Raw genomic sequence first — 126,234 nt, 5'->3', positions numbered from 1 at the left:
TCTCAAAACAAAGAAAGAAAGAAACAAAACGTATTTGTGACTAGTCAGGTGATCTAAGATTTAAAAATGAATATCAGTACTTAATGTCTCTCAATGAGTCTGTCCACTTTACCTAAGCCTTAGTTTATTAGAATAAAGTTGCTCAGAACATTCTCCTGTTTTCTTTCTTATCAGTGGAATCTACAGTGATGCGCTCCTCATTCCTGACACTGGATGCTATTATCATTTGCCTTATTTCTTATCTGTCTGGTTCCTCAAAACAAAACAACCAGGGGCTGGAGAGACAGCTCAGTGGTTGGAAGCACTGGCTGCTCTTCCAGAAGGTTTGGGTTCAACCCCTGGCACCCACACAGCAGTTCACAAGCATCTGTAATTCCAGTTCCAGGGGATCTAATACCTTCTTGGTCTCTATGGTCACGAGGAATGCAAATGGTGAACAGGTATACATGTGTGCAGGCAAAACACCCAGAGACATAAAATAAAATTTAAAAACAATTAAAAATAACTTTAGCATGTGTTCACTATCATTGCTTATTCCTATTTTATCTTAGTGACTTTTCTTATCTTTGATATTTTTTCCTTTTCTTTATATTTAACTTGTTCATCTTTAGTTCTCCAGGCAAAAGTAGGGGTCATTGATAGATAAGGGACCTTTTTCTTTCCTACAGTAAGGGTCTTAGTGCTAGGTGTCTTTTTACTAAAGATTGTGTTCACCACGCTGTTCAGCTTTTGATGTATTTTCACTTGTTACAAATGCTAATTTTCTTTGGTTCATAGAGCTTTATACATTTTTTCCAGTTATGTGATTTTTGTTTCTAGATACTTGGAGCAAAGTATGTGTTTTAGTTACTGTTTAGGTCTATGTCTTAGTTACTATTCTATTGCTATAAGGAGACACCATAACCAAACATCCGTAGGAAAAAAAAACATCCATTTGGGGGCTTGCTTAGTTTCAGCAGTGAGTCCATGACCATCTTGGTGGGAAGAAGACAGTCATGGCACTAGAGAATCTTAGTCCACGATTACCATGGCTTAGAGCATGTAGCATGCAGCAGGCACGTCTGATTTGTAGGCAGCAAGCACAGCAAGACACTGGGCTTGGCACTGGCTTTTGAAACCTCAGCGTGGTGGCTATTCTTGGTTATCAACTGGATTATATCTGGAATTAACTAAAACCCAAGTGTCTAGGCACATCTATAAGCTATAAGGGATTTTTTCTTAATTAAGTCATTTGAAGTAGCAAGACCAACTTTTGGTCCAGCCTTCACATGAGAGGAGGGCCTAATATTATTGCCATTTGACATGACATATTTGATTAACATCTCAGGGATGCCTACCTTTCCTGAAGGAAAATGAAGGAGGAGTGGATGGAGAGGGAGAAGGTGTGGGGATGGAGGAGGTTGGGAGTGGACAGAGGGAGAGGAAACTGTGGTCAGGATATAATGCACAGAGAAAAAATTAATAAAAAGATATACAAAGCAATACAATTGAAAGTTGAAGAAAAATCTTCTCCTCTATCTCCTCCCAGATATGTATGATCCCCCATTTCCTACCCTCCGAACTTTTTGTCATATTTTGAAGCCCACTGAGTGCTGTCACTGCTGCCTCTGTTCTCTTAAGTGTGTGGCCATTTACTGGAGCATGTTACACATAGGTATAACCAAGGGAAAATACTTATACAATGAAAACCTTAAGGCACTGAAGTATGGAGATAATTTTGGAATTTTGGTTTCTTTAAAAAAATTTCTTTAAAAATATTATACAAATGTGTTTTTGTCTTAATCCCAGGTGTGGGATATAGGGCTGGTTTAGATTGTCCACATCAGCTAACCATGATTTGCCTCATGATCTGATAGAGGCGTGATTTTCCCAGCAGCAGATAGTTTCTGCAATTGTGTGGTATTTGGAATTCTGGGGACTTTTCAGAAGGTATATAAATGCTGGAGCCCCTAGAGGCAGGGTTGAGTGTTGTTTGTTTGTTGGTTATTGTTGGTTGAGGTTTGTTAGTAGTCATGCACAAAGACGAAATGACAACAATTAATAATAGGACCTCATGAAACTGAAAAACTTCTGTAAGGCAAAGGACACTGTTCATAGTACAAAACAACAGCCTACAGATTGGAAAAAAAATCTTCCCTAACCTTACATTCGATAGAGGCCAAAATACATAAAGAACTCAAGATGTTAGACTCCATAAAAACCAAATAACCCAATTGAAAATGGGGTTCACAGATTGTGGGGAGCCGACAGAAGGTGGCTATCATCCTGGTAGCCATCTTGAGCCATATACCCTGAAAAGACACTTGATTACATTAGCCTAAAACAGCTGAGCACACTCTGATAACATCTTGCTTTAGATACCCAGGATTTTCCTTTGGGTGTGTGAGACTTAAAGGTGTGTGACTTAAGGGTGTGATTTAGAGATCAGATTTAGAGACAAGACCTAAGGGCATGATTAAAGGTGTGACTTAGAGGCGTGGCTTAGAAGTGAGACATATAAAAGGCAAGAGGCAGACAGAAGAGGGAACAGAGAATCAGACACTTAAGAGAGTACAACTTGGAACTAGGAATTAGGTTAGACAGTACATCTTGGAGTTAGTTATTAGGCATTAGGTAGCAGGCACTTGGAAGAGAACTTGGAACTGGAAACTTGGAACTTGGAGGCACTAGGGACTAGGAACTCAAGACTTGGGACTTGGACTAGGAAGAGAGACTGAAGAAAAAACGGGATTGAATCACACTCTGTCTGGTCTCCATTCCTCGTGTCCGTCCTCACTCTCTCTCTTGCTGAACCCCGACCTGCAGACCTGAGCAGCTTGGGGCAGTGCAGGCTAACAAGTTAGTCCCCAAGGCTTTTGGCAGTGTGGGTCCCAACATTGACAGAACTGTCTGAGACATTTGGGCCCCCAAATGTGGGCCAGCTCAGGCCGAAACAACAGATAAACAGAGAATTCTCAACAAAGGAATCCCAAATGGCCCAGATGCACTTAAAGAAATGTTCCTTAGCGATCAAGGAAATGCAAAGCAAAACCACCCTGAGATTCCACCTTACACTAATCAGAATGGCTAAGATCAAAATTCAAGTGACAGCACATGCTTGTGAGGATGTGGAAAAAGAGGAACACTCTTCCATTGCTGGTGGGATTGCAAATTGGTGCAATCACTCTGAAAATCAATCTGGTGGTTCCTCAGAAAATTGGCAATAGTTCTACTTGAATACCACTCCTGAGCATATATCCAAAAGATGCCCCACCATACGACAAGGGCATGTGCTCCACTATGTTCATAGCAGCCTTATTTGTAATAGGCAGAAGCTGGAAACAACCCAGATATCCTTCAACTAAAGAGTGGATACAGAAAATGTGGTTCATTTATACAATGGAATACTATTCAACTATTAAAAAAAGAGAACATCAAGAATTTTGAAGGCAAATGGATGGAACTAAAAAATATCCTGAGTGAAGTAACTCAGACACAAAAGAACATGCATGGCATTTTACTTACTGATAAGTGGATATCAGTCAAAAAGTATAGAATATCCATGATAACTCACAGACTGTATGAAGTTTAACAGGAAGGCAGGCTGAAGTGAGGATGCTTCAATCCTATGTAGAAGGGGAAACAAAATAATCATGGGAGGCAGAGGGAGAGAGGGATCTGGGAGGAATTTTATGGCATGAACAGTGGGAACAGCAGCACTGATGAGATCCCAGGTAAACTGCATGCTGAAACCAAGAGAGAGCATTGGGGGCATGGTTAAGTTTGAGGTGACTACTGAGTATCCAAGGAGGGATTTCAAGTAGGCTGTTGTTCACCTGACATTCAGGTGAAAGGTCTTGCTAAGAGAAAAAACACAGAGATATATTTAAGTCCAAGGCTGGCTGGTTTCAGATGGCCACTCTTATCAGGAATATACATATATATTTCAGTAACTCCTTATATTTGTTTTCCTAGTGAACACAAGGGAGGTTATAAATGGAAAACTCAGAGGCATCCATAGGTCTGACACACATTGACTTTAGAGTCTCTGAAGTGATGGCAATATTTCAGGACTCTGCACACACACTCTCTTCCCAGTCAGCCATGGTGGAAGGGGCCTTCCTCTGAAGCTTGTGTGGTCCCCCCGTAGTCTGCATGTGACCTTTCTTGACTCAGCACATCCATGCTCCACCATTGATCTGCCCCTTTGTGGTGCTTTCAAGCTTTCTCATTAATTCCCATCACTGGATGGGCCATGATCCTCACACCATGAAAGCTACATTTCCTTCACCAGGAAGCGCCCTACCTAGGACTCTCTTCCATCTTGTGTCAGAGTCTTGGACAGCCAGCCTGAACTTGTCTTAATTTGGATCTATTCTCCCAGAACTTTCTAGGTGCTAAAGTGGTAGAAAGTTTGCTTCTTGTCTCATGTGTTATCTGTGCACACTGGGCCACAAAGACCTCCCTTTTCTTGAGGGCTTTGTCTCACCTTGGGTTTCTGTCTCACACAACATTCTTTTTTTGCCCCAATCCCATCCCCATCTCTGGGTTTTCTCCCTTAGCCTTCACAACTGTGGTTTTTCTAGTGTTCTGCATTCAGCTCTATCCTTCACACACTCCCTGTGGTCCTATCACCTCCAATTGCTTCAGCTCTTATTAAAGTACCAGTAACACCGATTTCTGCCTCAAAGCTGTGTCTTCCATTCTAGACACAGACATCCACTGGAGGCTGGCAATTCCACAAGACACCTAAGCCCCAAACTAGAATCACTGCATCTCCCCCTGATTCTACTCTTGTGTTGCTCAGCTCAGTGAATGGCACCACCATCCACATCCGCACTCAAGTATACCCCTGCTCATTCTCAGAATTCATGGCTGACCCCTCTCTTTCCCAGTGCTCTTTCGTCGTAGATATAGAAATTTCTAATGCTCGATTTTCATGTCACTAATCTCTGCCTTAGTTTCTAATATCATCTGTTCTTCATGAATAATGACATCTTCCCCTTCCCCACATATATCCTTCACATTGTTGCCAGGGTGACTGATTTCCGATAGAGATTTAATATCTTGTCTATTCTTTTGTCTGTTATCACAAGGTCCACCCTCTTTAGCCTGTTTTGCAGGGCATGACAGTCCCTCCATGCTCTTCCCTTGCCCACCTTTCCTGTCTTTTTCCTTGCTTAGCTCTTATGTCATGGCATCACATGTGATGACCCTCTGCACAGTGTGTCTCTGCACATCTCTGTAGGTAGCATCAAATATCTGAATATTGCCTAGCACAGGAAGCCTGTAACCTTGAAAATCAAATCAGATGACTAAGATAAGAAAGGGAAAGAGTGCATATTTTTGCCCTTTAGTTTGCCAGTTCCTCATTCCAGGGGTTTGCAGCTTCAGTTACCATCAGAGCACTCTATGAACAAGATAAGTTAAGGAGAGAGAATGTCCCAAGCAGATCAATCATCCTGATAATCAGGAAAAGGTACTCTCTATAGTTTCTATGGTCAGGATGTTTTTGTTCAAAGCAATAGAAAAAATAACTAAGACAACTACTGCTGCTTTTGATACTATGGTTCTGTTGTAGAGTTTGGAATCCAACATGGTGACAACTGATTGTTTTTTCCCAGGATTGCTTTGCCTCTCTGGGGTCCTTTGTGCTTCCATGTGATCTTAAGGATGTGTCTTTCTCTTTCTGTAAAGTACAGCATGGCAATTCTGAACAGGATTGCTCTGAGTCTACACACTGTTTTTGGTAGCACAGACATTGATTTCCCTGGTCCTTTACCATGGGAGGTCTCTCTATCATCTGGCCTCTTCAAGGTTTTTCTTCTGTGTTTTAAAGTTTTCCTTAGGATGTCTCTCACTTTCTAGCTTCTTTATTACAAGCACTCAGACCCAGATTCACATGGACACAGACACAGACACACATTGACAAAGCCACAGATACATACACACACGCTTTCTTTGGAGGTAATTAAGATCTTTGAATTATTTATTAAACTTTTAATAATGTGTGTGATTTATAGTCTTTTCAATTCTGTTGTTTCAGGTTTTTGTTGTTTTTTAGGTTCTTTCTCTTGAGCAGGGGTTGGTAAACTTTGTATTTTTAAAGAGCTTTTAAGCTACAGTATATGAGATGGGCTGGAGAGAGGGACCTGGGCTCAGTTCCCAGCACCCACGTGGTGACTCACAACTACCTGGAATCCTAGCTCCAGGGGATCTAATGTTGTCTTCTGACCTCCATGGGCACCAGGTACACATGTGGTGCACACACATACATGCAGACAAAATTTTTATATGTACAAAATAAAAGTAAATTAAAAAAGAAAACCGATATATTTTTTTAAATTTCAGTTATGTGACAAGGATATGATTTGAGAAATTTTGTCATGGCATGACGTTTATAAGGCATATTTATACAAACCTCCAGGGTATACTGATCAGTTACTTGAAGCAGCCTCATGACTTAGTTGAAGAATGTGATAACCATGAGATTGTGAGGCTGCTGCCAACATAATACAGCATGCCCTATGCTCCAGTGTGCCTTGTGCCACAGGGTGCCCTGTGCCATAGTGTGCCTCATGCTACAGTATGCTGTTATGTTTGTTGCTTTAAATAGTCAATCTTTGCTCACACATTGACTCTATGCTTTTCATTCTCCCTTTCAGCTCTGTGTTTCACAGAGGACCATTTCTTCCAGAATGAAGAACTTCTTTGGAGCATCTCTCACTAAGGGTCTTTGGTAATCAATGACCTGCTTTCATTTGAGAGAAAGCAACACTGGTTTCCAAAGGACTCTTTCACTGACTTCTAGCTTGGTAATTGGATCTTTGCTTAATGCCCACTCTCCTTCCCCTTCCTTCCCCTTCCTTCCCCTTCCTTCCCCTTCCTTCCCCTTCCTTCCCCTTCCTTCCCCTTCCTTCCCCTTCCTTCCCCTTCCTTCCCCTTCCTTCCCCTTCCTTCCCCTTCCTTTCCCTTCCTTTCCCTTCCTTTCCCTTCCCTTCCCTTCCCTTCCCTTCCCTTCCCTTCCCTTCCCTTCCCTTCCCTTTCCTTCCCTTCCCTTCCCCTCCCTCCTCTCCCCTCCCCTCCCCTTCCTTTCCCTCCCCTCCCCTCTTCTCTCCTCCTGTTCCCTTCCCTTTCTTTCCCATCCTTCCCTCCTCCCTCCCCCTCAACCACATTAGATGTATTACTCAGTTACTTTCTATTTGCTGTGGACAGAACTTAGCCTGCCTCATTGTTGAGCATCTGGAGAAACATATCCTCCCATCTTAGACCAGTTTCAGAACAACACTTGTTTTGTTCATTTGTTTTGTTTTTAACCACTTTCTTTTATAATATATTTTCTTTATATGCATTTTCCATCCACTTAAACTTTCTTAGTAGTCTCTAGGTTATATTTTGTCGTTCCCCCTGCTAGATCAGCAAGGAAGACGCGACAAACCGGATCCTTCTCAACAGTCTTTATTGAAAGCGCTCTTTTAGATTTCTGGGAGAGACTGACTCGAATGCCCAGAACGGGCTGCTTATATACCCCCAGCCCTGGGCGTGGCAAAGCGCATGGAGGTGTCCGATTGGTCAATTTGCAATGTCTCATTAGCATACTCATTAGCATACCCCACCCGGGAGGGGGTGATTGGCCAGATTCGTGGTACCCTAGAGGTACCTCATTTGCATGCCCTGTTCGGGAGGGGCTGGAGTCAAATTCCTAAGTGCACTGCGCAGTGCACTGGTAGTTCTACCTGAGCCTAAGTAGCCGCCATCTTGGATTGCGCGTCAGAGCGGCTGACATGCGAATGCCAGTCAAAGCGGCAGTGCTGTCAGCCGCTTTGAGACAGGCGGCGCCGCTTCCCTCAGCTGGCAGCTGCTTTTAGTCAGCTGCGCTGTGAGTCAAAGCGGGCAGCCGCTTCTAGTCAGTGGTGCCGCGAGTCAAAGCTGGCAGTCGCTTTGAGTCGGAGGCACCAACAGACCTGCGGTGCCTTTAGTCAGCCGTCAGGTTGGCTGCTTACAACATTTCTCTGTTCTTTAGGCGAGACTTTGTCTTCCAGTTGGGAACACTGTAGCTGTCATCTTTATTCCTTGTATCATTTACCTACACTCCATGAAAACATGTGACTTTGACTTATTGATGAACTATCCAAAGATAGCTATTTTCCAGCTAGTTCAGGGAGTCAGGTTTGTAGCCATGGCTCTCAATTTTGGGGATTCCCTTGACATTTGACATTTTTTTTTGTTTGTTTTTTTTAAGACAGGGTTTCTCTGTATAGCCCTGGCTGTCCTGGAACTTACTCTGCAGACCAGCTGTCCTCATACTCAGAAATCAGCCTGCCTCTATCTACCAAATGCTGGAATCAAATGTGTGTGCCACCACTGCCAGGCTAAATGTTGAATTCTTAAATGCTCAATTATTCTCATGTCTTCCCCATGACTTATAAGCTATGTGGACCATGAATTATAAGACATTTCTTTTGGGGTATCCTCCATTCTTTTTGCAAAGTCTACATTTTAAACTTGGAGCTCGTAATCTAGCATCTCAGAATAAATTAGAATTGCAAGATAGATGAAAAACACGCTGTTTCATATGAAACGCAAATTCTTCCTAAAGCTTTGCTCTCTGGCTCTGTGGGACTGTGATAAATACTTGACTTTGCTTTTTGTGTTTGGCTCACCTGGTGAATCAATGGCAGCAGAGTTAGCATCTGGAGCTTCTCTTTCATGATTGACAGCTCTGCTCTATCTTTGCAGCAGAATGCAGGACTTCATCTGGAGAAATCACAGCTCTCTTACTAAGTTTGTCCTTCTAGGATTCTCTAGTGACACAAAGATAAATGGCATTCTGTTTGGTATCTTTCTTCTCCTCTACCTCACCACCCTCCTAGGCAATGGGCTCATTTTCACCTTGATACACGTGGATTCCCGCCTCCACACACCCATGTACTTTTTCCTCAGTGTCTTGTCCATTCTGGATATGGGCTATGTCACCACCACAGTGCCCCAGATGCTGGTACATCTGGTCTGTGAGAAGAAGACCATCTCCTACGTTGGATGTGTGGCTCAGATGTATATCTTCCTGATGCTGGGAATCACCGAGTCTTGGCTTTTTGCAATCATGGCTTATGATAGGTATGTAGCCATTTGCCATCCTCTTAGATACAAAGTCATCATGAGCCCTTTGCTGCGTGGGTCACTGGTGGTCTTCTGTGGGTTCTGGGGTATCACCTGTGCCCTGATATATACTGTTTCTGCTATGATTCTTCCCTACTGTGGCCCCAATGAGATCAACCACTTCTTCTGTGAAGTGCCTGCTGTCCTGAAGTTGGCCTGTGCAGACACCTCTCTCAATGACCAGGTGGATTTCATCCTAGGCTTCATCCTTCTCTTGGTCCCACTCTCCCTCATCATTGTTGTCTACATCAATATCTTTGCTGCTATCTTGAGGATCCGCTCAACTCAAGGGCGGATCAAGGCCTTCTCCACCTGTGTGTCCCACATCACTGTGGTCACCATGTTTTCAATCCCGTGTATGATTATGTATATGAGGCCTGGCTCTGAGTCCTCTCCAGAAGAGGACAAGAAGCTGGCTCTGTTCTACAATGTCATCTCTGCCTTCCTCAACCCCATCATCTACAGCCTTCGTAATAAAGATGTGAAAAGGGCTTTTCTCAAGGTGGTGGGCAGCAGTAAAGGGTCAGGGTGAAGGCTTTGGGATTGTGAGACTAGTAGCCTTCTGGAACAGTCTTCATGCAGCTGTTATAAAGAGAAAGTCTTCCATAATTATACTATATCACATCCAGTGAGTTGACGTGGTTTAAAATCACTAGCTTACTGAAGACTTGATTGGGATGTCACCATGTATTACATGTATTTATTTGGCATATGATTCTATATGACCACAGAACATTTAGGCATATGATCATATATAGAGTTTCATAAAACTCCATCTGGGTATAGAACTATTCCACCATCACACAGGTTAACATTGTAATAGTCCTCAACACCAGCCTCTGATACAGGCAGCGTATCTATAATACAATTCACAGACCATACGAAGTTTAAAAAGAAGGAAGGCCCAACTGAGGATGAGCCAATCCCATTTAGAAGCAGGAACAAAATAATCAGTGGAGGCAGAGGGAGGGAGGAGTCTGGGCGGGAGGGGTAGGGTTAGGGGAAAGGGGGACAGGATAGGTATGGGGTGGGGGAGACAGGAGAGAAGCCTAGAGGGCCAGGAGAATGAATGGAAATATGCAGCTGCAGGGGTAGGGGTCGGGGTGGGGGGAACCTCTAGAAAGATCCGGAGACCTGTGATGTGAGAGGCTCCCTGGTCTCAATGAGGACGACCTTAGCAGAAATGTCCAATAGTGGGGAGCTGGAACCTGAAGAGACCACCTCCAGTAGATAGACAGGGCCCCACAGTGGAGGGGTGGGGCCACCCACTTACCTTCAAAGTTTTTGACTCAAAATTTTTCCTGTCTAATAAAAAAATGCGGGGACCAAAATGGAGCAGAAACTGAAGGGAAGGCCATCTAGTGACCAGCCCAACTTGGGATCCATCCCAATGGGGAGGCACCAAACCCTAACACTATTACTGATACCATGTTGTGCCTAGCATGGCTGTCCTCTGAGAGTCACTACCAGCAGCTCTGACTGAGACAGATGCAGATACCCACAGACAAGCATGGGACTGAGATCTGGGACCCCTATAGAAGAGTTAGGGCAAGAACTGAAGGAGCGGAAGGAGATGGCAACTTCACAGGAAGACCAACAATGCCAACTAACTGGAACTCTCAGAGATCCCAGGGACTAAACCACCAACCAAAGAGCATACATGGGCTGGTCCGTGGCCCTCGGCACATATGTAATAGACTGCCTTGTCTGTCCTCAGTGAGAGAGAATGTACCTAATCCTGTAGAGATTTGATGCCCCAGGGAAGGGGGATGCTGAGCGAGGGTGGAGTGAGGTGGGGGTGGGTAGAGGAGCACTCTCTCAAAGGCAAAGGGGAGGAGGTTTGGGGTAAAGAGCTCTGGGGTGGGGGACTGGGAAGAGGGCCAACATTTGGAATGTAAATAAATTAAATAATTTAATTTTTTAAAATTTCTAAAATGCAATTAAAGTTAATTACTCGTAAGAATCTTGACCCACTGGAATATATTTTTTTTTTAACTCTTGAGTGTTTTGTATTTGGCTTTTTGTTAGGTGACACCAGAGCTGTAGTGAGTCTGGCTTGTGGGTGAAGAATCTGGTGCTGGTCCAGTGTAGGTTCTGGGAATTGTTTTCCCCGAGTCTTCCCTGTGAGACCCTATGAGACCTTGTGAGACCCTGTGATCACTGGTTTGCTCTGTCTTCAGACAGTTGCTTTCCTTAGCATGTGGCAACCTGGAAGAATTGCAGGGCTCAACTCCCTGCTTTCCTGTCTGGCATAGGTACTTTTGATGTTGCTAGGTAAAATTCTCTATTTAAAAAATGTTTTTAATTTAAATAGGATCACATCACTTCCTCCTCAGGACCTGACATCCAGTGTCTTAAAGAACATGATCTGACACATTTTGTTCAGGGTGTGGGTTACTCATGAGTGGGGTGGGGGATATTTCTGCTTCCTGTCACTTCATCTTACAAATAAATTCTACAACTGGCATCTTTATACTTCATAACTCTAACTCAACTCAGTAAGGATTTTGTACAGAAAATCTTGCAATGCTACAGTGATTCTACGTTAGTGTTATTATAATAGGAAAAATGAGATCAAAACTACATACCTAATAGGTGAACAGGTATTTGAAAATAATGGTTATAAAGAATATGTAAGTAGATGGTATATTACTTCTTGTGTATCCTGTCTTTAAAAAGAGCTGGGAAGAAGGCTTAGTAAGCATGCAGACCTGAGTTTGACTCCCAGCACTTGTATGAAAAGGTGTGCCTAGCACGGTGGGCCTGTGGCAACAGAGATGGGAGGCAGAGACACGGGGATCTAGGGCCCATTGGCTGGCCAGTCTAGCCAACTGGTGAGTTCTAGGCACATCATGGGACCCTTTCCCAAAAATTCAGTAGGAGGGTTATAGAGGAAGACACTTGATATCAACTTAATGGCCTTTACATGTGTACACATAGGAAGTCTGCACACACACACACACACACACACACACACACACACACATACATATATCACACACATACACAAATAAATACATAGTAAACAAACAACAAATAAATTAAAGTCCCAATATATACATTAGAATTTGCCCACAAAATAAACATAAAACCTCAATGAACAGTGGCTTAGACATGTGCACAGATTGTTTTCATATAGCAAGAGGCTCTGAGTAACTAGCTACTTGTGTTAGCTCTTGTGGAATAATGCTAGTAAGGACAATACTGTTGGCTTTTGAGCCATGTGTATATGGACTCAAGATGGCTTGCTGGATTCCAGTGACTACATCTGTATTCATGATGAGAAAAGGAGAAAGGGGGTTTGGAGGAATAGAGCAGAGTCACAGTTACCCTATCTCTTTCATTAGAAAACCAATTATTTTCTTAAAACTCATTAGTAGAGGCCCATCAGCTGAAAGCATTTGTTACCAAACGTGATGACCAGAGTCTGATCCCTGGTACTCACATGATGGAAGGAGAAAACCAATTCTAACAAGTTGTCTTATGACCTCTACATGTATGATGTGGCATACACACACCCATATACATATAAACATACACCACACACAAACAACTATATAATCAATAAATAAATGTTTAAAAATTAAAATGCATTAAAGGTGCAATTCCCCTTTAAGTCTCATGGGACCAGACCAAGTATCATTATCTGCTAACCTACAAGAGACTCTGGAAGAGGGAGGAACAGGGTTGCCACTCTGATTGGGACTGTCCATGATTTGTCCACTGCCCCCCACCAAAGTCACCAAACACATGTTGCTTTTGGCAAAGAAAAGGTAAATGGATAGTCTTCTAACTAGAATCATATATATATATATGTATATATGTATTTGTGTGTGTGTGTGTGTGTGTGTGTGTGTGTGTGTGTGTGTGTAGTGAAATATCAGCCCAGATAGAGAAGACTCATTGTCATTTAGTTAGAGAAAAAAACCAGAGAGAGCATCAGTAAGCCTCAGTGGGCTTTTTCCTTGCTGAATTGAGCTGTGGGGTAGTGCTTTAGTCCTTCTGCCTTTTGTATTTGTTAATTTCCTTGATAAGTGTGGATGCATACCTGGAATTCAAGAATACTAGCAGGGGTTGATCTGGACATGAAGTTATCCCTAGTAGAATGACCACAGGACAAAGGATCGCAGTTTCCTAGCTGGTCTCTAACACTTGTAACTGGGGTTGAGACCTTGAAAGCACCTCATGATTCGTCAGAAGTTTGGGAGGGTTCTGGCTTGGGCAGTCCATCCTGCAGGTGAGCTAGGCACAAGAAAAGCTGTGAGCAGACTACCTGACCCGTCTATACACTCTGGTGGTCCTAGCTTATCTTCCCAGCCCACAGTTCTCTGAAGAAGCACCTGACAATCAAGTTTGGATGGCACTTCATTAACCTCAGACATGGGACCTTGGATGGGTCCTCTTACTTCTCTGCTCATTGGTGTCCCACCTCAATAGAACACTGGTTGTATTTCTCTTTTTCTTTGGTCCCTAGGAAAGTAGGTTTTAGAAGAAGCCCTAGAAGTTCCCGGCCATCCCCAGCTGCTACTGTTGACTAGAGTCCACTAGTCAACTGCCTCCTGTCCAACATAATTTCACATGTAATTCTGTTCTGTGTGAACTGAGAGTCCCTGGGCTGCCTTGTGCTGGATCATGATCCAGGCTTGAGTACCCTTTAGGAACGCAGCCTGTGTGGTCCCACAAAACTGTTGACAAAGTTCCTGCCTCACCATGGGTCACTTCAGGCTCCATGATTCATTTCCATGCCTGTAAAAATGGGATGCTGCAGAGATTCAGGATGTGTCAAATATTGGGTCACAGTGGCTACTCAGAAGCATGAGTGTGACCATGAGATGGGGAGCATAATTCTAATTTGTGGAGGAAACTGGGGCTCTGGGAAGCTATGAGTCTTACACAGGTCACAGTGACCATGTCTGTGTGATTACAAACTCTAGGCTCCTTGGTTACAGCAGCCATTTCCCCCAGAGGTTGTTCCAGGGAGCTCTTAGCCATAAAGTAGAAGGGAGGGGTGATCCCTGTGGCTGCCAGGAGAGTCTGTTGGGGTTGCTGTCTGGCATTAGAGCTATTGGGAGGCAGCCAAGATCCAGTTTGGGAATTGCAGGCAGGATCAGGACAAGAAGAGCTTATCAAGGGGAGACTGAGGTGGTACCACACAGCATCCTAAAGAAAAGTAAGGGCAGGTAAGAGTTACCACATGGCAGTGCATGTGGGGATCCTGGAGGAGAGAAAATGGCATGGTTGGAGGGTGGAAAGGAAAAATATAGGGGATTGGGACGCTTTGATGTCATAGGGGCTTCTGCCTGCTGTCAGCTCAATACAAGTTTTACGAGGAATGATCATAGACACCTAAGCTACCTTGAGAAAGAGTGAGATTCCTGTCTCTGGGGTTATGGGAGCATCTTTTGATAGTGAGGCTTCAGAGAACATAGATGCTCTTATAATGGTTAGGTGTAGAAGATCACCTTTGTCTCTGGAGTCTGGTTTGTCTCTGAAGCTGCCCAGAGAAGATTGGTATGGGTATCAGTGGAGAGGTGACTGTCTGAGAGGAACACCGAGAATCTGTCGGACCTGAACTTGCCCTGGACACCTCAGATCTGATTCATTCCCATACAGGGATGTGTAGAGGGCTGGGGCTGCCTTTCAGGCAAGATCAGAGCTGAGGGCTGGGCTAGATTTTACTCCGAAGGCAGTGCTTGCTTGTGGTGTTCAGTGAGGCTATGGTTTTTGAGCAGCCAGACAAGGAGGGCTCCTATGGAAGTGTCATGAATTGGTGGCAGCTGCTATAGTCCAGTCACTTGAGTCTTCTGGGGTCAACCATGAGCCCTGGTTCCTCTCTGACCCCCTGGCTTCTGACTTCTAGTTTCCAGCCCCTTTTAGTTCATGGAGCCTCTCTTCCTCTCTGCAGTGCCTCATTTCTTGCTTTTTGTCTCTCCGTGGACCACAGTGCTTGCTGGACTTCACCTCTGTGTCTCTGATCTGTCCATGTGGAATCTTTGACCTCTACCCTGGCTGATTTGTGCTCTCTTCAAGTCAGAGTCTTTTCTGTCTCTCTGAGTTCCTTTTCATTTATTTTCACACTGAATTCTCCATCCAGATAATACCAGATTTCCATCCCATCTGTCCATGGATACTGCACACCCCAGTCCCTTGAAGGGCACCCCTGTTTACTTCTGTACACCTGAGCCCAGACCATTTTCTTTCTTTCAGATGGTACTGTGGACTCCTACCTAGATGTAGAGGTAGGAAGCATATAAGGAAGGGCCAATTCTGCCAGTGGCCTCTGGCCTCTTATCAAAATGCCTCTTCCTCATGAGCTGACTGAGAGGAAGAAGCAAGTGTTTAGGACATGAGACAGAAGTGGCCACAGGGTCATTTGGCTATCCCCCTCTGTTCCCTGACAGTTCTAGTAGCCTAGGAACAAGCCTTGCACCGTCCCCTCCCTCTATCTGCTCAGCTTGACCTGTTTGTTACTGCTCCAGTCTCACTAGTTCTACTTTCGGGACACAACTTTGGCCCCTCCTCCTCACTTCCACTCAGCTTCCATTCTGGAGGATGCAAGAATGACCCAGCAAGTGAATGAGAAAGAGAAGTGGGGAGAGAGGACCAGTTTCCAAGCAGGTCAGACATATAGTCTTTCTGTGAATGCTGCTTTGTGGTTGTGAGCAAAGGCTCTGCTGAGACTATACCTGTGACTGTGGAGAAGGTGTGCCATCTCCTTACCACATCTATCAACTAGACACAGTCATAACAGCAGGCTCACATGTTTGCAGGCATACTGGAATGTCTTTGTCCACTTTGTGTGGTAGGTGATGGTTCTGATTAGAGATGCCTGTGTTAATCTTTAGATTTTTTTTCAACTATCATTTTTAAAAATTATTTTACTTTAAATAAAGCTATGAATAAAAAGCAGGAGTTGTGGCACTCAGTACATGGACAGCTGCCATTATTAGGACTCTTATTCTTTGGCTTGGATAGGAGTTGAGAGCAAGGGTAGAAAGGGCCACGGCATTAGCATCGACTACTCCAAAAGTATGAAGTGAAAGTGGATGTAAACAGTCCTCTGTCTTTTGTTCTGGCTTCCAGTACATAGATCACACCATTAGCTTTTCCTGGTCTTTGACACGCAAGGCTCCCTGTTCAGTGACGAGAGACAGCGGAAAATCAAATCATGCTCAGTGGAGCCACGCTTCTCAGTGGGGCGGACTCTGCGCTGCAGAATTTCCAAGCTGACTGAGCTTGCTTTGAGCTAAGACAGGCCCCAAGAGTGGACCTGCTGGCAGCCCGATCACTGGGTCTTTGTCTCAGCTCTGCTCCAAACCCCATTATACTCAAGGATGTCTCCAACCACAAGCTGGTCCCACGGTACCTCTCTCATGGCTTCCCAGGCTTGCAAGGAGGTTTTTTGTGCATACCATTATAGCTGCCCACCGTCTCTCTAAGAGAAAGAGCCCACAAACCGGCCTGGGAAATAGGACCAAAACCAAAAGGGTATTTCTGCAAGTCATTTAGTCTTTTCCATGTAGACAGAAAACTGGAATTTTCCTAGTCAGATGGCCTAGTCATATTTTTATTTTAGAAGGAGTGCGCTGAAGGCTACTATAGTGGATGACCTGGGTAAAGTCTGACTAGGATGAGAAAAGGAGGAGGGGAGAGAGGGTGGGGTGGGAAGGAACAGAAATATGTTGCATGTTTGAGGTGGACACTGGCAGGGGTGTTGAAGGGGGACAGATGGGTGGAAGAGGCATTCTGGTGGCAGCAGAAATGAAACCTAGGCAGTGAGATGGAGGAGATGAAGCTACAGTTGAGGGGTTTCTCTGAGCTTGAATGGTCTCAATGGATTGTTCTCATAGATTCCATCAGTTCTTGTGTGTGTGTGTGTGTGTTGTGTGTAAATATCTACACGTGTGTCTATGTCTATGTGTATATGCGTGTGCATGCACATATGTACAGATAAGAAAGCTAGAACCAACAGAAGTTTCTTTGCATTCATGACTCTCCTTTTCCCCCTGAGGAGAGAATGCGTTTCTGTAAGCCGAGGGCCCACACTAGCCGAGTTCCCGCCAGCCATAGTTTTGCTGTAGCTAAGAAGCTCCTTGTGAGGACACTGATGCTTTTCCTTGTCACCTTGCACGTGCGATGCCCACTTCCCAAGGCCTAAGAGTCAGGGAGCTTTTCCTAAGAGCTTCGCTCACCTTCAGGAGCGCTGTGGGTGAGTAGGGCCCACAGCCTCAGAAGCCAGAGTCTCTGACCCGAAGTCTTGACTGTACAACAGGACCTTTCTAGTGTTGTGGTGCACAGACGGCTCACTTCACCACAGTCTATGCTCACAGATCAGTCAGGGGTAGCACTCCCAAACACCAGCTCCTTGAGGCAAATCTCACTCTCCAGCTTTTGTGTAAAAAAGTGACAAGTGGGGAATGGAAACATATTTTCCAGCTCCGGGCCCCAAGGTAGGATATTCTAACATCCATTGGTTATTTCTCAATGGAAAGAGTGTGGGTTGCAAATGAGATGATTTTATCCCTATTTTATAGCCAGGAAAACTGAGTCCTGGAGAGGTTAATTAATAGCCAAAGTCATATAGCAGTAAAGTCATTGCCAGGATTCAAGCAAACCAAAAAGCTGTCTGACACACACCCTTCCTACACCTCACATGGCTTTCCATTTAAGGCCCACATGGCTGAAGCATTTTCCTTTATCCTTTCAGAAGAGCAGGAAGCTGCAAAACACCACTGGGAGGCAATAAGGTCTACAGAGCCTCTTTAATGAAAAGTGGGGATTTAATTAATAAAATGTCTGACTTCTAGCTACCTGACTATATTGGATGAAGTCTATAAAAGTCCTGGAAAGGTGCCTATCATGTAGGGAAGCCAAGCTGTGTGTGTGATCCGAACTGCTGGGGTTAAGAAATCATCTAGGGGACTGGGTATAGATACAAGAAGAAGACTCAACTAAGATGCCCTAAGAGCAAGCAGGCTGAAGCCAGATATATCAGTGCCAGAAGTAACACAAAAAGAATCGATACTGCTCTGTTCTCAAGCACCAACAATGCAGATGACACTCCTTTGAAGAAGTGTCCTTTCTTTGCTCACATAGGGAAACTAAGGCTTAAGGGTATTAGACTCAGAAATGGCTGAGTCGGCAAGTTGGCTTTTGGAAGGAGAAAATACAGGCTAGGTGTCTGGGAGAGTAGCATTGACTATGGGCATCCTGGGTGGCAGAGTGATTTCATAGGATACTTGCACAGCTTAAACAAGCCAAACTTTGTGTACCAAAACCCTTCAGAAATGCAGCTAGAATGTACTGAGTATATGCCATAGGTTAGACTTCCTTCAGGGTGATTTTCATGCTAATCATCTCAGTTTTCTTCTTATGTGTAACAAGGATGTATTTATTCCCATATTATAGTTCTAGAAGCTGTCTCAAAGGTCTTGGGAAAGAGCAAATGGCTTACTCAAGCATCCACTCAGGACTGAGAAATGTTTCTTCCAATATGGCTTGTGATATAAACAGAGTCATCCTGGTTTGTGTACCCAGTGAGGGTAACATTGAAGTGAAAAGGTCTAAATGGAGTCTCTCTCTGTCTCAGGCATTTGAGTTGCAAATTTTCATAGAGTTTAAAAAATATTTTATTTCTACTTTTTATGTATTAGTGTTTTGCCTGCACACATGTCTGTACATTATGTGTGTACCTGGTACCCACAGAGGCCAGAAGATCTCCTGGAAATGGAATTGCAGATGGTTATAAGGCACCATATGGGTGCTGGGATCCATTTCTCTGAAAGAGTATTAACTACTCCTAACTGTTGAATCATCTCCCAGATCCTGCAGGGAGTTTTTAACATCAGTATTTATCTTTACCTGGATGTCTGCAGGAAACTTAAATGTCTTAATAGGGGAAAGACTCTGGTAAGGAGAATTAGGTATCATCTTGTCCATTTCATAGCAGAGGAAACCGATCTGAGAAGTTATCTTCTGTTGGTTTAGAGGCAGAACCAGTGCTGTACACAAATCTCTGTTCTCTATAAACTTCCTGGGAGTGGTTCCAGAGGACAGCAGCAGGTAAGCAGAGAGTCCTGTTGAGAGGGATATAATGGAGTTTCATAAAATTTGGACATTGACCACTACCTAACCCCAACTTTGGACATGTCCTATGTGAATTGGTGCCTGTTCTTTTTCATTAAGAGTAGAGTATAATGCAAGGTTCCAACCAGACCTTTGTGACAGAATTCATCCTTCTGGGCTTCTCCCTGAGCCCCAGGTCCACACCTCTGCTCTTCTCAGCCTTTCTGATGATTTACCTGTTGATCATTCTGGGCAATGGCTTGATCTTCATCCTCATCTGCTTGGACTCACGCCTCCATACCCCCATGTATTTCTTCATTGGCGTTCTTTCCATGTTGGATTTAGGGTATACCACCACAACTGTGCCCCAGATGTTGGCACATCTGGCCAGCCAGAAGAAGACAATCTCTTACTCCAATTGCGTGGCTCAAATGTACATTTTCTTGGTGCTGGGTGTTACAGAGTCTTGGCTTTTTGCCATCATGTCTATAGACAGGTATGCAGCCATCTGCCACCCACTCAGGTACAAGGTCATCATGAGCCCATGTCTTTGTGGGGTAATGGCCGTTTTCTGTGGACTCTGTGGTGTCACCGCTGCTCTTGTCTACACCATCTTTGCCATGCGTCTCCCCTACTGTGGCCCCAACAGGATTAACCACTTCTTCTGTGAAGTCCCTGCAGTCTTAAAGCTGGCTTGTGCAGACACCTCAGTCAATGACCATGTAGACTTTATCCTTGGGTTTAGTGTCATACTGATTCCCCTGTCCCTTATCCTTGTCATCTATGTAAACATCTTTACTTCCATCTTGAAGATCCGTTCAGCACAGGGGCGACTGAAAGCCGTCTCCACCTGTGCCTCCCACATCACTGTGGTCACCATGTTCTGTGTGCCAGCCATGGTCATGTACATGAAGCCTGGTTCTAAAGCCTCCCCAGAAGAAGACAAGAAGCTTGCCCTATTCTACAACGTCATCTCTGCTTTTCTCAACCCTGTCATCTATAGTCTCCGGAACAAGGATGTGAAGAGGGCTTTCCTCAAGGTAACAGGCTGGGGTAGACCTCCAGAATGAGTCCCTAGAAAGACACAGAATCAACTCATGCTAGATTATCTTTGTTCAATAACTGACTTGCGTGATAGCAGCACCCATGCACACACACCCCCCGTCTGTCTACCTCTAATTTTAGCTCTTTACAGGTCCTTTGGGGACCATCCCCTACTTAGCTGGTTGAACGGGGCACTGTGAATTGTCTCCCAGGCACAGCAGCCTTCTTCTCCCCTTTCTATAGGGCCTAGGTGCTTCATAAAACAGGAAGTGTCTAAGCCATTAAAATCTTTTACTTGAATAAAGGAAATGTTCTTGGGAGGATGTTGTCCTAGACAGTATATTGAGAGAGGCTCACTACCATGTGGACACCATATTCATATATCATGTGAGCTGGACTCAGGGCAGGGACATAGACTTTGGAGAATTCCTGGCCCAAGAGGAGGAATGAGCTGAAACTCATTCCCTGCAAGCTGGTGACAAGTGGGGATGGGTTGAGGTCAAGTGCAATCTGATCCTGCAGACCTACACAGACTCATCTGAGGCCACCTTCTCCCACTCCTTCATGTCACATAAGCTTGACTCTGCCATTGACTTTGTTATAGGTGAATATAAAATGCTCCTCACAGGTTCATGTACAACTGACAGATAGGCTTTAGGACCCTGATATAATGAATGGATTAACCGCTTGATGGATTCATATGCTGGTGTTGCTGGGAGGTGAGAAAATGTAGATGTAGGTTGTAGGAGGTGAAAGTAGACCACAGGTACATGTCCTTGGAAACTGCATCATGCCATGGGCGCTTTATTCTCTTTTTTTCTGCTCCGGGTCTATGATGAGTTGGACAGATTTTTCATGAGCCCCAAAGAGCTGATCATAAGCCTTGCCAACACACTGTACTTTCCTCCCATGAGAAACACAGGCTCGCTGGCGCATGCCACCCAGGAGGCAGATGTTATAGTTATAATACCAGGCTTTCCTCCCAGATCCATGCTCCCAGAAATAAGACTCAGACTCAAAAAATATTTACAAATATCTAGGTTATTATATCTAGACTCTACTCTGACTAGAATTATAGCTTAATATATCTCATTTATTTTAACCCACATTCTGCCACGTAGCTGGTTACTTGTGCTCAGGTACCGTGCATCTGTCTCCTCACATATTTCCAGGCTGATCTCCTATCTGGCTTTCTCCCAGAATCCTCTCTGCCTCCCAGATGTTCCACCTGTATTTCCTGTATTTCCTGCCTAAGTCATAGGCCATAGGCTTTTCAATGGACAGGTGATGCATTCATACAATATACAAGATATTTTCTCTACAGGCAGAGACAGGTGCATCTCTGAGTTCAAGGCCAGCTTGTCTACAGAGTGTGTTTCAGGCCAGTCAAGGCTATACAGAAAAACCCTGTCTCAAAATACAAATAGCAGCAACAACAACATCAGCAGCAGCAACAACAACAAAAGCAAGTAGCCCAACGTCTTAGCTCTCAACTGGGTTTCAAGTTCCACGAAGCAGTCTGGGTTATTGCTGCATCCTTAGGATCTAGCATCATGCTTATTGACTTCAATGAAGATGTTGTGACTCCAAGAATGAATATCCCACAGTGGAAAGTTGATGAATTAGAAGTAACAAATTTTGTCAATCACTTTAAAAAATATTATGTATATCAGTTTAATAAAATATAGATCAATAGAAAACATGTAAAAATATTTATAATGAACCTTTACAATGTTCATAAACTTGGGGTTTGCAATTTCACCTGTAGCACTCTGTTCTACAAGAAGATGGTAAATGCATGCCAAGTTTTATATACAAGGTATTTATTGCATAATTATTATAAAGAGCTACCAAAATGACATCCCAACCTAATGAAATATTGTGCAAACAGTATTGTATATTATGTCTGAGGTACTATTAAACATCACTGGAATGTGGATTTGAAGTGATGGTTCAGCATTTCAGAATAGTTGCTATTTCTGAAGCGGATATATGTTCAGTTCCCAGCACCCACATGGTGGCTCACAACAGTCCAGTTCAGTCTTTGAAGGGTATATCTTGCCCTGGCCCATTCCTGTCTTCCTCTCTTTGCTTCCTGATTGCCCCACAGTGAGAAGTTTTGCTCCAACATACACTGTCATTATGTTCAGCCTCACCTGAGGATCAAGTGACCATGGACTAAAACCTTTGAAACCATGAGCCAAACTAAATCCTCCTTCCTTGTTTTGCTTTTCTCAGTTAGTTGATACCCCAATGGAGCTAGTACTAGTGCACACACATAGCCTGAGGGAGGAGGATGCAAATGATGACTTCCAGTGGTGTCATCCATGGCCTTCCTGGAAAAACACAACAAACAACAACCAAACCAAACCTGAATCAAAGGGGTGGAGTAGGATGGCCTGGGTCCCCAGAAATGCCTCAGCTCAAAGAAGCTCTGAACAAGAAAAGCTCCAACATCACAGCTCCTTGAGGAAAGTTGGTGTGCAGAAGTGAATGCAACTGAATGATGCAGTATCAACAGCAAATTAGAGTCAGTCTCTGGATAGTTTCTTTTTTTTTAACTTTACAATAAAATTTTAATTAAAATTTGCTCTCTCACTGATTAGAAGCAGTAGAATTCTGAAATAATCTCCCCCTACAGTTGGAAAAGCACTGACAGCTGTTTCCTTGTCAACTAGGTTTGATAGAGAGACACCAATTCCAGTCTTATGACAAATCAGTTTTATGTGACCTTTTTCTTTTTCTTTTTCTTTTATTTATTCACTTTATCCCAGTCACTGCCTCCTCTCCTTGTTCTCCCTCTTACAGTCCCTCCCACCATCCCATCTCTCTTTCTCCTCTGAGAAGGTAGAGGCCTTTCTGAATATTCCCCCAACCCTGGCACAAGTCTCTGTGAGGTTGTGTGCATCCTCTCCCCACTGAGGCCAGATAAGGCAGACCAGCTAGAACCTATCCCATGGACAGGCAACAAACAGGAGATTAGGGGAAGCCCCAACTCCAATTCAGGACCCACATAAAGACCAAGCTGTAGTCAGTTTGTGGGAAGGCCTAGGTCCAGCTTGTGTTCTTTGGTTGGCAGTTCAGTCTCTGAGAGCCCCAAGGGTCCAGGTTATTTGACTCTGTTGGTCTTCCTGCGGAGTTCTGATCCCCTTCAGGGCCCTCAATCCTTCTCCCAACTTTTCCATAAGAGTCCCCAAGCTCCAGCTGATTCAGACAGATACAGACATCCCGGTTAGTTTCAATCCATTTCTTGGCTCTGAAAGCAAACTCCACGCTCTGGTAGATCTGTTCCTTTAAATGGAGCCATGTGCTCCTTGTGGTTTCAGTTCTATCCCAACACCACTAGAAGAGAGAAGGCCAAGTCATGTGAAGAGGCAGACTTCAGTCTGTAGTCTACCAAACCAGAAAATGGGCATGCTTGCTGAGGCCAAGCAAAGTTATCTTAACCATCACCAGGGCCTCTTACTACTGCCTTTGGCTATTGGTCCTTTCTGAGCTCTCAGGCAGAACGCCATCTTTACTCTTCCCACTATCCAGGTCAATCCTACCTTCTACCAGACCTTCCAAAATCTCATACTTTGGTTTCTCAAAATCCCATGGAGAATGGGGGCTTTCCTGTGGGAGCAGAGCCAAGGCAGTGAGTTTTCCTGGTTATTCAGGACAAGGGACAAATACCTCCAGAGATGGAAGGTCTAAAGAAGACTGGTGGAAACAGCACAGAACTGTCTCTGGGCTCTTCTCTCAGGTGTGGTGTCCTCAGACATGAAGGAGACTACAGCGGCAGCTGCTTTCTTTGGCTAGATTTTCCTGGTGGCACTGCTGGAGCCAAGTGGTTTAACAGTGATGATAGAAACAACCACCTTGTTCTTCTGAAAAAATGAGCCCCCTGTGATGAGCATGGTATGAAAATTTACAACCTGAAACCAGTTTACAGAGCCTAGGTTCATTTAAAAAAAAAATAGAAACTCTATTTCACACAAGCAGAATTAGCCTTGGTATGTAGGGATGGTGTTAGGACCATGATGACATATGACACTATTTTTTTCTGTTTATAATAAAGTTAGCATATATTTTTAGATTATTTAAAAATAAAGTATGACTTTGTAGTTGAATTGGCAAGAAGGGCAGGTATGCTTCAGAAACCCTTCCAACATGGACATTGTCTGAGCATGGAATGGAGCCTACAACTCTAGCAACATATTGGCCCTGGCCTATAATTCTTGCCTTATGAATGTAAGTAAAATCAATGTGGTAAAATAATGTCTGACACCTGCTCAAGCAGTATCCAGTCTCCCTTGGACAACAGTTGTAGCAACCTTTGCATGCAAGAGTGGCTAAACACAGGGAAACCCTTCCTTAGATGATCTTGTGAAAACTGAGTGCCCCAAGGATGCTTGCTTCTCAAGGAGAAGTCTTTTGAACAAACTTGTCTTCCTAGTCTTGAGCCTGTATAAGTGGCATTAGACCAATTCCTAAAATACTCTTTAAAGATTTCCCCCTTTTTGTTCTGATGCTAATTATTTGGATAATTTTTTTTAATGGTAGAAACTGTACCTTTCTTAGCCCAATCTTTTTCTTTTGTGTTTCAAAGACTTCAGTGTAAATTTATTTTTTAAAAACCACAATGGGAAGAAGAAATACTAATTTTATAGCAATATGAGTTTTCAAATTTTCATTTTTCATACCATAACAGATAAATCAATAAAGAATGCCAATTGAATCGATCATTTATCTTTTGAATAATAAATTGCCATTCATTTTTATCTTGTACCCTGAGAGAAGAACAAAATGTATACCTCTGTATACTTGTAGAAATATCTTCTTCATATATAGGCAACGAAACAGATCAAAATCTGTATCTGCCTTTTGTATTACCCTGTCAATAATAACTGCCATGAATCCCTGGTACAAATAGTACATGAAAATTGTTTCATCTATATGGTAGTTTTATAGTCTACTCAGCTGTTTAAACAACTTACAAAGCTGTTATTATCAATAACTGTCATAAAGGAACTTTCTGGTTCCATGAAACAGTTAATAATCTTGTTGACTTTGTGAATATAAAATCTGAGCTTTAGTTTTGGTAGCTATAACAAGCTAGAGAGAAATAATATACCTCAAAGTATCTAAAAGACTTTCTGTCTATACCTCAGAGTAAGCAGAGTAAGTAGATCAACTCTGGTATGGAGACTTCAAAGATTCACACACCTTTCCTCAGCAATCATGAACTCTCAGATGCTGCATTTGTGGCTAATTTCTATGTTCCTTCCATGTTTTTTGCCCATTACAACACTCTGGACCTCAATCCTGGTCATCATGCCCAGCACCAGCTACACTTATCTCCTTCAGCCCTACTTAGTTTTGGAATTCCTGCAGAATGAATCTTTGGTGTCTCTCTCAACAAAACTCAACACACTTTCTGAAACCCTGAATGTCCTCATGCTTGTGAAATGCTGCATGCTCCCGTGCCTGTGAACCACTGCATGCTCCTGTGCCTGTGAAATGCTGTGTGCCCTCATGCCTATGAAAATCTGCCCCATGAGTAATCTCCCACTCACCTTCTTGCATGATCTTTCCTGGTACCATCGTCTTCTGTTTTCTTGAACCCTTTGCTGCTCTTGTGATGAGGAATATACTGGTAGGCCTTTGGTATACTCTCAGTCTGCCACCTACATGATGTTTATTCTCTCTACTCTTTATCTGAATATTTCTTCTCAAATGACTTTATCATGTCTAATTGACTTCCTAGAAATCTGTGCTGACCACATAGGCTGTCTGAATCGTTGCAATTTCCTTCCTTCCTTTCTTTCTTTCTTTCTTTCTTTCTTTCTTTCTTTCTTTCTTTCTTTCTAAAAAAACTGAAAACAGATTCTTCTTTCATACAATATATCCAAACCACAGTTTCCCCTGCCTCCACCCCTCCTTGATTTTTTACCTTTCCTACCCCCAAGTCCACTCCCCCTCTGTTTCCTCTTTAGGCCTTCAAGAGATGACTGCCAAATAGGACAAAACAATATACAACAACACAAGGCAAAAGCCCTGATATTGAGGCTGGACAAGGCAATCCAATAGGAGGAAAAGAGGCTCAAGAGCAGGCAAAAGAGTCAGAAACACCCATTCTTGCTGTTAAGAGTCACACATTACCACCACCACCACCACCACCACCACCACCACCACCACCACCACCACCATCCCTGCTTAATTAACTCAGTGGGTCAAATTCTCCTAGTGTCCTCTGTCCCCTCTTATTCCTACAGTCTTTCCTCCTTTCTATTCCCAGTTTCTGAGGTGAGTGACCTGATGAAGACCTCAAATTTAGATTCCCTGTCCACATAATGTCTAGCTGTAGGTTTCTGCATCTGCTCCCATCTGCTGCCAGAGGAAGCCTCTCTGATGATGACTGGACAGCATCACAAACTTTTTTTAACCCTATAACAGGTTTTTAAAAGTCTTTCTGTCCTGCTTTTTCTTCCAAATCCTCATTGTAAACCTAGCTAAAAGGAGCTAACAACAGCCATGCCACAGATGGATGCTAAGGTGCCTTATATATTATCTCTCCTTTTTACATTTAGCATTATACAAAAACTAAAGGAATAGACAAAACATAAACAAATTCATTGATAGAATGTAGTATTTATGGCCACTAATCCAACTTTCAACACAATTCTTCCCATTTGAAGTTTTGTAGTCCTGGACTTCACTGACTCTATTTCTGTTGGAATTCTGTTCTTTCAAAACACCACCAGAAACATCCACTAGGTTGTCTTCACTGTTATAATGTTTCTTTAACCCATATCTCCAAACTTCCAAACTCCACCAAAAACCAGTTTTGAGGACATGAAACTGTGAATCAAGTTTGGCCATAGAAAATGACTTTTCTTTCTCCTCCTTTTCCTCCTCCTCCTCTTCCTCCTCCTCTTCTTTCTTGACCTCCTTCTCTCCTTCCTCTTCTTCCTTTTCCTTCTCTCCCTCCCATCCCTCTTCTCCCTCCTATTTCTCCTCTTTTTCTTCTTCCTTTTCTTCTTCTTCTTCCCTCCCTTTTTGAGGTAGGGTCTCTGTAGCCCAGGCTGTTCTGGGACTCACTATGTAGACCAAGCTGGACTTGAACTCACAGAGATCCACTTGCCTAGGATTAAAGGCATATACCACTAACCTTGATCTCACTTGTTTTGCACCAGCTTTTGCAAAGCTTTGACCAAATGCCTGAGACAGCAACTTTAAAAGAAAAAGATTTATTTTGCCCCATATTTTTGAAGAGTGTGGTCATTTGTTTGGTCCCATGAGCCTGGGCACATCATGGCAGTGGGGATGTGTAACAGGAAAAGTTCTTCACTTTGTAGAAGACACAAATCAGACAAAAAAAGAAGAAATAAAGAACAGGTGTAGCTTTCACTTGTGGCTTACTGCTTCCATAAGCTCACCTTCTAAAATTCCCAAAACCTCCTAAAACAGTACCACAATCAAGCATTCAGCACATGAGTCTATGAGAGGCATTTAATATTAAAGCTATAATAGTTACTATGTAATAACCAAGAATGAGTTCATCTAGAAAAGTAAAACTAAGTTTTTGAACACCCAATTTTATAAAACAAATATAATCACAGCTAGACATAGAGTAGGACAAATATCCAGTTGTCTATTTTTATTAATGGATACATCACCAGAATGAAAACTTAACAAGAAAACAGAGCTAAACCATACTATAGATCAAATAGACGTAAAAATTATTGACTCTTCGGTTCAAAGGTCATAAAATCCACACTGAACTTTCTCCAGAATAGATAATCTCCTAGACTACAAAGCAAGTCTTAATACTAAAAAAAAAAAAGTAACTCTCTTCTGTATATTTTATAATAACAATGGAATGAAATTAGAAGTTAACTATTGTAAGAGGAACTCTGTTGAGGTTTTGTCTTTTGCTGTGTATTGTAATACTATGTGCATAGGGGTCCCAAGATGAGAAAGTCTGAATGTAGACAAAAATGACTCTATGTGAACTTCCCCCCAAGTATTTGTGATTGCCGACAGCCAATGCTGACAGCCAATGTCAGCATGTGATTGCTGTAAGAATGCTGACAGCCAATAGCTGGGCAGACAAGTCATAGGTGGGGTTTAGGATTCCTGGGCCTGGAGTTGGAGGAAAGCCATTATGGGAAGAAGAAGATGGAAGAGGAAGAGAAAGTTGCCCTGGGTTAGGTGAGTCATGGAAACATGGACCTGGAGGCTGGCCAATTGGAGTTAAAAGCAGCCCAGATGAAACACAGTAAGTAATAACTTGGAGTTATCAATAAGAAAGTAGATTCTAATAACAAAAGGGGTAAGTATCTGCCCAGCCCATGTGCTGTTTAAGGCTTATTATAAATATAAAGGTTGTGTGTTTTCTTTATCTGTACGCTGGATGATTAAGGTGGAGTAGAAACTCTGGATTGGGACTAAAAGTTTCTACAACAGAACTCTAGAGAATATGCAAATTCACGGAGATTGCACAACATATTTTGAATGAACATTGTGGAAGTCAGAATGGAACTTTAAAACATTTCTTTGTTATAAATGAAAATGGAAACACAGCATACAGAAACTTTTCTGTTACAAGAAAGACAGTGTTAAGAAAGTTTATGGCACTGAGCACCTCCTTCAAGTGAACAGATTTCAAATAAACAGCCTCATTATGCATCTCAAAGTCTCAGAAAATAAAAAAACAAGCAAACCTCAAAATTAACATATATAAATGGGAAGGGGGAGGGGAAGGCTGGAAACAATCCAAGCCCACAGTAGGGCACACCAATACTGGGAGAAGTGAGGAAAAGTTATATCATGATATGCTTGACTCCTAGTTCTCATTCTGTTTGTGTTATGTTTCTGCAATTATTTCCAGATACTGATCCTCAGTTTTCCCACCACTAAGACTGACTCTGGGAAGTCATATCTACTTTCAACATTTTTTCCCCATGTGGAGGACCTAAACAGGACCATAAGAGTAACTGAAAATTGGGTCCTGGTGTTGTCTCCTTTGCTAGCCAGGTGCCAAAATGGGGACTTGAGTTCAAGAATCAGTTTCTACATCTCTCCAGGAATTCTGGTCTCCCCTCCAACCTTGGGTTTCCTTTGGGGTGCATTTATCTCTTCTCTGTATGATGATTGTGCTTCTGTAGAACATTTTTGTAAGTAATAGGATCCCACAGGACTGGAAGACCCTTGAGGTAACACTGGATCTATCATGGTTGCAGCCACAGGGACTCTTTGATCCCTAATACACGTGAGACTCATTAATACACGAGTCAGTGTATCTTCAGAGAAGCTGATGAGACTCAGTAGCTCTGGAGAGTGTCTGAAGTACAGCCCTCTTATAGCCCAGCACCTATATTCTGGAACTGCCGAAGGCAGTTGCAAGACATGAATATGAAGCAAGATTATGCATCACACTTGGAATCAGGAAGGGAAGATAGGTAAGGACCTTGAAGGATAAGTCCTTGAGAAGGAAACTCCCATCACTTCATTGCGAGCCATCAGTCCAGTGCTATGATACATCAGGATGGAATAACAAAGTCCATGAAAGGAAGGTCTTTGATGATGACAGAAGTGGATTGTGTCTCTCAGTAGCTGTATGTTATCAGGCAAGTTACTCTCTGTCTCAATTCCCTTGTCTAAACCATCAGAAAAAAAGAACTTGTAATAATAAACTAATACAAAAGCAAATACTACTTTTAACACTCAGCTGCAGGCATTACATTAAACAAATCTCCATGTAATGCTTTAGTTAATTATTACCAACATCCTTTGAGATGAATTCTAATTTTTAGATAAAGATGGAAACCCAAGAAATTTAGATAATTTGCTGTTCTGCTCATTATCAATGGAGTCAGGATAGCACATAGCTCTTATTCTAGTATCCATGCTTTTGATGGTACCCTGCTTTTGATGTAAGGTAACTAGGTCATGCTCAGAGAGAAGTTGCCTCTGCCCTTGCCCATCTCTTGCCTTAATTCCATCTCACTAATATTGGAGAAACTCATTTGAGAAAGAAAAAAAAACCTATCAACATGTTCTTAGTAAATTTCTTCCAACTTCTACAAAATTTGTTCATATTCATTAACAAATAGCTAACAATGGGAATCTAGTTGTAGTGAACATTGATAACCTGGCAGAGGTCCCCCAGTTGTTGGGACAAACACTAAACTAGATATTCATTCTTGTAGATAACTCACTATCATACCATGGGCATAATTCCATAGTCATCTATCTAATATCTATTAGCCCTGCCCATGCTATGTGCTAAGAATCAGAGGCAGACGAGGGCATTGAGATTTTTTTTATTTAAGGGACTCTACAGATAAGTGTGTGTGCCAATGTGACTACAAACAGTAGTGGAAGTACCTTCAAAGGTCCAGCCAGAGGCCCAAGGAAGAAGCAGGATGGATATCTTGAAGGACTTCCATGATTAGAATTTTACCAAGAGGAAGAAGCACGAAAAACATTTTCCAACAAGATAAGTAACTAAAAAATAGCAGGAATAGTGACTGATTTTTAATGCTATAGTGTCACATACACACAAAAACTCAGCCAGTATTCATGAGTCCTCAAAGTGTGTGTTGTTCTAGTTTTATGGGTGCTGGGCTAGAGTGTACTGACTTTCTCTAGTTTGTACTGCTGATAAATGGTAGACTCTAACTCAAATATAAATTTCTTTGACTTCAGAGGCTCTCCTACATTTGTGATACATACTATTCTACAGCTTTGTGAAGCAGGCCCAAATGGGAGGTCAGCAAATGAGGTGGTCTGTCTTGAGTGGCAGCCAGAACACCTTCTCTGTGTTTAAAATGCAGGTGCATGAAATGGAGATTGTCCTGGGCAATAAATGGGTGCTGCTTAACTGATGGACCTGTTTTCTCAGTTTTAAGATGTGTGTAATGGTAGATAGACTTGGTGATAGAGTGGGATAATTATGGAGAATGTACTAAATGGTCAGAACCAGTCTCCACCTGGAAATCCACTGACAGCTATAGAACTGCAAGAGAAAGAGCCTGGGGATCAGCTTTCTATCTAGCCCCATAGGAATAAGCACCAAGGACAGCGCCCTTGTTCCTAACAGGGCTAGTGTCTAGCTCAGACTTAGTTTATGTATTCAACACACAAATTCCTACAACGTGCCAGGCATTGTCCCAGAATCTGTTACTATAATGGTATACAATGAATCAAGAAAAGCAAAGCTCCCATATTCTTGAAAGGAAAATTTAAATAATACTTTATGCATTGATTAGAAAGTGCTATGAAGAGATGTAAAATAGGAGATAGGAATAGAGAATAGAAGATGTTCCAATTTTGAACAGGGTGTTAGGAAGGACTTAGACATTCTCTGAGAAGACAACACATGAACAAACATTTGTAGGAAATTAGAGTGTGGCTCAGAAAGGTAGTTTCCAGTAGTGGAAACAGAATTCTAAGAAAGTGCTGAAACAGCAGTATTCTTTGAGTGAGGAGCAGCGAAAAAGTGTTTGGAGACAGAGAAGTGAGTAGATTGGAGAAGTGAGAGGTAGGGAGTGATGAGTGATCTTTGAGTCAAAGATAACTTTGACTTTTCTTGGTGACCTAAAGAAACCACTATTGGGCCAGCAAGATGGTTCATCAGGTAAAAGGGCTCGCTGCTAAGCTGCTTACCTAAGTTTGATCCCTGGGACCCACTTGGAAGAAAAAGCAAGCTAAGTCCTCTAAGTTTTCTCTGACCTTCACAGGTATGCTGTGGTGCATGTGTGACCACACATAAATATGCAGAGAGAGAGAGAGAGAGAGAGAGAGAGAGAGAGAGAGAGAGAGAGAGAGAGAGAGAGAGAGAATGGTTGCTGCTTTAAGTCAGCATCTTGTTCTATAGCCCAAGTTGGTATTGAACTCATTCTTCCTCCCGCCTCTTGAGTCCTGGGATGGTAGGTATGTGTCACCTCAACCTGTTTCACTGGAGGATTTTGATAAGACTTACATGATTACTTTTTAAATATATTTATTCTAAATTACCGAATGGAGAAAAGACTGTGGGGAAAGAGGAAACGTGGGAGAACCTAGGGGATACTGCAGAACTCCAGGCAGGAAAAGATAACAATTTATTAATACAGGTGGATGGTGAGATGTGATCTTTCTTTCTCATGTTTGAAAGGCAACCAACACTGCTTTCTTATGTGCCACATGTGAGGTGTGTGAGAAAAAGAATGTTTGACGGATCCTGGGGCTCTTATTTCACATTAGTCCCCTCCAAGAATGAAATCACCACTAACCGCTTTGAGAAAGAGGATAAGAAGAACCTTTCTGCAGAGGGCACTGGAAGTTTGGATTTGAAAATGTTAGATATAACTTGCCCATTGCACATCCCAGGGGAGATTAGATGTCAAAAAATCAGCTGGGTCTTGATAGTTTTATATGTAAAAAAGATCCTTCATTTTCCAATGTGAAATATTTGTTTTCTGCGTTCTAAACTGACTAGGCAAGTCAGGTTTCCCACGCAGTGACATTCTGTTTGGAACCTTTGCTAAACTGTTGGTGAAAATTGATGGTGTGGGAGACAAATGACAATTTCACATGGTAAGATCATAGGACTTAGAGTTTGGGTTCTGGCTCTACCACACACGAAATTTCCACTTTGGATCTCCGATTCTCTGTAAAGGAAAAAAGTGTGGTTCTGACCTCAATGATGGTGGTGACAAACAGACCACGCTTAGTGAAGCGTTCTTTGTGGTGACTTTTGATAAATGGCCATTTCCTGTTCCAGGGCCTAGAAAAGATGGAACAACCTGGTGGTAGCATTCTGTAGCAGGCATTTAAGAACTATAAAGGGGCTAGAGAGTGAGAGTCTGGTCAGGAACATCTCTGTTGCTAGGCTGCCGATCTCTCATTGAGGATCGAGTCCACATTAAAGTGAAGGTCTGCTGGGCAGTGGTGGCGCACGCTTTTAATCCCAGCACTTGGGAGGCAGAGGCAGGTGGATTTCTGAGTTGGAGGCCAGCCTGGTCTACAGAGTGAGTTCCAGGACATCCAGGGCTACACAGAGAAACCTTGTCTCGAAAAAAAACCTAAATAAATAAATAAATAAATAAATAAATAAATAAATAAATAAATAAAGTAAAGATCTACCTATGCCCACCCCTCACCAATCCTGTGACAGACAGAGCTGTGGAGGACTCCCCCATGCTGCTTAAGAATAGTGTCCAGACACACAGCAGTCCCATTCCCAAGTCCGTGTCTCTCATGTTTTTGAGAAATGTTAGAAGACAGAACACCTCTGGCTCTCAAAACTAGAGTCCTGGTGATTATCACTGTATGTTGTTTTGCTGTACCACTGTAGGAAAGGTCAGGAGGTGAAGCAACAAAAGTGGGGGGTTGTTTTGTTTAATTTGTAAAGAGTCAGGAAAACTTTATTCAAAAGCAACTTGATGAGTATACAGATCAGAAATACTCACACTGCCACTCTTGATAGAGGGCCACACTTGAGGGTAGTCAAGGTCACAAAGTGTTTTTTTTCTTGAAAAGTGTGGGTTGTACAGAATCAGAGGAAGAAGAGAGAGGGATAAACTGGTGTGGTGGTCTTTTTCCTTACTTTTCTAGTTTATTTTAAAAACTTGTTTGTTTTACATTGCCTCTTCTAGTACCTACTTGTCTTGAAATAATGGCATTCAGAAACATCAGGCATGCCTCGCCTCCTCATTTTGACTTGTTTATGGTTTGTGTGTGTGTGTGTGTGTGTGTGTGTGTGTGTGTTTCTTTGACATAAGACTTCTGTCCTTTACAGTTTCTCACAGGAACCTTGGTGTTTACTGGGGGTATTTAGTTGGACAACCTAAAAAGTAATTTAGTGGAATTTCTACTAAGTACCTAGAGCTTGGCAAGGCCAATTTCCAATTTGGAGAGATTACTTCCAGGGCATGGGGGTAATGGAGAGATTACTTCCAGGACACGAAGGTAAGTATTTTACTTTCAGGTCCCCATCTGTGGGTTTTATGAAAAATTTTATCATGGATACTGCAAATTTTAGCATGAAGGACAGTCAGTCATATGTCCTCTTCTCTCCTCAGAAGGAAGGCTATGCACAGTCGAGGCTGGAGAAATCACAGCTCCGTGACTGAGTTCATCCTCTTGGGCTTCTCCAGAAACCCCAGGACCAATTGGATCCTTTTCTTCCTCTTTCTCTTCCTCTACTTATTTACAGTCCTGGGTAATGGACTCATTGTTACCCTGATTAGAATAGATGCTCGTCTCCACACACCCATGTACTTCTTCCTCAGCATCCTCTCCCTCCTGGATCTGAGTTATGCTACCACAACAGTGCCCCAGATGCTGGCTCATCTAGTAAGCAAGAATAAGACCATCTCTTACACCGGGTGTGTGATCCAGATGTACATTTTCTTGACACTAGGCATCACTGAGACCTGGATTTTTGCAGCTATGGCCTATGACAGATATGTTGCTATATGTTATCCACTCCATTATGGAGTCAAGATGAGCCAAACCCTATGCATAGCCCTGGTAGCCAGCTCAGCCCTTTGTGGCCTCATCTGTGCCCTTGTCTACACAGTCTTTGCAATGATTCTTCCCTACTGTGGCCCCAATGAGATCAGCCACTTCTTTTGTGAAATCCCTGCTGTCTTGAAGTTGGCCTGTGCAGACACATCCCTCAATGACCAAGTGGACTTCATCTTGGGTTTCATCTTGCTTCTGATCCCATTATCCCTTATCCTGGCCTCGTATGTTCGGATCTTCATAGCCATTCTGAGGATTCGCTCCACCCAAGGACGAATGAAAGCCTTCTCCACCTGCGCTTCACATATCACTGTGGTCACCATGTTCTGTGTTCCGTGCATGGTCATGTACATGAGACCTGGCTCTGAAGCCTCCCCAGAAGGCGACAAGAAGTTAGCCTTGTTCTATAATGTCATTTCTGCCTTCCTTAACCCCATTATTTACAGCCTCCGGAACAAGGATGTGAAGAGGGCTTTTCTCAAGTTAATTGGAAGGGGTGAGGAGACCCAGTAGGAAGAGTGAAGCTGTCTGCAGTGCCTCTGGCCTCTCGGGTGTGACACTCACAACTTCACTGAGGTTCTTGGAGGGAATGAAAGAGGATTCTCAGGATGAAGGAGACACAAGAAAAAAGACATTTCACATGACTTTACTAATCAGTACATTAGGAAAGGACTCAAAGAATTGTGCCCAAGAATTAGTGATGTCATTGAACTCTATGGCTTGGATAAGTCACATTGGTTTGGAGCATTCACCTCTCTTCTTGGGGAGTGTGATTTCCAGTTGTCAAATGTGTTCTGTGATATTCATTAGGCCCAAATGATAATCACTAAGGTTATACTTGTATAACAGCCTCTCAATGATTTACGTGGCCTTCTTTTTTTTTTTCTCCTTCTTTTTCCTGGTGTAATGGTTTTCATTTTCATTTTTTCCTCCTTCCCCTCCTCCTCTTCTCCCTCTTCCTCCTTCTCCTCCTCTTCTCCCTCTTCCTCCTCCTATTCCTCCTCTTCCTCCTCCTCCTCCTCCTCCTCCTCTTCCTCCTCCTCCTCTTCCTCCTCCTCCTCTTCCTCCTCCTCTTCCTCTTTTTCTTCCTCCTCTTCCTCTTCTTCCTCCTCCTTTCCATTCCTCCTCTTCTTCACCTTGAGGTGTGTATGTGGGGGAAGCATCTCACTATATTGCCTAGGCTGTTTTTGAACTTAAATAATCAGCCTCCTGGATATCTGAAAATACAGATGTATTCCTCGCCACACTGCCTGATTGATATCTATTTATTGTTTCAATTCAGATGTTAACTCTAGAGGTGTGCAGTATCTCCTTCATAAAAATAAACACACTGAAACACAAAAATATTAATTTTCCAAATGTTATCAAGCTGAAAGTATTATGGCAGAGGTTGGAACCCAGGGCCTAGTTCCAAGGCCCAGGCTCTGATATATTATACCATATTACTCTGAAACATCCCAGATATAATTCTGAGGCTTAGCTGAGAAAATGAAAAGCTACAATTGAAGAAGGCAAAAAAAAAAAAAAAAAAAACCCTCTAGTTGAGGTGGTGGTGGCACACACCTTTGATCCCAGCACTAGGGAGGCAAAGGCAGGTGGAGCTTCATGAATCTGAGGACAAGCCTGGTTTACAGAGAGTTGAGGGACAGTCAGAGTTATGTCGTGAGACTGTCTCAAAAAAAGAAAAATGTTCTGATTCTAAGGTCGCAACTGCAGGACCAGATCCTCAGAGCCTGGAGCTCTGTTGAGAAGTCAGCTCTTCCTGCCCTTCCACAGTAGCATTTTGCATAGTGAATAGACTGTGTGCGGTCCAAAACAAAGTCTCAATAGATGTTTGGTGGGAGAGCTTCTTCCTAGTTTCATTCTTATCTTTGTTTTGAGTTGGTCAGCTCTGCTCTCAGATCTTCTCTGTCATCAGCTCCTCTCCTATTTCTGTTGTGTCTGTCCCAGTTGTGGCTTTCACTTTCAACAGCTGATTTTCCCTTAATATCCTCTGCTGCCAGAGAGATGTGAGTCAGGGGGAAGGACCCTGGGCTTTGATCTTGACTTAATTTGTTGAAATCTTAAGAAAAACCAATTACACTCTCTTCAAACTTCCAGTCCTCTTCAAACTCAAATGGGGATGGTAACCATGTTCTATTGGCCATACTATAAATTGTTTTAAACCTCATATGAGAGTGTGGCTTAAAATTTAAACAATGAGAGCCATTCAACTATTAACAGACGCTTGTGTTTTGCAACCTCACATGTGAAGTCAAATTCATTGTCTGGTCAGGCCTGCATTATGGGGATAGTCATGGTAGCAACTATAGAGTCATGCTTTCAGCAGGGAGAGGGAGGGAGGGAGGGAGGGAGGGAGGGAGAGAGAGAGAGAGAGAGAGAGAGAGAGAGAGAGAGAGAGAGAGAGAGAGGTAGAGAGGGATATTTTAATGGGACACACTCATAACATCAGCAGCCATATTAATCAGGAAACAAACCATTTCTGGTGTTTCTAACTAAGTCAAATTTCTATCAAGGGCTGGACAGATGACCCAGAAGAAGTTTAGAACACTTGCTGTTCTTGCAGAGGACCTAGGTTTAATTCCCAGTACCCACATGGTGACTAGTGACCATCTGTAACTCAATTTCAGGGGATCTGGTGCTCTCTTCTGGCCTCTGAGGCACCAGGCAGGCATACATTGCATAAACATGGATGAGAGCAAAGCATTCATACATATGAAATGAAATAAAATAAATCCTTTCTTGATTAAAAATGTTTCTATCATTCTAGTTTCAGGAAAACTATTAAATTGCTTAGCAAAAAGAAACACAAGCAAAATCTTTTAAGTCAGCATTTGTCATGTAAACACAAGATTAATTTAAAAAATATTCCAGTTTCTTTTAACTGGTTTGAAAGAAGTTTTATGGGTGTGTGTATGTGTGTGTGTGTGTGTGTGTGTGTGTGTGTGTGTGTGCGCGCGCATGCACATGGGCGCACGTGCCATGTGTGCTTTTTTCTGTCTTAATATAATTTGTTTGTTTTAATTTTTTTTGGAGAGAAAGAACATGAAGTTGGGTGGGCAGGGAGCTGGAAGGGAAGAAAGAATAGGATCAAAATATATTGTACACACTTTTAAAACAATAAAATTATTTAATAGAGAAAACTAAAAATAAAGTTTTAACCATAGACTAAGAATGGCTGAAATGTTACAAAAAAATCCCCAAAGACCAATAAATGTACAAAGTGAGCTTTGCTCATTAGCAACTTTCTCCAGCACAGAAAGCAATCACGGCTTACAAGGCTGCTAATACCCCCCACCCTCGCAAGCCTTAAAGAACACAGGCTTTCAGGGTGACATGGAACTGTTGAAGGGAAGTCTCCAGGGTGGGTTTGCTGCCTGAATGAAACAAGCCTTGATAGGAGAAAAGCCCTGGGGGAAAAGGAGATAAAAATAGAGATGTCATCAATGCATGCTCATTGTGTTTCTTGGGGACTTGTTAAGAAAAATGATCTGAGGTCATTAGAAGGGCATATGGGACATCTGTGGAGATGAAAGGGGCTTTCTTCTTAGAGTTCCCAAGGCACTGAAAACCCATAGCAGGCCCATTCAACTTCCTTACCTCCCAACATGATGCCTCTGCTCTGGTGCTATCAACCTTTCAGACATCTGCATAGGCTGGTCCAGATCCCCACCCTCATTTTCCTACTGTCTTCTCAGTTATTCATAAAATAGTCTGTGAGTTTCTTCAGGAAGTTTCCAAGTTATTTTCAGAGCATGAAAGTTCAAGAATTCTTAATGCTATGAACAATGCGTTCAACTCTGGTACCAGAAGCAAAATGTTCATCAAACTGTAAGAAGTGAAGAGAGACCTGGGGTAGAACCAAACACAACTGGCAAAAGCAAAATAAAATGAAATAAAATAACATAAAATAATTTCTGCTATACTCATAGATTGGTGCCTTGCCCAGTCATCATCAGAGAGGCTTCCTCTAGCAGCAAATAGGGGTGGATGTAGAGACACACAACCAGACACTATGGAGAGGGAGTCTAAATTGGAGGTCTCCATTGGGCCCCTCCTTTCAGAGATCAGGGAACCCCACAGAAGAGGGAGAAGAAAGATTGTAGGAGTCAGAGGGGATGGAGGATACCAAAACATGCACCATCAAATCAATCAAGCAGGGTGCATATGAGCTCACAGAAACTGAAGCAGCAAGCGCAGGGCCTGCACATGTCTACACTAGGTCCTCTATGTATATGTCATGGTTGTCTGCTTGGTGTTTCTGTGGGACTCCTACCAGTGGGAACAGGTGTGTCTCTGACTCTTTTGCCTGCTCTTGGGTCTCTTTTCCTCATATTGGGTTGCCTTGTCCACCACAAGTATGAGGGCTTTTGCCTTGTCTTACTGTATTTTGTTTTGTCATATTTGACTGTCATTTCTTGGAGGCCTGTTCTTTTCTGAAAAAGGGGAATGATTTGGGAGGGAGGGAGGGGGAGTTGGGAGGAGTGGAAGGGGGAATAGATATATTGAGATATCTGTGGTTGAGATATATTGTATGAGAAAAGAATCTACTTCCAATAAAAATTTAAAAGACAGAAAGAAGTCTTACAGAGTATGGCCTGCATCTTGGCTTTGAATCCCTTGAAAAGAAAGAATTGCTAAGATGTACCCAAATAAGTTTCCATAAAGTTATCTCAAATGCAAATAGATTGAATGTCTTTTCTCTAGTTCATGGTAAGATAAACTAGAACAAAGCAACAACAACAAAGCAAAATTATTGTTTTAAAAAACCCACGGCCTAGCCAGGCATTGGTGGTGCATACCTTTAATCTCAGCACTCAGAAGGCAGAGGTGGGTAGATCTCTGTGAGTTTGAGGCCAGTCTGGTCTACATAGTGAGTTCCAGGACAGTCAGAGCTATATAGAAACCATCTCTAGAAAAAAAAGAAAGGAAGGAAGGAAGGAAGGGAGAAGAAAGAAAGAAAGAAAGAAAGAAAGAAAGAAAGAGAGGAAGAAAGAAAGAGAGGAAGAAAGAAAGAGAGGAAGGAAGGAAGAAAGAGTCGAACTTCTTAATGGTGCTGGAGAGAGATGCTTCAGTGGTTAAGGGCACTAGCTGTTCTTTGATTGCCAGCACATGGCAGTTCACAACCATCTGTCATTATAGTTCCATGGAATCTGATGCCTTCTTCTGGTGTTCAGATGTATATATAGATAAAACAACTTACATATAATACATAAATTTGTAAAAATTAAAGGCAAAATCTCCTAAAACTAATTTTTAAATTAGTAAAATGTTGCAAGACACCAAAAATACCCATTTCAGCAAAAATGATGCTTACAGGAAAATCTTAAATTGTAAAATCTTATGTTGAGGATGGAGAAGAAGAGGATGGTGATGATGACCTCAGTTCACCACCCTTAAGGTGTGGTGGTTCATACCTGGAAGTTCAGCATCAAGGGTCCTGAAGCAGAAGAATTTCTGGGAATCTGAGGCTCATCCTGGATACAGTGTGAGATCTTATTTCATCAGTCAAACAAAACAAGAAACAAGCTAGCATGGAGGCAAAGGTCCAAGTAGAGACAAAAGCAATGAGGAAAATAAAACACATAAGGAAATGAATGAAAACATTTTAAAAATTGTTTCTTTAAAATCAATGAAATTAAAAATATGAGACTAGTCATAGAAAAAGAAGAGAGAAGAGATAAATTGCTAAAATTTGCAGTAAAAGGACTATCACTATGTGTAGGCACAAAGATTATAGGGCAATATTACTAATAATGTAATTCAATAGGTGAGGTCTTAAAGTGTGTCACATTTAGAAAGATACAGAGTAGTAGAACTGTTTCAAAGGGGAACAGAAAATCAAAACACAGCACATTACATGATTTAATTAGTAATTTATCCATTTCACAGAAGAAGAGCTAAAAGATCAGGTAACTTCACAGACAAATTTGTAAAAATTAAAGGCAAAATCTCCTAGAACTAATTTTTTTAATTAGTAAAATGTTGCAAGACACAAATAACACCCATTTTATATAGTCTAACACTGATCTTTCCAAATTTCAAAGAAAAAAAAAGAAGGCAGAACTTTCTTTTTTTAATAGTTAAAATAAACTTTATAATGGAAAATATAAAGGTGACAGTTGTAAGTGGATATTCAGAAGGATTATCATGAGCATGAAAGAAAAACATTGTCAATCATAAACAAATTTGTGAAGAGTAATGAACATTTGCAGTAAAAAATTTCAGAATCTTTCCCCTCAAATACACTAGAGCTATGTCCAGATGAAACGTGGATCTACATATTTAAGAGGCAAAGCTGAAGAAACTTTAGAAGAACTGATCATGTTAAAGTATAAAACATAAGAATGGTGGGAGCACACAAGGCAGAACTTTCTAATACATTCTTCTCACACCAAAACCAAGACGTCACAAGAAAAGACAACTATAAATTGACATCTGTTGAAAATGTTCATCAAAAAGTGACTCTCAAGAACATGTAAACTAATTGTATGTAATAATATGATAAATATTGACAAGAAAACTGCTCCAAGGTCATATCAGGGGCATGTGAAGGTCATTAGTAAGCCCTAAATCATAGCAATTTTGATTTATTCAGATAACTGTAGATCCCTTTCCTCATCAAAGAAGTACCTCTTTGCAGCAGACCATTACAGAAAACCACTGCTGGTAAAAATGCACAGAGAAACTGGTTGTGGCATGTCCAGTTCCAGTTATTGTATCTACAACACAAACTGCACACCTAAGGCTTGGGACCATCATGGAAGAAGGGTCAGAATGATTGTAAGAACCAGAGGACTAGGAAATTGCTGTATGATTGTGTCTCAGAATTGATAGGAAAGCTTTACCCATGATACCACAATGATATGGCTCGCCATATAGCTATTTTTCTGGGGTGAGAATAGTATCTCTCGCTAAACTTGATACTCACCAGTTGGCTCAGTGGACTCAGCAAGGATCTGTTTGTCTTTACCCCAACCTCCCAGCGTTCAGGGTATTACAAATGTGATGCCCAGATTTTACATGGGTTCTCTGGGAAACCAAAGTCAGGTCATCGTGCATGCTCAGCAGACACTTAAACCGAGCCATCCCCCAGACCCCATTCTCATGTTTTATATGCTTTCTGTGCTTTAGAGTCCTCCAGGTCCCACCACAGCCTTCTTGATCTCTGAGCACAACTTTCATCACCTTATCTTGGCACCCAAGGTCCCCACACCCCAAACTCCTGACTTTTCCAACCTAAGGTTCTTAGCAGCCCATGGCATCATCTCCCTATGCTACCTTGAAATTCAATGTGGACAGATTTATGAGCACCCACTGGAATAAATAAATTGGGACATCAGACCCAGCCTAAATTATATGCATATTTACCATATCTGTTTCATATATGCTCGTATTCAGCCCTATAAACTGTCCTGTTCTATTATTGCTTCACTTTGCTATTGTAAAAACTGAGGTACAGAGGGTTGGCCTCTTGCCAACTATTACACTATTATTAAGTGATAGAACCAGATTTTGATTTCAGGTCTTTCCGGCTTTTGCTTTCAGGTAGAGTATTTATTATTACCTCATCTTGACCTAGGCTCCATGAAAGATCCCAACATTGCTTGAATCATATTACTTTCCCTCCAGAAAGTCAAAGTATTTCAGGGTTACAAAATTTCAGCACACAACATAGCCCAGTTCCCAGCAGAGCGGTGTAGAGAGAATGAGAAACTTGAGGGACTGAGCACAGAGAGTTCTGGCTTGACCCTACATCCCTTGAGGAACGTGCTTTTCTTTTATGATCCATGGGAAGCTTCTCTGTTTAGCCCTCACCCTTACAAGTCTTCACTGTGAATGTGTGAATGTCCACATGTATGTGTAGGTACATGTTCACATGTATGTGCAGGTGCATGTCCACATGTATATGCAGGTGCATGTTAACATGTATGTACAAGTGCATGTTCACATGTATATGCAGGTGCATGTTCACATGTATATGCAGGTACATGTGTGCATATATATGTAGCTGCATGTTCACATGTATATACAGGTGCATATTCACATGTATGTGCAGGTGCATGTGTGCATACATAAAGAGGCCTGTTGTAAACCTTATGTCATTACCCAAGTCCATCTTATTTGGAGACAGTCTCTCATCAGCCTGGAGCTCACCAATTAGTCTAGGCTAGCTGGTGAGCAAACCCTAAAGACCCTGCAATCTCTCTACTTCCTCATCTTTGTGATTATAAGTACACATCACCATGTCTGACTTTTACATGGATGGGCTCTGGGCATTGAACTCAGTCCTCATGCTTGGGCAACAAGTTACTTACCAGCCAAGCCACCTCCCCAGACCTCACCCTTGCATTTCTTAACCCATGTGTTTATTCCATTTGATCTTCACACATTCATCTCCACTGACAGTGAAGGAGGAAAAGGAAAGGACTCGGGAATAGGGAGGGGACTTGGGGTTGAGTGGGTCACAAGCATTGGCTATGGAGGTCTTTTGTACCAAATGGAAGAGTTGAAATGTGTGCTCAGGGTCTGAGAGGGCTGCAGCGGGACCCAGAGGACCTGAAGGCACAGAAGGCTCATTAAGAGGCTTCAGCTCCATTCTCCCTGAGGACTGGGAGCAGAGTGTTAAAGAAAAACTTCATCTACTCCTAGCTCAACCTTCACACAGAGCCCAGATCAGGTAAGGAAGGGAGCCGCAGAGGTTGCCTGAGACACAGTCCTCACAGTCCTACATGATGCACTCCATCTGACCCCATCACCCCATCCTATCTTCCATCCTCATCCCTAACCCCCATCTGTTTGCCCCACAACTGCCTGCTTCCAACTCCCTTCCACTCACCTAAGCATTTCATCTCTGGTTTCTGCTCTTCTCGCTGAGCTCTGGATCTCTGTCCTCCTCTGGTCACTGATGTCTCAGCGAGGCTCTCTCTGCTTCTTTCATCTCTGTATTTGTTGTTATGTCATTCTGTTGTGACAGAGAAAACAGGAAGGAGTGGGGCTGCTTCTGTGGAGATGAAGCAGTGGGGTTTCTTCTGCATCCCAGGTTTGGCTCCTTAGATGGAGATACAGGACAAGAGGACTGATGCTGAGGGTGGGAGATGGAAAGTTACAATAATGGCTCAGAAATCCTATTTGAGGCTTTATGAGAGTCAGACAGCTTGGGACAGACATCGGAACTAGGAGGAAGCGTGCACTGTCATTGGGGAAGAGCAATAGCAGAGTAGAGCCTGGCACCCTACCATTCTCTCTGGAATACCTCCAGCCCAGGTGAGCATAATTGGATGGACACCTCCTTTACCTGTTCCTGGCCCTTCTGATTGCCCTTCTGTACCACCCTTCTCACTTTCTCCACTCTGCCTCACGTTCAGGTCAGTTTTTAGCAAGGATTGTCAGTGAGATGTCTACTAGGACTTTCTGCAGTTGTTCAGGCACCAGGTTTAGGGGAAGCTGGAGGACAAGAGACAAACGTGGCAAGTTCTCTTCTCTTCCCTCTCAGTTCCATAGAAGAAATATCCCTCTTTCCAACTCCTCTCCACTCAACATGGCCTCCTGACACTTCTTCATAGCTTGTTTTGATTTGTCCACAGCCCCCTTAAGGTACTGTCCAGGAATGAGCATGTTGGTATGGCTACTACAGACACAGACCACCAGCTGAGATCTACCAGGATCCTTTCTCAATGATGTAACCTCATGCTGACCTTAAGGATTCTCTCTATACTCACCTGATGTAAGTCCTCATCTCCTTCCCAACATCCTGCTATCTCATCTGAGCTTTCTATGCTGGACAATTCTTTTCATTGAGTCATGGATTCACTATGTAGCTCCGCCTGCTCTTGATCTCTCTGTGTAGCCCTACCTGGCCTTGAACTCAAGATCCTCTTATCTCAGCTCTCTGAGTGTTAGGACCACAGATGTGGGCTGCCACCATGGCTAGGTATATTTGGATGTTTTAGTGAGGTGTGAGGAGAGATTCTAAATTTTTGTAGCATCTGTGTTGTTGGTACCAGCCAGTTGTTTAATCCAGCTGAGGCTGGGCATCTGATTTTCAACCCCTGGGTCAGATCTTTCTCACTTTTTACACAAGCTATCATGAAGAAAGAGTCCTTGAGGCTAGTCTATTGCAATGTGGACTTGAGCTTTCTGATTGTCGCAGTTGCAGGCATCTGTGTCCACCACATCCTCATCTCTGTCCCTTCATCCCTGCCCTGTCAGTCCTTCCTGGCACTAATGGAGCTTGTTCTTAGCTCTTGATACATCACTTTCCTCCTTCTGTTGTCTCTTCCTCTGGTGTATACATGATCTGACCAATTCCCGCCTTAGTTAAAACACCTCTGACCCCATGTCCTGGTCCTGGCATCTCATCTCACTCATTTACTGCCCAGTTCACCCCTCAGAACCCAGTGCAGTCTGATATCTTCCTCAAAGCATGGAAAGTAGCTACCATTCTGTTTTAAGTATAAGTCAGCTTATAGAGTCAGGCAGGAAGGCTCTTGCTTGGGGTAAGGGCAAGAAGAAGCAGAACTGTTGAGTGACTGCACCTAAAAGAAAGTGTCAAAAGCTTCCAGAGGATCGACAAACACAGACACAAGTAAAATTTACTAAGAACTTCCCCTGTTTATGAAGCTGTATATTCTCCTCACGTCTTCAACTCTCTCAGATGTTCATAGAAAGGGTTCTGGACATATGCCTTCCGACAGAAGGGGGAGAGTGTCTCATCCTCTTCTCTGTAGCCTGTACCAGGGAGATGAGAAACAGTGCATCATGTAAGGAAAGGTCTCAGTGGGGGAAATCAGGAGGCATTCAAGGGGATAGTGAAAGGAAAAGATGTCCTGGAGGCTCTGACCTGAGACACTAAACATCCACAACTTAGATCCCAGTCTTTGAACTGACATCAATTCCAAGGAAGATTAAGTAAGGTCTGGTGATTGGCAAAGTGCCTAACTGCATTCTAAGCCGCATCACTAGGTCCGTTTCTCTTTCTGCAGTGGAAGAATGCAAGGATTCTCTTATGAGAACCGCAGCTCTGTGTCAGAGTTCATCCTTCTGGGTTTCTCCAGGAATTTCCAACTTAATATAATCCTCTTCAATGTCTTCTTCTTCCTCTACCTCTCTACGCTTGTGGGCAACGGGCTCATTGTCACCTTGATCCACCTGGACTCCCGTCTCCACACACCCATGTACTTCTTTCTCAGTGTCCTTTCCATGCTGGATATGAGCTATGTCACCACCACAGTGCCCCAGATGCTTGTGCATCTTGTCTGCCAGAAGAAAACTATCTCCTATTCTGGGTGTGTAGCCCAGATGTACATCTTTCTGGTGTTAGGCATCACTGAGGGCTGGTTGTTCTCTGTCATGGCCTATGACAGATATGTAGCCATTTGCCACCCACTCAGATATAAGGTTATCATGAGGCCTTGGCTGTGTGGGGCAATGGTAGTCTTTTGTGGACTATGGGGTGTCAGCTGTTCTCTGGTCTACACTGTCTTCACTATGAGGCTGCCCTACTGTGGCCCCAATGAGATCAATCACTTCTTCTGTGAGGTTCCTGCTGTTCTGAAGCTTGCCTGTGCAGACACATCCCTCAATGACCGGATAGACTTTATCCTAGGTTTTATCCTTCTCCTGGTACCTCTTTCCTTTATCCTGGCCTCTTATGTCTGCATCTTTGCCACCATTCTGAAAATCCGCTCAGCCCAAGGTCGACTGAAGGCCTTTTCCACCTGTGCCTCTCACATCACTGTGGTCACCATGTTCTGTGGACCTGCCATGTTTATGTACATGAACCCTGGGGCCAATGCCTCCCCAGAGAGAGACAAGAAACTAGCTCTGTTCTACAATGTCATCTCTGCCTTCCTCAACCCTATAATCTACAGCCTCAGAAACAAAGATGTGAAGAGGGCTTTCCTCAAAGTAACAGGCTGGGGAGGAGCCACTGAGTGAGGCCCTTCAAACATAGAAGGCCACTACAATACCTGAAAAAACAGTCTGTGGCCCTCCTCTTTTATTGCTCCTCCTCACACAGAGGTTGGCCAAGAACCGTTCACTGAGGGATAAAGGAGACCACACACAAAGGCAGATTCTTGCTAGGACCTGTGGATGTTTCAGAAGGTAGGCTATTCTCAAGCATCCTCAGGAGACAGAGTATCAAGTGTCTGACTAATTTCTGTTTTCTGGATGGGCCGAGGCTCAGACACAAATGAAGTGTCATTAACATTTGCTGTTGAGAGATTACTGGGCGTATTAAATCTACTCAGGGTGCTAAGACAAGATAATCCAGAGGACTCAGAATCAATAACTTTATTTCATCGCCATCAGGAGCAAGAACAGTCTTCAGAGAAAGAAAGAGTGACCTCACTTCTCCTTTTATGGGGGTGAAACCCTCTGACAGAAAGAACCAAAGGAAGGCATGGGTTGTATTGACTTTTAGTTCTAGGATATGACCTGTCATGATGGGGAAATAAATGATGGTGATAGGGGCCCAAGGCAGCTGCTCACATTGTAGGTACAGTGAGGAAGCAAGAGGAAAATGAATGCTCAGATCCAGCCTGATTCTTTTTTAAAGATTTATTTATTTATTTTATGCATATGAGCACACCACCATTGCTCTCTTCAAACACACCAGAAGAGGGTACCAGACCTCATTACAGATGGTTGTGAGCCACCATGTAGTTGCTGGGAATTGAACTCTGGACTTCTGGAAGAACAGTCAGTGCTCTTAACTGATGAGCCATCTCTCCAGCCTCCAGCCTGATTTTTCTGTGGACCTTGGTCTACAGAATGGTGCTACCTACAGTTAAGATGCATCTTCCCCTTCCAATTCAGATAAGCCCTCCTAGACATGCTCAGAGGATGTCTTCTGGGTGATTGTAGATTCCATGAAGTTGACAATGTTAAACATAACACACACACACACACACACACACACACACACACACACACACACACAGAGGCATAATATATATGGATTGTCAATGCGTCACTGTCTGAGGCCTCAGGATATATGATTCATTAGATCCCTCAGCAGATGCCCCGCTGTGGCATTTCTCAGTTCACAGATAACACATCATCTCAGTGATATTATCATGATTACAAGCTCATGCTCTGCAGCCTTATGCCAGTCTGTAAAATTGGGCTGATAGTGATAACTATAGAAAACCACTTTGTGGGATTGTTACAAGAAGTTAAAATAGGTAAAGGTCTCTGAAAGTTGCATAGCATATAGAATCTCTATATAAACATAACTGTTCTATTCTGTTCCTAACATTCCAGTTGTCAATCAACATTCGAGGCTATCTCAGCCCAGAGAAAGCCATTCTGCCCATAAGAAAGGAATACTCAATGGCAAGTTGAGCATCTGTTTGTATTTCAGGCTGCTGGGGATTTAGTTAGAAACTCATCAACTCAGTCTATGAAGCCAAGTTACGAGATTTATTCTACATCTTGCCCTTCAAGTCTTCCTACTGTCAGGGGTCAGGGGTCAGGGGTCAGGAGTCAGGGGTCAGGAGGCAGGTATTTCCAGCATGTGTTAATCTTTGGCATCCCATAATCCGTACTAGCACTCCAGACTTTTCCTGCCCCAAATTCATCTGCAACTTTTCAGATCTCAAAGCATCAATTCATAGGCACGGCAGGTTCTTCCAAAAAAAATGCCTGAGTGAGACACCATCAGATTTCTGTGCTCAATCAGAATTATCAAATATCTATTAGTCAACAGTACTCAAAAAAAGCAGTGAAGACTTCAATAAAGATAACAGGGATTCTGTCCAATTAGGTGTCACTGAAGATGGTGACAGGAGAGCATTTGCTGGACGTGTTGTGGAAAGCAGTCAGGAAGTGGGCTTGAAGAAAGATGCTGGGACAATGGGAGAGATCTGGCAGGGACCACATAGAAAGACTGGTTGATACAACCTGACACCAAATCTTGAAGACAAGAGAAAAGTGGTAGAAAAACTAGAAGAGCTGACTGTTCTATCCAGTATCTCTAACTCACATGGCAGCGATGTCACCTACTCCACACTTAGTGGGAAGCTAACAATGTAATGACCAGCTCTGTGGTCTCCAAAATCAGTGAATTTAGTCAGCCTAACCAGCAAGGTTAGAGTTTGTTTAGGTTATTCTTTCAGCAAAATAAAGTAAAAGCATTTGGAATAAACCATAAATTTAGGGAAAGGGATTCAAACAGAAGCTTTGAGAAGAAGAGTTTAGACCAAGACTAAGGTCAGGCTGAAAGTGGATGAGAGGGTATCCTGGGGTTGAACATTTTGAGTGGTAATGGGGAGAGATGACGAGTAGACAACAGAGTTTGAATCCAATCTCCTTTACATAGTAGCAGTAGAGCTTTAAATATGTGTCCCTAACCTCTGTGAGAACTAGATTAATAAGCTCCAATCTCCCTACAGTAAAATAAAGATGATATTTTCAATTGTTTGAGAAACTGTGCCTTTCTGTGCCAATCAAGAGGAAGAAACTGCCTTGTCCATTAGAGGGAGGTGGGTATGAACATCCAGGCATCAGTGATACACACATGTAATCATAGAACTTGGGAGAAACAGGCAGGAAGGCTCAAGGGTTTAAGGCTAGCCTTGGCAGCATAGCAAGATCCAGGCTAGCTTAAATTACATGAGGCTCTATCTCAAAAAAAGGTATATATAGATAATATAGATATAGATGTATAGATATATAAATATACATATTCATAAATATACATATGCATATATACATGTGCATATATGAATATTAATCATATACATATATATGAATAATAAATGGTACCCAAGGACCAGGAAGTAGAAGCTCAAAGACAACAATATGAGCTTCCATATTGTTCACCAAAACTGACCTAGCTCCAGCTGAGTGCCATATCTGCCAACAGCAGACATCAACATTGAGCCCCAGATATTGTTGTAGGGTATCCACCAGAGAAGACCTGAGACATGAGGTTTAAATCAATAGAAAGTCTTTTTTAGCCAGCAGTGACTATACTGGGTTTTCAGAATCCCAGTGTAGCATCAAACCTTTCTCTAGGTAAGCTTTTAAGCACAAAAACCATATTTTGAGTTGACATACTTCAGTTAGCAAATACAGTTATCCAGAGACAGAGCTACAGAACCCAGTTAATACTTGCTGGCCAGTGGATTACATTGGTAATGGGTTTGCTTTTCCAAATATAAATGCTTCTGCCAAAATCACTGTCTGTGGACTTAAAGAATGTTGTGTTCACCACGATGATATTCCACACAGCATGGCTTCCCAAGAAGGAGCTCACTTAACAGCCAGAGAAGAGCAACAATGGGCCTATACTCATGGAATCCACCAGTCTTGCCATAATACCCATCAGCCTGAAGTAGCTGGTCTGACAGAATGAAGGAATGGCCTCTTGACACAGTTAAATGCCTACAGGATGTCAGGAGGCTGGTGGCTAGGGTAGGTTCTTCAGAAGGCAGTATATGCTGTGGTCCAGTTAGTCCAACAATGGTTGCCTCCCAATGGAAAGTCCAAGAATCCAGTAGTTGTTTCAGTTTACAAGGCTGAGTGTCTCAGCTGGTCTTCAGAATATGTCAGAATCCCGAAGAAGTATGCTTTACTACCAGTATAGCAAGAGCGAGGAGGGCAAGCAGACAAAGTGCAAACAGTGTTTTTCCTTGTCCGTTATACAGGCTGCTGAGAGAAGGGGTGCCTCAGATTTAAGGTAGGTCTTCTGATTTAAGGTACATCTTCCTACCTCAAATGATCCAATTAACTAAAAATACCCCACAGGTGGACTAGTCCACCTCAGGCTCTGGTTGACAGAGAAATTTGATAGGCCAGACCATGCTGAATCTGACAGGCCAACTTACCCATAGAAAATGGGTATGTCAGCCAGCAGTGAGTGCATGGACCATGTCTCTGGAAACAGAGGCCTTCACCGTGGATAAGGTTTGGAGAAAGAACATATTGTATGTGTAACACACAGGGAGCCTTGTGAATGAGTCCCCCTGGTAGCTAGCTGCACTAGAGGACTTGAGGGTGCCCAGCAGGTGGCTGGATGTGCAAGACTGCTGATTTCCATGACAACATCTGAGGCTGCAAATTGAAGTGCTTTCTAAGCTGTGGTCAGGAACTTCCCATCTATGTATTTCCCGGGACCATCTTACCAAATCCCTCTGCTCTTCTCTGTTCCACTCCAACCCTGCTTTTCCCAAGTTTTCTCTGTGTCATCTAAACTCCAGCAGCATAATCAAGAAAGATCACTTCTCCCAGGATTCTCCACCCAGAGTCTGTCCTAGGTATCCCACAGGCATTGCAGCTCTTTAAGGGGGAGAGTCTTTATTCACAATTGCAGCCTGAGTCCCCTGGGAGTCCCAGCATTTGATCTCACCCTTTCCCAGTAACCCCCTCCTAAGATCAGGGTTATACTGGAGCTTATCATCCCTCAGAGTACACCACTCCTCCAATCAGTGTCTCAGTATCCTCAGGGACCCAGGATCTGCCCCACCCTATAATTTATTTCTGCCTCTCTTGAACATCCTCCAGTGTGTGTGTGTGTGTGTGTGTGTGTGTGTGTGTGTGTGTGTGTGTGTGTGTGTTTGGTGGGAGGCAGTTCACTGTGTAGCCCTGACTAGCCTTGAACTCTGTATGTAGACTAGGCTGGCCTCAAAGTCTTAGCAATCAAACCTTCTCTGCCTCCAAAGTACTGGGATGTGGGTCACTCCCTTAGCTCTTTGAACAAGTGGAAGTCATTCCTAAACTGAGGCTTAGCCTGGTTTCTGCTCTTTCCATAACCCTCTCCTTCTCATCCACAAGCATCAGCTAAGCATGAGTTTCTTACTGGCAAGAGCCCTTCAGCTTTATAATCATGCCTCTGTCCTCCATTTTTCACTATAGAGGAAGCATGTTTGTTCACTTCAGAGACTGCCCCCTCATCTCTAGACATCTGATGTTTCTATCTCACAGCCTGTTGCTGGTGGAAATAACATTAATCTTGGGTTTACTGTATGAATCTGTCAGCTCAGGGCTCTACAGGGAAATAGGTTATGGAGAAGTGCCAGTGTGAGTCCACTTTAAGGACTGAATTAGCTGGAGTCTAATGTGTGCAAGGGATGACAATGGGAAGTCACACTCACTCAAGGAAAATCAAGCTTGCCTGCTGCTGGACTTCTCCTTCCATCTGGGATTCCAGCCCATGGGAGAGTGACACTCATATACAGAGAAGATGCTCCCCCTTGTATGCCTGACATCTGTGGAAACACCTCATAGGCACTCTGAGAAATGTGCTTACAAATTTTGCAGGTGTCTCTCCACCCAGTGACATTGACAGGCATGATAATCCATCACCTCTGAGGTGAGGTGGCAACATGAACGGGATCTTCTGAACATTGTCTTGCCCCTCCTAGTTCACTGATAGTGACCTTCCCACTATGTTCCCACATGGGAAATGAGAGAAGGACAGAGACAGAATTCCAAAGTCCAAACAAATTTTGGAAACAAAGTCAAGGTGTCAATTTTATTGAGTAATTAAGTGAGATCCAGAAAGAAGTAAATTGACCAAAGTCATTTTCATATACTAAGCAAGTGACCAAGGTAGAGATGACTAACCAGTTCCATTAATGTCAAATGTTGTGTCTGTACAACACAATGTATAGTTCACCATATTTACCCATAAACCACACTGATTTCATGCACAAAGTCATATTTCTAAGCTGAACAGATTAGGCATACTATTGTCTTAATTTTAGTATTAGCAACATATACTGATTGTATATATACTACATTGTTTATATTCTAGACACTCACTGGTTAACAGTACCATGTCAGTTACATGAAACATAGTAATCATGTCTCATTGCTTTCATGTATGATATTGATTTCTGTAATACAATGATAGGTGACATTATCTCTTTACTGTCCTTGGTAGAGAAACTATATGTACTAAACCATTCCACATGACCCCCATTGCTTCTTTGTAGGAAGAAATTAACATCGAAGAGTTTGACACTGTGGCTGACCATATAACTTGCTTTGATCAATGAGATATATGTAAATAATATGTCACGTTTGAGATGCTTTGAGGCATCATAAGCTTTGTGCACAGTTCCTTTCTTCTGCTATAGATATCTGTAGTCTACAGAATTGCTAATAGTTCAGGATGGATGTGTGATAACAGAAAGACACTTCCAATTTGCAGTTTGTAGTTAACAACCCACAGAGAGTATTGAGGTTTTTGGTGCCTTAATGTAGCCTGTTCAAAAAGACAGACATCTTAGTCTCACCATGGTTTGTCTACCTACCAAGTATTATGTTGATTCAGATGGACAGATGAGTTATGTACAATATAGACATTGTTGTTTCTTAAATAGTGAATACTCTAACTCAAGATTTCCATGATTCTGACTCACTGGTTCACCCTACCACGTCCTATCAACTTGAGAAATGCCCTTTTGATATCCTTGTTCCTCAGACTGTAGACAACAGGGTTGAGCAAGGGTGTAAAGACATTGTAAAAAAGTGAGATCTGTTTGTCTCGCTCAGAAGAGTAGCTGGAGTTGGGCATCATATAAATGTAAATGGCTGGAGCATAGAAGAATGTGACCACAGTCAGATGGGAGGCACAGGTAGAGAAAGCCTTGCAGCGGCCCTGGGTGGATGTGATCTTGAGAATTGCCTTGGCAATACGAATGTAGGAGGCCACAATGAGGAAAATTGGAGTAACAACCACAAAAACACTCAACACAAAGTCTACAATCTCTATGAGGTGGGTATCCATGCAAGCCAGGCTACGCACTGAAGGACCTTCACACAAGTAATGGTTGACCCTATTGGGCCCACAATATGGTAGACTCATGGTGAAGGAAGTATGTAACAGAGAGAAGAAGAAACCACAGACACAAGTCCTGGATACCAACTGTATACACAGGCCCCAGTTGAGGATGACAGTGTAATGCAGTGGATAGCAAATGGCCACATACCGGTCATAAGCCATGACAATAAAGAGAATGCTCTCAGTCATACCCAGGGCACCAAACACATACATCTGCAGCCAGCAGCCAGCAAAAGAGATGGTCTGAGAGTGAGCAAGAAGATGCACCAACATCTGGGGCATGGTGGTGGTGACATAGCCCATATCCAACAGGGAGAGGGTACAGAGGAAGAAGTACATGGGAGTGTGCAGCTGTGTGTCCAGGCAGACCAGCATGATGATGAGCCCGTTGCCCAGGACTGAGCTCAGATAGATGAGAAGGAAGACAAGAAGAGGATGCTGTTGGTTGTGGGGTCACTGGAGAAGCCAATCAGAATGAACTCAGAAACCCAACTTTGGTTCTGCCTTGGAATTAACCATATGGTGGAGGCTGTAAGAGAATCCATTATTCTGTGTGTCACCTGACACATGCCAATGATAGAGATAGGAAGAAAGAGAAGATACAGGCTGAGGAGATGCTCAAAGGTGAAACACAGTTCTGGGGTACCAGACAGCTCATAGCTGTGTCTAACTCCAGTTCTATGGGATCTGCTCTCACCTCCACAGGCCACATACACACTCATGGTGCACATACATGCATATAGGCAAAACACATATATGTAAAATAAAATAATACTTTTTATAAAAGTTTTGTGTGTGTGTGTGTGTGTGTGTGTGTGTGTGTGTGTACACATATAAAAAGTGTGTTTTGGTTCTCGGATGTGGGATCTGAGCTCAGTAGTCAGATCCTGTGCACTTTTCTCAAGTTACTGAACCTCCCAGTGTCTCAGTCTCTTCATCTATCAAATAAGGCTGATGACAACCATGTCTCCAGATCATTCTGAATATCTAAAGCATCTCATATAACTCCTAGAAATACCACATAACACATGACAGACCACATGCCCTCTCATACTCTGGATCCATCTCTCGCAAGGCAGAGTCATGGGATCCCGCAGCAAGTGGGCTAGTGACACTCACTGCTTTGACGTGCACTGGGTTCAACTGAGAGACCCTGCCTCAATGAATAAGGTGAGAGCAAATGAGGAAAAATCCGACATCAGTCTTTGAAAACACACACACACACACACACACACACACACACACACAGAGAGAGAGAGAGAGAGAGAGAGAGAGAGAGAGAGAGAGAGAGAGAGAGAGAAACTCACACACACATGCATACACACACATCAGGAGCACACACATGTGCATACCAAGAATAAACAAGTAGATGAAGCAAATACAACAAACATCTATCAGACACAGACCATTGCATGTATAACCATATGAGAAATGACATGGTTCAAGTATGCAAAGTATTGGGGACACTCTAGCCATCCCAGGGGATGCTTATGGATACTGTGGATATGGAAGCAGGAAATATCTTCCTTCTTTACTCCTAGCTCCCTCTGTGTGTGCACACACGCACACACACACACACACACACACACACACACACACACACACACAACCAGTTTCAGGTATAATGTAGATTTGAGTGGTAAATCTACAGCAAAGAATTTTAGAATCAAACCTAATAAATATATTTATCATTTTAGGATAAGCAAAGTATTTCTTTAAAAGACCATTTTCCGTGGAGGGAAAATCCATGGTAAGCCAGAAAACCAAAAATGAATACTCAAAATATTTATACAAAGACTTAGAAAGCACAAATATAACATCAGACACTCCAGGAGAACAGAACAGGACTGAAGGCATGTCACAGAGGCAGCTGTCTATTAGGCACTGGTGAGGTAAAGCGGTTCTCAGCACCATTACTCATCTGGACACTGCAGAAGAACCCCAAAGAGCCACACCCACCTCTGCTTCTCAGTCTCACATCCCCACACTCCTACCAGCATGGCTGCAGTAACACATGTCTAGTATTAACAAGTGTGAGTGGATCCAATGAGGGGGAAAATTAAGATGGTCTTTTCAGTGTGTGCTTGGATGTGTTCTCTAAGGTTGAACATGTTCAATGCATTGTCCACCAATACAAATATTAAGTATAATTCTGAAATAATATGTAAGCACATAGACACATACAAATGTATGATCAAGGAAAGACATGTAAAGGAAATTTCCATTACTCAAAATAGTCTGAACAAGGGCTTCACTCATATGTTAGTGAGCAAGACAATGCTAAGGCAGGAGTTGCTTATGATGGCAGTAGAAACATGAAAGAAACTTGAAGCCACCCCCAGTCTTCACTTTCTCTGTCCCATCCTCTCTCCTGACCAGTCCCTGCTCATCCCCCTCACAGACATCATTTCTTTCAAACCATATGAGGAGCCCATGATCTCTCCCAGCACTGCTGCGTCAGAGTCTTCATGCCCCCTTGCCTCTAAACATTCCTCCTTCAATGCAGTCTTTTTTATTTTTTAAAAATTATTTACTACAATATACTTTGACAATATTCTTCCTGGCCACAACTTCTCCTAGATTCTCCCCACCCAAATTCATGTTCTTTCTCCTTGTACTGTCTCAATCAAAACAAAACAACAAAATTAAAAAAATTAACTAAAAGAAAAAATAAAAAAAAACGTACTAAAACAAAACAAATAGAAAAACAAAACCATGGGGTCACATCCCATTGGCCAGCTGCTCCTGGGCATGTGGCGTGTAACTGATAAACAGTGTGAGACTCTAGCTGAAAAAAAAACTGATTTTCCCTCTCATAGCAGATATTAATTGCGAATCAATTGCAAACTGCTTCTTGCTTAGAAGGAGACTTTGTGTCCACTTCCTCTTCTCCTTCCTGGCCATTTGTCAGCATCAACATGTTCTTTATGTGAATGCTGCTATGAATTCTAGAATTCACATGGCTCCTATCTGGCTTTTGGTAAAAGATTTTTAAGAGCTCTGAAGCCCTGTCATTTGAGGCAGATGCACAGGACATTCCTAACTTGCCTGCTCTGAGAAGACTTCACAGCTGTCTCCTCCCCTCCCCTCTCCATATACAAATGTCTTTGGACACTACTGCTGCCCGGCACACCGCTGCCTCTCTCAGACATTAGGCCAGTTGCCTAGCTTCTTCCTGGGAAATGGGGGGACCACCACCTGTACTGTGTTGCCCACAAGGTGGACTCAGCAGGACTCATCTCTGTTAGGAAGCCATTGAGTGGTACTACCACCTCCCCCCTCCTAACCCAGATAGGGCACATCCTGAATTTCTTGTTCATTGGCTGGTTACAGTCTGAAGAATCCTAGAGTGTTATGAAAAAAATTTCTTGACAATAACTTGGACAAACCCCTTCTTCTTGTCCTGCTAACTGAATCTCTACCCCACCAAAAAAGAATTATCTATTATAGTGTATTTCAGGATGGGTGATTTTCTGACCTTTACAATAATAAAAACAACTAATATTTATTGAGTAATTTGCACATTCCAGCCATTGTTTCCCTAACTTTAGCTAACATCACAACTCACTGAAGGAAGTGTTTTTACCCAGGTGTTATGGATAGAAACTTAAGGCCTAGAGAAGCCAGTTTGCTCCAGATTACATGCTTGCCATGAGAGAAGTAAGTGGGAGGTGAGGTGATCAGATCTGAGAACTTGGCTCTCAGTCACTGCCTTCTCTGCTTGGGCACGCAGACTCTCAAGTGGGAGCTGAAGAATGCAGTCTTCAGTGTCCTCTAGTTAAGCTCACTGAGATTCTGCACAGACCAGAGCTCCCTGGACAGTGCTGGATCACTAACTACAGACAGGCTGTCCTGCTGAGATTTCTCTCATGTCTGAGTATGAGAGGCTCTGGAATGTAGTCAAGGTAGATGGATCCACAAAACAATAGTATTTCAGGTGTGATTTGACAGCATGGGGACACCATTTAGTCATCCACAGCCTATTATGTTTCCAAGCGCAGTGACCTCTAGTTTGGCTTACAGTGTTCCACCAGGCCTGCTGGGCCAACCCTGTGAGCCTACTGTTACAAACGAAGACATAAGGATAAAGTTCCAGGCCAGATGCTGCTGCACATGGTAGCTCCAACCTACAAAGCGGGCATCTAGAAGGCTTAGAATTAGGAGTCCAAAAAATACTGGACTAAATAACAGGCTTGAGGCCAGGCTAGGCTATAGAAGATTTAAATACCTTACCTCCATGAAAGAAAATCATGATGGCCATGCCCACAAAGTGCATCAAGCTCTTTGTCTCTGTGTGTGGGAAAGTGCCTTCAGTGACACTGATTATCACTGCTCTTTCACAAATGGGGCTTTCTACTTCACTTGAGAACTTTGAGCTCCACGTTCTTCATAATAAACATGACATAAAACAGGTAAACTCTCTGTAAATATTCATTAAGTAAATAAAGGGAAAGACAAAAGAAGGAAAGAAGGAGACAGAGAAGGCAGAAAAGCAGGCCATGGGGGAAGAGGTCTGGGAGTTTGAGACGTAAGCACTAAAGACCTGGAGATGGATGGCTTGACTACTACTCAACTACAATCCCACAGATGCCTGAAACCCACCCAAAAGCCAAACACCAGTGACCATCTTACCCCTTGTAAATCCAGGGAATGTGTCACTGAGTGACTGTTTCTTGCTCTTATGAAGAAGCCCCATAAAGGAACTAAATCAATCTAGTTGGGATTCTTGGCTGCCCAGTTTCCAGAAAAACTATAAGGTACTGTAGAATTTGAGGGGCTGAATCTCTCAATTTCTCTGCAAGGACCAAGCAGCCTTGGTTCCTGAAGATGGTGCCTATAAAATCTTGTCTGACAAAGACAAGCTCAGATATCTTCATCTCTTCCCAGTGGGACCTGCAACTAAGGTTTTATGACCCCACCTCCTCTCTGAGCCTCCCCCTGAGAGCTCAGAAAGGCTCATTTCTGTTTCCAGTAGGGATGCTAAGATGATGCCTGGGATGCTGTCAACAAGAGAACTATAAGTGAGACCCTTGAGGGCAGAGCAGGAGGAAGCAGCCCATGGGTGAGAGGTTCTTTTTTCTAGATTAACTGGGGAATAATCACAGCTCAGAGAATAGGAGATGGAACCTGGTCACCTGTTACACAGGCTAAGAACACAGTTCTCATTGTGATTTCTTTTACTGTCCAAACCTTGAGCCCAGACATGCAGTGATAGAACCATGTTTGTTTCATACTCTTCTTCTCTACTCAACTACCTTGGGGTTAACTAAAGTCCCCCCTTTCCTACTGTATTAAATCTGAGCAAGTTATACAGTCACTCTGGTGCTAATGAAGAGATGACAACAATGGAGGCTGGAGGTTAGGTTTATTGTAATGGCCCACTCTGTTCCGCAGGTCAGGGTCTAACAAGAGAGAGAGTGGGGGGGGGGGGGGAAGGGGAAGAGACACAAAGAATAGAGACAAGCCAGAGGGTCTGTAATCAAGTCTTGTTTACTGTCTCCCATAGACTATATTCACACCTCCTATTGACACTATTACAAGGAAATCCTGGGTATTTATAAGCACAAGCAGGAGAACACAGGTGAAGACATTTTACCATGTGCACCATGCAGCTGGGATCACTAAACAGCAAAACAAGCTATGTGGGATAAACAAGATGTTTGTCAGAGTGTGCTCAGCTGTTGTAGGCTGTTGAAAAACAAGTCTCTATCAGGGTATATGGTTCGAGATGGCTGCTAAGTTGATAGCTGCTTTCTAGCCGCTTTCTGCTAAAAGTCGGCTCCCAACAGGTCCCCCTTTTTAATTTTTTTTCAAAAGGGAAGGCTGGGAAAACTTACGGAGACCGTGCCTGCCTTAGGTCAGAACAAATGACCCCAGCCTCCCTTTCTCGTCCTTGGATACTCAACAGCCATTGGCTGAGCTCCTGTCTTAAAATGGTGAGGCCTCCCTTTTTAGGGGCAAGGGTCTTGAAGTGTTCTTTTACCCGTCATTGACTATCCGGCTTAGCGCGTAAGTTAGGGGTTAATCCTCATCAGTCTGGATGACAGAGGTTTCAGAGTCCCCTACTTCCAGCCTGTAATATCGGACCTGTATGGGTTTCATTTGAATAGCATCTATCTGTTGCTGTACAAAAGCCATCAGTTTGTTGAACAGCATGAACCTGAGAGACAAGAGACTTAACAATGCCTGAATAGTCAGTATAAAAGCAACACTCTTTTTTTAAGAGCAACACACAGAAATACAGAACTGATCATAGCTTTGATCTTAACAAAACAAGTAAGGAAATCTGTTGGGAGCCGACTTGTAGCAGAAAGCAGCTATCAGCTTTGAAGCCATCTTGAGCCATATACCCTGACATGAGACTTGGTTTTCAACAGCCTACAACAGCTGAAGCACACTCTGATATCCCACGTATCTTGTTTTGCTGTTTAGTGCTCCCAGATGCAAGGCACACGTGGTATCCATGCCTGCAAGGCACACGGTGCACATGCTATCCATACCTGTAAGGCTTACATCATACCCACACCTGCAAGGCACGTGGTATCCATGCACCTACAAGGCAGATGGCAAAAGCATATAAATACTCCAGATTTCCCTTCAATAAACGACACTTGATCAGAACCTCTGTCTTGTCTCCATTCTTTGTGTCTCTTCCCCTTTATCCCCACTCTCTCTCTTGCTAGACCCTGACCTGCAGACCAAAGTGACAGATTGGTCCAGGACATTTTGGCCCCCAAGTGTGGAGTGGAGAGGGCCGCAACAGAAATCCCTGTCCTTGCTCAGTCAATCTCAAACCCAAAAAACAACTATAATAACTGTGGTAGTGGGTTTAAACAATGTACCCCACTAAATCATAAGTCAGGGAATCAAGAGTCCAATAGAGCCACCCTGGAGATTCGGGTGGTGATGTCTCCTTCAGCATTGAGAACTTCTCAGGTCAGGTTTGCTCGTTGGTCTATTCCAGTTTGAAGGCAATTGTGAAGCATCTTCATATTTCCTTCATATTTCCTGCAAAGAAAAAGCATGCTTCTTGGGGGGTTTCTCCTCTCTGGATTTGTTATTGTTGTCTATTTGTTTAATCAGTCTCTCTGGCAGCCAACGTGCAGCATCTGCAGTTTGGGAATATATGCAAACAGAACCTCTTCCCCAGATAAGCAGTGGATCTGGCCCATTCCAGGTTCCAGTTAATGGATCTTTCCAGGGGACTGTTGCAAAAAAATTTTTGTATCAGGATGCCAGAATCTATCTGTAGCAGAGTTTCCTTCAGAATCCAAAGTTAAAATATTTAAAATAAAGAGTACATGATGAAGAATATTTCTGGGGGATCCCTTGGTAGGATACCATTCCCCTTTTTAAATTTTTTTCAAATTGACATTGAATGGTTTGATGTGCCCTTTCTACCATACCTTGGCCCTGTGGATTATATGGAATACCCATTTTATGTAGTATTCCCAATTTTTCACAGAATTGGTGGAAACTGGAGCTTGTATAACCTGGGCCATTGTCAGTTTTTATCTGTTTAGGCACACCCAATACAGCGATTGCAGCAAGCATATGAGTGATCACATGCTTGCTTGCTTCTCCAAATTGTAATGTCGTATAAATGAAATCACTGTATGTATCTACACATACAAATATATATATACAAATATATATATTTGCTTGACAAATTCATTATAATGAGTAACATCTATTTGCCAGAGACTGTTTGGTATCAGTCCCTTTGGATTTACACCCAAATGAGAAACTGGTAAAAGTTTAATACATGATTGACATTGTTTGACAATTTGTCTAGCTTGTTCTCTGGTAATTTTAAACATAACTTTTAAAGTTTTAGAATTAAGGTGATGTAACTCATGAGCCTTTATGGCCTTATCCAAGTTAGATGGTGGATCTGATAAAGTCACTGCAGCTACACGAGTAGCTAGGTCTGCCTTGGTGTTTCATTCAGAGAGAGGATCTGGTAGCCCAGTGTGGGCTCTCAGGTGTCCTATAAAGAATTTACGCTTTTTCCTCAAAATTAACTGTTGGCACTGTAAAAACAAATTAGCTGCTTCTGAGGAATGCTTTATTTCTGCAGCAGTTTCTAGCGGAGGGATAGACTGAGCTATATATGAGCTATCTGTATAAATATTAATGGTTTGATTTGGAAATGCTTGAAACACAGCAATAACAAATGTAATTCAACCAATTGAGCTGACACGGATGATGTAGCAAAGGAGACTACTTGATCTTTAAAGGCATAAACAGCTGTTCCTGATGAGGAACCATCAGTGAAAACTAGCAATGCTTCCTTGATAGGTGCATTCGTAGTATAAGATGGAAAAACAAATGCATGGCTATTACAAAACTAAACCAATTTATCTGCTGGATAATGATTATCTATCTGACCAGCAAATGAGCACATGCAATAGGCCAAACTTCAGAAGTCTGCATAAGCCAATCAACCTGATGGGTATAGGGTTGTACTATGACATCAGGATCTTTTCCAAAATATTTTTTACTGCTATCTGTGCCTAACATAATCATATCTGCTACAGATGCATAGTATGGATAAAGAACCTTCTTAGGGGAAGAGGGAAGATGGACCCATGATATGGGTGCAGTTTGCCAAAAAAAAAAAAAAAAAAAAAAAAAAAACTGCAGTAGCAGTTAGTTTAGTGTTAAAAATAAGAAAATATAAAGGCTTAGAATAATTAATATGAGTTACAAATTGGGATGAAATAGCACTTTCCACCTTTTGTAAAGCTTTTCTACCCTCCTCCGTTAGAGTCCTGTCAGACTTAGGGTCAGGATCTCCTCTAAGAATATCAAACAGGGGCTTCAATTCTCCTGTTGTAATTTTCAAATATGATCGTAGCCAATTAATGTCTCCTAATAGTTTTTGAAAATCATTAAATGTCTTAAGGGAATCAGTTCTCAGTGTGGCCTTACTATTAATAATACGTGGGTCATTAATCTGAAATCCTAAATAAGTATATGGATCTTGTAATTGTACCTTTTCTGGTGCTATTTGTAGCCCTGCAGTCTGTTAAGCTCTTCTATGATCATCAAAGCACTGGAGTACTTGTTTTCCATCTTTCCCTGCTATTAAAATATCATCCATGAAATGAATCATATAGATTTGCTTCCACATAGTTCTAACACCCTCTATGGCAGAAGCCACAAACTTTTAGTGACTATAGTATGAATTGCCTGGGCCATTACCTTAATCTCACCTTGATAATCATTGTCTATAACTCCAGAAAAAATTTGTAGACCCTGCATAGTAGCACTGCTTCTTCCCACTATCAGGCCAAATACATTTGGATACAGTGGTCCAAACACTCCAGTGGGTAAGGTCTGAGGTCCCATTTCTGGGGTTAATACTGTGTGGTGGCAGAACTGAGGTCCAGTCCTGCGCTTCCTGGTGTTGCTCGACTGAGTTCAGAAAGGGATTGGTGTTTGCTGGTATGACACTGACTGCTCCATAAACCTGTTTTGGCTTGTGTTGGTTTGGGGCCTGGAGCTGGCCCCTGTTCCCGTTTCCCTGATTATGGGAAAGGGTGTTACCTTGTGCGTCTCTTTTAGACCTACAATCACTAGCCCAATGCCTTCCACATTTGCTAAGTGGGCAGAGCCCAGGCTGTTTTCTGGGCTGTCTCTGGCTTAACTCATTTTCTACCTTGCAATCTCTTGCAAAGTGTCTAGGCTTGCCACATTTAAAACACGCCTTTCTGTCTTTACTTGCCAAAAAATCTCTTACTGATTGTCCTTGCATGGCAGCCGCCATAGTTAAGCCCTGTTGGTGAGAGGGACCTATGTCAGAACAGAGTCTGATATACCCTGTAAGGTCTGTCTTTTTCCTGTAGGGTCTAATGGCCGCTTGGCAGGCAGGATTGGCATTTTCATATGCAAGTTGTTTCACATAATCTACACCTGCCTCTGAATTACCAAAAACCCTCCCTGCTGTTGTCATTAATTGATGAACAAAGTTAGAAAATCATTCATCAGGCCCTTGCCTGACTGCAGTTAAAGATGCACCAGGGTCTCCCTTTACCGGGAGTTTACTCCAAGCCTTCATGGCTGCATTTTGAATTTGAGCAAATAAGCCTGGGTCATATTGCATCTAGTTATCACTAGAAGCAAATTGCCCTTCTCCTACTAAGGCATCAAAGGACCAACCATTGCCTGCCTGAATGTTTCTCATAGCTGTCTCTTTACAATTCTCATGATACTCTGATTTCCAAATAAGATAGTCACCACCGCTAAGAACTGCTCTCACTAACGTATTCCAATCACTAGGAGTCAGCCACTCCTCTGTGGCAGACTCTAAAATTGCAAGAGTAAAGGGAGCAGTGGCACTGCATTGTGATACTGCATTTTTAAATTCTTTAATAATTTGAAAATTAAACCCTGTGTGATGTCTCCAAGCAACCCCTTGAGTGTCTCTGGTCTCTGATACAGGAAAAGCCTCAGCCTCTCCTTCCTCTGGCTGATCCATAGCTGAACTAAAGCTAGAGGATAGGGACTGCCTTTGGACTCCAGGTTGGGGAACACAAGGAGTCAGGGGATTTTCGCATTTGGCCTCTCAAGACATCTTCCCTGTCTTTAATTTTTGTAGCTGATTAATTAAGTCCTGATATTCTTTTTCCAACTCTATTAGTTGTTTAAGAATAGAAATTTTATCCTGTAACTCTTTTCTGGGATCTACAACTACTGTCTCTACAGTGGGAGCCTCTGGAAGTGGAGGATCACTGGGAGAGGGCCTTTCAGGGTCATAATATTTAACTGCCTCTTCCTCTAGGTCAGCACAATCTGGCTCTGACAAATTATCATCAACCTTTGTTTGTATTTTGGATTCTAATTTATGTTTCTTCTTATTTTGAACATGAAAGACAGCATTCAAACAACGAAACAAAAGCAGAAAATTAACACACGTGAGCAGCAAACAACAAAACAAAAACAGAGAGTTGAGTTCATGCTGACTTATTTCTCGCCCCATTTTCATTATCATGACTTACCTTTCTCGATGCGGCAGATTTGTGATCACCTTCTGAATTTTCAGTCAAGCCTTCTTCCAGTAATTTCCCTCATGGGGTTTCTCGTTCTTGCTGACCCACATTGGGTGCCAAACTGTAATGGCCTACTCTGTTCCACAGGTCAGGGTGTAGCAAAAGAGAGAGAGTGGGGAAAAGAAGGAGAAGAGATGCAAAGAATAGAGACAAGCCAGAGGATCTGTAGTCAAGTCTCGTTTACTGTCTCCCATAGACTATATTCACACCTCCTATTGACACTATTACAGGGAAATCTTGGGTATTTATAAGCACAAGCAGGAGAACACAGGTGAAGATATTTTACTATGTGCACCATGCAGCTGGGATCACTAAACAGCAAAACAAGCTATGTGGGATAAACAAGATGTTTGTCAGAGTGTGCTCAGCTGTTGTAGGCTGTTGAAAAACAAGTCTCTATCGGGGTATATGGTTCAAGATGGCTGCTAAGTTGATAGCTGCTTTCTAGCCGCTTTCTGCTAAAAGTCAGCTTCCAACAGTTTATGAAAAAGACCATTTGCTGCTCTTGCAGAGGACCAAGTGTGGTTCACAGCATGCATGCGGCATCTCTCAATTATCTACCTCTCCAATTCTAGAAGACCCTCTTGTGACCTCCTCAGGGACCAGGCATACATGTGGTGTACATACATACATGGAGACAAGACACTCATACATGTAAACAGAGAAAAAGAAGAAAAATATTCAAAAATGGTGCAGTATCATGGAAGTCAGCATTGACATCCCCATGCCAGTGGAGTGAGAAAACTCTCCCAGGGGTTCATGGCTCTTGGATGCAAAATAAAATTGGGAAGCAAATCTGTCAAGCCCTAGAGCATATTCTTCTTACCTTGCTGTTATTCTGCCTCAGTTTTGTCTTCTGTAGAATTCCCATAGCAACCTCTTCCCTTCTAGGCTTGCTAGAATAAGATGTGATGATGCTGTGTTTCTGCCACTAGTACTGGCCTGTGTCTCATGACCTTGAATCTCCATCCCTATTTTCTTTCTGTTTCTTGATGTCCTAAGTAACCAGAATGAAAAGACTGAAACGTAACTCCTTCTTGGTTGTTTGATAGGATTTAGAATTCCTGTGAGCTGATCCTTACATGCAACTGATATTAGAAGTTAATTATGAAGTGACAATTAAATAAATTGTATTGGAAACAGAGGTGGGGTATCTGAGAATGTATTTCAGCTATAAATCACCTGAGGGAATAGAATGCTTAAGTCTGGAGTTTGATTCATAACATTAAAAAAAGGCAACAAAAGCTCCAAAACTCTTCACATTCTGATGATCAACTACATTTTCCTGTGGTCTGTGTTCTAGCAGTTGTCAGGTGTGGTGCATTTGCTGGTTGAAATACTGTGTAATGATATGTGATCTGAACTGCTGTTCAATGGCATGTTGGCATCTGTAGGAAGCTGCTGTTAGCTGCGCAGTTGCTAGGCAGATAGGCGTGCCTTAGCCACTGCCAATCCCGAGGCATATTGGGTGGTGAGCGAACAGCCAATCAAAAAGTGAATACGTCACTCTAGACTGCACTTAAGCGGGGGACCCCTCCTCAGCTCTCTCTCTCTGTCTCTGGCTCTCTGTCTCTCTCTCTCTGACTCTGACTCACTCTCTCTCGCTCTCTGACTCTGGCTCTCTCTCTCTCTCTCTCTCTCTCTGACTCTGACTCACTCTCTCTCGCTCTCTGACTCTGGCTCTCTCTCTCTCTCTCTCTCTCTCTCTCTCTCTCTCTCCCTTCCTTCCTTCCGCGTCTCTCCACGTTTCTCCACGTGGGTGATAAAGATTAAAAGCCTCGTTTACAGTAACTACCTGTTCTCTGCGTCTCGTGATTTCTCCGCGAATGCAAAAGCGCCAGGGGGGCGCGGTAGATCTGGTGCCGAAAATCCCGGGATAAGTTCCAGGCGTGAGAATCCAAGCGCGCGCGAATTCTCCACGCGAGCGAAACCCACGGCGGTTTTCCCCGGCGGCAGATCCCTACGCGTTAGCGGAAGGAACCCTGAGCTTCGAGAACGGTTAACAAACTGTGGATGTCGGGGTCACCTCCGGAAGGTATGCTTGGGATAGAAACCCTCGTCGCGGGTGGATATTCTCCCATTGCCACCGCAATAGCTAGCTTCCTGTTTGCGTTGCTTTCAGCTATTAGGGCAAGTCAAAAGGTTTCACGAGAGGTCCGTTCCAAGCTATCAGAACCAGAGTGTGTTAGTTTAAGCCGGCGGCGGCGTCAGGCCAAGGAGCCTGGAGGTCAGGCCAAGGAGCCTGGAGGTCAGGCCAAGGAGCCTGGAGGTCAGGCCAAGGAGCCTGGAGGTCAGGCCAAGGAGCCTGGAGGTCAGGCCAAAGAGCCTGGAGAGATAGAGTACTCAAAAGGAACAAGGGCTACTGCAGAGTCCATTAAGCTTGAGGACCCTCCACCGGATGGTGGAGAGAGAACGGAGGTCAAAAGGACCCCCCTGTACTTCATTAAGGAGCCTGACTCCATAGAACTGTGCAGCTCCGAGGAGGAGAGCATAGAGGAGGAAGTAGCCGCTTGTGCAAAGGATAGCTGTTCTGAGATAAGACTAAGAAGGATCTTAAGTCACTCAGCCCAGCCCCACCGACCTCGGCCGGAGCCAGCGGCTCGCTCGGGCTGGAGGGTCCCCTGCCGTGCTTCTCGGCTCGGGCTGTGGGAACAGAGACACTGCGACAGGGTCTGGGTCAGACCGGTTGCAGAGGCGTCTGCGCTCTGCTACGTGTGGCGGCTTGCAGCCCGGCAGAGCAAGGGAGCGTGCCGTGAAAGGCAGACAGAGGAGGGAGGCAGTTTGCCCTGGGAAGCTGCCTTCCAGCTGCGGGCACACAGGGAGTGTCCTGCGGGCTCAGAGCAAGCAATGCCAGTGATGGAAAAGATGATCTTTGAGGATGTCATGGCTGGGTGCCGTGCAGCCATTGTCCCTCGTAAGAACAAGAGGATACAAGATTGGCTGAGGGCCTGCTGTGGCCCAGGGTGGGAAGCTGTTTGTGTTTATTTCACAGGTGGAAACAATTTAATTTGGGTCCCCACGTGGCTGCTGCAGCCAAAATGGCGGAGCGATGGCGGAGCGCGGCCTGGAGTCGCTGGCCCCCACGTGGTACAGACGCGGCTGCAGGAGCGGGAGCCGTCGCAGGATCAGAAAGAAGGAAGCTGGATTACAAGATTTCGGCTCTGACTCTCCTGCCATTTTTGGCTGAGTATATCGATGTGGGATTTGGTAAAATCTTAAACTGTTCCAGAGGTTTTTAGTTCAAATTTAAGGTTTTAAATAAAGGCAAAATCTCTCAGTTCGAGACTGCACCTAAACTGGCAGGCAGGCAGGCAGAGGGAGGTTAAGTGCATTTACATTTGAATTAAGACAATGCAGACTGCCTGTAGAAGCCCGGGTGCAAAGCATTTCCTTTTGTTCTGGGTCTTCAGACCAGGCCCTAGAAATGTGCTTAAGGGAATTTGTCTTTTGTTCTCATTGTTTCTTGTGAGAGGAGGAGTAAACCTAAGACCCAAAGATTTTACAACAGTCTGTGGGCTAAAGGTTATGATTGTACTGCAGAAATTAAAATTATATTTGCTTCCCTCCATGAGTATAGCTGTGCCTGCTGATAGAATATGGTTCAGGTTGTTTTAATTCCTCTGTATTTGGAATTGTTGAGGATGAGATGCCTTAGATTCCTTTAATATGTGTAACAATTATTAGAGAATAAAATTGGCTTTTATCCGATATTCTCATGAGACAAAAAAAGATTGGTTATTAAATTAATCCAAAATAAAGTTCAAATTTAAGTTTTATACAACCTAACTTGTCTTATCCAGCTACCATTTCAATAAATGTTTACATAAAAAATATTTTTATACCATTCCTTTACATTTTTTGGTAAAGGTAAAAGGTTTATAGGTAATAAATTTATTCATAATGTTTAAGAGCCCATGAAACAATATTTGTTAAAAAATAATTGCTTCAGAAAATGGGTAATGTTTTATATTTTACATATATGTACAAATTTTGTTGCTTTAATACAAAAAGGATAAGAGGTTAAATCCTTTGGTGTATATTATATTTTACCAGTGGATTTCTCTAAAGAAAATTTTTTCTACAAACTATCGCTTCAATATAGCGAGCTTTTAAAATTTTTAAAATACTTGTTACTTCAAAAAATATTCAAAGACAGTGTCTTTCAATGTTTGAGTCAATTTGACTTTAGAAATAACTCAGCCATTAAGGCTGGACTTAATTTAAAATATAAAGGCTAAACTCCCAGCGGCCACGTGGTGTCTCACAACCATTTGTGGTGAGGATCTAACGCCATCTTCTGGCCTATGAGTGTACATGCAAAGTTTACATGCAAAAAAAAAAAATAGTTTACTTTAATCTTGAATTACTCTTAGTAATTTTTAAAGGTTGTTAAGAGATATTATTTGACTAAAACCTCATTTTAAGCTTACCATAAGAGGATTTAAAACCTCTGTTTAATGTTTTCAAAGGGATGTAAGTCCTAAATTAAATCATATATATATTTTCTTGAGTTTATCTTGCTTCAACACAATTTATATGTTGTAGTCACTGTTTTAAATGTTAAAAAGGGGTATATCTGCCTTTGTCTTGTTAAATATGTTTCATAAAGTACAAAATGTTTCGGCTACAAGATTTAATATCTCTAGCCATTTAAATGACATTAAATTTAATAAGGTGTTTAAAAATACATCTGCACAACCGGTGTTGGTGTGTGTAGACCCTTCATTTTTCCTTATGTTATCCAACCTTCAGAATAATTCTGATATCTTGGATTGTAAGAATGTTACATGCTTTTTAGCACAAGGCTAAAATGGATCACTAGACCTAGCCTTGGTTGTGCATGTGCCTACCTTTGTGCCCATCTCAATACATCGTTATGGAGACTTAAAATAGACTTTGGTCAATCAGAGAGTTGATTGGCTCTAGCCCATGTGAAGGGGCTCACAGATGTGGCTCAAATAAGCTGTGTCAACAGCCCCACATCCAGGTGTTACACCTCTAAGATTTGTGAATGATGCATTTACTTAAAGCCATGATCTTTCTGCTTATTTAAAAGGAAAGTGAAATGGGAAATTGGACCAGATACAGCAGCCATTGCAAATCCGGATTTCCAGCCTTGATGGAGTGTGGATGGAGCCTGTTTCCCGTGGAGATTTTACTTCTTAAAAATAAATTTCTTCTGCCTTTTCTTTCTTTCTTTCTTTCTAAAGAGCGGAAATAGGCCTGCTTGATATACAGCTCTATGATGTGAATTAGTATTCATAAATGGTTGGTTTGTAAGCTCAAAGCCCAGCAATATAAGTGACAAGGTAGCTTATAGCCTAAGCACTCGCAAACCTTGGAGCAAGCATCCCTCCCTCAAATTTGATGATCTAGGCTAAAAAATAGCCTATGACAGAGACACTCTCAGTCTATGCACCCCAAGAGCTCAGCTCATTTGCACTGGGTAGATGAGAGGTCTTGTCCAGTCAGCTCTTGCCTAAATAATTGTGATACCTAATAATAGGTTGACAGCCCTCGCACCCCTGGGAGCTATATATATGCTCCATTGCACAGGGATGGGTGTCAATGCCTCTTTATATTTCCTTAGCCCATGCACCCAGAGGACTGGTTTCCATGGCACCTGGAAGGGTAAGGAAAAATCTTCGGGCTATAAGCTCTTGATCGCTTACTCCCCCCCAAGATGGAGTTTGCTTGATCGGGTTTGAGTTCAAATCTTATTTGGTACTACATTTAATAGGCAAAAGGCTGTTTCATATTAATAATTTAAACAGGGGGAGATGTAGGAAGCTGCTGTTAGCTGCGCAGTTGCTAGGCAGATAGGCGTGCCTTAGCCACTGCCAATCCCGAGGCATATTGGGTGGTGAGCGAACAGCCAATCAAAAAGTGAATACGTCACTCTAGACTGCACTTAAGCGGGGGACCCCTCCTCAGCTCTCTCTCTCTGTCTCTGGCTCTCTGTCTCTCTCTCTCTGACTCTGACTCACTCTCTCTCGCTCTCTGACTCTGGCTCTCTCTCTCTCTCTCTCTGACTCTGACTCACTCTCTCTCGCTCTCTGACTCTGGCTCTCTCTCTCTCTCTCTCTCTCTCTCTCTCTCTCTCTCTCTCTCTCTACCTTCCTTCCTTCCGCGTCTCTCCACGTTTCTCCACGTGGGTGATAAAGATTAAAAGCCTCGTTTACAGTAACTACCTGTTCTCTGCGTCTCGTGATTTCTCCGCGGATGCAAAAGCGCCAGGGGGGCGCGGTAGAGGCATCCATGACATCGGCCATGATGGGTGTATTTACACCTTAGTAATTGGCAATCAGCACTAATCAGAAGCATCATAGCACAGCCCTGGCCCCTGAAGTGTTGTTTCTAAGCATTGTTCCACAACTCTCACCCTGACTCTTCTCTCTCCAGTTGTTAATCCCCATTAGCTCTAGAAAGGCAGTCGAGCCCAGACAGATTTTTCTCCAGGAGGAATGGTAAGGAGACAGAGGTTCAGAGAAAACTCAAACTGATTGAGTGTCACATGTAAGATGAAACAGCTACCCTGGCTCCATTAGTTTTAGACATGAATATTTTATTGTAGATGCATAGGGAGAGGCTAAAAGGGAAAAGAGGAGAACAAGAGGGAGAGAGAGAGGGAGAAAGATACAGGGAGAGGGAGAGAGATAGAGAGCATACACATTTGATTTAGGCATGGATGTTAGCAACATGGCAGACAAGCAGTCACATGATAAGGAAGAAACTTGAAAAAAGTCAAAAAAGGCCCCTAGTCCAACAGAAAGTATAGTTGGGATCTGGCAAAAGAAAATAAAAAAAGAGATAAAATAGAAAACAAACAAACAAAAGGGATGTGGTAGAGAATGTTACACTTTTCTGAGTGGAGACTCCAAAAGGTAGGTAAACAGAGCAGAGTCTTATGGTTGCTCCAAGGGACTGTGTATGTTGTTGTTTGGTTTTTAATGATTGTAGCTCAAAAGATTGTCAGGCAAAGCCCTATCCAGAAGACATGAATGATTTGGCAAAAGTCACATAACTAGTGAGTGCTAGCTTTTAGCCACTTGGCTCTTGACTCTGCAGAGGGGATGTAGCAGCAGTAGATAACTTGGGACCCTTCCTCATGCAACCCACTCATGCCTTCATGGAGTGCTAGAGATATCAGTGTGTGCATGCTGACATTTTATGATGTCAGCTTTTTTGCCTTGCACATGGGTACTAAGTAAATTATGGGTACCAAGTAAAAAAATGATAAATGGAAACAACAGCATTTTTATCCATTAAAACATGTGCATTTAAGTATGTGTTCATAATATATTTAACACACATATATATGTATATATCCACATCTAGAACACATACACATATACATGTATATGTACATTGAGTTTGCATGGTCATTTGAAGACTTGTGGTTCACATAGCAGAAGATTACATTGACAACATGTCAATATCCTAAACAGAAACACAGACTCAATGTACCTCTATCATGATCCTAGCAGTCACTCTCTGGAAATTGCCAAAGAAATCTTAAGTTCAATGTGAAGTCCAAGGGGCTCAGAAGAGGCCTGTGGTAGGTTGGAATAAGAATGACCCACAGGCTCACATATTTGAATGCTTCATCACCAAGGAGTGTAACACTTTGGAAGGATTAGAAGGACTAGGAGGTATGGCCAAGTTGGAAGAAATGTGTCACTGGAAGTGGACTTTGAAGTTTCAAAAGGCCATGCCAGGTCCAGGGTCTCTCTGCCTGTGGATCAGGATGTAGCTCTCAGCTCCTGCTCCGGAGCCGTGAGTGCCTGCATACCCTAGCAATGATGATAAGTAATGGACTAAACCTGTAAGACTGTGAGCAAGGCCACAAATGCATGCTTTCCTTTCCAAGAGCTGCCATGGCAACAGTGTCTTCATAGCAATAAACCAGTGATTAAGACAAGGCCAAACAGTCTCTAGAAAGAATGACAAAGGGCAACAAAAAAAATGCTCATAGAATTTAATGAACTATGATTGTTGCTTTATTGGGGAACCTGAAGGAGCCACCTCCTGTAACCAGGCCAGAACCTCAATGGAGTGATAGAGACACCAACCCACCCACAGAACTTTCATCTCAAATTTTATCCTGTCTACGAGAAAAACAGGCATGGGGGATGGAGCAGAGACTGAGGGCATGGCCAAAGAATAACCAAACCAACTTGAAGTCCATCCCATGGGCAAGCACCAATCCCTAACACTATTAATAATACTCTGATATGCTTGGAGACAGGAGCATGTTGTTCTCTAAGAGGCTCCACCCAGCAGCTGACTCAAATACAGACACCCACAGCTAAACAGGGATGGGGCTTGGAAACTCTTATGGAAGAATAGGAGGAAGGATTTTGGTTCTGAAGGGGATAGAAACTCCACAGGAAGACCAACAGAGTCAACTAACCTGGGCTTTGGGGGTTCTCAGTCTGAACCACCAACCAAAAAACATACATGGGCTCGGCCTAGGCCTCCTTGCACATTTGTAGCAGATGTGCAGCTTAGACTTCATGTGGGTCTTGAACAACTAGAGCAGGGGCTATCCCCAAAGCTGTTGCCTGTAGGCGGGATATGTTCTCGCTGGGCTGCTTTGTTGGGCCTCACTGGAAGAGGATGAACCTAGTCCTGCAGTGTCGCACCCCACTCGACCAGCAAGGAAGACACGAACAACCAGATCCTTCTCAACAGCCTTTATTGTAGAAGCGCTTCATCATTCTTCCAGGGAACCCCGAGTGCCCAGGGCAAGCTGCTTATATACCCTCAGCCCTGGGCGGGGAAAGTGCATGGAGGTACGTGATTGGTTAGGATTGCAGCACTTCATTAGCATACCCAGCTCGGGAGGGGGCGATTGGTCAGGATTGCAGTGCCTCATTAGCATATCCCACTCGGGAGGGGTTGGCGCCAAAACTGAGTTGGCCCAAGGGTGATTGCATGCACAGTGCACTTGTTTACCAGTAGATGATACCAGAAACCGGCGCCATCTTGACCAGCTGAGTCAGGTCAGTGGCCTACATCTCCCCCTTTTTTGTTTTATTGCAAACCCTGAGTCACAGAACGGGTGCGTGATAGTTGCCCTATGAGTGTAGTTGTACAGTGAGGGAAAGCAGAGGCCTGATCCCCTGTGCAAAATGAGATATTGTAATGGGTTTCTTCTCTTGTCGTTGTGCAATGAGTAATACTTCCCATACCCATCTTGATGCCTTTTGACGGGGAAAGGAAACCTTCTCCCTGGGGCGCCCCAGCCTGCTCCGCACGCGGAGGGGAGGTTTTGGCATCAAACCTTTGTGCAATCAGGCATACTTTCGGGAAATCTATCCATACTCGTGGAACATTCCTTGTCGAGTACTCACTCGAAAACACCTCAAACTGCCAGTAGAGCACTCCTCAAGGGCTCGTATCTATTGAAACCCGCTCATAATTCCTTTAGGGTTGCAAGCCAAACATGGGGAGGTTCACCATCCTCGATAGCGGCCAAGGCTTGGTAGACTACAGTTTTGTGCCTGGCATGGTCTCTTTTTAGTTTGCATAGAAGCCACATGCAAAAGACACAACCGGCCAACACCACGGCTCCCCAAATAAAGACACCCGCCCACTCTTTAAGATGAAACACAGCTCGAGCAATCCATGTAGCAAGTCCACTGGTGAGACTAGAGTCTAAGCGAGTGGAGTTCACTGTCACAACGGCTATCTGCAACTGCCTCATCAAACTTTCAAAGTCTGCCGACCAATTTCCTGTCAAAAAACTAGAAAACTGACAAGACAGATTAGCAACTTGAGTATAGTTTTGATATTGAACAGCAGTAACACACAATCCAGCATATTTCCATTCACACCCAATTTGGTCCAACTGCCACAGTGCAGCCACCTGCTCTTGATCACGAGGTCAATTCTTTGATTGACCAGCATGAGTCCTCCTTTTAGTTGGACATTTAAGGATGCTTGTAACTCAAGGGCAGCAGCTGTATTGGTGGATAAGTTATTAAGAACTGCGGCGGTTTGTACTGTGTGACTCATAGCCACAACAGCAATGAGAAACTTCCAATGGAGATTATATAGCTTGTGGAAGTGAGAACAACTCCCTCTACCTATACTACAAAGGACTTTCTAAGACTTTGCTAACTTTTAAGTTTGATACAGTTAAGAGTGTGTTAGACAAAGACCAGAAAGAAGATGACACGAATGAATTTGTCAGTGCTGTGTGTTGGCGGGCACTGTCAGACGGTGAGTCCAATGTGCTGATTGCTGCTAACAGCCAGGGTACAATTAAGGTGCTAGAATTGGTATAAAGAGTTTCCTGATGTCATTGTGTTTGATCCTCCCAAAAGCCATCTGCAGCTGATGATGAGAAGAAAAAGAAATGGCATGTGATGTCTGTCTCAGCATCATTTGGATTTGTTCTGAGTACCTTTTCCCTTCTTTATGCCTTTGGGACATTGGGAATATCCAGAGAATTCTCCGCCATCAATGTAACTATGAACTTTGCTGTTGGCAGTGTGATTATCTAATTTTTGTGATAGGGAAACTTATCACTCTCCCAGCACATGCTATAAAAGCAATCAAGATTACTACAAACTAGTTGGCTCCTATAAAGCTGAGTAGAATTACTAACAATAAACACAAAAGGTGCCCTAACACAAACAGGAGTAGAACTAAAGGCAATGTTTTTACCAAACCCCTTTCCTTCAACTGTCTCATAAAAGGATGGTCTATAATCAATGTCTTCATTGGTCACCTGCACACCCGAGGAGGTAGAATAAGAAAATTTTTGTACTCCATTGTTGAAGCCTGCACTCTACCTCAACGCTTTGGGGCTAAGTGCTCTGGTCAAGAGAGAGAGTGGGGCTGGAAGGGCAAGAGACTTGAAGAATGGAGACAAGACAGGGTATGTGGTCAGGTCTTAATTCTCGTCCCGTCTCTCTCATCCTGTCTCTTTTATTTAAAGGAAATCTGGGGTATTTATAAACACAAGCAGGAGAACACAGGTGAAAACACTTTACCAAGTGCACCATACAGCTGAGATCACTAAACAGCAAAACAAGCTAGGTGGGGTAAACAATATACTTATCAGAGTGTGCTTCAGCTGTTATAGGCTTTTGAAAACCAAGTCTTTCATCAGGGTATATGGTTCCAGATGGCTGCAAAGTTGATCTAGCCGCTTTCTACTAAAGTCGGCTCCCAACAGTCCATGAGATCCTCCCCCAATCATAACAAAGGGTGACAGATCTGTGTAGTTACCATTCACTCCACAAAGCAGCCACATATCAAAAGGATTAGCAGGCATAGCTATAGAAGGATCCTGCCAAGTAAAATTGAGGCCAGCCTAGGTGGCATTAAAACTGGTACCAATATCTGGTGAAAAGGTAAAAAAATTCTTTTTTGTTTTATGCTAATAAGTATGACGCTCTGCTGCAGAGCGACCAATTATATTAAGTTGTAAAAAAATTTAAAGTAAAAAGAGCAAGAGAAGTAGGTTCTCTCGGGGTGTGGCCATGGCCAAATCCCCCTTTTGTTTTAAAAATATTTTTTAAGAGTACGATGGGCAGCCGGGCGGTGGTGGCGCACGCCTTTAATCCCAGCACTTGGGAGGCAGAGGCAGGCGGATTTCTGAGTTCAAGGCCAGCCTGGTCTACAGAGTGAGTTCCAGGACAGCCAGGGCTACACAGAGAAACCCTGTCTCGAAAAACCAAAAAAAAAAAAAAAAAAAAAAAAGAGTACGATGGGCTCTTTCCACCATATCCTGACCTTGTCATTTGTTGACAAAAAAATTTAAAGGAAGCAGCTGTATAGCTAGGGCCATTATCAGTTTTTATTGCCCCGCACTGCCCATGCTTCTATGCAATGAAGAATGACATTCTTTGCTTTTTCCCCTGACAGGGGGGAAGCAAAAATAAGGCCTGAACAAGTATCTACAGATACAAGAACATATTTTAATTTTCTAAATTCTGAAAAATGTGTTACATCCATTTGCCATAACCGTAAAGGCAGCAATCTCTTTGGATTCACTCCCACCGGACTGGAACAGTGAATAGTGTTGGAAGCAATCAGTCTATCCCCAGTATGTCTATCAGTGCCAGCAGCCAAAGCAGCAGTGTTAATAGTCTTCCAGATGCATCGGATGACAAGAGTAAGCTAGACATGATGGAGGGAGACCATGCAGTGATGTCTAACAGTTCTGTCATCCACTTAAAACCTGAGGAGGAAAATTACCAAGAAGAAGGAGATCCTAGAACAAGAGTATCTGATCTGCAGTCTCTACCTCAAGTGTCTTGTCACAAGTCACATTATCGTAATAGAGAACACTTTGCAACTATACAAACAGCATCACTGGTTACAAGACAGATGCAAGAACATGAGCAAGACTCTGAACTTAGAGAACAGATGTCTGGTTATAAGCGGATGAGGCGACAGCATCAAAAACAGCTGATGAATCGGGAAATTTTATACTTCATTTGCAATGTTTTAGCATTAACATGAAAAGTCTTATGAAATTGGGTGGCTAGCGCTACTGGGGAATCAAGAATACTAGTAAATATAAACTCTGCGCATAGCCGTATCAACTTCATTATTAGCAGCACTAACAGGCCCAGGTAAGCCTGTATGGGCTCTCACAAGCTGCACAAAGAAAGGAAATTTACGTTCCTATATCAATTTTTGCAATATTGTTATCAAATTATAAATAGGACTGTTTAATTTTGTCTTACCAGTAGCTTCTAACATCTTTAAAACATTTACTACATACAGAGAATCTGATATTAAATTAAAAGGTTCTTTAAATTTATCAAAACTTCTATTACAATTTTTAATTCTATAATTTGAGGAGAGGCAGGAGCAAATTGAATCACCACAGGATCATCAGTATTAAATTTATATGATCCACATCCAGTTTTAGAACCACCAGTATATATAACAGCAGCACCAATTAAAAGACTACTTTAGTCATTTTTGGAAAAACAATAGAATGGGATTCAAAAATTTTATCAATGGATGCTGAGGATAATGATTATCAAATTCTCCAGCATATCCACATTTTAATATTGCCCAATCATCTATGATAGTACACAGAACCTGCAATTGATTATTATTAAAATGTATTATAAGTTTAGATAGCTCCATACCAAAATGTTGCAAACACTGTTGCACACCTTCCAAAGTTAATATTGCAACAGCTGCAGGATAATATTCAATAGTTCTTGTTATTGATATTTTAGGATGAATCCATTTTAATGGCCCATGCTGCCACAACACAGCAGTGGGTTGAAATTTTGTCTTAAAAAGTATTAATAAAATAATAACCGTGGGTTGACAGTGCTGTAGGAATGACTTTGCCAGCTTTTTTCTACTATCTTTAAAGCTTCTCATCCCTCGAGGGTTAACTCTCTGGGTAAAAAGACTCTCCATTCCCCCACCTCCTCCTCCTCCAGGCTCAACAAGCAGAGGAGTTGCAGACAGTTGCAGACGGCTGCAGCCGAACAGGAGAGGCAGACTGGGGCAGAGTTTTATGCACCAAAAGTGTGACTGCCTCTTCCTTCTTCTTTCTCTTTTAAGCTGTTAGAGACTCCATTTTGGATAACAAAGCTTCCACATTTTCTTTTTATTTATTATTATTATTTATTTATTTATTATTATTTTTTGGCTGATCTTTTCCCAATTTGTCCCAGCTCGCCAGTATTAAATTGCCTGAGACTGTAAATCAGGGAGCAATCAGGGAGCAATGTATCCACTCCTTGTAAAAAGGTTGTAAACACTCCCTTCTTCTTATTTAACCCTTTCATCTCCAGCAACTCCTGAAGAGCTATGAGAAGCAGCTGAGACTGAGAATTTCCTATGCTTTTACTTTATTTTCTATTGTTCCATTCCCCGGAAACTTATCTCTCCCCCGTCACTTTACTGCTGATGGATAAATTGCTGCTATCCCGCGGACTTCCAAATCTCTGCTATACCACAGACTTCCAAATCTCCGCTATACCGTGGACTTTTAAATTGCTGCTTTATGGTGATCTTTTAAATTGCCGCTTTTACCACGGTCTTTTAAATTGCTCCAGAGACCTTCTTTCTTTATTTTCCCACTTTAACCTGGGAACTTGCCGGTAACTTGCCAGTACCGCCGCTTCTAAGGTGAAGAGTTCTGGATCTGCGAGAATTTCGTCTTGGGTTCCCTTCCCAGGTTTCGGCACCAGTTGTCGCGCCCCACTCGACCAGCAAGGAAGACGTGAACAATCGGATCCTTCTCAACAGACTTTATTGTAGAAGCGCTTCATCATTCTTCCAGGGAACCCCGAGTGCCCAGGGCGAGCTGCTTATATACCCTCAGCCCTGGGAGGGGAAAGCGCGTGGAGGTGCGCGATTGGTCAGGATTGCAGTGCTTCATTAGGATACCCCACTCGGGAGGGGGCGATTGGTCAGGATTGCAGTGCCTCATTAGCATATCCCACTCAGAAGGGGTTGGCACCAAAACTGAGTTGGCCCAAGGGTGATCGCATGTGCAGTGCACTTGTTTACCAGTAGATGATACCAGAAGCCAGCGCCATCTTGACCAGCCGAGTCGGGTAGGTGGCCTACACTGCAGGAGGCCCCAACCTGCTCAAAGGAGAAGGGGAGGAGGGGAGGGAGGAATGATTGTGGGAGGGGCTGACCTGGAAGGGGACAGTGAGTGGCAGGTAAAGTGAATAAGTAAAAAATAAAATTAAATTAAAAAAAGAAACAAAAAGATTGTCACTCCAGACACTGGCACTAAAACATTGACAATTTTAATTAAGGACATAAAGATTTTTCAATGGGGAAAGGATAATATTTTCCAAAATTGTAGATGAGACACATGGATATACACACAAAAAAATGTAATTTGGTTCTTGCAACATATCATACACACAATTAATTCAGAATGGATCAAAACCAAAATGAGGGATTGGTTATAAACGGCAGTGGTTGCTGGCACCTATCAGACCATGAAGCAGATCCGAGAAGCCCAAGAGACTCATGGAGACTCCACGGGGAGACAAGATGGAGACAGAGGAGTCCGCAGAGCAAGAGTGATCTCTGTAACAACTAAAAGGCAGTTCTTTTTTTTTTTTTTTTTTTTTTTTTTTTTTTTTTTTTTTTTTTTTTTTTTTGGTTTTTTGACTGTATAGCATTGGCTGTCCTGGAACTCACTCTGTAGACCAGGCTGGCCTCGAACTCAGAAATCCACCTGCCTCTGCCTCCCAAGTGCTGGGATTAAAGGCGTGCACCACCACTGCCCGGCCCAAAAGGCAGTTCTTATGTGACAATGATGGTTAAAAGTGGAGAAGGGTGTGAGAGAGGGATAGGAGCATGGCTGCAGCACACAAACAACACATTGTTGTTGCCAAAAAGGGCAGGATTGGGCCTGCTCAGAATTGCTGCTGCTGCTGCTGCTGCTGCTGCTGCTGCTGTGGCCCCTCTGCTCCCACTGCTGGAGGAGTAGAGCACTGGCCCAAGAAGCTGCCACAGGTTGTAAGGACAATGATCATATCTGGTGAGCCACAGGGCAGCTACCACCAGTGCCTGGAAGAAGGGGTGTCAGCTGGAGCTTTGGGGGGTTCTGCTCCTTGATGGCCAACCCACACTCATTCAGAATAACAACAAGATAGATATCTGAGACAAGTATCAGTGATACACCAGTATTTATTGTGCTTCGAAATTCAGAAACTTAGAATCAAACCAATGATTCCTTACAATACGTATTTGCATGTAAAGCTGTTTGGGCAACAATATATACAGTAGGGCATGCTACAGTTTGCCATGCCACTTCAATGAACTAATGTGCCATAAAAAGGTGGGAAAGATGGAAGAAAGAAACAATGGGCATAGAGCAAAGAGGCACATGAGTGGCAGCCAATGAGGAAGCATGTTGTTGCTGAGTAGGGTCAGCAGCTTGGTGTGCAGCAGCCTGGAGCTCATGCAGGCTCTGCCCCTGAACTCAAGTCTCAGCTTCATGATAGCCCTGGTTCTGAACAATGACAAATGTCCTTCAGGGACAGTTCATTTTCTGGACTGGACATACTGGAGAAACCATCATTGTCCAGGCTGTTCCTAGTGGCCATGCTGGTGGCTATGGTCATGCCAGCGTCCTTGGTCCATGATGCTACCTCAGTCTGTGCTGATACCCATGTGTTGTCTGTGGACTGTGCTTCCACCTGAGGCCATGTTGATGTGCTTGCATCATACTGCCTTCAGGGGCCATGTTAGTATCGTAGCCCAGGCTTCAGCTGAGTGCCCTGCTGATGTTCATGGTCTGTGCTGTCACCAGAAACCATGTAGAAGTCAATAATCTAGGCTGCTGCCAGCTGTAATGGGTAAGGAAGCTTCTTTTGCAATGGTATTAGAAACTGCAGACTCACAGTTGAGGGTGAGAGGCACTGAAGGCTTCTGTGAGAACATCTCAACCCCATCCCACCACAAAGACAAAAGAAACAGTTCAGAAAAGAAGCCATTGACAAGAGCCCTTAAAATTGTGACACGGTGATGAAGTGTAGCTCTTCACAGTTGATGGCTTCTGGCAGGGGACTTGGTGGGGAGGGACTCAGCTATCTTTAAGGGCCTGGCCACCAGGAGTTTGACAATGTTCCAATGAGTACATAGACAACACACATTAGACTTGGTGTATTCTTTTTTCTTTTTTCCCTTTTTCTTCTCTTTGTTTTTGAAGGCGGGCACGAGTGTCAGGCCCATTGACCTGGGAGAACTCAGAACCAAGATTGATCAGGGTGCATTGTGTGAAATTTTCAAATAATCAATAACTATATTATTTGAAAAAAGTAAGAAGCACATTACAAACTTAAAGAAACTTAGAAATACTCTTACTCTCTTCCCTCTCTGTCCCTTCTCTCCCTATTCCCCCCCCTCTCCCCATGTTCATGGCCAGCCTCTACTCCTCTCTCTCTCTCTCTCTCTCTCTCTCTCTCTCTCTCTCTCTCTCTCTCTGTCTCTCTCTCTCTCTCCTCCCCTTTCCCTGTCTCTACTCCCTTCTCAACTCCTCTCCCCATGCCCTAAATAAAATCTATTCCATACTACTACTACTACTACTACGAAGAAAAGAAAAGAAAAAAGGAAACTTAAAAACAGAACACAGGAGTGAACTTTCATGACACTGGATTAAGAATCAATATCTAAGATCTACTGAAAATAACAAGAGATAAAACGACTTGACTAGGAGTGGTGGCATATGCCTTTAAGGAGGCTGGAGGATCTCTGTGAGTTTGAATCCAAGATAGTTTAATAGTTCCAGGCCAGCAGGCAAGGTTACATGGTATGAATCTGTCTCAAACAAACAAACAAACAAACAAAAGTGTGCATTGGATTTTACCAAATTAAAAACTTTTATAATCAAAGGACACAATCAAAGAATTAAAAATTCCCCCAGGTGTGGTTCCTCATGCTATAATCCCAATATTTGGGAGGCAGAGGCAAGGGGATCAAAAACTCAAGGTTATCTGGGAAGTTCCAGGCTAGCCTAGACTATGTGATAAATATGAGTAAACAATAGTACTGAGTATTTACTATGAATGGAAAGTACACTTTTCCCAAAAATATGTGGCCACCAAATAAAATTGAAGTGGCTGAAACCTCAACAGGAAGAAAGTAGTTCAGGCACCAAATCAGAGAGGAGTTTGCTGATTGGTCAGGGAAGAACTACTCTGAAGATGATAGGCTGTCCATATGAACTACCATCATAGGAAGAAAGGGAACCAGCAGTGGGCAGCCAAAAGGGAGATGCACTCTTGGATGCTGTCTGCAGCTTAGAGAAGATGCTGGGAGGTTCTGCTGAGAACCCAGCACCTCCTCGTTCAGCAGTGCATGATTTCACAGGACAGATCACCACGGTTATACATAGACCACACTGAACTCACATATAAAGTTTGTATTTTATTGGTTCTGTACTGCTTCCTTTCTACAAACTATCAGCTTAATTTTGTCATGACAACACATGGTCTCCTATGACCAAGCCAGCTCAGTCAATCAACGGGTTCTCCAGGGAGGTAGTGAGGATTAAAAAGAAAAAGAGAGTTAAACAACATTGTAGCATGAACCCAGCCTGTTCTGAGGCTGAAGCAAGTTTATTTTTTCCTAGTCTGCTTTTATACCATTTTAATTATATGCAAATAATAAGGCCAGTTCTAAGTTAAGGAACAAACAAGGCAATAAACCAAGTCCCATGATCATTGTTTCAAAGGGCTTATCAGGATAACCAAGATATCTGAACCTACTTCCCTGTCCTAGCCCAAAGTCAAATTTTTGCCTCAAGCCCACTTCTTTGTTCTAGTCAGATTCCTGCCTGATCTTACTTACTTCTGTGTCCTGGCCCAATGTCAAATTCCTGTCAAGTTTCTAGAAGTGGCCCCAAGAGCTCTCCACACTGCTACTTACACACAGTGCCTCAGCCTTCTGCTGTCTCTAGTATAGTGCTATCTACAGTTAACATTCCGTGTTGGCTTATAGGCATGCTATTGTTTTCTGTGAACTATACCATGTTACATGCTACCTTCTAGGTAGAGAAAACAATATATATCAGACCATGGCCAAATTATACTGGGACTATATTGGATTCCTGGGTAATATAAATAATGACACAGGATTTTTGAATATTTGAATATTTGAATAGGCCTTTTGCTTGACAGTTGCCTGACTACTCTAAACTTAGCCCAAATAATCCTGGCTTTTATAATCAAAAAGTGGCTAGCACTACCTCTCTGCTCCACTCTGTTCCCTCCATCCAGTCACATCCTTGTTCCTTGACTCAGTATCCCCCCCCCCCCGGAAGTATTGTTCTCCTCTTGCTGTCTCAGTATTGGACATCAGGTATTTATTACAGCCAATCAGATACAGCTCTGGATTACCTTATGGAGATGAGGAAGAATGGATATTTACAATGTATGAGACAAGTGATGAGCCATAGAAATAACAATACCAACTAAGATCATGTCAGTATTTAGTTCTCTGCTGGTTCAGAACAAACAATTGGATATACAAGGACACATCTTCACACACTCTAACCTAACACCTATAAATTGAATTATGTATCTATAGATAAAAATCTTCCCTCCTGCTGCTACCAGGCTGGACCATACTTCTTGCTGTGGCTAAAAGAATATGTGGAAAGAGAATCAAGCCACTCTTGAGAAGCTGAGTCATTGTGAGTTTGTCCACTGTTCCTTTCTTTCTGGTATATGATGACAGGATGTATGTAAGGGTCAAGATGGAGATGAGAGCCCAGTAGGTCATTCACATTCTACAGCTACAAACATGAGCAATAGATGAACCATGGCAGTTATGATCCAGCAAGATCACTGAGGTGTTTGGAATTGTACCTTATGTAGTCTGTCTGTCAAGTCAACAATCTTAATTTTATGCTCTTTTGTCCTAATTACTAAGTACTACAATGGATCAAATGCACAAATCAGCTTTAGATAATAAAGACACTGTCCTTTTCTTCAATAGTGAATACTCTAACTACAGCTTCCCAGGATCCTGGTTCATAAGTCCACCCTACCACGTCCCATCACCTTGAGAAATGCTCTCTTAATGTCCTTGTTCTCAGACTGTAGACAACAGGGTTGAGCAAGGCTGTAAAGACATTGTAAAACACTGAGATCTGCTTGTCTTGCTCAGGGGAGCAGCTGGAGTTGGGCCTCATGTAGATGTAAGTGGCTGGAGCATAGAAGGATGTGACCACAGTCAGGTGGGAGGCACAGGTAGAGAAAGCCTTGCAGCAGCCCTGGGTAGACTTGATCTTGAGAATTGCCATGGCAATATGAATGTAGGAGGCCACAATGAGGGAGATTGGAACAAGAACCAAAAAGACACTCAACACAAAGTCCACCATCTCAATGAGGTGGGTATCCATGCAAGCCAAGCTACGTACTGAAGGACCTTCACAGAAGTAGTGGTTGACTCTGTTGGGCCCACAATATGACAGACTCATGGTGAAGAATGTATGTAACAGAGCAGAGAGGAAACCACAGACACAGGTCCCAGATGCCAACCATATACACAGGCTCCAATTGAGGATGACATTATAATGAAGTGGATAGCAAATGGCCACATATAGGTCATAAACCATCACAACAAAGAGAATGCTTTCAGAAGTACCCAGGGCACCAAACACATACATCTATAGCCAACAGTCCGTGAAGGAGATGGTCTGAGAGTGAGCAAGAAGATGCACCAGCATCTGGGGCATGGTGGTGGTGACATAGCCCATATCCAACAGGGAGAGAGGGTACAGAGGAAGAAGTACATGGGAGTGTGCAGCTGTGTGTCCAGGCAGACCAGCATGATGATGAGCCTGTTGCCCAGGACTGAGCTTAGGTAGATGAGAAGAAAGACAATGAAGAGGATGCTGTTGGTTGTGGGGTCACTGGAGAAGCCAATCAGGATGAACTCAGAAACCCAACTTTGGTTCTGTTCTGGAATCATCCAAAGTATGGGGTCTGTAAGAAAATCCCAGCCATCTATGTAACATCTGATACATGGTAGCCCAGAAAGATAGCATCTACAGAGGCAGAAAGTCTCTGGTGGTATTCTGAGCATTCTTCTCAGTTTCTGTACACTCTTCCCAAGTTGCTTAATCCCTCAGTGCCTCAGTCTCTTCATCTATAAAATGAAGCTGATGACACTCACAGCCTGAGATTATTGTGAATATTCAAAGTATCTCACATAACTCTGGAAGCACCACATAACACATGGGATGTCCTAGACTGTCTCATACTCTCTATCTTTTTGTTTGTTTGTTTGGGTTTTTTTTTTTTTTGAGACAGGATTTCTCTGTATAACCATGACTGGCCTGGAACTCACTCTGTAGACCAGGCTGGCCTTGAACTCAGAAATCCGCCTGCTTCTGCCTCCCAAGTATGGCACCACCCCATAGTGTACATTAGTCTCTCACCCAGCCAGCAATAGGTGCCTCAGAAGACCTGAAATGGCCATCAACATCAAGCTTATGTTCTGTGTATATGTGGTCTTTCCTCACACCATGGAATCCTTTCTTTCTGACCAGCTAGTGCAACCTGAGGCTTCATCCACAGAGGGCAATGGAAGGCTCTGGGCTTCAAATAGTACAGGATGGCCCTTCTGCAGCTGCTGCTTCGAATCTTTCCTTCCTGGACTTAAGTCCTCTCTCTCTGGTCATGAAAGCCAGTAGATGTGTCAGGACTGGCAGTCCTCACCTCCATGGTCTCACTGGACCAACACCCAGCATGACAAGTGCCACACTTTCCCCCCTCTCCCCACAGCAACTATATTCCTGGCACTTTCAGCAGGCTGCCTATAGCTCCCTGTCAGCTGTGTCTACAGACCAGCCCCAGCCACAGTCCAGGCAATGTTTTCCCTACATTTGTGCAAACTCTGTCAGGTGGTGTCCACTCACAGGCTGCACATTGTTTATTTAATAGCCTTTTCACTGAAGTCTGGATCTCTGTCCGGATTACACAAGTTCTATGAGGTGGTGACGCGCCTGTCATCCCAGCACTTGACAGGTAGTGGAAGGACAATCAAGAGTTCCTGTGTAGGCTAGGCTACATAATGAGTTTGAAGTTAACCTAAGCTACATGAGGCACTGTATTTTGAAAAATAAATAAATAAAAGTTTGCCTCAGCTATCCTGTTTCTTCCCTTCCACACCATTCCCTAACATCTATGCTTTTTTGTCTTGGGTAAGCAAAGAAAAAAAAAAGCAATTTTCTGAATTTTTAGAACCTTCACTGTGCACAATCCTGCAGCCAACAGGTAGAGCCTGGTGGTTGTGTTTGCTTTCCTGCCTGGCCAAGAACAAGGAAGTCGGCTGCTTGGCATGAATATGGCATTGCCCAAGGACAAGGAAGTGGGCTTAGAATCTGACATTAGGATAGAACAAAGAAATAATTTCATGTAAGAATCTAAATATTAGGATGGAACAAAGAAGTAGGCTTCAGACATGAAAATGACTTTGGGCTAGGACAGGGAAGTAGGCTCAGATATTTTGGTCATCCTGATAAGCCTTAGACACAGTGATCACCGGAGTAATCCTGGGACATTATTTAATGCCTTGCCTGTTCCTTGACTATTTGTGTTTATTGTCTTGCTTGTTCCTTGACTATTTGCAACTATTGTATTGCTAGACCCTCAACCTAGAACTGACCTTAATACTTGCATGTAATTAAAATGGTATAAAAACAAAAATGAGGAGAGGAGATAAGATATGGGGTTTCTTGGTGGAAGGGGAAAGGGGATGACATCTGAAATGTAAATAAATAAAATATCCAAGAAAAAAGAAAAAAGAAATGGAGAAGGAAACAATGGAAAGGGATTTGGTAAATTGTAAGTATTCTGGAGCTACGTATGTTGTGGCAAAAGCCTTCTTCTTCTTACTCCTCCTCCTCCTCCACTTCTTCTTCTTCTTCTTCTTCTTCTTCTTCTTCTTCTTCTTCTTCTTCTTCTTCTTCTTCTTCTTCTTCTTCTTCTTCTTCTTCTTCTTTTTCTTCTTCTTTTTCTTCTTCTTTTTCTTCTTCTCCTCTTTCTCCCCTCCTTCTTCTCCTTCTCCTCCTCCTTTTTATTCCTCTTCTTCCTCTCTTTCCCTCTTTGTGTGTGTGGGGGGGGGGTTGTAAGATAGAGACACAGAGAGAGAGACAGAGAGAAAGACAGAGACAAAGGAAGAGACTCAGAAAGACAGAGGCTCAGAAATAGGAAGAGAGACAGACAGAGAGATAGACAGACTGACTGACTGAGTAATTGACTGAATAACAAATATACAAAAAGAGAGAAGCAGATACAGATAGAGGCAGATAAACAGAGATAGTGGAAAATGACTTAGTCAACTACAGTACTTTATGGACTTGCCAATCCAGCTGTTTGTGTCTTAATTTATAATATCCCACTAAGACTGGTAATGTCATCATCGGTCCTGGCATTATGAATGCTAGGACAGCCAGATTATGAGTTCTGGGCAAAACAGTGGGCTACCTAGCAATACTCAGTCTCAGAAAAAAAACATACAATTCTAGCCTTGGAGTGCTGAAAATGAGAATCTGAAGTGTAGCATCACCCATAGAGCAAGAAAGTCAGGCCAGGCAGCATGAGATCCATCTCACAATCAAAACCAAAGTGCACATCCAACCGTCCCCCTGACTGATGAAAGAGTGTAAGAGTGTTGCTAAGAGACCACCCACTGCTGTACTCATGGCTAGGGCTTTCAGCCTCACTTAAGATCCTTGAGCTCAGAACAACACTGCATCAATGTGTCTAGTACCCAATAGAGCACGGCAGGATACAGACTGTCAGGAACATTAAATGTATGAAGGAGGAAGGAGGATGAAGAGCAAGGGAGAAAGGACCCAAGGGTGAGGTAGACCACACTGAGGGAAGAAGAGCAGGCACTGAAGGGCAGGGCCGCAGGTCTATGGTGAGATGTACACAGTCAAAAGGAGTGGTCTGGCTACTTCTGATCTTCAGCCTCACATGCTGCCTGCATCCCACCAGCAAGCCCAACCTAGTGATCATCTTACCACTCATGGGTCCAACAAGGTGTCACTGAATGGCTGCTTCTTGTTCTTGTGGCAGAGACTACCAGGAAACCCCCTAAATAACTGGATCCAGAGATGTGATATTGTAGACAGCCCAGTTTGCAGAACATATCCAAGGTTTCTGACAGTTCATCCAGCTGAGTCTCCAAGCAGGCTAGGCTTGTCTTCTGAAGGTGCTGAACCTGCACAACAAACTGAGTCTCAGACTTGCCTACCTTTTCCCTGTGGTACAAGCTGCTATGACTTTATGATCCTGCCTTCTCTTTTAGCCTTCCCAGGAGAGTTGAGAAAGGGCCATTTCTGTTCTCAGCAGGGATTCCCTGAATGCTCTCAACAAGCACCTCCTTGGAAGAGACTCTTGGGGAACAGAGCAGGAGAAAACATCAGGCAAATGGAGAAATGTTGACCTCCATTTTGGACCTAATTGGGGAAAATGCACAGCTCAGGGCAAAGGAGGTGAGACAGTCAAGGCCTGACATTCTCATTCACTGCCCTGACACTCACTGACTCCCAGTGACACCATGTTTCAGTTCTATCCCTTCCCCATCTGTGTATTCAGGACCTGAGCCAGGGCAGCCACATGGACATTTAAGAGTCCTCCATGACAAGTCACCCTTGGTGGTCAGCAGTGCCAGTCCCCTAACTGTTGAGTGAGGGATATCTTCAGGGACTTATAAGCCTTTAAGTCCATAATGAAACTTGGTTTCCAGATGTATCTTGGTCTAAAAAATTCTCACTTAAACTCACTGCGGCCCTGCCTTGGCTCTCTCTTCTGTACACTGCCAACAGTAACCTCGTCCTGTCTGGGGTTGCTGGGAGAATTGTGTGTGCGTACACTGAGCACTTGGACCCCTGAGATTCATATGTGCAAAATAAGTTTCACAAAGTTGGCTCACATTTGAAGTAAGCTTTAACTAAAACCTGGACAGGTGAAGAAAACTCTGGCCAGATCTACCTCCAGGTTTGTAGGATATGACTGCCGCCAAGTCATGATTTGCAGGGGCTTTAAAATGTGAAAACCATACCTTACTGCATTTAGCATCAAGTCCAATGAGGGATTGGGTCCAGTCTTGATTTATATCCTGCCTCCAAACCTCCCACCCACATGTGGTCAAGCACATCTGGTGCCCGTGGGTCAAACGCATTTCTTCAGGGAGAAAAAAACAACACAAAACTGTGGCTTGTTACTTTGTAAGAACTACATCTTCCAGCATCCCAGGAAATAACCTTGTCCTTGAGTAGGTGGGGCTTACAGGGTATCTCTGGCTCTTACATTCTCCCTTTGAGTTGTATCCTGAGTTAAAACCTTGACTCTGTCATGGATACCTTCACTCTACTGAAGAAATCTGACTCTTTCTCCCCTAAAACCTATCAATTGTCTAACACAGATCACCTTGGTCTCTCCAACCCCACCAACGTATTGTTGACTAAGTCTTGTGCTGCTGTGAGATATGAGTACAGAGACCTTTAATGTCCAAAATACATTGCTTTGCCTTAGTCCTCAACAATTTCTGGCTGCTATAGTCTTACTGTCCCCTCTACAATAGTCTTTCAGCTTTTAGAAGAAAGTAACCAAAATCTATGACTTGTGACTGAGTGCTCTACAGACACTTCACTGCACTTTGATTTGTTGAGTTTCTCTGTTAACCAGTAATGACTGCACAAAGAAACTCCTCTCAGGAGATATGGGAGTTGCACTTAGCTATGGGCATAGAGAGCCAAGAGGGCATCTTCACACAGGTCAGATTAACACAATAACCATAGTCAGTTAACCACTGAGCCTCTGAGCTCTCATCTATCCAATTCTAAGAAGACTGTCTATGTCTCACTCCCTGTACTCATTCACTCTGGTTTCCAATTGCCTTCTGAAGACATCCATGACCATGTCACCAAACCACAGAGCAGATTGCAATAGTCAATATTAACCCTTATCTGTTAGGCCTTTATCCCTCCAAATCAAGAATGTTCTGCACAGTGTTCTGTTTCCTGAAAGGCTTTCTCTTCAGGATTGTCTCAGTCACATCCACAACACACACCATAGTGCTCAAGTTATTCACTTCCAGGTACAGTGGGCACATCATACAGAATGGTCTGTAACCAGCATGAGATTGTGCCTCCCTTCAATCTACTATAGGAAACTGACCATAAAGACCATAGGTTCAGACTATGGAGGCATTGTAGCATCAGAAAGCCACATGGGCAAACTTCTCAAGCAAACTTCCTGTGTTTACATGGACTGTTAGAGTTAACAGTGTGTGTAAACTGGCATTCTGTGGTCAATTCCTTTGTGTACAGGCTTTGGGACTTGTATGACAAATAACACCTAGGTCATCATGAGCAGCGATGACATGTGGCCATATAATGCCTTCTGGTCCCTTCAATACTAGAATTTTTATGGTTAAGATGCCAAGACAGCCTAAATTTTCCTACAAATTTTATGCACCTTTATCATAGTGTTACCTCCCATTTTTTTTGAAATTGCTAAATGAATGCAAATATCTGTGTAAATTGCATGCACCTCACAAGAGGCAAAACAATCTTGAAAAAAGATTTGAGTGCTGATTTCTCATCTCAAAGCCATGGCAACCAAACAAGAATGACATCAAGCAATAGGTTCATATGCAATTTAATAGACTGAATTCTAAATTTATTCTAGATCTTGTAATGACACACACAAGAGTGTTGTTGACAACCACATTGATTAAGCAATTGAGGTTTGTAAGGCCTTTATATTGATGGTCAGACCAAGGGTAGGCTTGAGCCTCTGAAGAACCTCTTGGTGCCCAAGTTCAGGGATACAAGTTTTAAAAGCAAAAACCACTGACATAGATCAGAGTTAGACAACACTCAGAGTAACCTTGAATTCATTGTACCTGAAGAGAATAGTAAGCATTTTAGACATCTTTTTTTCTTTTTTCTTTTTTGGTTTTTCAAGACAGGGTTTCTCTGTGTAGCCCTGGCTGTCCTGGAACTCATTCTGTAGACCAGGCTGGCCTCGAGCTCAGAGATCCGCCTGCCTCTGCCTCCCAAGTGCTGAAATTAAAGGCATGCGCCACCAATGCCCAGCTAGACATATCTTTACAATACTTTGGTTAATACATCTAGACTATAGTCACTGATAGAAAAACTTCAAATTTGTGGGCAAAACATGTGATGGTTGGAGGGAGGGATAGAGGGTGGATAACTGTGTAAACAAACACAAAATGGAGTCACAACAGAATTGCATTACGTTAGTCATATCACCATAAGCACTAATATGTATTGTCAACCAATAATAATCAAGGGTGTAAATATCACTCAATGAGACAAGTATTGTTGTCAACAAACAATGAGGAGACAATGGATTCCACACACAAAAAGATGAAATTGGACCCTGGCCACATAGTGTGCACAAAATTACAAGAAAATGAATCAAAATGTAAATGAAACTTTTCAAAGATAGGAGAATTTTTCATGACCTTGCATCAGGAAATGACTCCTGGAATATATTCCAAGAGACAGAGATAAAAATGGTTGAGTTGGATGTCACCAAAGTGAGAACATTATGCTACGAAGGACATTGCTCAAAAAGTGAATCGTGAGCAAGTCTTGTGTCATAAGCCTATAACCAAAGTAACTGGGAGGTGGAGACAGGAACATCTGAAATTCAAGACTGTTTATAGGCACACTGAAAATTCCAAGCCACCATGGGATGTGTAAAACCTTCATAACATAAACCCACAAAGAAATAATAAATTGTGTGAATGGATTGTATTCAGTGTCCCCCCCCCCACCAAAACATGGTTAAAGAAGAAAATCAGAAGGGAGACATCATTAGGGAAAGAATAGTTCAGGCCCTGAATCACAAAGAGGTTTGCTGATTGGCCAGACAAGAGCTTCTCTGGAGCTAATAGGCAAAAGATACCCACTACCTCAATGTGGAAAAGCACCAGCATCATCAGTCACAGGGGAGAAATGTCTTCAGATGCTGCATGCCACCTGCAGCAAAAGCTGGGACTTCTGCAATAAAATCCAGCTCCCTTAACTCCAATTTGACCACACAGTGCAGACTTCATCATAGACTACATTGAATTTAGGCAAGAAGTTTGGTCTCCAGCCTGTATCCCTTCTGTTCCACACACTATTGCTTTAATTTTAATATGAGAACCTGGGCTGTATTACTTAGTCTACAGCATCTCAGTTTCTATGGTTTCTACTACAATATCACTAACAACATGTTTCCTGCTGGCTTACTTGTATGCAGTTGCCTTCTGGGAAAATACAGCAGGCTACAACACTCCAGTCAATTTCTCACTTCTATGTACCAGAAGTGTATGTACCAGACCATTGTCACATGACTTTAATTTCTTCTCTGTGGAAGTAAAATAAATCCCAATATCTTCTTGTCAGGTTGGACCATGATGCTTTCATTATCAAAACAATGTGTGCAAAGAGGGGCTGATGAGTACTGAGAAGCTTGGGTGTTACAGGTTTTATCCACTATGGCTTTCCTTCTGTTATTGTTGGATGGATCTGAGAGTGACTACTCAAGGAGACTTGAATCTACCACTAACAACAGTGAGCCCCGAGGGAATCTTTGATTTAGAACCACTAATATAACAGTTTTTGTTAAACTATGGTGTAGTCATTTTGTCAATACAGCAAGCTCTGTTTCAGGAAGGTTGTCCCCAGTTATTAAGTCATATGTTGGGTGAAATGCACAATGTTATTCTTATACAAAAAAAGGCTGTTTCTGTGTTCAACATTGAACATTTAATCCAGTGTTCATGTAAGCATTCACCAATCTGGTTCACAAGTCCACCCTACCATATCCCACCACCTTGACAAATGCCCTCTTGATGTCCTTGTTTCTCAGACTGTAGACCACAGGGTTGAACAAGGGTGTAAAAGCAGTGTAAAAGAGGGAAATCTGCTTGCCTTGCTCCGGAGAGTAGCTGGAGTTGGGCCTCATGTAGATGTAAGTAGCAGGAATATAGAAGAGTGTAACCACAGTCAGGTGTGAGGCACAGGTAGAGAAAGCCTTGCAGCGGCCCTGGGTAGACCTGATCTTGAGAATTGCCATGGCAATATGAATGTAGGAGGCCACAATGAGGGAGATTGGAGTGATAATCATCAAAACACTCAAGACCATATCCACCATCTCAATGAGGTGGGTATCCATGCAAGCCAGGCTAAGCACTGAAGGACCTTCACAGAAGTAGTGGTTGACCCTGTTAGGTCCACAATATGGCAGACTCATGGTGAAGAAAGTATGCAATAAAGAAGAAAAGAAACCACAGATCCAAGACCCTGTTGCCAACCTTATGCACAGGCCCCAATTGAGGATGACGGTATAGCGCAGTGGATAGCAAATGGCCACATATCGGTCATAAGCCATCACAACGAAGAAGGTGCACTCAGTTACACCCAGAGCACCAAACACATACATCTGCAGCCAGCAGCCAGCAAATGAGATGGTCTGAGAGTGAGCAAGAAGATGCACCAACATCTGGGGCATGGTGGTGGTGACATAGCCCATATCCAACAGGGAGAGGGTACAGAGGAAGAAGTACATGGGAGTGTGCAGCTGTGTGTCCAGGCAGACCAGCATGATGATGAGCCCGTTGCCCAGGACTGAGCTCAGATAGATGAGAAGGAAGACAATGAAGAGGATGCTGTTGGTCGTGTGGTCACTGGAGAAGCCAACCAGGATGAACTCAGAAACCCAACTTTGATTCTGCCCTGGAATCTTCCAAAACACAAGGTCTGTAAAAGAATTCCACCCATTTATGTAACATCAGATGCCTGGTAGCCCAGAAAGATGGAATCTACAGAGGTAGGAATGCTGGGTGGTTATTCTGGCCACACTGCTCAGTTTCTGTACAGTCTCCCCAAATTCCTTAACCCCTCAATGCCTCAGTCTCTTCGTCTATAAAATGAAGCTCATGACACTCACAGCCTGAGAATGTTGTAACTATTTAAAGTATGTCACCTAACTCTGAAAATACCACATAAGACATGGAATGTCCTAGACTGTCTCATACTCTCATTCCACCACATAGTGTACATTATTAGTCTCTCACCCAGCCAGCAGTAGGTGCCTCAGAAAACCTGAAGTGGTCATCCACTCTCTAGAACCTGTGTCTGTCCTGTGTATAAGGTGCCTATCCTCACACGAAGGAATCCTTTCTTCCTGACCAGCTAGTGCAACCTGAGGCTTCATCCACAGAGGCCAATGAGAGGCACTGAACTGCACCAAGTACTGGACAGATCTGTAGCTGCTATGAGTCCTTCCTCCCTGGTATTGAAAGCTAGTGGGCATGTCAGGACTGCCACTGTTCACTTCCATGGTCTCACTAGACCAACACCCAGCATGACAAGTGCCACACTGTCCCCCCATTCCCCACAGCAACTATCCTCATGGGCACTTCCAGCAGGCTGCCTATAGCTCCCTGTCAGCTGTCTCTACAGTTCAGCCCTGGCCATAGTCCAGGCAATGTTTTTCCTTCATGGTGGACACTTCATGAAAACTCTGTCAGATGTTGTCTACTTACAGGCTGCTCATTCTTTTGCAGCAGCCTCTTCATTAGACTCTGAGTCTCTGTCAAAATTACACAGGTTCTATAAGGTGGCGATGCATCTGCCATCCCAGCACATGACGAGGTAGAGGAAGGACAATCAGGAGTTCTTATGTAGCCTAGGATACATAATGAGTTTGAAGCTAACCTGTGCTTCTATATGAGTCACTATAAAGTAGCTACTTTCTAGCACTAAAAATAAAATCAATGAGGGATGAGAACATGGCTCATTAGGGAAGTTGGCCTGAGGCCAAGCCTTATGGTCCCAGTACAATCCATGAAGCTACAAGGTGGAAGGGGAAGACTGATTCCCTCATGTGCTGTGGGAAGGGGCCATCATCAAGCACACAGACACACACACACACACACACACACACACACACACACACACACACCATTTTTAAACAAAGAATTAACAAAGAGAACAGCAGAACAGAAAAATATCAGACACAGGCCCCCCCACACATAGTCAAATGGGTTTTGGTGGAAGGCATTCTACAGTGGACTGGACACCATAATGTCTCCAACAGATGCTGGTGGATGATGTGTGTATTCACGCACAAAACTCTCCTTTCCATATCATGCCCTCCTCCCTCTGCACACACAACAGTCCATTCCAGGTCTACCACTGGTTTAAACTGTAGGTATAAAACAACCAAATTTTAGAATCAAAACCAAAGGACTATTTTATACTTAGGGGGTAAGAAAAGATTTCTTTAAGAGGGCACAATAAAGTACTTTCCCTGGAGGAAAAGAAATCATTGAACAACCCAGTATGAGAAAAGAAAGGTCTAGAAATTCGTACAAAGGATCATTTGTAGAGGAATGTAAAGGGCATTTCTGCCATGTGGCTGTCTCAATAAGGACTGAGGGACCTGTCAGACCACAGTGTAAACCGTCACACAGGCTTCTGTCACCCCTGAGGCTCCCTACACTACTCACCTACCACAATGACAGTAGTAGAGCCCAATGCTGTGCTCACTGAAGACTTCAGCCTCGGCACACACCTGTCTCCTCCATCCCTCCCTCTCTCTCCACTCTCAAGTCTCTGTGCAAAAGCTTCTGGTACCCTGCACACCTCTGCCTCTCTCAAATCACAACGCACATCCCTAGCTTCTCCCTATGGAGTAGAAGTAACACCTGCACAGTGATGCCCACACAGCAGGACTCTGCTTGGCCAGGAAGCCTTGCCTGCTGTGCTGCCACCTCCCAGCCCCAACTCAGATAGGATAAATCCTATAGTTCTTGTTCATTAACCAGACAAAATCTGAAGAATCCTAGAGGTGTCTTCCTTCCTCTCCTAATAACGGAATTCCCAGAGGAATAAGAACAAATGATCTATGGTAGAGTTTAGCAGCATGCATGGTTTCATACTTTTGTAATAATAAAAAAAACCCTAATATTTATTTTGGGTAATTGGTATATTCCAGCCACTGTTCCACTAGCTTTAGAGTAACATCACAACAATTCACTGAAGGAAGGATTTTACTCATGTGCTATGTGTAGAAACACAAGGCCCAGAGAAGTCAGTCTGTTCCACATTACAAGCTCACCATGGGAGAAGTTGAAGTTTGGATGGTCTGGCCTCAGAGCCTGGCTCTCAGTCACTGCCTTCTGTGCTCAGGCACTCAGGCTCTCAAGTGGGGCATGAAGGCAAAGTCTTCACAGTGTCCATCTAGTTGAGCACAGACCAGAGCTCCTAGGACAGAGGTGGATGACTATGCACAGATCTGCTCTCCTGATGAGATTTCCCTTATGTTTGAGTGTGGGAGGCTCTGGGGGATGTATTGAAAAGCATAAGGAAACAATGGGAAAGGATTTGGTAAACTCTAAGCATTTTGGAGCTAAGTATATTTTGGATAAAGCTGCCTTCTTCCCCTCCTATTCATCCTCCTCCTCTTCCTCCTTTTCCTCCTCCTCCCCATCTTCTTCTTCTTCTCCTTCTTCTCCTCCTTCTCCTCCTCCTCCTTCTCCTCTTCCTTCTTTCTTTCTCTTATTCTTCCTCTTTTTCTTCTTTTCCTTCTCTTTCTCCTCCTCCTCCTTCTTTTTCTTCTCCTCCTCCTTTTTATTCCTTTTCTTCCTCTCTTTGTGTGTGTGTAAGAGAGAGAGAGAGATGGAGAGAGAGAGACAGAGAGAGAGAGGGAGAGAGAGAGAAAGACAGAGACAAAGGAAGAGACTCAGAAAGACAGAGGCTCAGAAACAGGAAGAGAGACAGACAGATAGACAGACAGACTGACTGACTGAGTAATTGACTGAATAACAAATATACAAAAAGAGAGAAGCAGATACAGACAGAGGCAGATAAACAGAGATAGTAGAAAATGACTTAGTCAACTACAGTACTTTATGGACTTGCCAATCCAGCTGTTTGTGTCTTAATTTATAATATCCCACTAAGACTGGTAATGTCATCATCGGTCCTGGCATTATGAATGCTAGGACAGCCAGATTATGAGTTCTGGGCAAAACAGTGGGCTACCTAGCAATACTCAGTCTCAGAAAAAAACATACAATTCTAGCCTTGGAGTGCTGAAAATGAGAATCTGAAGTGTAGCATCACCCATAGAGCAAGAAAGTCAGGCCAGGCAGCATGAGATCCATCTCACAATCAAAACCAAAGTGCACATCCAACCGTCCCCCTGACTGATGAAAGAATGTTTCTAAGAGACCACCCACTGCTGTACTCATGGCTAGGGCTTTCAGCCTCACTTAAGATCCTTGAGCTCAGAACAACACTGCATCAATGTGTCTAGTACCCAATAGAGCACGGCAGGATACAGACTGTCAGGAACATTAAATGTATGAAGGAGGAAGGAGGATGAAGAGCAAGGGAGAAAGGACCCAAGGGTGAGGTAGACCACACTGAGGGAAGAAGAGCAGGCACTGAAGGGCAGGGCCGCAGGTCTATGGTGAGATGTACACAGTCAAAAGGAGTGGTCTGGCTACTTCTGATCTTCAGCCTCACATGCTGCCTGCATCCCACCAGCAAGCCCAACCTAGTGATCATCTTACCACTCATGGGTCCAACAAGGTGTCACTGAATGGCTGCTTCTTGTTCTTGTGGCAGAGACTACCAGGAAACCCCCTAAATAACTGGATCCAGAGATGTGATATTGTAGACAGCCCAGTTTGCAGAACATATCCAAGGTTTCTGACAGTTCATCCAGCTGAGTCTCCAAGCAGGCTAGGCTTGTCTTCTGAAGGTGCTGAACCTGCACAACAAACTGAGTCTCAGACTTGCCTACCTTTTCCCTGTGGTACAAGCTGCTATGACTTTATGATCCTGCCTTCTCTTTTAGCCTTCCCAGGAGAGTTGAGAAAGGGCCATTTCTGTTCTCAGCAGGGATTCCCTGAATGCTCTCAACAAGCACCTCCTTGGAAGAGACTCTTGGGGAACAGAGCAGGAGAAAACATCAGGCAAATGGAGAAATGTTGACCTCCATTTTGGACCTAATTGGGGAAAATGCACAGCTCAGGGCAAAGGAGGTGAGACAGTCAAGGCCTGACATTCTCATTCACTGCCCTGACACTCACTGACTCCCAGTGACACCATGTTTCAGTTCTATCCCTTCCCCATCTGTGTATTCAGGACCTGAGCCAGTGCAGCCACATGGACATTTAAGAGTCCTCCATGACAAGTCACCCCTGGTGGTCAGCAGTGCCAGTCCCCTAACTGTTGAGTGAGGGATATCTTCAGGGACTTATAAGCCCTTAAGTCCATAATGAAACTTGGTTTCCAGATGTATCTTGGTCTAAAGCATTCTCACTTAAACTCACTGCGGCCCTGCCTCGGCTCTCTCTTCTGTACACTGCCAACAGTAACCTCGTCCTGTCTGGGGTTGCTGGGAGAATTGTGTGTGTGTACACTGAGCACTTGGACCCCTGAGATTCATATGTGCAAAATAAGTTTCACAAAGTTGGCTCACATTTGAAGTAAGCTTTAACTAAACCTGGACAGGTGAAGAAAACTCTGGCCAGATCTACCTCCAGGTTTGTAGGATATGACTGCTGCCAAGTCATGATTTGCAGGGGCTTTAAAATATGAAAACCACACCTTACTGCATTTAGCATCAAGTCCAATGAGGGATTGGGTCTAGTCTTGATTTATATCCTGCCTCCAAACCTCCCACCCACATGTGGTCAAGCACATCTGGTGCCCGTGGGTCAAACGCATTTCTTCAGGGAGAAAAAAACAACACAAAACTGTGGCTTGTTACTTTGTAAGAACTACATCTTCCAGCATCCCAGGAAATAACCTTGTCCTTGAGCAGGTGGGGCTTACAGGATATCTCTGGCTCTTACATTCTCCCTTTGAGTTGTATCCTGAGTTAAAACCTTGACTCTGTCATGGATACCTTCACTCTACTGAAGAAATCTGACTCTTTCTCCCCTAAAACCTATCAATTGTCTAACACAGATCACCTTGGTCTCTCAAACCCCCTCCCCCCGCAATGTATTGTTGACTAAGTCTTGTGCTGCTGTGAGATATGAGTACAGAGACCTTTAATGTCCAAAATACATTACTTTCCCTTAGTCCTCAACAATTTCTGGCTGCTATAGTCTTACTGTCCCCTCTACAATAGTTGTTCAGCTTTTAGAAGAAAGTAACAGAAATCTATGACTTGTGACTGAGTGCTCCACAGACACTTCACTGCACTTTGATTTGTTGAGTTTCTCTGTTAACCAGTAATGACTGCACAAAGAAACTCCTCTCAGGAGATATGGGAGATGCACTTAGCTATGGGCATAGAGAGCCAAGAGGGCAGCTTCACACAGGTCAGATTAACACAATAACCATAGTCAGTTAACCATTGAGCCTCTGAGCTCTCATCCATCCAATTCTAAGAAGACTGTCTATGTCTCACTCCCTGTACTCATTCACTCTGGTTTCCAATTGCCTTCTGAAGACATCCATGACCATGTCACCAAACCACAGAGCAGATTGCAATAGTCAATATTAACCCTCACCTGTTAGGCCTTTATCCCTCCAAATCAAGGTACAGCAGAATGTTCTGCACAGTGTTCTGTTTCCTGAAAGGCTTTCTCTTCAGGATTGTCTCAGTCACATCCACAACACACACCATAGTGCTCAAGTTATCCACTTCCAGGTACAGTGGGCACATCATACAGAATGGTCTGTAACCAGGATGAGATTGTGCCTCCCTTCAATCTACTATAGGAAACTGACCATAAAGACCATAGGTTCAGACTATGGAGGCATTGTAGCATCAGAAAGCCACATGGGCAAACTTCTCAAGCAAACTTCCTGTGTTTACATGGACTGTTAGAGTTAACAGTGTGTGCAAACTGGCATTCTGTGGTCAATTCCTTTGTGTACAGGCTTTGGGACTTGTATGACAAATAACACCTAGGTCATCATGGGCAGCGATGACATGTGGCCATGTAATGCCTTCTGGTCCCTTCAATACTAGAATTTTTATGGTTAAGATGCCAAGACATCCTAAATTTCCCTACAAATTTTATGTATCTTTATCATAGTGTTACCTCCCATTTTTTTTTGAAATTGTTAAATGAATGCAAATATCCGTGTAAATTGCATGCACCTCACAAGAGGCAAAACAATCTTGAAAAAAGAAGATTTGAATGCTGATTTCTCATCTCAAAGCCATGGCAACCAAACAAGAATGACATCAAGCAATAGGTTCATATGCAATTTAATAGACTGAATTCTAAATTTATTCTAGATCTTGTAATGACACACACAAGAGTGTTGTTGACAACCACATTGATTAAGCAATTGAGGTTTGTAAGGCCTTTATATTGATGGTCAGACCAAGGGTAGGCTTGAGCCTCTGAAGAACCTCTTGGTGCCCAAGTTCAGGGATACAAGTTTTAAAAGCAAAAACCACTGACATAGATCAGAGTTAGACAACACTCAGAGTAACCTTGAATTCATTGTACCTGAAGAGGATAGTAGGCATTTTAGACATATCTTTTTTTCTTTTTTCTTTTTTGGTTTTTCAAGACAGGGTTTCTCTGTGTAGCCCTGGCTGTCCTGGAACTCATTCTGTAGACCAGGCTGGCCTCGAGCTCAGAGATCCGCCTGCCTCTGCCTCCCAAGTGCTGAAATTAAAGGCATGCGCCACCAATGCCCAGCTAGACATATCTTTACAATACTTTGGTTAATACATCTAGACTATAGTCACTGATAGAAAAACTTCAAATTTGTGGGCAAGACATATGTGTGGGTTGGAGGGAGGGATAGAGGGTGGATAACTGTGTAAACAAACACAAAATGAATTCACAACAGAATTGCATTGCGTTAGTCATATCACCATACTCACTAATATGTATTGTCAACCAATAATAATCAAGGGTATAAATATAACTCAATGAGACAGATACTGTTGTCAACAAACAATGAGGAGACAATGGATATCCACACACAAAAAGATGAAATTGGACCCTGGCCACATAGTGTGCACAAAATTACAAGAAAATGAATCAAAATGTAAATGAAACTTTTCAAAGATAGGAGAATTTTTCATGACCTTGCATCAGGAAATGACTCCTGGAATATATTCCAAGAGACAGAGATAAAAATGGTTGAGTTGGATGTCACCAAAGTGAGAACATTATGCTACGAAGGACATTGCTCAAAAAGTGAATCGTGAGCAAGTCTTGTGTCATAAGCCTATAACCAAAGTAACTGGGAGGTGGAGACAGGAACATCTGAAATTCAAGACTGTTTATAGGCACACTGAAAATTCCAAGCCACCATGGGATGTGTAAAACCTTCATAACATAAACCCACAAAGAAATAATAAATTGTGTGAATGGATTGTATTCAGTGTCCCCCCCAAAAAAAACATGGTTAAAGAAGAAAATCAGAAGGGAGACATCATTAGGGAAAGAATAGTTCAGGCCCTGAATCACAAAGAGGTTTGCTGATTGGCCAGACAAGAGCTTCTCTGGAACTAATAGGCAAAAGATACCCACCACCTCAATGTGGAAAAGCACCAGCATCATCAGTCACAGGGGAGAAATGTCTTCAGATGCTGCATGCCACCTGCAGCAAAAGCTGGGACTTCTGCAATAAAATCCAGCTCCCTTAACTCCAATTTGACCACACAATGCAGACTTCATCATAGACTACATTGAATTTAGGCAAGAAGTTTGGTCTCCAGCCTGTATCCCTTCTGTTCCACACACTATTGCTTTAATTTTAATATGAGAACCTGGGCTGTATTACTTAGTCTACAGCATCTCAGTTTCTATGGTTTCTACTACAATATCACTAACATGTTTCCTGCTGGCTTACTTGTATGCAGTTGCCTTCTGGGAAAATACAGCAGGCTACAACACTCCAGTCAATTTCTCACTTCTATGTACCAGAAGTGTATGTACCAGACCATTGTCACATGACTTTAATTTCTTCTCTGTGGAAGTAAAATAAATCCCAATATCTTCTTGTCAGGTTGGACCATGATGCTTTCATTATCAAAACAATGTGTGCAAAGAGGGGCTGATGAGTACTGAGAAGCTTGGGTGTTACAGGTTTTATCCACTATGGCCTTCCTTCTGTTATTGTTGGATGGATCTGAGAGTGACTACTCAAGGAGACTTGAATCTACCACTAACAACAGTGAGCCTCAAGGGAATCTTTGATTTAGAACCACTAATATAACAGTTTTTTGTTAAACTATGGTGTAGTCATTTTGTCAATACAGCAAGCTCTGTTTCAGGAAGGTTGTCCCCAGTTATTAAGTCATATGTTGAGTGAAAAGCACAATGTTATTCTTACACAAAAAGGCTGTTTCTGTGTTCAACATTGAACATTTAATCCAGTGTTCATGTAAGCATTCACCAATCTGGTTCACAAGTCCACCCTACCATATCCCACCACCTTGACAAATGCCCTCTTGATGTCCTTGTTTCTCAGACTGTAGACCACAGGGTTGAACAAGGGTGTAAAAGCAGTGTAAAAGAGGGAAATCTGCTTGCCTTGCTCCGGAGAGTAGCTGGAGTTGGGCCTCATGTAGATGTAAGTAGCAGGAATATAGAAGAGTGTAACCACAGTCAAGTGGGAGGCACAGGTAGAGAAAGCCTTGCAGCGGCCCTGGGTAGACCTGATCTTGAGAATTGCCATGGCAATATGAATGTAGGAGGCCACAATGAGGGAGATTGGAGTGATAATCATCAAAACACCCAAGACCATATCCACCATCTCAATAAGGTGGGTATCCATGCAAGCCAGGGCTAAGCACTGAAGGACCTTCACAGAAGTAGTGGTTGACCCTGTTAGGTCCACAATATGGTAGGCTCATGGTGAAGAAAGTATGCAATAAAGAAGAAAAGAAACCACAGATCCAAGACCCTGTTGCCAACCTTATGCACAGGCCCCAATTGAGGATGACGGTATAGCGCAGTGGATAGCAAATGGCCACATACCGGTCATAAGCCATCACAACGAAGAAGGTGCACTCAGTTACACCCAGAGCACCAAACACATACATCTGCAGCCAGCAGCCAGCAAAGGAGATGGTCTGAGAGTGAGCAAGAAGATGCACCAGCATCTGGGGCATGGTGGTGGTGACATGGCCCATATCCAACAGGGAGAGAGTACAGAGGAAGAAGTACATGGGAGTGTGCAGCTGTGTGTCCAGGCAGACCATCATGATGATGAGCCCATTGCCCAGGACTGAGCTCAGGTAGATGAGAAGGAAGACAATGAGAGGATGCTATTGGTCGTGGGGTCACTGGAGAAGCCAACCAGGATGAACTCAGAAACCCAACTTTGGTTCTGCCCTGGAATCATCCACATTTTGGAGGCTGTAAGAGAATCCATTATTCTGTGTGTCACCTTACACATACCAACAGTAGATGCAGAAAAAAGATACAGGCTGAGGAGATGCTCAAAGGTGAAGCACTGTTGCCTTTCCAGGGGACCAGCCAGCTCAGAGCTGTGTCTAACTCTAGTTCTGGGGGATCTGACTTCCTGCTTTCATGTCTATAGGCCAGACACACACGGTGCACAAACATGCATGTAGGCCAATCCCACATACATAAAATTTTAAAAAAAAACTTTAATTTAATAAAAAAAAAGGCTAATATATGTGTGTTCTGAGCTCAGTGGTCAGATCCTGTGCACTTTTCTCAAGTTACTGAACCTCCCCATGCCTCAGTCTCTTCATCTATCAAATAAGGCTGTTGACAGTCATGGCTTGGGATCATGCTGAATACCTAAAGCATCTCACATAACTACTAGAAACACCACATAACACAAGACTGGTCACATGCTGTCTCACACTCTATATCTGTCTCTGGGAAGTCAGAGACAGGGGATCCCACAGCAAGTGGGCTAGTGACACTAACTGAAATGATGAGCACTGGGTTCACCTGAGAGACCCTGCTTCGACAAATAAAATGAGAGCAACTGAGGAAAAATCTCATGTTAGTCCATGAACACAGGCACACACACAAACACATGCATGCACACACACAGCCAACCATACACACATACACACCAGACATATGCAAAAAAAGAATAAACAAACAGATGAAGCAGACAGAACCTATGTTAGTCAGACACAGACCCACACACATGTAGTCATATGAGTAATGATGATGTGCTTGCATGTAATCAGTTGCAGACATTGTAGCCTTCCCAGGGAATGCTGGTGGGTCCTGCCAGGATTCAAGCAGAAAAATTCTTTATTCCTTTTTTTATTCCAGGTTCCTCTCCTTACAAAAATATCAGTTCTGAGTGTAGTGTAGATTTGAGTGATAGATCTAAAATAATTAAATTCTTGAATCAAACTTGATAAATATATTTATCAGTTTAGGGTAAGCCAAGGTAAAGATGCTTTAAAAGACCACTATCTGTGGAGGGAAAATTCAGGCTAAGCCAGAAAACCAAAAAAGAAGTACTCAAAAAATTTATACAAAAACTTAGAAAGCACAAACGTAACATCAGACGCGCCAGGAGAACAGAGAACACGACTGAAGGCATGTCACAGAGGCAGCTGTCTATTAGGCACTGGTGAGGTTAAGAGGTTCTCAGCACCATTACTCATCTGAACACTGCAGAAGAACCCCACAGAGCCACGCCCACCTCTGCTTCTCAGTCTCACATCCCCACACACCTACCAGCATGGCTGCAGTAACACATGTCTAGTATTAACAAGTGTGAGTGGATCCAATGGGGGAGAAAATTAAAATGAGCCCTTCAGTGTGTGCTTGGCTGTGCTTCCCTAAGGTTGGACATGTTCAATGCATTGTCCAGCAATACAAATATTAAGTATAATTCTAAAATAGGTAAACACATAGATACATACAAACATGTGCTCAAGGAATGACACGTAAAGGAAATTTCCAAACAGAGTATTTAGACTCATCTATATAGTCTGAAGTTGGGTTCCATTTATATGCTAATGAGCAAGACAATGGTTCAGGCAAGAGATAATTTGATGGGAGTAGAAACATGAAAGAGACTTGAAGCTATCCTCAGCCTTCACTTTCCCTGTCCCATTTCCTCTCCTGACCAGTTCCTGCTCATCACCCTCACAGCCATTCTTTCTCTCACCCAGGTCAGGGGTCCATCCTCTCCTCTGGCATTTTTGTATGTCTCCATATGACCCTAGCCTTTAAATTTTTCTTATTCAATGCAGTCTTTTTTATTTATTTATTTAAAAATTTTTTCAAGGGCTGGAAAGATGACTCAGCAGTTAAGAGCACTGGCTGCTCTTCCAGAGGTCCTGAGTTCAATTCCCAGCAACCACATGGTGGCTCACAACCATCTGTAATGGGATCTGATGCCCTCTTCTGGTGTGTCTGAAGACAACTACAGTGTACTCATATTAAATAAATCTTGTCTATAAAATATTTTTAAAAACATTTACACTGCACTTTGAATATATTCTTCCCCTCTCCCAACTTCTTCCAGATCCTCCCCACCCAACTTCATGTTCTTTCTCCTACCAAACTCTCTTTCAAGGAAAAAAAAAATACGCAGAAGAAACAAACTAGCAAACAAACAAAACAAAAACATGGGGTCACTTTCATGTTGGCCAACTGCTCCTGACCATGAGGCTTACCTTGGGGTGTGACTGATGTACACAGTGAGACTCTACTGGCAAAACTGATCTCCCCTCTCCTAATGGGTTTTACTTGTAAATCAGTTCTTGTTTAGAGGCAGGAATTTGTGTACACTTTCCTTTCTCGGGGCTGGGCATTTATCTGTGTCAACACATTCTTCATGTGACTGTTGCAGGGGTTTTTCAAGAATTTTTAAGTTGGTCCTATCTGGCCCCAACTGAAAGTCTTTTAACAGCTCTGAAGCCCCATCATTGGAGACAGACACACTGGTCATCCCTAACCTGCTCTGTGAGGACTAAGCCTCAGGATGCAGCTGTGTCCTCCACCTCCTGTGTCTCCATGTACAAATCTCTGTGCAAGCCCACTCTGTCCTGTACACTCACCATGGGGGCGGGGAACATCACTTGCACCATTGCCTACACTGTGGCTACAGCTCGGCAGGAGTCACTTCTGTGCTCCCACCTCCCACCCTTAACCCAAGTAGGATGCATCCAGTATTTCTTGTTCATTGGCTGGTTACAGTCTGAAGAATCCCAGAGGAATCTTTTTCCTATACTACTAACTGAATTCCCAGACCACTAAGAAAGACTTGTCTACAGTATGGTATGACTGAATGGATGATTTCCTAGCCTTTCAAGTAATAAAAATAACTAATATTTATTTTAGATAATTTCCATATTCCAGCCATTTTCCCCCTAAATTTAGGCTAACATCACAACTCACTGAAAGAAGTGTTATTACTTGTGTGTTGTAGATGGAAACCTAAGGTCTGGAAGGACAGTATGTTCCAGATTACAACATTGTCATGAGAGAAATAAGTGGGATTTTAGGTGTTCCAACATCAGAGCCTGGCTCTCAGTCACTGCCTTCTCTGCTCCAGCACACAGGCTCTCAAATGGGAGGTGAAGAATGCAGTCTTCAGTGTCCTCTAGTTGAGCTCACTGAGATTCTGCACAGAACAAAGCTCCTAGGACAGAGTTGAATGGACACCCACAGACCAGCTCTCCTGGTGACATTTCCCTCGTGTCTGAGTGAGGGAGGCCCTGGACTATACTGAAAGTAGAAGAATCCAAGGGAAGAGTATCTGAGGTGAGGTTTCTGCAGCATGGGAAGATCATTTAGTCATCCACAATCTATTTATGTTTTCCCAGCTCAGTGCCCTCTGATCTAGCTTACAGAATTCCAGCAGGCCTGCTGGGCCAAATCTATGAACCCAGTACTGCAAATGAAGACATCAGGATTGAGTTCCAGGCTAGAAGATGCTACACATGGTAACCCCAACCTACAAAGGACTTCCTGTACTATGTCATGAGTTTGGGGTCAGGCTATGCTACAACAGCCTCACCCCAAAAAAGAAAACGATAGTGTCCATGGCCACAAACAGCATCAGGCTGTGTCTCTGTGATGTAGGAAGACATCTTCAGAGACACTGACCGTCACTGCTCTCTCATGCATAGGGCTTTCCACTTCACTTAAGATCTTTGAGCTCAGGCCTCCACATTCTTTATTTATCAACATGATAAGAAACAAACTCTCTGTAAATATCCATCAAGTTAATAAAGGGAAGATGGGGGAAGCAGGGTTGAGAAAGAGAAGAAAAAAGAGCAGGCAATGAGGGAAGAGGTCTGGGAGTTTGAGTTGTACACACAGAGGATGAGGAGATGGATGGCTTGACTCCTGCTTACCTGCAGACCATCATATGTCTGAACCCAACCCACGTACTACACACCAGTGAGCATCTTACCACTTACAAATCCAGGGAATGTAGCTCAGTAGCTGTCTCTTGGTCTTGCAAGGACAAGATCAAAGGGGAATTCCCCCCTAAAGGAACAGAGTTGAGAGGGACAGGATTCTAGGCAGCCCAGTCTCCAGAAAAATGCCAAGGTGCTATTGAGTTTGAGAGGCTGAGTCTCCCAATTCTTCTGCAAAGGCCAGGTAACCCCAGCTCCTGAAGATGGTGTCTATAAAATCCTGCTCAACAAAGGCAAGCTCACACATCTTCACTTCTTCCCAGTGGGACCAGCAGCTGAATATTTATGACTCTGCCTTCTCTCTTAGCTTCCCCAGGAGAGCTGGGAAAGGCTCCTTTCTGTTCCCAATAGGGATGCTAAAATGTTTCCCAGATGCTGTCAACAAAAACACTACAAGTGAGACCATTGGGGGATGAGCAGAAGGGAATAGCCCCTGGGTGAGGGGCTCCCTTTTCTAGACTATAACTGGGGAATAATCACAGCTCAGAGAACAGATGAAACCTGGTCAGATGAAATAAAGGTTAAGGACTTAAGTTTTCATTGTGCTTCCTCTTACTGTCCAAACCCTGAGTCCAGACAAGCAATGATGAGACCATGTTTGAGTCACATTCTTCTTTCTTCCTCAACTACCTTGTGGCAAACTAAAGTCCTACCTCCCTGCTGTATCAAATTCCACCAAGTTACCCAGCCACTCTGGTGCTAATGAAGAGACAAAAACAATGGAGGCTGGAAATTTGCTTTCAGAAAAAGACAATTTGCTGCTTCTTCAAGAGGAGCCAGTGTGGTCCCCAGCATGCTCACGGGAGCTCACAACCATCTACATTTTCAGTTCTAGAAAATCTGGTAGCCTCTTGACTTCCTCAGGGACCAGGCATGTGTGTGGAGACATGGAGACAAAATGGTCATGCATATAAACAGAGACAAAGAAGAAAAAGAGTCAACCATGAAACATCAACATGGAAGCCAGCAGAGACATCCCCATGCCAGTGGACAGAGAAGACTCTTTCAGAAGCTCATGTCTCTTGGATGCAAACAAGAATTGGGGATCACACAAACCAACCTCTAGAGCAGGTTCTCTTTAACTTGCTGTTATTCTGCCTTGGTTTTCTCTTCTGTAGAATTACAGCAGTAACCTCTTCTCTTTTGGCTTGAGAGAATAAAATATGATGAGGTGCTACACCTGCAGCAAGTACTAACCTATGGTCCATGACCTTGAGTCTCCATCCTTGTCTTTTGCCTGTGCCTTGGATACAGAATATTCAGAAAAAGAACATGGGAGTATAAAGTACTTCCTGATTAGAGTGATTGATTAATAACCTTTCTGTGAACACAGGGCAGTGGTGGTACACAACTTTAATCTCAACACTTCAGGGTCACAAGCAGTAGGATCTCTGTAAGTTCACAAGGAACATGGCCTACAGAGCAAGTTCCAGAACACAGAGAACCCCTTGTTTGGAAAAACAAACAAACAAGCAAAAAATAATTTCTGTGAGCTGCTCCTTAAACACATGGAATAGTTAACTATAAAAATAACAATTAATTAAATTGTATTGGTGTGGGGCTGTAGCACACGCGTGGGCATGGGTTCTAGTGGGCTGAATTGTGGGTCCCGCATGTCTGCCGCCCCTCATACACATAAAAACAAACTGAAAAAGAATTTTTAAAAGTTTTCTTTTATAAGAGTTGCTGTGGTTATGTTGTCTCTTCATATCAATAAAACCCTAAGACAGAAGTTGGTACCAGTCAATGGGATATTACTGTGGTAGGACTGACCATGCTTGTGTTTGGATGAATGTAGATTGTGGAGTTTTGGATTAGGAAAGCAGTGGAAGGCTTTATGTAGGGCTAAATGGGCCATACTAATAGAAACATAGAAGACAGTGGTGCTGAGGGTGATTTGAACTCTGGGAGCCTGGCTCAAGAGGTTTCATAGCAGAAGGTTGTTAGTATGTTGCCTAGAGATCATTCTTGTGATATTTTGGTGAAGAATGTGGCTGGTTTTTTGTCCTTGTCTGAAGAGTGTGCCTGAGTGCTTTATTCTTGTTATTTATATTGAGCCTGTGGTCCCCATAGTTCTCTATGGTATAATGTGTAGGAGGATGAAAATCATGCTGGTTACACATGGTTCTGTGTGACATGCCTGCCCCAACTGAAAACGGAGAGAGGAGCACTGTGTCTTGTTTCTGGGATGTGCCTGAAGATAGTGGTGAAGAGAAACCCTTCTAAGGGACAGAACACTGTGCAGGACATTTAGTAGTTCCTTTAGTTTCAAAGGAGAATTGTGTTCCAGTTAGGAGTCTATATTGATAAGGTCATTGTGGTCCATGTGTTGGTTACATGGTCATGAACGTTCATGGACTGTAATTGTAAAATTGGAGAGAGTGTGGAGAGATCAGTGGGTAGCCTTCATAGAAATGGGAAAGCATATTAAGATGTTTCTGTCTTTTGTGCATCAACATCAAAGGTGTCCTCAACAGGAGAGGATATGAAGAATAAGGTGGATGGGATGGCAATGCCTGCAGACACCAGTCAGCCTTTCCTTGGCCCTCCCCTCACTGCTTGTCATGGTTGTCATCACTTCCTTCTCCAGACAATGTAAAATGAATTATTTTAATATAAGTGTAAATAATTGAATTAATCCAGCAGCTGTATTTCTTTGTTTTTTCTAGTCTCCTTCCTATAACACACAGAGAACACAAGATTAATTTCAAGCTGCACCTCAATAGCTGAGAAGATAAAGGATCTACCTTAACCTCTAAGCCTCCCAGTCATGATTTCATGATACCTGAATCAATCTTATTAGTGATCTGGCTCTTTGGTTTCAGATGTTTATTTTCATGATGTCTTTTCAGATGCTCTGTTTCTCATCTTTACCTGAAATTCCTTTCTGTCTCTCTTCTCCCCATGGCGGATGTAACCTTCCTCCCTACTGTCTTCTGCTCAACCATTGTGTGATCAGTATTCATTGACAATTTTACACAAACTTGAGACAGGAGATTCCCTGGATATAAACAAGATATAAGGGCAGAGAAATCAGCATTTGAATAATACATTGTAAAACATTTTACACAATATACAAAAACATTGTGCATACAAGACACAAATTGAGAAAACATTTTGAAGTACCCATCTTCTGAAATGAGCCAATTCTCACATGACCCATTAATGAAGCCTTGTCATCTGGGGACTAATTAGGGAGTCCCTGATTGTAAGAGCTGTGAATCTCCTGGCTTCTACTTTCTCAAAGCCTGCCATTTTCTACTTAATGCCTGTATGTCTCCCTGGTACAGAATGAATCCTCTCAAGTTTGACTTTTCCTTCATGCTGACCTTAGGATAATCTCAAGATCACTGTGGTCAGGCCCAGCTCTAAGACACAGGAGAGATTTTTGGTTAGAGCCCATGTCCAGTCATTAGCTTGAATTCACATAATTAAACATGTGATAGACATGACAGAGTCTGTCTCACCCAAGAGACAAGTGGCCAGGCCTTGGAGTTGGTTCCACCACTCACTAGCTGGGTGACCTTTGTCAAATTGCTCATGTCTTCTGGGTCATTGTTCATTATCTGCCCATAAGCAGGTAGTGTCATGCTTTACACTCTCTTGATGGTGCAGTCATTACAAAAACCATGATGTGCAGTCTCTGCAAGCAGCCATGAGGCTGTGCCATGTCTGTCTACCTGTTTGAGTCCTCACTTTATAGAGGAATAATTTTAACATCCAAAGATCATCAAGTTCTGTGTGACCCAGCTGGAATGACACATGCTTAAACCCTCTGCCTGGAATACATACAAGACCTTAGTGCATACCTTTAATTCCTAATACTGAAGGTAAAGTTAGTTTATAGAATGATGCAACCATCTTTGGAAGTGATGTCTGTTTGAGTGGTGGACAAATGGTGAATGGGAGAAAGATTTGACAGAATGTGTCAGATATAGGATATGCCCAACTCACAGCACAGGAAAGAGAGGTGACTTAAAGACCAGTGCAGAGAGAGAGAGAGAGAGAGAGAGAGAGAGAGAGAGAGAGAGAGAGAGAGAAAGAGAGAGAGAGAGAGACAATGAGACAGACAGAGAGGCAGAGATAAAGAGAAGGTAGTTTTTCTGGGACAATTTTACAGAGACAGGTTGCAGGTGAAGACAGAATGAGCCAAAGAATGAGAAGGCGCCAGAAGATTAGGACAGATTGCCAGATTTAATTTGAGACCAAGTAGAGCAATTCAACAAGAAGCTGAAACAATCAAGTTTGAATCAGTTACCTTGGAGAGGCATTTGGGCCAGAACAGCTGACTTGAATTAGCCAGCCAGAGTTCAGAAAGTGCTAGACAAGTGAGTGCATTTAGTATCAAGCCCCTGACATGACAATTTAATATGAGGAAATAAAACTGACATGTACATTTTAGGTGTAACATTTTTTTCTAATTTGCCTCTTTCTTTTGCAGGATTTCAAATACACTTTCTGTGAGAGTTGGGCCTTTTTCACTTTTATCAAGTACCATTCCTATCATGTGACTGCTTTCCTGCCATGTTGTAGACATTCATATCTAAGTCAAATGTTCTCTCTCTCTCTCTCTCTCTCTCTCTCTCTCTCTCTCTCTCTCTCACACACACACACACACACACACACACACACACACACATCTCCTCTGCTCTCTTCTTATAAATCTATAATAAAATCTTCATGAATCGAACCAACAAAGCCATGATGGCTGTTATCATCCTACTTATGACACTCAATCAGTTCTATCTGCATCTCTATGAACCTCTGTCTCCTTATTGATCCTGTTCGAGAAAAGTCTGGCTGGACTCAACTGCCTGTCCAGAGTTCATCAGACATCATCAGAATGTGAGGAGTTTTGGAGCTTTTTTTTTTACCTTTTTTTAGATGTGATAAATCAAACTATAGTCTCAGCTTTCTATTTACTCCAGTGTTAGAGAGCCAAGCGCCATTTTCAGATATTCTCTCTTCCACTACAATTTATTTACTTGTCATTTATATCATTAACTTTTAATATTCGCTGTGTTTCTGGAGCAGCTCACAGAATTTCTTTTTTTGTTTTTTGGTTGGTTGGTTGGTTTTAAAACAGGTTTCTCTGTATATTCTTGCTTGTACTAGACTTTGCTGTGTGACCAGGCTTGCTTTGAACTTATAGAAACCCGATTGCCTCTGCCTTCTAAGTTTTGGGATTAAGTTCATGCACCACAGTAATTTTAAAGCCTTATCCATCTAAAGAGGATGGACACTTAGGATTCCGAGACTCAAACAAAAGAGTGGGATGGAGACTCAAGGTCATGGACCATAGGTCAGTACTTGTGGCAGGCGCAGCACATCATCACATTTTAGTCTAGCAAGCCTGGAGGGAAGAGGTTACTACTGGAACACTATAGAAGAGGAAACCAAGGCAGAATAACAGCAAGTTAAAGAAAGCATACTCTAGAGTTCAATTTTTTGTCTTCAATTATTATTTGAATCCAAGAGACATGAGCCCCTGGGAGAGTCTTCTCTGTCCAGTGGCAGGAAGATAATGTCACTGTTGACTTCCATGTTGCTGCTTCATGGTTGCCTCTTTTTCTTCTTTTCTCTGCTTATGTGTATAAGCATGTTGCCTCCAACTCCACACAAATGCCTGATCCCTGCAGAAGTCACAAGAAGCTACAAGATCCTCTAGAACTTGAGATATAGATGGTTATGAGCTGCCATTTGCATGCCGGGAACCACACTGGGGCCTCTGCCTGAGAAAGAAATTGTCTTTTTCAAATAGATACTCTCCAGCCCCCATTGTAGTGTTCTCCTCATTAGCACCAAGGTATCTGGGTAACTTTCTCTGATATACAGCGGGGAGTGAGAATTTCGGTTTGCCCCGAGGTACTTGAGGAAGGAAGAAAAGTGTGACTCAATCATGGCCTCATCATTGCTTTTCTAGGCTCAGGGTTTGGACAGCAAAAGGAATCACAATGAGAACTTGTGTTCTTGACAAGGTCACCTTGTATCAGGTGACCAGGTTCCATCTTCTGTTCTCTGAACTGCTCTTAGCCCCCAATTAGTATAGAAAAAGAGAACAGGTCACCACCCATCACCCATGGGCTAGTTCCTTCTGCTCAACCTCAAGGGTCTCACTTGTAGTGCTCTTGTTGACAGCATCCTGGGAATCATCTTAGCATCCCTATTGGGAACAGAAAGGAGCCTTTCCCAGCTCTCCTGGGGAAGTTAAGGGAGGAGGCAGGGTCATAAATCTTCAGCTGCTGGCCCCACTGGGAAGAAGTGAAGATGTGTGAGCTTGCCTTTGTTAAGCAGGATTTTATAGACACCATCTTCAGGAGCCAGGGCTGCCTGATCCTTGTAGAGAAATTGGGAGACTCAGACCCTCAAACTTCATACTACCTTGGCATTTTTCTAGGGACAGGGCTGCCTAAATCCTGTTCCTCTCAACTCTGTTTCTTTAGGGGGAATTCCCCATTAGCTTTGTTCTTGCAAGAGCAAGAAACATGCACTCAGTGACACATCCCTGGATTTACAAGTGGTAAGATGGTCACTGGTGTTTATCTTATGGATGGGGTTCAGACATATGATGGACTGCAGGTAAGTAGGAGTCAAGCCATCCATCTCCTCATCCTCTGTGTGTACATCTCAAACTCCCAGACCTCCTTCCCCTTTCCCTGCTCTTCTTTCTTCTCTGTCTCAACCTTGTTTCCTTCTTTCCTCCTTTCCCCCTTTATTGAACTTAATAAATATTTACAGGGAGTTTGTCTGTTTCAAATCATGTTGTTAAATAAAGAATGTGAAGGCCTGAGCTCAAAAGATCTTAATTGCAGCAGAAAGCCCTATGCATGAGAGAACAGTGATGGTCAATGTCTCTGAAGATGTCTCCCCACACTACAGAGACAAAGCTTGATGCTCTTTGTGGGCATGGTCATCATGATTTTCTTTTTGGGGGTAAAGCATGTAAGTCTGATCTAGCCCAGCCTAGCCTCAAACTCATGGTACACTACTGAATTTCTTTAGGCTACTCATCCTAAGCCTTCCAGCTGCTGGTTCTATAGGTTGGGGCTACCATGTGTAGCATCACCTGCCCTGGAACTCAATCCTGATGTTTTTATTTGCAGTACTGGGTTCATAGATTTGGCCCACCAGGCCTGCTGGAACATTATAAGCTAAATCAGAGGCCACTGAGATGAGAAAACATAATAGATTGTGGATGACTAAATGATCTTCCCATGCTGCAGAAACCTCAGCTCAGATACTCTTTCCTTGGACTCTTCTCCTTTCAATATACTCCAGTGCCTCCCTCACTCAGACATGAGAGAAATCTCAGGAGAGCTGGTCTGTGGGTGTCCATCCAACTCTGTCCTAGGAGCTCTGGTCTGTGCAGAATCTCAGTGAGCTCCACTAGAGGACACTGGAGACTGCATTCCTCAGCTCCCACTTGAGAGCCTGTGTGCTCGAGCAGAGCAGGCAGTGACTGAGAGCCAGGCTCTGAGACTGGACCACCTCACCTCCCACTTACTTCTCTCATGGCAAGCTTGTAATCTGGAACAAACTGCCTTTTCTAGGCCTTAAGTTTCCACCTGTAACACATGGTAAAAAACACTTCCTTCAGTGAATTGTGATGTTTACCTAAAGTTAGGGGAACAATGGCTGGGATTTATAAATTATCCAGAATAAATACTAGTTATTTTTATTATAGCAAAGGCAGTTATACCCTACTGTAGACAATTCTTTCTCAGTGGTCTGGGTATTCAGTTAATAGGAGAGAAAGATTCCTCTAGGATTCGTCAGACTGTAACCAGCCAATGAACAGGAAATACAGGATGCATCCTACTTGGGTTAGGGATAGGAGATGGTAGCAGAGAAGGGAAGGCTTTCTGCTGAGATGTGGCCACAATGTGGGCAACAACGGTGCAAGTGGTGTCACCCCCAGAAGCTAGGCAATTGCCCTAAGGTTGGAGAGAGGCAGAGGTGTTTGGGGCACCAGGAGTGCTTACTTGAAGATTTGTTCTTGGAGAGAGGGAAGGTGGAGGAGACAGCTGCATCCTGAGGCTTAGTCTTCACAGAACAGACAGGTTAGGGATGACCAGTGTGTCTGCCTCAAATGATGGGGCTTCAGGGATATTAAAAGCTCCAGATAAGACCAGCTTGAAAAATTCTTGAATAACATTTAGAGTGGTCTTATAAAGACTGTGTTGACACAGATGATTGATTGCCCAGCCCTGAGAGAGAAAAGTGGACAAAAAGCCCTGCCCTGAAACAAGAACTTATTTACAACTACTAGGACCGGTTTCCTCCAGTCGAGTCTCTGTGTGCATCCGTCACACGCCAGGGTAAACCACATTCTCAAGAGCTGTTGGCCAACAGAGCGTGACCCCATGGTTTTGTTTCTCTTTTGTTTGTTTACTTGTTTCTTCTGGATTTTTTTCTAATTTTTATTTTTCCTGGTTTTTTGTTTGTTATTTTCGGGTTTTGTCTTGAAAATGCATACAGAGGAGAAAGAACATGAAGCTGGGTCGGGAGGATCTGGGAGAAGTTTGGGGAGTGGAAGTATATGATCAAGGTCCATGTATGAAAATATTTTTAAAGATTTTTAAAGACTCAGTTATTTAAAATGAGTGTTCTGCCACTGTCTTCAGACACACCAGAAGAGGGTATCAGATCCTACCCTCTTCTGGTGAGCTACCATGTTGCTGGGAATTGAACTCAGGGTCTCTGGAAGAGTGGCCAATGCTCTTAGCTGATGAATCATCTCTCTAGCTTTTAAATTTTTTTAATTAAAAAAAAAAAGACTGGCCAGGTGGTGGTGGCGCACGCCTTTAATCCCAGCACTTGGGAGGCAGAGACAGGCTGATTTCTGAGTTAAAGGCCAGCCTGGTCTACAGAGTGTGTTCCAGGACAGCCAGGACTACACAGAGAAATCCTGTCTCAAAAAAACAAAACAAAACAAAACAAAGACTGTATTGAATTTGAAGCAAGGGTCACATGGAGACAGATACAGACATAAAAGAAGAGAGGATGGTCCCCTGACCTGGGTGAGAGAAAGGATGTCTGTGAGGGTGATGAGCAGGGACTGGTCAGGAGAGAGAATGGGACAGGGAAAGTGAAGACTGGGGATGGCTTCAAGTCTCTTTCATGTTTCTACTCCCATCATAAGCAACTCCTGCATTAAGCATTGTCTTACTTATCAGCATATGAGTGGAGCCTTAGCTCAGACTATTTAGAGTAGTGTTTGGAAATTTCCTTTACATTATCTTTCCTTGAGCATATGTTTGTGTGTGTCTGTCATTGTGTTCACATATTTCTCAGAAATATAATTGATACTTGTATTGCTGTGCAATGCATTAAATGTGTTCAGCCTTAGGAGCACAGCCAAGCACACACTGAAGGACTCATTTTAATTTTCTCCTCCAATTTATCTAGTCACACTAGCTAATACTAGACATGTATTACTGCAGCCGTGCTGGTAATGGTACTGAGAACCTCTTACCCTCACCAGAGCTTAAGAGACAGCTGACGTCTGGAATACCTTCAATAGTGTTCACTGTTCCCCTGGAGCATCTGATGTTATGTTTATACTTTTCTAAGTCTTTTTCTGCATATTTTGAGTACTTCCTTTTTGGTTTTCTGGCTTACCATGGATTTTTCCTCCATAGAAAGTGGTCTTTAAAAGCAATTTTACCTTGGCTTAATCTAAAATGATAAATATATTTATCAGGTTTGATTCTAAGATTTTAATTGTTTTAGATTTACCACTCAAATATACAGTATACCCAAAATTGAATTTTTTTCGAAAGCAGAGAGACATGAAAATAAAAGTGTAGGAAATAATTTTCCTACTTAAATACCAGCAGGATCCATCAGCAGTCCCTGGGAAGGCTACAGTTTCTCCAGTGTGTTGCGCAAAAGCACATCTGTCATTACTCATATGACTGTAAGTTTGTGAACCTGTGTCTGGCTGACATTGGTTCTGTCTGCTTCATCTGATTGTTTACTCCTTTTTTTTGAAATATCTACTGTGTGTGCGTGCACATGCCTGAGTGTGTATCTTTATGTGCATGCACACAAGTATGTGTATATGTGCTTGCATGTGTACATGTGTGAGTGCGTGCATGTGTGTGTGTGTATATGAGTGTGTGTGTGTGTTTGAAGACTAAAATGGATTCTTCCTCAGTTGCTTTCACCTTATTCATTGAGGCAGGGTCTCTCAGTTGAGTCCCAGTGCACATTATTTCAGTGTCACTAACCCACTTGCTGTGGAATTCTCTGTCTTTACCTTCCTCCAGAATCCAGAGTGTGAGAGAGCATGTGACATGTCGTATGATGTGTGGTGATTCCAGGAGTTATGAGGGATGGATTAGATATTCAACTTGATCCCGAGCCATGAATGTCATCAGTCTTATTGGATAGCTGAAGAGACTGAGGCACTGGGAAGATCAGTAACTTGAGAAGAGTGCCCAGGATCTGACCACTGAGCTCAGAATCCACACCTGAGCCTTTATTTATATTAAAAGTGTTATTTTTAATATATATATATATATATATATATATATATATATATATATATATCAGGGACTGCTCAGATATATATATGTTTTGCCTACATGCGTGTTCATGCACCACATGTGTGTCTAGCCTGTGGAGCTGTGAACAGGGAGTCCAATACCCTGGAACTCAAGTTACAGACAGCTTTGAGCTGGCTGTTCTCTAGAACAGCATCAGTGCTTCACCTTTGAGCATCTCCTCAGCCTGTATCTTTTTTCTGCATCTACTGTTGGTATGTGTCAGGTGACACACAGAATAATGGATTCTCTTACAGCCTCCAACATGTGGATGATTCCAGGGCAGAACCAAAGTTGGGTTTCTGAATTCATCCTGGTTGGCTTCTCTAGTGACCCCCACGACCAACAGTATCCTCTTCATTGTCTTCTTTCTCATCTACCTGAGCTCAGTCCTGGGCAATGGGCTCATCATCATGCTAGTCTGCCTGGACACACAGCTGCACACTCCCATGTACTTCTTCCTCTGTACCCTCTCCCTGTTGGATATGAGCTATGTCACCACCACCATGCCCCAGATGCTGGTGCATCTTCTTGCTCACTCTCAGACCATCTCCTTTGCTGGCTGCTGGCTGCAGATGTATGTGTTTGGTGCCCTGGGTGTAACTGAGTGCACCTTCTTTGTTGTGATGGCTTATGACCGGTATGTGGCCATTTGCTATCCACTGCGCTATACTGTCATCCTCAACTGGGGTCTGTGCATACGGTTGGTAGCAGGGACTTGGATCTGTGGTTTCTTTTGCTCTTTATTGCATACTTTCTTCACCATGAGTCTGCCATATTGTGGACCTAACAGGGTCAACCACTACTTCTGTGAAGGTCCTTCAGTGCATAGCCTGGCTTGCATGGATACCCATCTCATTGAGATGGTGGACTTTGTGTTGAGTGTTTTTGTGGTTGTTTCTCCAATTTCCCTCATTGTGGCTTCCTACATTCATATTGCCAAGGCAATTCTCAAGATCAAGTCTACCCAGGGCCGCTGCAAGGCTTTCTCTACCTGTGCCTCCCACCTGACTGTGGTCACATCCTTCTATGCTCCAGCCACTTACATCTACATGAGGCCCAACTCTAGCTATTCTCCTGAAAGAGACAAGCAGATCTCACTCTTTTACACTGCCTTCACAGCCTTACTCAACCCTGTGGTCTACAGTCTAAGAAACAAAGATATCAAAAGGGCATTTCTCAAGGTGATGGAACATGGTAGGATGGACTGCTGAACCAGGATGGTGAATTCTTACATGAACACTGGATGCAATATTCAGTATTTAACACAGAGACAGTCTTTCTTGTATAAGAACAATGTTGTGCATTTGATGTAACATACACCTGAATAACTATGGACAATATTCATGAAACAGAGAATACTGTATTGATCAGATAACTACAACACTGTTCAACAGAATATATAAATATTACTGGTTCTAAATCCAAAGACTCTCTTGGGGCTCAATTTTGTTAGTGGTAGATTGCAAGACTCCTTGTGTAATCAGTCTGAGATCCACCCATCAATAACAGAAGGAAAGGAACAGTGGATAAAACCTATGAAACCTAAGCTTCTCAATAGTGATCAGCTTCTTTTTGCACACATTCTTTTCCCAATGAAAGCATCATGGTCTAGCTGGACAACAAGATGTTGGGATTTATTTTACTTCCACAGAGAAACAATCAAAGTCATATGACAATGGTCTGGTGTGTACACTTTCAGTAAAGAGAAGTGAGAAATTAAGAGTTTTGTAGTTTGCTGTATTTTCCCAGAAGCCAACTGCATACATGTAAGGCAACAGGAAACATGTTGTTAGTGATGTTGTAATAGAATCAGTAGATCACGGTGAGGTGCTGTAGGCAAAGTAGTACAGCCCAGGGTGTCATTATTAAAATTAAAACTGTAGTGTATGGAACAGAAGGGGTGCAGGCCAGAGACCAAACTTCCTGCCTATAGTCAATGTAGTCTATGATGAAGTCTGTATTGTGTGGTCAAATGGAAGTTAAGGAAGCTAAATTTCATTGCAGAAGTCCCAGCTTTTGCTGCAAGTGGCATGTAGCATATGAGGACACATCTCCCCCATGACTACTGATGCTGGTCCTTTTCCACACTGAGGCAGTGGGTATCATTTGCCTATCAGCTCCAGAGTAGCTCTTATGTGACCAATCAGCAAATTCCTCTGTGATTCAAGGCCTGAACTCTTCTTTCCTTAATGATATCTGCCTCCTGATTTCCTTCTTTAGCCATATTTTCGTGGATACTGAATACAATCCATTCATAGTGAGGATTTATTATCTATTTGTGGGTTTGTGTTAAAAGAAGGTCTTACACATTCCATGCTGGCTTGGAATTTTCAACATACCTAAAAATAACCTTAAATTTTGGGTCTTCCTGTGATTATGGATTTATGATACAAGACCTACTGATATTTCAGTTTCTGGACAACGTCCTTTGTATCACAGAGGTTTCATCTTGATAAAATTCACCTTAGTGACTTTTAACTCTTTCTCTTGTAATATACTCCAGATGTCATTTCCTCATGCATGGTCATGAAATATTCTCCTATATTTAAAATTTTCATTTACATTTTGATTCAATTTGAACACAATATGTGGCCAGGGTCCAATTTCATCCTTTTGTGTGTGGATATTCATTGTCTCATTATTGTCTGTTGACAACAGTACTTGTCTCATTGCATGATGATATTTATATCTTTGACTCTTATTGGTTGACCATACATTTCAGTGCTTATGTTGATATAACTAACATAATGCTATCCTGTTGTGACTCTAATTTATGTTCATTTATACAATGATCCACCCCTTTAACTCCCTCACTGCAACCATCACATCTGTCTTGCCCACACATCTGAGATTTTAATGTCCTTGACTATAGTCTAGATGTATTGACCAAAATAATTGTAAAGATATGTTTAAAGTGCCTGCTATTCTCTTCAGGAACAAGGAATTCAGGGTTACTCTGACCATCATCTAACTCTGATCTATCTCAGTAGTTTTTGCTTTTAAAATCTGTATCCTGGAACTTAGGCAGCACGAGGTACTTTGGAGGCTCAAGCCCACTCTTTGACCATCAATAGAAAGGTGTTAAAACTCTTAATTGCTTAATCAACATGATTGTCAATAAATCTTTTGTGTGTGTGTGTGTCATTACAAGGTCTGGAGTGTCAGATTCAGTCTATTAAATTCCATGTGAACCTTTTGCTGATGTCATTCTTGTTTGGTTGCCATGGCTTTGTGTTCCGCGCCCCTTTTCGAGTCCCCTTCACCCGTGAAAGAGACACGTGAGGCAGTGTTCGGGTAGTTACTACAGCGAGGCTTTATTCTTGTATCAGCAGAAGCGGAAAGACCCAAAGCCCGGGAAAGGCACTGCTATATGTACCCTAGAGTGGCGTGTTCACTTCTGATTGGCTGTTCACTCATCACCCCATATTACACCCCGGGATGGGCAGTGACTTTGGGGCGCTTTTGCCTTTTGCACCTGTGCAGTTAGTTGTTTACTTGTGGGAGCACAGGATGCCCACGCCATCTTGTAATGGTGAATGCTGTCACGCTCACTGCGGCTCCTAACATCTCCCCTTATCAATTTTATTAAGATGGAACAGCCAATTGCCTATCAAGCGCAGCACCAACTCAGTGAGGGAAAGCAGAGGCCTGATCCCCTGTGCAAAATGAGATATTGTAATGGGTTTCTTCTCTTGTTGTCGTGCAATGAGTAATACTTCCCATATCCATCTCGATGCCTTTTGATGGGGAAAGGGAGCCTCCTCCCTGGGGCGCCACCAGGAGAGGAAGTTTTTGGCATCAAACCTTTGTGCAATCAGGCATATTTTCGGGAAATCTATCCACACTCGTGGAACATTCCCTGTCGATTACCCACTCGCAAACACCTCTAAATATTCAGGTACCACAGTTATTCAGGCAAGGGCTGGCTAGACTTAGACCTCTCATCGACCCAGTGCAATGGGCTGAACCCTTGGGGTGCATCGACTGAGGGTCTCAGTCATCAGTTACTTTCTTAGCATAGATAGCCAAATTTCAGGGGGAGATGCTTGCTCAAGGCTACGAGTGCTTGGGCGATAGCGACCTTGTCACGTTTTTGTTGGGCTCTGAGCTTGCAGACCAACCATAACATGAACACTAATCCACAACATAGGGCTGCACCAAACAGGCCTATCCCCACCCTTTAAGAAAGAAAGAAAAGGCAAAGGTAAGCCAAGAAGTAAAATCACCAGGCGTAACAGGGTCCACTCGTGTTCCATCAAGGCTCAAGATCCGGATCTGCAATTGCTGCTGCATCTGGTCCAGCTCCCTAGTCCAATTCCCTTGTAAATAAGCAGAAAGATTATGGCTTTGAATAAATGTATCATTCATAAATCTCAGAGGTATAATACATAGATGTGGGGTTGCTGACACGCAGCTCATTTGAACCACATCTGTGAGTTGTTCTACATGGGCTTGGAGCAAATCAACTCTCTGATTGACCAACAGAATGTCTGATGCCAAGTGTGCATCTACTTTCTGTAGAGTGGTCAAAGCCTCAGAAGTCTTTTTTGAAATTTGATTAACAACAGTAGCTGTTGCAACCTGATCAGCCATGGCCATGCCAGCTGTCACAGCTGTAGCTGCAGAGATGGTAATAGCAGTGATAATGGCTGCAGTAATGCCAAAGTCTCTTTTATGTCTTATTAATGATGTAATAGGGAAAGTTTCAGGATCGGCTTCTACTGGGATGGGCACAAAGGTAGGCACGTGCACAACCAAGGCTAGGTCTAGTGATCCATTCCAGCATTGTGCTAAAAAGCATGTAACATTCTTACAATCCAAGATATCAGAATTATTTTAAAAGTTGGATAACATAAAGAAAAATGGGGGGTCTACACACACTGACACCGGTTTTGCAGATGCATTCCTAAACACCTTATTAATTTTAATGTTATTCAAATGGCTAGAGATATTAGATCGTGTAGCTGAAACGTTTTGTACTTCATGAAATATACCATTCAACAAGGCAAAGGCAGATACACCGGCACTAGCTCCAGCCTCATTACTCAACACCCAATGATAAAAGGGCCAAATATTTTCTATGCCAGTGCTCTTACCTGTATTATTCATTATAGCCAAATCGAGAGGAGGGGATAAATTAAATCCTCTGGCAATTTGTTTTTTGGGTTTAATCTTAGACTGGCAAGGTGAAAACACCACTGGAAAGTACAAATCTGGATAGCACCACGGTGTCATCTGTTGCGAAGTGGCATTATTGGTATGCCAATTGGACCTCCCAATTATAGTAACGTTACTTCCAATCATGGTGGTGGTAATGTTTATAGGTGCTGATTAATTCAGACTGACATTTCCCGGTCCTTCCATCTGTCCTGAACTAATCTGATTCAAGACAGCCCCTAGAACTCTTGTCTCTACCTTACTGTAAGTCACAGGAGCCACCCAATTAGCAAGAGTAGCTTTCTTAAGAATCATACAAGGTGTATGTAGTTTACTTGTCTATTACCCTTGCTTGCTGCCACAAAACAAAGTGTAAAGTTTAATGGAAAACTTGTAGCATTATATAACTCAGGCTGCTGGTGGGTGCGCCGAGAGCACAGGGCATCCATGTAACACTCAGTAGCTGTAAACAATGACAGCACTGCAGAATTTAAATGTACTGGCATGGGAACAGGCCAAGATCTAACTATGGCCCATAGTGGTATACTTATCCCCAAATCGAACATCAGCATCAGGAGAATCAGAGCCGTTATCTTGCAATCTAGCTTCATTCCTCACGATCTACACCAGCCGCGTGGGGACCCAAATTGGATTGTCTTCACCCTGTGGAAAAACACAGACAGCTCCCCTCCCTGCCATGGCGGGGGTCTATTGCGTCCCTGACCTTGGAGAAGGACAGCAGCCATCTCTAAATTTGCTGCCGCAAGTCCTGCATTAGTGAGGGGACCTCCCAAGCCTCGACAGATTCCTAACTATTCTTGTAATCCCTTGGCTCTCCGAGGAGCAATGGCTGCATGGCATTCAGCTGTGGCATTTTCAAAGATCATCTGTTCAATTAATGGCATTGCTTGCTCTGGTTCCCCAAAGATTCTGCCAGCTGCCTCAGTCATGCGGGCCACAAAGTCAGAAAAAGACTCATTAGATGTCTGAATTATCTTGGACAAATAAAGGTTACTGCCTTCCTTCCTAGAGAGAGACTTCCATGCCTTTATTGCAGCTGATGCTATCTGTGCGTAGACCTGCCCGGGATGAGTGGTCTGATTGTTCGCGTGTATGCCAACTCCAGCCAGCATGTCAAAAGTCCATAATTGCTGTCCCTCAGTGTTTGTATTAATCCTGGCTTGTGCTTGCAGTGCCTCGTGCCACAAGGCCTTCCACTCTAGGTATTGGCCCATATTGTTAAGTACCGCCTTCACCGTGTCCTGCCAGTCTCCTGGCATCATAGCAGCTGTACTTAATCTCTTCACTTGGGATACAGTAAAATTAGCCCCAATTCCATATGCACGTACTGCCTCAGCTAATTCTTTAACCTGCCTATACTCTACTGGGGCATGAACACGAGCTCCTTCTGCCGCTTCAAAGACCGGAAATGCAAGAGCTGTAGCCGTCTCTGATCTCCTGGGCTGAGAAATGAATTAGAGGCACTGCCCGGGGCATAGGCCAGAGGCAAGGGCGGGACCGAGGGATTCAAGGTCTTTCTTAGTCTTATCCCAGAACGGCTATTTTTTGCATAGGCTGCTGCTTCCTCCTCTAGGCTCTCTTCCTCTCCTTGTGTTAGGTCTTCCTTGGAGCTGCTAAGGTCTATGGCGGCAAGCTCCATAATGGGGTACAGGGGGGTCCCCCCGACCTCCACTCTCTCTTCACCAGCCGGTGAAGGGTCCTTAACCTTAACAGCCCTGCAGTGGCCCCTGTTCCTTTTGAGTACTCTCCCTTTTTACCAGACTCCTGGGTCTGCTTCTTTTGTCCAGGCCTTCTTGCCTGCTTCTCCTTTCCAGGATCCTTGGCCTGATCTTTTTCCCCAGGCTCCTTGGCCTGATGCCAGCTAACACGCTCTGTTTCTGATAGCCTGGAGTGGACCTCTCTTGAAACCTCTTGACTTGCCCTAATAGCTGTGCTTCGAGCTGGATCCTCACAACACAAATAAGCTAAAAGCGAAAGCAACGCAAACAAGAGGCCAACTAGTGCAGCGGCGGCAATGAGTGAAAATCTGCTCTTGACCAAGGCTTCCACCCCAAACATACCTCTCAGAGACGTACCTCGATCCTGTAGTCTTTTAACCCACCCCGAATCTCGGGGGTCTCCCGAGGCACCTTGAAATTCCCGGGTTTCGGCACTAGATTGTTCCACGCCCCTTTTCGAGTCCCCTTCGCCCACGAAAGAGACACGTGAGGCAGTGTTCAGGTAGTTATTACATCGAGGCTTTATTCTTGTATCAGCAGAAGCGGAAAGACCCAAAGCCCGGGAAAGGCACTGCTATATGTACCCTAGAGTGGCGTGTTCACTTCTGATTGGCTGTTCACTCATCACCCCATATTACACCCCGGGATGGGCAGTGACTTTGAGGCGCTTTTGCCTTTTGCACCTGTGCAGTTAGTTGTTTACTTGTGGGAGCACAGGATGCCCACGCCATCTTGTAATGGCGAATGTTGTCACGCTCACTGTGGCTCCTAACAGCTTTGAGATTCCAAATCAGGAGCACTCCAATCTTCTTTTTTCAAGATTATCTTGCCTCTTGTGATGTGCTTGCAATGTCCTTTGAAATTTAGGATCCATTTGGTAATTTCAAAAAGTGGGACCTAGGACTAGACAGAGGTACATAGAATTTGTTGGGAAATTTAGGATGTCTTGGCATCCAAACAATAGGAATTCTAGTATTGAAGGACCAGAAGGCATTACATGACCACATGTCATCACTGCCCATGATGAGCTAGGTGTTAGTTATCAAACAAGGTCCCAAAGCCTGTACACAGAGATGTGCACCACAGAATGCCAGTTTTCAGACACAGTAACTCTAACAGTCCATGTAAACACAAGAAGCTTGCTTGAGGAAGTGGCCCAAGTGACTTACTACTGCAACAACCACTCCATTGTTGTAATAATTATTTAAAAATGGCCACCGGTCAAGCCAATACCTATGCTGCTGTGTCTCTGCCTAGCTCAGCTGCCATGTGTGGCCAGAAAGCATGTGCGTGCAACAGCTAGAAATG

General features: G+C 43.1%; 5 protein-coding genes and 4 pseudogenes across 5 annotated transcripts; 5 read left to right on the top strand and 4 right to left on the bottom strand.

The window, feature by feature from the left end:
* Window positions 1-8,722: 8,722 nt before the first annotated feature.
* On the top strand, window positions 8,723-9,670 carry LOC117709194 (olfactory receptor 2A12-like). The gene has a single exon (XM_034503396.1). The coding sequence runs from the start codon at window positions 8,723-8,725 to the stop codon at window positions 9,668-9,670; it is 948 nt and encodes a 315-aa protein (XP_034359287.1).
* A 7,208-nt stretch (window positions 9,671-16,878) lies between these two features.
* LOC117709289 (olfactory receptor 2A7-like) lies at window positions 16,879-22,772 on the top strand. The gene has a single exon (XM_076934314.1). The coding sequence runs from the start codon at window positions 19,335-19,337 to the stop codon at window positions 20,271-20,273; it is 939 nt and encodes a 312-aa protein (XP_076790429.1). The 5' UTR covers window positions 16,879-19,334; the 3' UTR covers window positions 20,274-22,772.
* Window positions 22,773-34,303: 11,531 nt separating this feature from the next.
* Window positions 34,304-35,990, top strand: LOC117709109 (olfactory receptor 2B6-like). The gene has a single exon (XM_034503229.2). The coding sequence runs from the start codon at window positions 34,312-34,314 to the stop codon at window positions 35,257-35,259; it is 948 nt and encodes a 315-aa protein (XP_034359120.1). The 5' UTR covers window positions 34,304-34,311; the 3' UTR covers window positions 35,260-35,990.
* A 7,433-nt stretch (window positions 35,991-43,423) lies between these two features.
* On the top strand, window positions 43,424-49,149 carry LOC117709143 (putative olfactory receptor 2B3). The gene has a single exon (XM_076934313.1). It carries the CDS (start codon window positions 45,739-45,741, stop codon window positions 46,684-46,686), a length of 948 nt encoding a protein of 315 aa, XP_076790428.1. The 5' UTR covers window positions 43,424-45,738; the 3' UTR covers window positions 46,687-49,149.
* A 3,967-nt stretch (window positions 49,150-53,116) lies between these two features.
* On the bottom strand, window positions 53,117-54,111 carry LOC117709219 (olfactory receptor 2A12-like; annotated as a pseudogene).
* A 29,436-nt stretch (window positions 54,112-83,547) lies between these two features.
* Window positions 83,548-86,126, bottom strand: LOC117708667 (olfactory receptor 2D2-like; annotated as a pseudogene).
* A 4,614-nt stretch (window positions 86,127-90,740) lies between these two features.
* On the bottom strand, window positions 90,741-97,906 carry LOC143442369 (olfactory receptor 2A12-like). The gene is made up of 2 exons (XM_076934312.1): window positions 97,684-97,906; window positions 90,741-93,859 (listed from the first exon to the last, which is right to left on the bottom strand). The coding sequence occupies exons 1-2, from the start codon at window positions 97,688-97,690 to the stop codon at window positions 92,904-92,906; spliced, it is 963 nt and encodes a 320-aa protein (XP_076790427.1). The 5' UTR covers window positions 97,691-97,906; the 3' UTR covers window positions 90,741-92,903.
* Window positions 97,907-100,346: 2,440 nt separating this feature from the next.
* LOC143442209 (olfactory receptor 2D2-like) lies at window positions 100,347-103,459 on the bottom strand (annotated as a pseudogene).
* A 14,839-nt stretch (window positions 103,460-118,298) lies between these two features.
* LOC117708664 (olfactory receptor 2A12-like) lies at window positions 118,299-121,105 on the top strand (annotated as a pseudogene).
* Window positions 121,106-126,234: the final 5,129 nt, after the last annotated feature.

Source organism: Arvicanthis niloticus, chromosome 5 (genome assembly GCF_011762505.2).
Source record: "Arvicanthis niloticus isolate mArvNil1 chromosome 5, mArvNil1.pat.X, whole genome shotgun sequence".
NCBI classification, from domain to species: Eukaryota; Metazoa; Chordata; class Mammalia; order Rodentia; family Muridae; genus Arvicanthis; species Arvicanthis niloticus.
Note: the sequence above shows the minus strand (reverse complement) of the source record. Positions and strands in the feature narration are given on the sequence as shown.

Coding starts and splice junctions, on each gene's coding strand:
- LOC117709194 (XM_034503396.1), top strand. CDS start 8,723: ATGCAGGACTTCATCTGGAGAAATCACAGCTCTCTTACTAAGTTTGTC.
- LOC117709109 (XM_034503229.2), top strand. CDS start 34,312: ATGCACAGTCGAGGCTGGAGAAATCACAGCTCCGTGACTGAGTTCATC.
- LOC117709143 (XM_076934313.1), top strand. CDS start 45,739: ATGCAAGGATTCTCTTATGAGAACCGCAGCTCTGTGTCAGAGTTCATC.
- LOC117709289 (XM_076934314.1), top strand. CDS start 19,335: ATGCAAGGTTCCAACCAGACCTTTGTGACAGAATTCATCCTTCTGGGC.